Source organism: Oryza brachyantha, chromosome 3 (assembly GCF_000231095.2).
Source record: "Oryza brachyantha chromosome 3, ObraRS2, whole genome shotgun sequence".
NCBI lineage: Eukaryota > Viridiplantae > Streptophyta > Magnoliopsida > Poales > Poaceae > Oryza > Oryza brachyantha.
Window position 1 is genome coordinate 9,365,850 of NC_023165.2, and position 115,001 is coordinate 9,480,850.

Genomic DNA, 115,001 nt, shown 5'->3' on the forward strand with positions numbered 1-115,001 from the left:
ATCTTATTTCGGGACGGAGGACGGAGGTAAGTATTAGAATGAAAGGTACTTAGCTTAGAAGCTATGTATTATTTTATATTCATCCTAACATACAGGCATGATGCCACTAATTTTCAATGGATTCATATTCATACGAAGAAATTTTAATGTTCCGACGCTGAGGTGAGAGGATGACTGCTAGGTTCGTCTGCCAAGAAATGGCTTCTGCGAATCTATCTGCAAACTGCACGTGACCACAGGTCGTCTGCCAAGAAATTAGGGCATGCACTATGCTCCACTCTGGAGTGTGGTTTCAACCATACACGTTGGACCCGAGCATAGGGAGAGAAGAGAGGAGGAGAAAACAAGTATCTTCAGCAAGCTCCGTGTGTCTTCTACAAGCTCCGGATGCCTCACTCTGCAAAAGGCAAATTCATGTGGTCCTCATAAGAGAAACGTACCAGCGACATACCTCCTGGAAACCATGCTGGTCACTGCTCCCGAGATCCACCCCGGCGCCCCGTCGCCGGCAGCCTAGAAGCCTCGTCGGCCGATCCGGAGCAGCCATGGCTTGTGTCGGTCTGCGTCGTCAGACATCCGCCCGCGTCCACCGAAGCCCGCGTTGAAGTCGTGGCCGCCCAAGTTGATCCACGCCACCGGAGCCTGCCTGCGACCGCCCGGAACCCGCACCCGCCTCCGCCCGACGGCCGCTGCCCTCGTCGCCTGGATCCGTGCCGCCGCTCGACCACCGCTGGCCCAGCCACCGTCGTCGACGTCCGACCACCGCCGACGCCCAACCGCCGGACCCACACCGGATCTAGAGAGGGGGAGCCGCCGGATCTGGAGAGGGGGAGGGGAAAGTGATATTAATTTTGTGTAGTTAAGGAGTGGGATACAAAAATTTGGATCTAAATGTAAATAGATAAAGTATAAGAGTTGATTTAAAAAATTGAGGCTACTCCGTAAGGATCCATGCATTGTGAAACATCTATTTTTTGGATGAGTGGTCCAATCGCTTTCATGTCTTTAGCTAGCCCGATCCTAAACTAACACAATTACACATTGACTTTTTTGGTGGCTACTGCTATACCTTCTAATCTTTTCGTTTTTGTTTATATTTATTATCCAAAATTTAATTTTTTTATTTTTCAACATTGAATTTTAAATTGCTAAGAATATTCATAAATTATTTATCATTTACAAATATGTTTTTTTTTCATTAAAAAACCAACCAATTACCCCCAATACAATATGGATATTAGCAGGCAGCAGAGAGGCATGTGCAGCAGTACAGTTTATCTGGATAGTATGCAGCAGTTCATTTTAAAATCGAACCATTTTTTTTTAAGAAAAGGAAAAGTCAGCGGGGAGAGCTCCGTCGCTTAAATCACTGAATGGATGCTCAAAAGCCCGTTACAAGTTAAGGTTACATGGAGGAATATGAGATAATATATTTTCACAAGGAAATTACATTCATACGTCCCACCTTGATTTATTCACGGATAAATGAATATATTTCATTAGCATTTATATAAATATAGAAATAGCTAAGACGTGTTATAACATGAAACGGAGATAACTGTATTTCATATTGCAAGACTCTGATATCGTCTAAATTTATCATTAAATCAATATATATGTTTTATATATGTGTCTAAATTTATTAATATATATATATATAAATATATATTTAGATAATAAAAATCTTATAATATAAAACACAAAGGGAGTAGTTATCTATCTAATTCTTTCTGCCCAAACTTCAGGGAAGAGGATGATTGTACACTAGGTTTCGAAGGGCTTCACTAGTATCGATGATGAGAACGATGATGGATTCTGCAACACTGGAGCATGTTTTTAATCCTTCGAAGGGTATATCCCAAAACCCAAGGGCTTATGATGGGATTTCGGGGTTGATGTGAATTGCAATCCAGAAGCTCATGGCGAAGGGACACTATAAGCACAGGTCAATGGCGTCCTCAAACCCCAAGATGGCAAATGTAGCAAAAGTGTTGTTCTTGACGGTAGATTTCTGACTGCAACGTCTCTGCTCCTTCTGCATCAGAACACAAAAATTCAGATGATTGTTTGGGTGTTCCATTAAAAAATTAAACTCTATGAAGTCTCTTTTTCTTTTTTGAAACGAACTGAAGTCTTTACTAGCTAAAGCTACATTCTCTCGTCTCAGGCCTTGGATTCTCCTTGGCAATTTTTCTTGCGTTGTGTTTGTAAGGCCTTCGTGTCGGATGATGGTCCCCTTTCTGCTGTTTCTCCTTTTTCGTTTTCAAGTCTCTAGATCCATTTTGGATTTTTGTACAGTGTTTCCCTCTTTCGATATAATACACCCGGGGGTTTAAAAAAAAGTAGAGAGACCTATATGGCTGTCTTCTCCGTTTGAAAGGCTTTCGCCTAGGATATTGGATTTGAGTTTTAAAAGATAGAGGCAGTGAGATTTCCGATTTCCTCTCTCTGAAAATGGCACTGCAAGAAGCTGGTAAAATGGTCCGATGCTGGGAAGGATTTGCACAGACTTCTTCTGCCTTGCATAGTTGCATGCTTTTTGCTCGCAGAGGTGTTTTTATTTTATTTTTAAGGATATATACTGTTAACTTTTACTCGCCATTCCTAGCTTTAGGGCAAGGGCCCAGGGGTTGGAGAAGCTAATTGCATTAACCACTTTACTAAAAAAAAGGGCCACATTTTTTACTTAATTAGTCGTTTTTTTCTCTATGTGTTTGCTATCTTTTTTTATCTTAATTAATTCCTTTATATGGTGTATATTAGAAAACAAACCGTACAATAATTAAAATTTACAGAAGAAATTACGGTGTAAATGTAGACAATTTATATTATAAAAAATTGATTCTTTTTTACAAAATATGATGCCATAAATATAGCTAGTTCGAACGATATAATTCTGAAACTTTGTCTAGGTTGGTAGTCCATTGACGAAAACCATCACCAGACACAAAGTTTTTATTCTTGGCCTGTGTAACTGGCATTTTCAGAAAACAAACTGACCTTAGATGGGCCTCCAAAAGGGTCCAGAATCTGCAAATGAAAGAGTCCGTAATAACAACCAGCAATTCTGGGCTCGTCTAAAAAAAAAGACACACACAGAGAGAAGCCGTAATAACCCGACCGTGTGTATCATTGGAAGAAGTAGAACCAAACCCTACACAGATTTTGAGTCAATGCACATGGGCAATTAAGCCTCTTTGGCCCCAAGCCACATCGAGATTTGGGACTTAAAACTTCCAGGAATTACCTGCTCAGTATTCTAATCCTGATCAGTGTCTGCCACGATCGTGATCACCCCCGCCGGCCGGCCCGGTCGACACGATCCCAATGGCGTATTTTTAACCACCCCAATACATGCGTGCACCGCAGGATTCCTTCTTGGGCTGACGCCTGCAACGCGATCGACGGCTGGGGTGTGTGCACCGCACCGTTCGTCGTGCGCTCACGAAGCCACGAATGCTACTAGTAACATGTAGTGGAGTACTGGAGTGGAGTAATATATACGGCCACTTGCGATCGAGTCGCGGCAGCTCGATCGCCGGCCGGGCCACGCGAGATGATGGAGAAGTACGGTGGCAAGGTGAGCTCGGATCGGCGGGCCAGCAGCCGGCGGCAGTACGAGCAGCGTTGCTCGACGAGCCACAACGTCCCTCTCGTCGTCGTCGTGGTCCTCGTCGTCGGCGCGCTGTTCCTCATCCTCGGCCCGACGGGATCCTCCCTCACCATGCCGCGCATCCGCGTCGTGTTCAACGAGCCCGTCCACATCGCGGAGGCGGCGGCGTCGTCGTCGTCTCCGCCGCTGGCGCCGACGTCGGCGAAGGCCGGGGAGAACTCGAGCGACGAGGACAGTGGCCTCCCGCCGCCGCGGCAGCTTACCGACCCGCCCTACTCGCTGGGGCGCACCATCCTGGGCTACGACGCGCGGCGGGCCGCGTGGCTCGCGGCGCACCCGGAGTTCCCGGCGCGCGCGGGGCGGCCGCGCGTGCTGGTCGTGACCGGGTCAGCGCCGGCGCGTTGCCCCGACCCGGACGGCGACCACCTGCTGCTGCGCGCGTTCAAGAACAAGGTGGACTACTGCCGCGTCCACGGCCTCGACGTGTTCTACAACACGGCGTTCCTGGACGCGGAGATGTCGGGGTTCTGGGCGAAGCTGCCGCTGCTGCGCGCGCTGATGGTGGCGCACCCGGAGGCGGAGCTGCTCTGGTGGGTGGACTCCGACGCGGTGTTCACCGACATGCTGTTCGAGCTGCCGTGGGAGCGGTACGCGTCGCACAACCTCGTGCTCCATGGCTGGGCGGCCAAGGTGTTCGACGAGAAGAGCTGGGTCGGCGTCAACACCGGCAGCTTCCTCATCCGCAACTGCCAGTGGTCGCTCGACCTGCTCGACGCGTGGGCGCCCATGGGGCCGCGCGGGCCCGTGCGGGACAGGTACGGCCATCTCTTCGCCGAGGAGCTCTCCGGCCGGCCGCCGTTCGAGGCCGACGACCAGTCGGCGCTCATCTACCTGCTGGTGACGCAGCGGGAGAGGTGGGGGGACAAGGTGTTCCTCGAGAGCTCCTACGACCTCAACGGCTTCTGGGAGGGCATCGTGGACAGGTACGAGGAGCTGCGGCGGACGGGGCGCGACGACGGCCGGTGGCCGTTAATCACGCACTTCGTCGGGTGCAAGCCGTGCCGGCGGTACGCCGACAGCTACCCGGCGGAGCGGTGCCGGCTCGGCATGGAGCGCGCGTTCAACTTCGCCGACGACCAGATACTGAAGCTGTACGGGTTCGCGCACGAGTCGCTCAATACCACGGCCGTGCAACGCGTCAGGAACGAGACTGGCGAGCCGCTAGACGCCGGCGACGAGGAGCTCGGCCGGCTGCTGCACCCCACGTTCAGAGCCGCAAGGCCCACGTAGACGCCGACTAGCTGCCTCCCTCTCATCAGGAGATTTCCTCGTCTCTCCCGGTTGAAGGTTGACCATGTTTTCCTGGAGTTTGTCCTCCATCTTTCTGTTTTTTGGGGCTGATGCTCGTGGTCAACGAGCTCAATTCCAGATACTAATCAAGTTCTTGATCCAAATATTGATGTACAATCATCGCTTTGTACGTGCCAACATTTCGGCTCTCTGAAAGCTAACACTGATATAGGGATAATCGCTTTAACTGTAGATGCGAGATTGCAACAGCAGTATCGTTACGAGCAAAACAAATCGCAGATTTGCAAGACAGTTGGAGGCAGCTGATATCCAGGGGTTGTTTGGTTTCAAGTTTTTTTATTGTTTATTTGAGCTAATAGAATCGAAGATGGTGGATAATCGGATAAAAGAAAAACCCTTTCCTAATATCGGAAAAATAGCTTGAAACAAGATTTTACATGAATCTAGGAAGAATATCATTCAATGTAACACCTGAAATTGTAGTAAATAATGAATACGGTAAACATTTTATCGCTTCTTTATTGATGATGTGCGGGGGTCTATACACAACGAATAACATGGTAGTGCATTTTCCACTACCAGCTTTACACATGCATATCTCTAACAAGGTCCTCGACGTTCCTTTTGTCCAACCGGATAATCGATTTCTCTTCACGAGGATCAAATGGTCAGAGGCGTTAGTTAAGATCAACTTGCACCAGCAAAACAATGCATTGAATAGTCTTAAGCTGTTGAGCATCCTGAAAACTACTTTAGTATTCCTCTAACAAAATTTTTCCGCAGTAACACCCGTAGAATCATACTGTTGCTGCGAGGCAAATTCTGCTTGCACAAAAAGAAGCATGTCAACTGGGCATAAAGCACCATTATCTATAGTGATGAAAAGGTTTCTTCCATCCAATCAGATAGCTTCCGAATCTTTTTTGTCATTTCAGTGCTCTTTGAGAAATAAGACTGGGCATTTGCAAGCATCACAGTTGCATCATGTTGGACAGCTTCCAGAGTTCTGTAGTAATTGTTCTCTAGTCTTATCCTGATCACCTCAACGGAGAACTGGACAGGAAACCTAAGCAGGTTGTGTAGAGCAAAAGAAATCCTAAGATGAATGTTGCTATTAAATAGATCATAAATATATAAATAACAATATAATGCAACCAAAACTATGAAAATTAACAAGTATATAGGTTCTGCCCATATACTAGTCATTACAATATGACTTTATGAGCATATATGGATAGAGAACTAAACGAAAGGATATGTTGAAAAATAATGTGATTAACAATCATAATCAGATTTGCAATAATAAAAAAAGGTACTCCCTATGCCCACAACATACATGTTTTGGACATCATCATGGTCTAAAAAAATACAATTTTGACCACTACTAAACATAATTTTCAAGACATCTGCAAATATGGTTTTCAAGGACTTCTATTATAACATGCTGTTTTGTAGGACTTCCAAAAGAAGGTAGTGAAGGTTTGATGAAATAAATACTGGTGGTTTCTAGCAAGGACGATCAAAATCAATATTCACTTTGATGAACAGAAGATATATATACTCACACATCACTGACATCAGCAATGAATGCAACAACCAATAGAAGAACTACCTGTTAATGAAATCTGATTTTTCTGCAACATTGTTCAACTTTAGAACGCCATAGCGATCCTGTAAAACCTCAATAGTTTAATGTTTTATGTTAAAATAGAGAAAGGTAACAAAAGAGTATAAAAATAATAATGAATTAACTTCCACCTGATTTCTGTGAGACAATTCAAGTAAGTTGTCCAACTCTGATAGCAATTTGTCCTTTATACCGAGATCAATGTGTGGATGTTTCCATGGGACCCATAGGTTACCAGTATCATGGAGTTCCCAGGGGCTATGTGGGTGATCAGAACCATCATTCTTATACTGAATGACATATTTCTCCCATGGACTCTCAGGAAAATCAGGCGATTTTGGCTTTAATGCAGATACCCGCCCCTCCCACCAACTTCCTCCTTGCTCTCCCTCATTCCTCCACCAAACTTTGCACTTATCTCTGTTAGTCCAGTTCCGATCAATAGAAGATTCATACCGTGTTCTTTCCACAAGAAAATCTGGGAAATTAACTAGCTCTGGCAAGGTGATCATAAATGTTCTGCCTAATCCTCTTGAAGTATCATCAATGAATTCAATAGTTAATTTACAGCAGCTTTCACCAGACCCTCTGAATGTAGTGTAATCTAGACCTTGAATCTTGCAAAGTTCTACATCTTTAAGGCCTTTGATCCGATTCCACGGGCAATCATCTGACGACCGTGATCCTTTAAGATATTCTTCGTGGCCCTACAAAAATAGAAAGCACCAAAATAAGAATCATAAGTAAAAAAAATGCACATCTACATGCATACACAGGTACATCAACCTTAGCCATCATTGACATTGCTTTAAGATTTATGAAAGAATAAGGTGTGCAGTTAATTTGAGTTTTAGAAGTTTGTGCAAATCTTAAGCACACTTGACAGTTGACACTGAGAACAGTGCATTGACATACATCCAGATAAACTTTAAAACCTTAAGCATCACTATCTTTTGAATATGGTGATTTGCCTCTAAACATATTACCATAGGATAATGGTCAAAGTTGAATTTTGGAGACTGTTGGTTTCCAAAATGCTTTCATCACTAGATGGAGTATTTCTCTGGGGTGAATTGTACATAATTGTACTCCGCTAATTTTAATACTTGATGATCATTTTCTCCACACCATCAAATCAACCATTCTACTATTATGGGTGGGTAGAAGCATTTAAGAAAAGTTGACAAATCTTTTATGGCTAAAATTGTTTCGTTACAAATACTACATTGATACATTCAAAATTTCAAATAGGTGTCCCTCTAGAATGAGCGCAATTGAATGTTAAAAACTTTGGTCTGAAATACTTGCAAAAATATTAATATCTGTCAATGTGAAAGTATAGTTAGCAAAATTTGTCACTGCAAGTGCTTTCATATCAATGTATTCTCATAACTTTTGTGGGCATATGATTAGAAAAAGATGAATTGAAAGATACTGTACCAGTGATCACATTAATGTCCTAGATGAAAAATAAAAAGATGGGAGGCAGCACTTATCATACTTTTACGGAAAGTATAACAAAATACAAAAAATTACATTACCTGCCTCAAGTACATAACCTCATCACCAAGTTGAGGAATATAACGGTAGCTATCTTCATGCTCTAGCAACATCAGCCATGAATATTTCATGGACACTTGTTTCCTTTTCTCCAATAGATGTGCACCAGGAAAGTTAGAACTCTCTCTTTTGTTCCTAGCAGACCTTAAACCAACAGTTTTTGAGTTTGATTTCCACATGACCTCACGCACATCTGTAATATTTCGCCTCCCACTAGTTGATGCTTCATGAGAAGAATTTTTCACTTGAGTGGCATCATCCCTTGTTATACCATCATCAGTGTATGCATATGGCCTCCTCGCACTTCTTCGCAAAGTAGCACTACCAGATTTAACAGGACTGTAATCTGGAGGTTGATAACCATCATCATCATTGGATAGTGAAGTGCTCTCCTCATTTCTATACGCATCTGAATCCAAATTTTTCTTCTGCTTATTTGTCTTTGATCTTTTGTAAACTGCACTATATGTTTTTGCAGGATCTAAGTGCCACTTTTTTGAATCATGCAAACTAGCACTTTTATCTGTGCATTCTGGCAAACTGTTCGACACAGTAAAGACTTCATCACTCATATGTTGATAAAGGGCAGAACCCTCATCATGCAGCATATGAACTTTATCATGTTCAGAGTTCATGTCATTCCCTACTGCAGTAGTGATTCTTGATTTGTCCAATGAACCTGCTCCATCTGCAAAGCCTCTTGATCTGAACTTCAGTTTCAAGGATATACTCTGAGAGGTGTTGTGGGCTTGTCGGCCATGTTCCCACTCATATCCTTCATCTACATGAGCATTATCGTTACTAGCAATCTTTTCTTTGTCCAGCAAATTATCTCCACAACAATCATCAGTTGTGTGGTTTTCCACATTTATTGCATGTTGAATTTCTCGTGAATTCAGCTCAACCGTTTGCTGGATGTCATCACCGTTAAGCATCTTCTTACTATCTGGATGGTCAACATTCTGTGAAGCAGCATCATTTGAAGTAGGCCAAATGTCTGCAACTGAAGAGTCGCCGAACTTGAATCTCTTAGAAGACCGCACCTTTACCTCACCCCACTTGATTGTGTTGTTATTATGAAGAGCAGACACATCATGTGGATCAGAGATCTCAGTTTGCACTCCATCTGTCAATTCAGCCTTTAATGCAGAGGAAGATCCTGGCTCAGAATTTGGTTTGGTCTCAACTGTTTCACGATTGGTTGGAGCAAGTGCCACCCCTTCTTTATCCTGAGTAGAGCACTCTGTTTTTCTGTTTTCTGAAGTAAATTGAACTTTTAAATCACGGCGTGGTATCCTGAGGACCAGCTTCCTATTACTTCCAGAGTTTCCATGAGTTTCAGTGAAATGAGAAGGTTGTGTAACATCTTCAGAGTCATATTTGGAGTTACTCTCTCTACCAAGTCTTAGCTGCCCATTCCATGCTAAATGTTCAGCTTCTGCACATTCAGTGTTCCGCTCACTGTCCGAGAAACTGCTCTCCGAGTCATCTTCATCCTCTTCTGTTGAAGCTCCTATCTTTGAGAGGAAACTGAGTGCATTGCGAGCAGCACGTCTTTGAGGTCGCAATCCTTTTGATTTAGGGGATTTTTTCCTTTTGCTTGAACGACCATTCCTAGACTTCCTGCTTTTATGTGGCCTTGAAACTGTAGGCACATCACGCTCATCAAAATTTCTTTTCTTAACTCGACGACCAGATGAAGTAACCACGCCTCCCTGTCAAAGATATAATAAAAAGATAAATAAGTCAAAAAATGTAAGGTGGCATAAAAGAAGATGGAATGAACATGATCGTCTCTTCTTACATCTGATTTTTTCTTTTTTCTTCTCGATCTGCGAAGAGCAGTATCAGTAAGGTTATCCCCATCAATCTCTGCACTTGAGTATGAAGCATCAGACGAATCACCACTCAGAGCCTCCTGTTCCCCTTCACTAGAATGCTCGTCCAGGCCATTGTACTCAGAATCAGTATCATCCGAAATAATCTCATTTTCTGGTTCAAGCTCAATGAAGTCCGTTATCTCTGGAAGTGGTTCCCACCTATCTGGATCAATAGTTGGGATGATTTGATATTCACCAGTGGTTGCATTGTAAGTGGGACCGACAGCAAAATTTACGGAGGGCGGTCGCCACTCAATACCCAGGGTACCTAACCGTCGTTTCTGGTACATGCTTTGAAAGGGCTCTGGATAGGGTATCATACCTGCAATCAGCAAATCAAAAGTATAAGCATACAAGTGACTAAACTTACTAGGCTAGAAGGATGGCACATAAGGTACATACCAGAGTCACACAGAAGGTCTTGCATGTTTCTCCTATAAGGTGCAAGTTGTGTTTCCTGGATTCATGAAGCAAAAAACATAAAGAAAACCAATATAGGTCATGATGCAGTTTGTGAACCAAGAAAAAGCAGCTTGACACATGGTTCAGTACTTCTGAACAACTGTCTGTTGTTTGTGTTTAACCATGTTCCAATATTTCCTTAGCATCACCAAAGTTTACTAGATTGAACTCTTTCTGGGATTACTATTGCATAAAAAAATTGATGCATTACAGCTACTAAAACAGCATTAATTAATTAATTAATTAATTAATTACATGACGATAATGTTGTGGGCTATTGTTTACACGGAGAGAAATTATGCAGAATTGCATATACTTTCACAACTAAACAGATTGTAATAGGAAATAAAAGTGCTTCAATGTGGTCTATGTTCACAGTAAATCAAGGCCAAACTTTATCTGAACAGCTGCATGGTCCTAACTTCTACTCCCTCTGTTTCAGGTTATAAGATGTTTTGTGTTAGCGTGATGTATAGGCCCATGGGCCCAGGGGAGTTCGGCTGCAACCCTAACAGGGTGCGGCTGCTGCCTCCCCCCTGGTTTTGGTCAGTTGGTTATGTTTGGCAAGGATCTCCTAGATTATATCTTTCCTATTGTTAGGGATTATCCTTGCCTATAAGTGCTTGAGCCTTGGGCTCCTCCATAATCAATCAATCTATTTCCCAGCCATGCTGTCTTTCATTTTGGTTTTTCCTAAATTCATCTATGAACCAATGTATATGTTTTATATATATGTCCAGATTCATTAGTATCCATATGAATCCAGGGAAAGCCAAACATCTTATAAGCTGAATGGAGGTAATGCATAATTATTTTTCAGCTTCTTAAGAAAACAAGATCCCTTGCTTATCTTCTGAGTTTGCTACACTTCAGAAGTTATAACGGTTGTAGTAAGTGATGCACTTTAAAAGCTAGTCAGTAGTCAGGTAGACATTAATCAATTGCAAACATTCAAAAACATCCTGCTTGTTATTACTTCACTAAAAGGTAAAATGCAAAAAAAGCATAATGCTAGGGACTTTCTTCAAAGAACGACACCATATTGTTGATGGCAAGTGGCAACTACATTCACCTATTAGATATTCAGGCCAAAGTAAATGAAAATGGCAATTTTAAAAGAAACCCCAAAAGCATATCACATGATAGCTAATGCAAAAGCAAGGCGGACACTGAATTGAGAGAATAAGTGAAAGAAATGTAACAGCTAACCACACAAATTGAAAGGATCATTATGTATAGCAAAGAAACTAAACAAGCCAGTTAGTTAATGCAAAAGCAAGGCAGACACTGTGAACAGACCTGATCAATAACATTTCCGTTTGTGTCTTGGATAAGAGGCCGGTAGTCTCCAAGGAAGAACTGTTATCATTAAATACAAAAATTATGATACTTTCCCAAAATGGGGTAAAATCTAGACCAAAAACATCTGTGAGTAATCCTTAGGGCCAACTTTATATCAGATAAGGAAGTTGCAGTCTCATACACGATCGAACAAAATTAAAATATTCAATCTCCTAGCCAAATCCAATGGTTCATCTCATCACAAGGATGGTGTCAGTTTACATGATTGCACTCAAACATTGGTTTACACCTGGTATTCCCTACAATAACTCGAAGGCTGTGTAACAATTTTCGTACCTGATCATATTTCGCATCTTTCTGGGACTCTCCCTGCCCTGTACCAATAATGAATATTTGTCCAATTTCATCGGAGAGAATAAGTGATGTCCCATCCCTGAATTACCATCCAGTATAATATTGAGAGATGAAAAAAATAAATTTAGATTAATCAGCAATATAAAAGTAATTGATCAACGTTCAATTTTCCATTTTAAACAATGACGTTCCTAAGTTAATATTTCACACTCTGAGGATAAATAAGTCAACAGCTCTAGTAGTCTAGTGGAGTATTAATATTGAAAGAGTGACAGTCGCATGAATCTTTTGGGGGAAAAAACATCAGAGAGCCAAAACATCTAGAAGGGAAAAATAACCAAGATTATGTTTATTCTCCTTGCCTGAAATGAGTATAAATTACATAGTCCAAAGAACATAGGCACAATGTCAAACCAACAGCACAAAGTAGATGTTTCAAACTCACCAGGCAGTTAATTTTAAGTCAAGTCACACAAACCATCTTTTTAGTTATAATCTAGATTATGAAACATGACCTTTCAAGATCTCAAACAGTAAAACTGAAAGACTAAATGGAATGGTAAGAGCTTTAGATCAAATTCTAGTTATAATTAGAAAGAGAAAGGGAATGAACAACTCCAATTGCTAGCATAACACCTTCGCCAAGTTGGTTACATTCAGGTTTACCAGTCTAGAAGTAGGTTTAGTTCCACATGGATAGCCTCTTTTCATACTTTCATTAGTGTTGCACATAAACCTTGGAGAACCAATCGTACCAACCAGGTTAATCTCGCAGAAGAACAGAAGAACATCTCGCAGTGTTGGTATAGTTCTATGGATGGAAAACCATTTTAGGCAAAGGACAGAAGATGAACATGTTGCAGTGTCAGTATAGTGCTATGGATGGATGCACATTGGGCTGCAAGTGAGCACTTCACTGGAAGATAATTGATTTTTAACCAGTTCATCAAAAAAGATGTATATGATGGTTAAAGGATCATGGCGTTCAGCAGGGATATTGGGGGAACTCAATGAGATTGAACTAAATTAACAAATATATTTCTATGCAAACTCAAGATTCCTAGATAGCGAGATGTATAGATGGCTGTGCTACGTAGTAAATAATTCTTTCAATGGGCATAAATAGATTTGAGAAAAATAGAAGGATGGGAAATTCCATGGTGAAACTTACGGTGAGAACTTCCCATCGACTAGCTTGAAATGCCCGGTTTCATATATTTGTACAGGTTTTCCTTCCCATATCTGAATACAGAAAAACAGATATTCAAAATGGAAGATTGTGAGAAGAATTACAAAAATCTGGCAATGAACTTACATCCCATATGATTGTCTTTCCATCATACCCAGCACTCATCGCTATACGGGGGTTGAATGGATGAACATCAAGAACAAATGTCTGTTGATAAAGAAGGTGATCAAATTTCGTAGGAGAATGATGAAAAATTGAAGTTCAGAAAAAAAACAGGCACATAATGCAGATCATGCCACTGCAACAGAACAGACAACTGCAACAAAACAGAGCAGACATCACTGATTCATTGGGCAATTTAATACCTAGAAATATTAGAGAACATGGAATTCATGCAAATTTTAGGTGGTCCCCACCAGATGACTTGTTTCTAGATATAAGAGAGCTCATTGCCAAAAAAATAATAGAAGGGCAAGTGACAACACAGGTTCAACAAGCTATAATTATTACATCATGGCAAGAGAAATGATTATATATGTGATAATACAACAAACAGATGAAACTGAACCATAGCTGCTGGGAAAAAGTACTGCCAATAATGGAACAATGAAACTTTATTCAAGAACTATAAGAGGAAGGATTAAGTATTGAATCACAAAAAAAAAAACAAGAATTGGCAGATTGCATCTCATATTGTCCATTCTTTAGGAAAAAAAAAACTTTTATCTCCTAAGCTACTATATCCATCCTTCCTGTTCCATTTATGTTTCCCGTGCTTTTTAGCACATGCTCTTGTCAGGATGCTAGCACACTTACAACAAAATATGAATAGTTACCCCATTGTACTTCACGAACAACTTCGTTGTGACTAGCATGCTAAATAAAGAGTAACAGGTGATGAAAATAACATGAATGAAAATCTACAGCATATGTTAATCCGCAATAATAAGTCATTTATTAAAAACATAATGCATGGCATGTGCTTACTGATTCTTTATGGCCAATCAATGAATGTACCAAGCTCCCATCAGAAGCATTCCAAACACAGATTCTGCAATCTGTAGTATAATATGTTTAAAGGAAATGAATACAAATGATAACAAAAATAGAAAAATAAATTATGCTAAAAGAAAATAACAGTTTCTCCTAAGACTGTAAGACTTCTTTAGGTGGATACCCTGCCAAACATGGAGAATGAGGTACACCCACAGAGGCTTCTATATGCTAGGTACTCTAAACCGATCAATTCATCGTATCAGTCCCTGAAGCAACTTTGAGCTAGCAGCTAAAAGTTTCATGCTATTAAGCGTCACTATTTTTTAGCAATAGCTACTGCAATCAAAAAATCATACCCTGTCAAAGTTATAGTTGCACATACTGCAAAAATTCCATCAGTTGGCAATAATGTCAAGATACAAGGTCCCTAACACATTTGTCTTGCACTAGACAGGATGCAGGGGAAATTAAACTCCATAAGTCATCAATGATCGTGGAACAACTAAAATTATTAAGTTCAATCAATCCATGAATGCTAAAGGACAAGGCAAAATTCGAACTAGTTAGACTCTTAGAGGGGACCTTGCTGGCATGCCAACATCTCAGATCTTCATTACTTAATAACTAGATTACCATATTACCATGCAAACACATGGTTTAGGAATGAAAATCAACATGAAAAAGTTCAGGTTGATTTAATGCTCAAATCAAAATGGATCTCCTGATTGCACCTATTTATCAGTTTTCATTGATATGGTAATGGTTTAATATTAACTGATGGCTTGTCTGGAAATAAGACCTTGCTATGTAATTAAGCAACTACAATTAATTTGGAGATATTCAATGACTTCCTAAAGCTATGATGTCACTTGAATAACCCAAATATCATGGCATGCAAATATGTATTAAACCAAAAAAAAAAATCAAAAGGTCATACATGTATGATTGCAGTTGAAAAAGATATAAAGGAGTAAACCAAAAGATACCCATGATAGCAGCAAGCACAAAGCGGTTGTCCAAGCTCCAAACAATCATATTGACACCACGAGGAGTAGGCTGGTATCTTTGACGTGGACCACCACGAGGTGGTTGAGGAGCCATTGGAGGTGGAGGAACTTTAAGATGGTAAGCTCGTGTCCAACGGCCAACCTTTCCCTGGATCAACACCAAGAACATGTCGTGCAAAAAATTATTTTTGAATGGAAGCATAATAGAAAATAATACTAAAGATGTCTGCATTTCCAGTTTTCCACAGTACAGATACTCAGCCAATAACTGTGCCTTAACCAGTATGTATGGTACTCCCTCTATTCTGTATGGTACTCTAGATTCATTAGTATCAATATGAATCTAGGCAATGTTTAAGTCTTATATTGTGAGACGGAGGTATATTGTGAGATGGAGGTAATACTATATTACAGTTGGTTGCTAAGGCAGGTAGATACACCAGTGCGTACTAAACAAAGGTTACCACTAGCAATCCAACATGTGAAACAATAAAAATACACAGTGATTGCATAAGAAAATAAATTGGTCAATATTCAGGAAGCGGTTCATGCTACTGTAGCAATGGATAAATGGGTAGTTCGACAAATCATCACATATTCAGGAGCAAAATCAAGAGCTCCAGATCCCATGAGCTTACATGTGATCTCCGAGAACGTGGAACCCATATGATTGCACTGCCATCACGGGAGCAGGTAACAATATTATGTGTGAACCTACCAAAACCAGAAAAACTCAGTCAGAAGCAAAGCTGTTCAAACCAAAGGAAACCATTGGCACGATAGATAAGATAACTGAAGGAGCTAAAGAAACAAATATAAGGAATACCCAGACCATAAATAAGAGTAAACTACTAACCAAGAGTTTCTTAGCTTAAGATTATTTTCTTCCTTAATGGTGTGAGTGGTGTCAACTGAAAAGGACCTAGAAGCCACTGCGCATCCACTAAACTGCACATAGTTTACATCATTTTCATGGCCGGATAGTAGATCCATCTCATGATTCGGCTGGTCATGTTCCTCAGAAGAACTCTTGCAAGCATTCCATACCTGCAATCAACATTTCTAATGAAAAAGGGCAATTCACCTATTGATTGTCAAATCAGTATTTCACTAGTGAAAGAACAAAATCAATAATATACCCTTGCAAAGGTGTCTGAGCTACCAGTAACAAATACAGTTCCATTGGCATTGAATGCACAACACAAGATTTGGTGATTTGTTGGTTGAACTTGAACAGCACTAGAAGATGCATCACCACCCTTCCCTGGCATAAACACCAAATGATTGAATTAACTAGATAGAGGCATTGCCCATGCAATGGACACGCTTCAATAAACTAACCAGGGGCAGCATCTGGAGGTCTTGGTATATATATACGTGGAGATTGTTGAGAATGTCTGGCATCCCAAATCCTGCATGTCCCATCATCTGAAGATCTGCACACCAATATTGTGTGACAAAATTGAGAGAATAACAAGCAAAGAACATATAGCAATATGAAGGGTGCATACAGCAAACAAGATAAAGTTATCACAAGAATTTAGAAGAAATAAACATACTAAATGAATATGACTTGTAGTCATGGTATGAAAATCACATTTATGAGATCTGCAGTGTGCAAACAGAAGTTTACATTTATATATTAAAAAAAGGCATGATACACCATCAGCATGCCATTTCCTTTATTATTAACTTTAGTTGCACAAGTGTCCACTGGAGCAATGACATAATTGACATAGGAATTAGTAACTTTAGTTGATCTGTGCAAATAAGGACTGAACAAATTAAGGTTCACCCAAATACTGTCGAATACATCAACCTCATATACCACCTCCGATATCTATACTATTCTAAAAGAAGGTAATGGTGGTGACAGTGAATCTGCCATCCACCAACTATATTATATATTGCCTTACCAACTACTACGTTATGTCGTTATGAACATAAAATATTTCAAAATAATCCTATATATTGGTTCTATTTTTCATCTCTAGAATACAAGTTCCAAACAATAGTAACATGCTTATATCTATATCTATACTATTCTAAAAGAAGGTAATGGTGGTGGCAGTGAATCTGCAATCCACCAACTATATTATATATTGTCAACTATTTTATGTATATAAAATATTTCAAAATAGTCATGTATATTGGTTCTTTTTTTCTTCTCCAAAATACAAGTTCCAAACAATATTAACATGCGTATAATTCATATTTCTCCGTAGCAAAGCACGGATATTTAGCTAGTAGTAAACAACTTACATGTGGTTTCCTTTTAGTGTATACTATGTAAGTAGTTTGGAATCCCAGGCAAGCTTCAGGTTTGGCTTAAGTAGATTGAACACAGAATTGTTATCATAGACTGATGACAAGTTTATGCTTTTTGGCTTTTGTGGGCAGTTAGTTGCCTTCCAATTTTTTGGTAGCATCACAAACCAAAATAATGGAAAAGACTATAAACTGTAGTATTAAGATTTAAGAAAGATATGAGAACTCACGACAACAGCTGGAAAGCAGCACCAGCTCTTGGACTAAATGCAATGGCAGTTACAACCCCTGTATGCCCTTTCAGCACTGAGATTGGCAGGCCATCAGGTATACGCCACTGTATTAGTAAGTAGTAACCAATCATTAACAGGAAAAGAAAGAAAGAGGTTATCACAGATACCGAGTTACCACAAAAGGCAGCAAACTTACAACTCTAATAATGAAATCATTGGACGAAGATGCTACCACAGCATTATTGCAACTCACAGCGAGGTCAGTAATATCACCCTTAATTCAAAAAATAGAGGAGCAGTAAGTTATCCGATGAAAGGTTGTAAATGTTTTTACGTTGAAGCAAAACTTACTTCATGACCACGGCAGCTAGCCAGACAAAATGCTGTTTCCATTGCCCAAATTTTAACAAGCCGATCATCAGAACCAGTAATAACATAACGTCCTGTTCGATCAAAAGTAGCTGCCAAAAATAAAGGTGTGAGTTTGAAGAAACAACATGGCAGATAAAAGAGAGAAAAGGTATAGCCGATAAGATACGATGGTCTCAAACAAATCACAAAATAGTCAAGGCATAGCTACATTTGTTGAAGATATAGTAGGGATAAGGCCTTTAGTAATGTTGCATACGTTTAGTAAATTGTAAAGTTAATATCAGCTAGTATTTTGCTGAATGGACCATGGAAGTATGGCACATATGGTCACTCTAGATACTCAAAACAGCCATGGAAAGATGTACCCGCAGAAAAAATACTCAGTGGTTTATTTAAGCATGATTGTATTAAGAAAAGAGAAAGATCAACGAACCACAATACACAGCATTTTGATGTCCCCTTAATCTCTTTATAATCTGCATCTTTTCAACAAGGGTCGATGGCTTCGCAATGGCATAGCATGACGCACGTACAGATGGAGCTCGACGATGTTTAGTAAAACCACCAATCTCTCTCAAACTTAAACCTCGAACTTGATCAGCTTGTATGTGTGGCCAACGGAGATAACGCGACAGCTTGGGACTTTCCTTATCTTGCCTGCTCGCATCAGCTGAAGGATCCAAGATTCTCATCAGCAGTTATGCACATAGCAATTATAACAGGGAAAATGTACAGAACATAAATCAAACTACCAAAACTGGGGACACAGTGTTTCATAGAAATAAAACTATAAGCAGTTCGAGAAAGGGGAAGAACGAACATTAGGGCCTAGAATAACATAGTGTACATACATGCAAGAAGGGAGAAAGAGTTGGATCCAAGAAGTGTTGGGACATCAGCAGCATTAGGAGAAACCCCTCCAACCAAGCCATGTGGGTGGCAGGAACTAACAATCAGTTGCTTTAAAAGCTTTACCAAGTGCTCTTTACCAATGTGAGGGTATCTACAAAATGAGCAGCATACAAAAGTATGTGAGAATGCTCAATGCCATGTGATCATTGAGAAAAAGAAAAGCAGACAGAACATAAATGGTCTACCATGGCAAGGATAGTTTTATGTGTTTGTTCATTCGTTATGCTTAAATTATATCCTGAAACCATAACAAACTGACAGCAGTTTAAGAAACATAAAGTCTCATCGTCTCAAGACTTAACCCATAGCTACAGAAACCATTGGCGTCTGTTCACCTTCTATGTTATATGATGCCACCTTTGCAAAATGCATATTTGAAAACATTGAAAACATAAAGTTTCAGATAAATTATGCAAACACTGAAAACATAACTAGCATACTTTATGTTTACTCCCATTATGAAATGTTATATGTTGTCACCATTACAAAACATCTTCCGTTTCAGAAACAGTATGCTTCATCAGTTCTAGGGTCTAGGTCTCTAGACTAGCATACAAGGAAAGAGTGATGAAGTATGGACCACAGGAGAAAACAAATGGATACAGTACATACTACATACCAGATATTTTTCAACTCTTTTCTAACTGAGAAGCGTCTCCAGTTCACTACAGGCGTAATAGTTTTTCATGTGCTCATAGTAGAATGAACTAGAGGGTTTCTTGCTTTAATAAAAATCCTTGGTACAATAATTAATATAACAACACAAAACTAATCTGACAATTTTCACTTTGATTTCCAGACCTCAATATCCAGCTTCTCATGATCTTTTACAACCAGCACTTGGAATGAACAGATAAGTAGTGTAACAGTACCTCTCGACTAACTTTAGGTATCCCAAAGGGAGCGATATGCCATCATCATTGTCTTCACCACTATGAGAACCACCACGTGAATACCAAGCATGATATCTTCTAGGTAGCAGCTGATGCTCGAGGAGTTCGTTGCAAAGTTCTCCAAAGGTCCGCTTAAACGGACCATGTGATAAAAAATGCATAATGAGAAAGTAAACTTCCCTCATATCAACATCAACATCCACATCAGGAACATCCGTTGGCGTCACTGGATTGACAGAATTAACCTTCTCAAGTTCCTGACTTGGAAAATCCAGGGGCACCATACTAATGGAGGCCGCATTACCAGAAGGTTGGTGTTTTCTAAGAGCCATGTATACAGCAACACCTGAAGTGGGAAATAATAAAACATAACCATAAAAGCTTATAGTGCTGAGCAATTATGAAATTCGTATCTCAGAAAGGAGCTTAGAAACAAACGGGTACTCAAAATGTAAGAATACATTTAAGGACATGCGACAAACTAGACTTTTCAATACTACACCAATAAGGCAATAACATGCTTTAGACCAAAACAGCTGAATCAACATTTCTAGTGAAGTGATATGATTGAACTTAGTTAGCAGGAGGCTCAGATGCAGCCATTTGACAGATCCAATGAGGGATTTAGGTAGGAGGGATCATGTCATCATGCTATAATCCAATTATATTATTTAGTGGGGTGACCCTGTCTCTCCTCTTATTTTCCGATTAGCCTCATGTTGGTGATGGATCAAACTCATCCTATTCCACGAAGTGTGGAGTTAGATCTGATGGCCCAATCATCCTCTAGCTCCTCAAGCCAAACACGCTACTAGTTATCTCATCACTAAAACCCTAAGGTCCAGAGCACCAGAAAACCAAGCGGGCACAATATTCAAACCAGGTAATCATGAACATGCACCAAATCCCCAACGACTACTAGCCCACCAAGGCAATATCCAAAAATTATGACGACGAAAACCCCAGATACACGCACTAAGTCCTCAACCCTAGCAGTAGTACCCGCAAAATTCGTGGCAGTTCTCTACAAATCGGAGTTTTAGAACGTTTCCGACGCCTGCCACAACCGGAATCACTACATCCCCTGCACGCAAATGAGCAGCCGCGGGCCTTGGGGGCAAAAATAAGCTGCCATTGCAACAAATCGAATCAAATTCGCGACTAACTGGGCGTACCGGGGCACCTCTCGAACGAAGGGGGGGAAGCCTCCCCCGGCGAGAAACAGACCAGCGGGAGCAATCCAGGCAAGCTACGTTAGAGCATCCGTACCAGCGCAGGGGAGGAATCAGTCCGGACGCATCGCGCGGCGCCCTCCTCGAAGCCAGCCAAGCGGAGACGAGGGCAGGTCTCCGCCGCCTCCAAGGGAGCCAGCCGCAGCGCCGGTGGGAACGGTGCCCGCTCGCTTCCCTCGGTCGCTGGCGAAGGGAGGAGGGCTCGGCGGCGCGGGGCTCGGGGGTGTTCGGCCAAGGCCCAAGGGAGGGGAAGAGAGGGGGGCGAGGGAGATGGAAGAACGGAAGGGGGTGCGGAAGGGGATCCTCTGTGCTACTGCTACAGCGTGTACGTCGGGTGCGGCCCTCTCCACCGTCCGATCAAGCACCACCGCAACATCGTAGGCCAATACATTGGTTGCTTTTATTGTTTTAAAAATGTGAGCAAAATGTATACGAATCATTGACAATATATCTTTAGTATTGCATTTTATCTCAAAAAAATATATCTCTAGTATGCACGAAAAAGGAGAAAGCAATGAAGATCCATAGGATATATTAGTAAAAAGTCACTAAACAATTAATTATCATGCATATCGTAATAGAGTAATTCTATAAGTCTGCGTCGTAGGTGGTGTGACGGTAACAGAGTCAGTGACCCTATTTAGCCTAGACAATTAAATGTGTTTGCTAATAATCAATAATCTTTTACATGTGTTGTGATAAAACTATAGTAAAAACATCGGTGATAGAGTTTGGACATACACCTAATTCGTTTGGGAGGCAGATCCACCTCTAGTGCGAAAATAATGGCCAAATTGATTTTGACTTTATATGCAAACGAAATAAAAGTTTATAATGGTGGGTGTTGAATACTTAGGGCACTCTATCTGTTCTAAAATATAAGCAGTTTTAGAATTCAGATTTTGTACCATAATATAAGTATCGCTGCATTTATTCTATGATTTCAGTCGTTCCGATAATTTAAGAGCCAATTGCTTATATTTCGATGAAGTGACTAGAAGAAAATCTTTTGACATATCATGGTCTATACTAAACCATATAGAAATGCTTACATTTTGAAACGAATGTAGCAGAAGATAACAACTATGTTTGGACGGATCATAGTGTTTGATCAGTATGTCAACTATCAACTTAGGTTGCGTTTGGTAGTGCATGTTAGGATGAAAACTCTCTCATTTATCGTGAGCAAGCTTTTCGAACAGTTGAACAGTATTTTTTTAAAAAAAATCTATACGAAAGTTGTTTTACAAGAATTATATTAAATCATTTTAATTAAAGTCTGCAATGTCTACTACTCAACTAAACATTCACTAATAAGCCTCCTCATTTTGTGTGACATCTTCTTCTTTTTTTATCATGTTCAAACACACCGTTAGAAAGGAGTGTGATGGCTTGTTTTCATATGACACAAAGTTGATCCATATGGTATACTATGTCTAAGAATTTACAAATATATTAAATAATATTTGATTGTTTTACAAGAGTCTTTGTTACGTTTATAACCATGCAAGTTTTAAAAACATGTTATATCTCGTTGGCTAGTAGAAAAAGGGTCCCACTTAACGTAAAGAAGAAATGGGATACATCAGTTTTATTATGTGGGATTTTCTTCGTTGTTTAGCACATGACATCTCGTTTGACAAGTGCCTCAAGAGTCCATATGTGTGTCAGTGTAGACACGAGCAATACCTAGCGTTATCATGTAGATTTATCTATATCATTATGATTTACATAGGCGTTACAAAAAATGCATGCCCTAGAAAAGACCAAAGGTAATTGTTAAGCATTGAAATATTATAAATGCAAATGATGAGTTGCCAAACATGCGAACCGGATCAAATGCATATTTACTAACTACTCGTATTGTTTTATATTACAAGTTACTTTGTGTTTATCCAAAGTCAAATATTTTCATATTTAATTAAAATTATATAAAATATAACATATTTCTAATATAAAATAAATATACTATAAAAATATTTAATGGTGGATTCAATGAAACTAATATGGTGTTGTAGATGTTAGTATATTTTTATATATGTTAGGTCAAACTTAAAGGGTTTTTACTTAAGACAAAGCAAAGTTACTTATATATGAAACGGAAAGAGGAGCTAAATACACATGCTTTGCTATTGATAACAAAATATGTGTGTCGAGTTGTAAGGTTTTTTAGCAATTTTGTGTCTACATGTGTCTTCCTTGGCATGATAAACTTGTATTCTAGTGATAAAATAATATAGAATGAATAAGTAGAAAAGTATGATGTCACGTTAAAACATAATTATTAAACATGTACAATAATAAAGTTCATCGCCACCGCCATTATTGCCTTCTTTCAAAAGAGCGTACCCTCCATGTCTTTTCACATCGACACAGTTCCAAGTAAAATTTTCAACAAAGTGTTTCATTCGTTCCAAAATGTATTCACTTATAGGATTTGAGTCTTATATAAAATATAAATATTTTATACTATTCAAATTATTACTTGTCTCATTGATCATTTCGTAGTCATTATTTTTTTCACATTTTACCTCCGGCTATCCTCGCACCCCATCAATTCCTTACTTATTAAAAGACATCATAATCTTTTTTCTAAATCTTAATCCATACTAAAAAAACCTAGAATTGTTTACATTTTGGAACGGAGGTAGTACAATTTTCAGACAAAAACATTTTGAAAACATTATTTGTGACAAGGGAGAAATTATTAGTATAACGGCCAGTCTATGATCGATAGTCATGAATGAAACCTACTAGCAGGAAGGCATGAACTGAAGGCTTCAGCTCCTTTGATTCAAAGGAAATTCATAGGATTTTTAGAGGATTTTATTCCTATAGAAATTTTTCCTATACAGTCCTTTGAATCAAAGGAATAAATCATATGAAATCCTTGAAATTCCTATGGAATGCCTTTTCCCATACAAGTTTGGGAGATAATTTAACAAGAGGTATAACCTCATGGAAAAAATCCTATGAGTCTTTATCTCTTCTCAAATTCTTGTGTTTTTCCTGTGGTCCAATCAAACGGTCATTCCTATATTTTTCCTATGTTTCCTATTTCTCTGTTTTACACTTATATTTCTATCAAAATACTATTTCCTATTCCTCCGTTTTTTCATTCCTATGATTCGAATGGGCCCTGAATTAGTCTATGAATTAAGCTTGGAGCAAGATAGGAAACCAATGATAAACAATCTGCCTTTTGATTAAAAAAAGTGGATACCAGTAGTAGGCAGTACCAGTGAACCAAAAACAAGCTGATTTTCAGCGGTTCCTGTTTTTTTTTAATCTACATCATTTGTTAAGCTGTGATCCACTAGTTTACATAACCCTTGGCATCAAAATACAAGATGCTGATGCACGACACAAGGTCAAACCAGTACAACAAAGTATTGTCTGTAAAAGGGAAACATATATCAAATTTCTTAACCACATTATCCTTAAAAAAGCTAACCCCCTTTGCTTGACCCATAGCAGGTGGTCAGTACAAGATGTGCTACAGCACCTTCAGTTCTCTTGTATTCTCCGTGGGACTCGTATTTATGCAACTTAGACCAGGTTAGTCACAGGCAGTACTTGAAATAATGGTTTAACATCAGATATGTCATCGGTTCTATTCACAATTTGGATGTCTAGAATAATGACACTCACTCTTTCTGAATTTACATATGGTAGTTACTTTACAGAAAAGGAGAAATGGAACAATCTGTACAGCTTGCGAAGTTGTTTGTGAGGTTCGCTCTTGTGAGATCTTCCTTGTTTTTGTTACAAGCTGCATACTCAAACGAATTGCCATGTACAACAAACGAGCCCCCATATTTCACCCAGGTCTTGACGCAGACTGCTTCTATAGAGCATGTTCTGTCTCCAATAAACGAGGAATAAGACGTGAGGTCGATACACTAGCTTGCTCGAGTCCCACTATCACTTCGAAAAGCTAGATCGTATATTTCACTGTATTTGTCAACGAAGTGGACCTCAAGACCTTCTTTCACATTAGGAGCAAGCTCATCGAAATCTCTTCTGTTTGCTGATGGGAATATGATCGTCTTTATCCCACTTCTCCTGGCAGCAATAGTTTTCTCCTTCACCTGTTTAAGATCCAAAATACAAAGAATTGGTGTGTTACTTGGCCTGCATATCATCATATAGGCTTAATCATACACGAAGACTATAAGCCAAGAAAAAAAATAGAAAATAAATCTACACCTATGCTTGATTATTTGTGAAAAATTCAAGCAATGTGTATGCTATCATGCTATAACCCTCAGTTTTTAACTTGTAAACATAGGCGTTATTTCATTCCTGTGGCAAATTCCAATAGTTTCAGAAGCATAATTCAAAACTACAAAGGTCACATCCAAAAGGCTAACATTGGAGAGTAGACAAACTGTGGAATCAACTATTTCTTTGACCTCTCCACTAAAAAAAAACTATTTCTTTTATCAACAACACTGATACACTATTACCCCTCATCCCAAAAGTTATGCAAGAGGCACCACAAATAACATGCAAATTTTAAGTCAAAAAGGAAGATGTCTGAAGCATACCCCGCCAATTGGGAGAATTCGTCCAGTTAATGTTACTTCCCCAGTCATTGCCAGGTCTTTCTTTACCGGCTTTCCAATGGCTAAGGACAGCATCGATGTAACCATAGTGCACCCAGCACTGGGGCCATCCTTAGGTGTGGCCCCTGCAGGAACATGTAGGTGAAGCTTTGACTTCATAAAAAAGGGGTTATTTGGTTCTTTCTCATGTAATATGGATGTACAAACTGTATGCGCAATTTGAGCACTCTCTTTCATGACATCTCCAAGTTGGCCTGTCACCACAAGCGCAACCTTTCCTTTGCCGTCCTCAACTTTTACTGTCTCAATATATAAAGTAGAACCACCCATAGCATTCCAAGCTAAACCCATGACCACCCCAACAGGAGTTTGGTCAAATAGACGCTCTGGTTGGAATACAGGCTTCCCAATAAATTTATCCAGGTTTGATGCATCAACAACAACTTTCTCCGTGGCGCTATCTACAAGTGCTTCCATTACTTTCTCCATGCCTTCATTGATCTTCAGAAATGGCAAACAACAGTTTAATTAGAACTAAGCCCTAAGAATAAAGAAACATAAGTCTTTACAATTATGTTAGCTAGGATAAATCCATTTGAAACTTCAAATTTCCTTAGTAAAAAAAATTATCCAGGGTTTGCTGGTTTACCTCTGTTTTGCCTGACATATTTGTTAATGTAGCTTTCTCATCTGCAGACACTTCTTTAGAAGCTCCATTTGGATGCTCATTATGGTCAACCTCTGATTTGGTTGTCAAGGACACCACGTTAATATTCTCACAAGACAAATCAGTTTGAGTGACATGCACTGAAACATCTTCTGCAAGAGCATCCCTCAGGCTCTTGTTTTCCACTTCTGTTGCAATGTCAACACCAGTATGTTGTTCACTTGCTTCCACCAATGTGATCTCCTGAGTTGGCTCATTTGATACCCCTCGACGAACAAGTTGCAGAGCTATCTGCAGAGAGGCAAAGGTTGAACAACAAAAGCTGATCACGAGTGCTATAATTGATCCCATATGAACAATTATGATCATTGGTAGAATAAATCCTGCGAGATGATGTCATGCATAAATTAATAAAGATGAGTCTTCCACAAGCCCCTTTAGTCACTTTTTTGGGCCTTCTAATATTAAAAATGTAATAAATTCCTTGCCACACTACCAATCACCACGGATGGATAAATCATGCTTATACATATCTTTGTGACATCAATGCCATCTGATCTTTGATATCTTCCACAAGATGGGCACATGCTCAAGCTCGGTGACAGAAACAATGCTCAGTGAGTTTGGAGGGATAGCACAGCAAGCAGGCGGTGCTGGGCAGGATTTGCACAGAGCACAGAGTTTAAGTTGGCATGGACAGGGAAGGCAGTAGCAAGAGAACAACGGATGCAAGAAAGGTCTTGTTGCACAGGTTTTTAAGTAGTAAAGATAATAGATAACAGTGGGAGATGATACCTAAAGAAATAAGAATAGATAACAGCGGGAGAGTCAAGACGACATTATTTGTGGATAATCAACAGCACAAGAGATTTCATTCCACTGGCATGTTGATAGCATGGTTCATTTGGAAACACCGCACTGACTACGTCTTTGAAAGAAAAAACCCCAGCACCCATCGCCTTTTTCAGGGGATTCGAGAAGGAACAGCTCTATGGCATTCTGCAGAAGCCACTGAGTTGGAATCTGTTTGTCCTTGAGTGTTGCTCAGCCTTTTTTAGGTCACTTACGTGTTTTCTTCCTGGTTGTACTTAGGTACTTTGTGTGTTTGATATGTGTCTTGGGGTGCTTAAAGGCCATGCTGGCCTTTTTTACATTGTATCATTTCTTCTTCCAAATATAATGGCAGGCAGCTCTCCTGCCGGTTCGAGAAAAATAAGAATAGAATATACCTGCTTAACAGCCACATATGTATCATGGTATCGCCTACTGGTGAGTTGCAAGTATGTCGAGATACTAGAGATAGACAAATAGCTCCAATTCTTCTCCACATTAAGCATTAGCTACAAATGTCAATACTGCTTGATAGAAGTGCCACTGACCTTCCGGTAAATTTTCTCGATCTGTTTTTGAAGGTTACGCACACCAGCTTCTCGGCAATAGTTTTCAATTAGAGCAAGAAGAGCACTATCCATAAACTCGACCTGAGAATGTACGTAGAACTGTTAAGTAATTACTTGCACATATAAAAATTACTCTGCAAATTGGAAACACAAAGCTTTCTAGGTGCATTAGGACATTCAAATGAGTTTTGTAACTGTATTTTATACGAACAAGAAACTTAGGTATTAGTTGTTTCCGTCCCGCGTGCGCAGGGTGGGGTGGGGTGGGGGGGGGGGTCAGAAAGCTTCGATAATACAGTGGTTTTATTAGTATGCTGCAAAGTTCCAACCATGATTTCAGTGTTACGTAGTTGTCTACAAATTCTATCATCAGTAAAAAGATAGATTTGTAATATTTCTTGACCTTACTCTAATAAGACATCATTAGTGAAAAAAGGTCTAACAAACATCATTAGGTGGAAAGCCTAAATAAGTAATATTTCCTGATGACATTCTCAAATCATTAAAGCCAGAAATAAAATTGACTGAAGATAGTCTCAACTCAGATGAAATTACCCGACCCAATAAATACTAATTGGATGTTGCACTCCATCTAAAAGGAAGTCCACAAACTCAAAGTCCTAACATAGAATTTTCACCATCTTTTGGACTTCGATTTATTGATTTCAAGAAATTTGTTAGGTTGTGATTTGTTCTGTAAAGCATATCATGTGCATTGCCTCAAGTGCTTCCATTCAGATTTACCAAATGGGAAATGATTGCTGTAGTGCCAATAGAAAAGCACTAGAAAGAAAGTATAACTCCATGAGTTCATCAGAAATGCAGAAGTACCTGTTCAGGCATGATGCCACAAGCCTCCCTTGTGTTCTTTTCTAGGTAACCCCGTGCAATATGCATCTTCTCATCAGTTATATAACCAGCAATAGAAATGATCTCCATCCTGTCCAGTAGAGGGTCTGGTATCATCTCTATGACATTCGCCGTGCAAACAAACAGAACCTAATAGCACAAGACAGGTGTCAGCTTATAAAAGTTAACTTTGTCCACTTGAAAAGAAGACTGTCATGAACAAATGATCCATTAATAAAACATAAACGCAGTATAAAAAGAAATACCAGAAAAAATGTCATGCATACACCTATCAATATTTTCTGGTTTTATTGTGTCTGCCAACTAATATAGCTTTTCAAAACAAAAACAGGCTTTATTGAACATTCATTTAATCATAGAGATGAAGAAGAATTATGCAAAATTTCCCATGAAGGCCAAATAGGAATGTTGCTGGGTGGAAACCAAACAAAAATACTAAAAATGAAACATGCCTATTTGTATCCAATAGCACATACTAGTACAACTACATCAACTAGAAATGGGTTGCAATCATGATCTGGTGATTAAAGAATCCTGATTATGCCCTGGCATGATTCTCTGCCATTTTACGCTAAGTCCAGACATGCTGTTTTCAAGAATGAAATATTGAAATCAATTTGAATCAGCTGTGACCTCAGCGTGCTGAGCATCTTAAAGCACAGCTAAGATCAAACTACTTATTGTAACATGTAAGAACTTAATGGAGCAGTGACCTAACCTTGGATAGATCAATAGGAACATCAAGATAATGGTCAAGAAAGTTAGCATTCTGTTCAGGATCAAGAAGTTCCAACAGTGCACTGGCTGGATCACCAGAATACCCTCTCCCTAGCTGAGGCAGGAAAAAAAAACACCTGCTAAGATGCCATGCAAATAACTAAAATCTTTGAACTTGAATGTTTTTGAAACTAAAAGAAAATTACTTTTATTTTTTTCCTTTTTGAGGGGCAGGATTATTATTTTTAAACCTAATATACCACAGTACCACACAACAGCAAGTAAAGTGAGTCAATGATACTAACGTACATGAATACCTTGTCGATCTCATCTATCAAAACTAGAGGATTTGAGGTTCCGATTGATTTCAGACACTGAACCATCTTCCCTGGCATTGCCCCAACATAGGTCCGCCGATGACCCTAAGGTTGTTTGAAAATGCTAGTCAAGTTGTAAACTTGTAATCATATTTGATGCAATTGTTGTCCAGAAACAGCATAGCATGAATATAGAAGGTTGCACCTTGATTTCTGCTGTATCAGACAAACCTCCAACAGAAAATCTGTAGAATTTCCGGTTCAATGCACGGGCAATTGATCGTCCAATACTAGTTTTACCAACCCCAGGTGGTCCAGAAAGACATATAATCTTACCTATGGTAAATAGTAGGGAAATGGATTAACCACAGGTAACATGCAATGCAACGACAGGTAAAGAAAGACCACAAGAACCATCCTGACTACAAATTTCAGGATGAATTGTGAAGTAATATATATGCCCCCAGCCTCGCCATGCTCTAAAGGATATATGCCATGGAATTTTATCAATATTGTTTAAAAAACAGCATACTTTGTATTTAAGGGCCATATTGGATCAATGCTAATGACTTGCTAAAGGTCCCCAACCCACATATAGATAATACCTAGAAAATTAAATATAAAATAAAAATAGGATAGAATTGTGGAACCTTGTGAGCTTCCTCTTAATTTTCCAACTGCTATAAATTCCAATATTCTTTCTTTTACATCAGCTAGACCATAGTGATCTTCATCGAGAATACGTTGAGCATGATGAACATCAAAGTTTTCATCACTTCCACAAACAAAAGAAATGCATAAGGGCAAAGTAACATATCCAATTGGTTCTAGAAGAACAAAAATATAAATAACACAAACCTGTAATCCCCCCAGGGCAATACTGTTAGCCAGTCTAAATAATTGGTAGTAACACTGAATTCGCTAGAACTAGCTTCCAGTAACTGAAGTTTAGTGAGCTCTTCTTCAATGACTTGTAAAACTCCAGATGGGCATTTCTCTTTTCTTGATTCAATCCTTTTCCTAAATTTTTCTGCAAGAGAAAACAGTAAGTCAACTATGCATTAGAACAACCAAAAGCTGCAGATATGTAGTTAGCACGTACTCATTCAATTGAATTTTAATAAATCTAACATATCTCAAGTTTTGACCAATAGTTAGTTGGGTTCTGTGGCATAAAGGCAATAATCTTCAAAAATGCCTTCAGCTGATCATGATTTGTAGTTAGGGAAAATATATCGTGTAAGAGGTAATGCTAAAAAATTTAGTTGAAGGGGCTGAATTAAATGGTGAATTATGAAAATCAACCAAGGGAGTAAATTCCTTTAAAACAAACAGTGCAATGCAGAAACAAACCTGACAGCGCCGTTTTATCATCAGTCTCCAAGCCGAGCTCCTGCATACCACAGTACATATGAGTAACTGGGAAGGATGAGCAATACCTAATTAACATAAAAGTAAGTTACAAAATCATCACCTTTTGAAATAGACTCAAAAGTGAACAGGATTATATTTACCAAAATCAATTGAGAAAGTGAAATTCGCAACAACTGACAGGAAAAAACAATTGAGGAAGTGAACTTCGCAACAACTGACAGGCAAGGTATCATATAATGTGATTTTCTGATAGGCAGGGGATATACCACCATAAGCCAAGATACTATGCGGAACTCAATACTTTGTCATCTAGAATTCTTGATATCAGAAGTATATGAACAATCAGTAGAAGGTGACGGCCTTACCTTCTTGATTGCTTTAAGTTGCTCGTTTAATAGGTAGCGACGCTGCTCTCCAGTTATTTTTTCTTCAATTGCTTTTGCTATGGATCGCTGTGATGCACAGTATTGTAATATATCAAAAATGCAGTTGAATGAAGACAACATAAATTAGGAGATCAGCATTACCAAGTACCTGCAACTTAGTAATCTCCAATTCCCTCTTAACTAACTCAAGGCTCAACATTAAACGCTTAGACACCTGCTCTACAAAAGCATGAGTGAGTAATTTGGAATACAATGTGGTGGTGGTGGTGGGGGGTAACGAAAAATAAAGCACAACAGGAATGCTCATTGATAAATACCATATATAACTAAGTTAGGGCATATTTGGAAATGGGGGTATTTAAGGGGGAGTTTCCAGGATTCAACTCCTCTTTTATTTTTTATTTTTTTAAAACTCCTCCAAAGAGCCTCTGAGAGAAGTCTTACATCTAGTTCCTCAAGAACTTCCTGGCATAGCAACTTGTTGGCGACTGAAATGGCAGCACCAAAATCTGCTAGTCTTGGGTAGTTGAAATCACCCATATGCTGAAACAAACAGCACAAAGATTTAAATACATGTGAAAATAAAATAAAACATAGATTCCCAAAAAATATAGATTTGGAGAACTAAACAACTAAACAAGGATCATGGCATAGAGTCATGTTGGTATAATTCATAAGACAGATCACAGAAGTGGGGTAATGAGTGTGGAAAAAAAACATGTGTTGTTTCATTGATGGTTAAGACAGCTATAGTAGCTGCTGATCAAATTCTATTTGTGCATTCATAAGCAAATGATGGAAATAAATTCGTTTAATTAAATGATGTCAACAAATAAGTATTCAGAATCGCCGGTGAATGTGACCAAAAAAATTATAACACAATGATATATTGTGATCGAAACACACCGTTTTAAGTTCAGTGAATAGATGGTGCAAAACAATCATTACAGTAGAAATATTTAAATAGATCTCGAACAGAATTGACATGCAAATAAATAAGAAGGATTCAAATATGCACTAAAGGAGTTGAAAAAGTAAATCAACCTGGGTATATATTTGAGCATGGTCCTTCCAGAGGGGATTTATCTTAAGAACATCCTTTAAAGTTGATAGAACTTCAAAAGATGTTGCTTTTATGACAATATCATCTTTATCATAAGGCTTTTCCTGCAGAAGCTCCGCTAGTATTAAGAGATCATAATTAAAGGCTTCTCAACAATACAAAGCAATTTTACTCGATATTCAGCTCATACCAGAAGGTGGTATACAAATCAAGCACAAAGTTGCAAAATGTATTCATTTTATGTAAAGCCATATAACTAAATGTGTGCTTCAGTTCAGGTATGAAAAATTATAATTATCCAAAGAACGGTGAAAGAGCATAATGAGCAGTATCACAAAATAAGGTAGTGGCTTAAAACCAAAAGTTAGAAATAAATGCTTCCACCTTTTACTATATTGTAATACTTTTATTGTTTCTGGAAGCAGCTAACATTTCCAACTGCAACAGAAATTAGAACTAAAGACCATTTGCTCTTGCACTTCCAGAAAAAAAAAATGTAACACATGTTCAACCTTTTATGGTATACTATTGTAATTTAAACACACTAAAATAAAACCCTGTTTTGGGCAGAAAGGAGATTGTCAAGGGCCTGGTGGCATTGGAATGCTGACAACAAAAGTCAGAGAGAAAATATAATAGCGATGGCATATGCACCTTTAGATGTTCAACTTTAACTGTAAGTGGGTCCTCCTCAACCTGCATTCTTTGATGAATAATTTTTTTAAAAAAATTCAAAGTGCAAGAGAAACTGAATTGCAGGCAGTCCAAGGTGTCTAACCATTTCTGTTATCAGTAAACGAGAGTGACCAAGTAGAAACACCTGATCCCCCTGAATGCTCGCTATCTACATGGAACAATGAAGATCAACACAATGCAAGTTGCTAAGCCACACACAAGCTCAGGTGAATAGCTCAATACCTTAGCAAGAGTGCCAACTTGATGAAGATGCTCCAACAATTCTTTTCCTTTCAGACCATGAATGCTTTTCTTTGAATCTGAAGCTGTGACAATGTTACTGTCAGTATGTTCCTCATTCTTGACAAGAAAGGCCCCAGCATATGGGAATGATCTTTTCTGGTTTTCAACTAAAGCTTGCAACAACTTCGGATCCTAGTGAGAAATAAAAAAAAATGATATATTGTTAGTAGAAAGGAAAAAAAAAACGGAACACTAAAGAAAATGAAATTGGGAAAGTGGTATGTTCATTATTTCATGGTAAATAGTTCTGTAAGATACCACCTTTACAGAGATTGGCATGTAAAATCCTGGAAATAGTGGTTGATGTGGAAGAGGCAAAACTACTACCTGCAGTTGAGAAGTACTAGTAGATGATTGACTGAATCACAAAAGCAAAGCGAATGAGAAGTAGATGATTAACCAAATCACATCATACAAAATGGAACTCACATGAATAGTATGTTCATCAGTATGAGTAGATTTTCCATTTTTTATGTTAAATAATAACAAGCTTGAAAGACAGTATGGCTGGGAAAATAGATTGATTGATTATGGAGGAGCCGGGGGCTCGAGTACATATAGGCAAGGATATCCCTAACAACAGGAAAGATATAATCTAGGAGATCCTTGCCAAACATAACCAACTAACCAAAACCAGGGGGAGGCAGCAGCCGCACCCTATTAGGGTTGCAGCCGAGCTCCTCTAGGCCCATGGGCCTAAACACATCACGCTAACAAAGCTAAACTAAATGCACTCATCTGAAACCAAAAGTGACAACTTGGCAGAGCATACATTCTGTAGTGTGAATGTTCAAAGCAAGCAGGAATTATCCATTGAATAGGAGGAAAATATCCCTCTAGATCTAGTAACATGTTGCCACAAAAAAACACTGGTAAATCTTCAACTTCCCGAGTCTTTTAGAGATTCAACTGCCAGCTTTCTGTTCTCACATGCAAATTAAGCAAGTTTTTAGACAATGGATAAACTGTCAGTTGTGTCAAAGACACACAAAGCCATCATCAATGTTGCATTATTACAATAGTTCCACACCAAGCAGAGCAAACATAAAATAAAATGGAACTACCAACAAGTTCTCATTTGTTGACCTTTGTTAGATGGAAGGATGGCGCCATAATTAGCAGTTTGGGTTGTGTTTCATTTAGACTGTATTTCTAATGCCTATCAAAACTTTCATTTCCAGTAATGGAAATGGGAGACGGTCTCCTATCTTTTTCAAAAAAATAATTAAGTTCTGAACAAGCTAAAGAAGCATCAAATTTCAATTTCACGAATTCTGTTGCTAGACCTCCACCCATGTGAGCTGGAGGCCATGAAAATTGAGTAGTTCATAATAACAGCCCCTAAATGAGGTGATCTATCCCAGACAGAGAGAAAAAAAAAAGACCACCTGACAGTAGAAAACTTGTTTTTTGCTGGGAAAAAAATATCAGAAGTTTCAATAAAGAAATATATATCAGAAGTGCTGGGGGACAGAGTTCTGAACAGTGGAGCAAGTTGCTTATCATCTTTTGTTAAAGATTAGGTTGTTTAGCATTTAACGGCCCGAGGAACTATTACTTTATTTACAGACTTCCTCCAATAAATAGTAGGAGTATGCACTCTATAAACTGCTTTAAATAGTTCCCAAGGGAGAATATTTAGTAGAACACTATGAAACATCAATGACTATTTATTCAACAAATAAATCAAACTGCCTGTTGTCTTACCATGGGTTTTGGGAAATTAACTAGCTGAAGAAAATTATCTATGCTAAGTGCTGATCACATCAAAGCTGAAAAAATCACTACTTTTCACCACATGTTTAACCCACAATGAAACGTTGGCACCCAATACCAAAACATATATGTTCTGATGTTCCTGATCCCCAGAACATGTGGCGTGCACATATATGTTCTGATGTTCCTGAATTACCAGCAAGATACTTCTAGACTTAGGTTAAATTTAAACCTCAAAAGTCCTGAGCAAATAATTCCAACAGACACCGTAGCAACGCAATGCTGATCAAATCTTTAAGAGAGAGCGAACCGTGTGGCAGTCCTCCGGTCGAACGATGGCCGGAGCGACAGCGGAGGACGACCGGTTGCCCTCGCTCTCCTCCCCAGCCGCGGACGACGCGTCCGAGTCGCTGTCGGCGGCGCTGCCGGAGGAGTCGGAGTCGGAGGCGAACCACGTCCTCCTCCCCGGCATGGGGCTCCCAATGCCGCCCCCTCTCGGCACCCCTAGAGCCCTGAGGAGCGGTGACCTTACCTCGGCACCCGCCGCCGCAACCCGCACCGCGGGCGCCGTCTCGGCGGCCAGCCGCGCCGGGACGAACCCGGTGGTGGCGGCCGCGGCGCGCAGCATTGCGACGGTGGCGCCGATGGCTTCTTCGTCGACGAGAAAGGCGGGACCTTTTTGCCGGCGGATGATCTGTATATGCGCGCGCGTGATTTCTTGAGGTTTGTTTTGCTCGAGGGGGAGAGGGATGAGAATACAGAGTAAAAAAAAAACTTCTAAAACCCCTCAATATCTGTGACAATTTGCTAGCAAATTACTGTGCTTCGAATTATGCATTTGAGTTATATATATACTCCACAAGTATGATTCTGGATGCATTCTCTTGTGAAATTGGATTTCTTGGAAGATGGCTGAAAGTTGAAATGGTCCAGCAAAGAAAACCCCAGTGCAAAGTTTAACGAAGCAAACTTTTTTTTGTCATTTGGACAAAGCAAGGGATAGCTTCGTTCCAGACAGGGGAAAACACAGCAAAGCAAGGGATCGATGCAAAGGTGAAGCATGAGGCGAAGGCATTCCTACTCAGCAAGACATCTTTAGGTTCTTGTGGCACGTACTTTTCTCGAGAACACGAACAGATTCAGAATCTGTTTCAGACATATCAACTGACTGAGGCCATTGTGAGTTCTCTTATCTCGACTCTGAAGTCTGAAGACTGAGGCCATTGTGGGTTTGGTAAGATGAGGTTTGGTTTGGCCCATATCGGCGTTGCGTCCAACAAGATTGACCGAGACACGGAGCCCCTCACTTTGAAAGGACTCAAACGGGAACGTGTCGCGCGCCGCGCGGCCATGGCCACATCGAAGCCTTTCCATTTTTCTGGAGATAAGCACACCTCGGCTTTCTGTTTCGAATGGGCTAGAAGGTGAAGCCGGCCTATGTGGCTTCACAAGCTATATTGTTTTTTTTAAACTTGTTCTTTGAATTCGTTTTAAATAGTTTATTTATAAAGTTTGTGCTTAAAAGTTATAATATACATTTTTATATATCAACTTTACATCTATAATATTCTAGGTATAATATTTATATATATAATATTTCGCGTATAAATTTATATGTGTAAGTTTTATACAGTATAGGTTCTCACTATTCCTACATCTAATCACATGTATATATGCATATTAATACATTCATATTTGTTATGAGCTTATACACCGAGTCCATGCTTTATTTTTTATATACAATTAGGTTTAGATTTTATAGTAGAATTAGTTCGTTCAATTTACCTTTTATTTTCCTGTAAAAACTATCTTGTGATTAATTCATGTTTTTGAAATCTTTACATTAGCTTTTTTAATTTCCATATATAAAGTATGTTTATATACATAAGTTTACGTATACAAATTTTGAACGTTCGCATGTTAGACCTCCTCACCTTCTGCTGTTTCTCCTTGGGTTTCTCTTATTGACAGTGAGATGTTCTACTGTGTAGTTAAAGGTACTCCCTCTTTTTCATATTGAAAAACGTTTTGTCTAGATCTATCTATAGATTTATCTACTATTGATCAATGTATATTATTTATATATATACATAAGTTTACTAGTATTTATATGAATCTATAAAATGTTAGACTAAAATGAAGACAGTAGTGCCTATCAATATATCATACCAGGAATCCAATTTACATCATTTGTGACGTCACGATAGTCTCTATTCGGTTTTTTATTTAACGCCATTAACTTTTGGATTTACATTTGATCATTCATCAAATTCAAAAAATTTATGTAAATATGAAAATAATAAGTCATGCTTAAAGTCCCTTCAATAACAAATCAAATCATAACAAAATAATTAATAATTATAAATTTTTTGAATAAGATAAATGATCAAATGTGGATTCAAAAGTCAACAACGTTAATAAAAAACGGAGGGAGTATGTGGTAAATAAGTAGGTTGTGTTCTTTTGTTAGACAAAGATGAAAAATAAAATATTATCTTATTTTTTGATTGGTATTTTAGGTATAAACAATGTAATTAATTACTATAAAGATAAAAATCTACTTATAAAGATAAAAATCTACTTTTGAAATATGAGATAATCAACTTATATATATAAACTTCTCGTAAGAAATACCCTATATCAGTTTGGAACACGTGCATATAAAACCCATGAAATAATCGCTCCTAAAAGAATGCGGCCGTAGTAGTGGACTAGTGGGGTAAAGGTGAATTAAGTTCATGTCATCTCGGAAAAGAAGATGTAAAGGTGAAGGTCATCTAATCACCTCTACTTTCTTGGAACCAATTGACTATAGGAAACTGAAAGGCGGATGCCACGCCATACGCACGGTCAGTGGTAAAATTAGTTTCCAAAGCCAGCTAATTCAATTCGTCAGCAAGATAACCGTTTTAATATATGCAAGAGAAGAGGATGCGGCCAAAGCACACGTCAACTAGACAAAGTTCAGTGGATCATAACAAAGTTACATTCACTTTCTATTAGAAGAACATATTTGCTCCGACATGGTCGCACGTATTGAGGCTCCCTAAAGGTTCAGACAGCTCAACCTTTCGTTCCCAACAGCATCAGCGTCAAGGCTACCCAGGAGCACAAGGCACGAGAGTCACATGAGCCAACATGATTACACATGAGCAAGCACTTATTACCGTCAGCTAATTGATCTCAGGATACACATTTTTTTGGGCCAATCAGGGTCTCCAACTGTACATGCATGTACATGTATACACACATGTACTGCTTTTGTCTTAGCACATAAGCAACTTGCCAAGCCCCATGCCACGGCGAAATGTGCCTACTAATCGAAAATGACATATATTCTTTCTTGCATCGTCCTTCATCAGGCAAAAACTATTTGGGCATTGGCCATGCAGTTTTGTTAATGTTATCTCCTGGCTTTGACGCCATGCTATGATTGACACCGAAGCAGCTAGGTACATCTGAATCTCACTACCGAATATTCAGGTCGGAGAAAACGCAGTGCCCCCAGCTGTCCTAACATTTGCTGGATCAGCCGCTAATTTTATTCGTCATGCTCCTTAATTTGATCTTAATTTGCCCCTATATGTTGCTTCCCAGAAGTCTCGTCGATCGATCAGCAGGAGTAGTATTCTGAATTTCTTTTTTCTGTCTCTTTCTGCAAACTCTGCAACTTGAGTTCTGATGACAGCATGCGTGCTGACGCACTGAAGCTGCGCTGCCGGCTCGCTTCTGGTCAGACAGCAAACGAAGAAAGAGAGGTGTATGGCTCCCTTCATACGGCTTTGTTGCCATTGCTAGAGATAATTAACTTTTATGTTCCTGTGGCGTTGTCAGTTTGTGGATCCAACAAATATCTCAAATTAATTAGCTGCTACTGTTTTGTTCCTTTGTGGAAATTTCATATGATCTTCTTTAGCGTCTAGGAAATTTCGTCACTTTCAGAGCTACGCGGTTAAATCAATGAGCCCTTAATTTCACTAACTACCGAAGCTAAACAATATGTTCACCACAAGATGGAATGATACTATTTTTTTCAACATACTAGTCGGTGCACACGCAATAGCACCAGCAGGCAGGCGCCACCGCATGCACCAGGCACTGGCCCTAGCACGGCCGCGTTCGGCGAGGGAAAGAGGGAATAGTGAGGTGGCGCGAAAAAAAATAGTAATAAATTAGTGTATGACTAATTAATTATTAATTATTAAAAAATATAAAATAAATTAATATGATTTTCAAAACAACTTTTCTATAATTTTTTTTGCAAAAAATACGCTATTTAGCAATTTAAAAAGCATACACTTGAAAAACGAGAGAATTTAGGATGAGAAGATGGGGTGGTGGACTACGGAGTAATAGGGTTATGTTTTTTAAATTATTTAATTTTTTAAACTATTTCATAGTATAAATAATAAAATTAACTTAAAAAAATTAGAAATGTGAGCCGATCAACTTATTATATATATACATCACACTCTTTGAGGACAATCCTCATGGAATAAACTGACACGGTTATATACAAATCATTTTTCAGTAGAGATATCTTTGAGTAATAATTGTTTTTTCTCTCTTCTAACCCTATATATATTCTTTCACCCATGATGAGCGTGACACATGTCCGCTAGAAATTGGTGTTTTTTCAATGAGGAATTCATGTTTTCTTAGTGTATTGAGTGAAGAGAAGACTTAGTATTTTTATGAGAAAATCATTTCTAAGTTTTGTCCTCTTTTTCTTTATTGATTAAGTTGTCATGTCATCATTTTATTTATATGACAAACCATTTAATGAGGATAAAACCACTATTAATATGTTATTGGGACTGCCCTCAGAGTAGGTACAATAGCAGGCTATAAGCCGGTTGTAAGCATATTTTAATGAGATAAGAGAAAAGCAGTGAGGTACACATTTGTAGTTAGCTACAACACGGACTCCAAAACACAGTGTGTATGACAGATGGAACATGATAGTATATGTTTTGTAGTTAACTATGGTATGAATTGACTATAGATAATTTAAAGCCTGTAGTTAGTTATACTATTGAACTTTTCTCTGACAACTCGAAAATGGGTGCTAATTAAAGCCAATGTAGTGTTTTGTATTGCTTCGATGCAAAAGAACGCACCCTTGTTAATGCATTATGCATATATATAAGTACTAGTTGATGCCCCCACAATCTGTACTACCACTACTATACACTCTTCCGCTTCCTCGCCTGTCTTGGATCTGCTCGTCCTCGTAGATCTTGGTCAACTGGGAATTAAGGTTGTAGATTACATAGCATCGATCATGGCTTCTTATCGGAATTGGCTTGATCCCTTCAGCTATAGCTAGCTAAGTTTCTTGGTCGATTATATATGTATCTCGGTTGCTGCTTCGATCATTTTCCGTGTAGTTCGATTTCTAGGTGCGCGAGTTCTTGATTTCTTGATTGTTCGTCGGCTTCAGCATCTATGTCGATCACGGGGGTTAGCCTCCACTTCTGGTACTTCCACTCGCTCTCCGTCGTGTTCCTCTACTTCTTCTACGTGATTTCCTGATTCGCCTCACCCGCTTCCTCCAAAGTTAAATCAAACAAAGCTTCCATTATTCGTTTCGTCCCAATTCATCTTGAAGCTTTGTTTGATCCAAAAAGCATTCTTCACCCTTGCACGTTCTTGTTTCTCTCATAATACTGTTATTTGCTCCTGCGCCCGATCGCTCAATTAACGTGGAGCAGGAAATATTTGTGTATAGCGTTTACGTGTTCCACGGTGTTTGTTTCTTCTTGTGTTCTGTAATATAATCAAGATGTCAGTTGCACCGGTGCCGGAAGGGGCGCGCCGCGCGGCGGCGGCGATCGAGGAGGAGCGGCAGCGCAACCGGAAGAAGTCGAACCGGCTGTCGGCGCGGAGGTCCCGCATGAAGAAGCAGCAGTACGTGGACGGGCTGTCCGTGGAGGTGGAGCAGCTGCGGCGGGAGAACGACGCCACGCGCGCCGGCGTCGGCGCCGTGCTGCAGCGGTGCGGCCTGGTCGAGCAGGAGAACCGGGTGCTGCTGGCGCACGCGCGCGAGCTGTGCAGCACGCTCCAGCTCCGCACCTCGCAGCTCCGGCTGCTCGGAGAGGTCGCCAGCGTGACCCTCGACGTGCCCGACGTCGCCGACCACCTCATGCAGCTCTACGGAGGCGGCGCCGGCGCCGGCGGTCTGGTGATGCCGCTCTCGCCCCCGCCGCCGCCGCTGCCGCCGCAGATCCAGATGCTGCTCCAGTCCGACGTCATGCATACGGTCAGTATGCTACAGGGCTATGAAAGCATATGATCAGCTTGTCAATTATGTTGTGTGATTGTGTGTTACTATGATCGATGCTACGCTTGTGTTCGGTCGGTTTGTATGTATGTTATGATGTATTGGACGCTAGCTACTACAGCTGTTAATTCTCATGTTGTCTTTTTGTAAGTACACATGTATTAAAACACAAGCTTGTCATGCCTGTATACGCATGCCCAGATAAATAAAAGCGTGTGAGGTTATATAAACCTGGATTAAGTTAGGCACAGTGTGCTATCAATTTGATATATTTTTCATCTTTGCTTGGAATCTACTTACACCCTCCGTCCTAAGAACAACTAACTTCTGGGATTGAATCTAGATAACTGGGTATCCAGGTTCATCCACGTAGGGTGCGTTTGGTTGGTGGTCAAGGTGGGATGGGATATGACCATCCATATTTTTAGGGATATGATAATACAGTTTTATTTTTGGTTAGATGGATGAGATGATCTAATTTTTTGTTTGATTGGATGGACGAGGATGGATGAGATGGACATATTGAATTACTAATAAATAATAATATAAATTAATCATCGTAGATCTTATCATAATTAGTATAAATTATTAATAAAATATATCTATCATAATTAATGACAAAACAAGCTAATTACCACTAAAAAATCACTAATGATCACGGCTAGTGAGGGTGGATGAGCTCATCTGGCCAATTTGGCCGGATACATCCATCCAGTATCTTCGTAGAATATTCTCTTTCTGGGCCACCATATCCAGTTTCGCCCACGAACCAAACGCATCAAAAATCTGAATGGTCATCTCCCATCCAGACATATACCACCAACCAAACACACCCGTAAATTAACTTTTTAAGTGACAGAGGAGGTATATATATATAAACATAGATATTCATGTGTTCGATTGTTCTCTTGTGTCATTATCTTCTCCAATGAAAAGAGGCGCGGTGTTCGTGGATTAGGGCTCAGTTAGAGGCAGAAAGAGGGATTCGATGATGGTTAAGAGGCAGTTTTCTAGGTTTAATTAGTGGGATGATCGGAGTGGCACTTGTGAGGAACAAGGTGACAACACGCTTGATGGCAAGAAGGGGAAGAAGGGCGACGTTAGATTGAGTAGAGCCACCCAGAAGTGAAGATCTTAACTGCGTGAAGTTTGCCTCGCATCCACTCATGTAACTAGCATGTGTTTGATTGCTTGCACACCTCCCAGAGCCTGGCTCAATGCATGCAAAATCACCTGCCCAGCCAGGCCCACCGGCAACGTATGAGTCGAGCATCACTTCTTGTCCGGGCTAGGCGCGGGGATGCGTGGGTGCGGACGCGTGGGTGCAAGACATGAGAGGGGGTCACACACGTCTCACCTCCCTCGTCCCCATTTGCTCCTTCACAGCTCCCTCATGCATGGTCGTCGTCGTCGCCGCCCTCAAGCACAGTCGTTGTCGTGGCCGGCCTCGCGCACAGTCATCGTCACCTTCCTCGCGCTTTGTTGGCAGCTCCCGAGAGCCACCTCCATCCGTACCTGTCACTGGCAATTGGGCCACCTCCATTGCCATCAGATCTGGGGGTACCGCCACCGTTACCACCATCCATCGCCATGCTGCTGCCACCAAACCCCCAAACAAGCTCGTCGCAGCTACCTCCGGACCTTCCTCGTCGGCAGTTGAGCTCCCCCACACCAAATCCACCGACGCTAGCACCGGATCTGGTGGCTCCGAGTTCACCTTCGCCATCTCCGGGCTCACTTCTTAGGCGACGCGGCCGTTGAAGCTCTCCACCTTTTCTCTCTTTTTTTTCTTTTCCATAAATTTAGTGTTTTTAAAAATATTATGTTGTATGTATATAGCAGATGATGATGCTACATTGATTTTTCTAGTTAATTTTACCATTTGAACTTGTCTGTGTAAATGATAAAAAATATATCGATTTGATTAAATCATATGTCCATTAATGTCATTTTTATATATGTACTTTTGTCTATAGTAGAAATTTTTCTTCATAAATTGGTCATCTTAACCACTAGTATATAATAGTTACCCATGCAAATGGTATATATAATCAACCAAACAAACTCTCTACTCGACCGTATCTCCGATACAAGTAAGTAAACACAATCTTGTGTTAGCTAGGCTATACTGATACAAACAACCAAATATCTGTATATATATCATCGTAGCCAGACCACGCTTAGTCTGGATAAGAGAGATGTGCCAGACTAACTAGGACGATGCGAGTAACCAAACACACCCTTACCGGACAATACAACCAATTGTTGGATTAACAGAGGGAAGGAGTATGTTGACATCAAAAAGCGTCGCTACACCTTTAGCACATTATATGAAAACTGTAACAGCACTTGAATAAGCATTGTTCCAGCCTTCCAGGGGTAGATGTCGCCAAACAATCACAAGGGGGACCCCCCTTCTGGGTGAACAAGCGCCGATTTATCCTAGACTGAGCAAGCCAACTAGTATGCCCTCTAATGCCGTGACAATATTTATATGCAACGAGTAATCGGGGTTGAGAGGTGAATATACACGGAATAAAAGGGCAAGAAGGAGAGAGACGTCGAAGATAGAATGCAAGGCTAAAAGATTGATTTTAACATTTGAATGATGATTTCAATCATGTAGTTTATAGGATTTAGGTGGTCTTACGGGCTTCTATACATTCAATTAGGATTAGGAAAACATTACTACTCAGTTTCTAATCAAGAAAATAATAGAAGAGTCAATTTGTTAGAGTGTGATGACTGTTAGTCTTCTCTAAATTTGACTATTTTCTTTAAATCCAAACTAATACCAAATTTGGGTCACTACTCCGAAACAGTTTTTAAAGGCGGTGAAAAAATATATTTGTAGGTGGACAGCCCAGATGAATGCAATAGATCGTCTGCGAAGATCGATCATCTTTGCAGGCGGTGCACAAACCATCTATGAAAATACTATTTGCAAGCGGTGCACCACATAAGTCGCCTACAAAGAGCATTTTTGCAGGCAACATGTCAGGCGAGCTGTGTGCAAAGAGCTTTTTTACATGCGTCTCCTGTATCATTCCAGGCGGCTTATGTCGCATGCCACCTGAGATAACATACTCGGAAATACAATTTTGTTGAATTAATTATTTTTTGTTTTTGTGTATATAGCAGTATATATATGGCCATGTAAATATGTTGTTCATGTGAGCTATTATGTACTATCAACTTAATTGAAATAATAACAAGAGATTCAAAATAAAGATTTGTTTTGTTTTCAAAGGTAGTTATTACATGCTAATTAATGCCACATGCGTGATGAAAACCTTAACAACTAGAAGTTTGTTTGGGACGTATAAGTACTTGATGAAAAAATGTCTCGAAATCTTTCAAATGGATTCAGCCTTATCTCTCATTCCTTTTCAATCGGCCGTAATTGTCAAAATAATACCATGATGTCAAGACCCACCCGTGCCGCGCCACCAGTTTTGGGTTGTTGCTCTACAAGTTTTTTAGGGACGTGTCTTAGGTTAGAGGACATGTCCTCTCACCTTTACTTAGCCGTCGTAGAACAACTTAGGTTTTGTTTGGTTCAAAGTTTAGTTTACTACTTTGCCATATAATCCCGTGATCGGCTAGATCGTCAGTTTGCTCGTTTTAGAACCCTAACTTTTGATACTTTTGTCAATTTAATCCTACATCTTTATTCCGGTATATGTAATTTGAGTTGCTTGTTTATCTTATTTTTGCTAATTCTCGATTGCTTGCAAGAAAAAACCCTCGTGGTTGGGTTGATCGTGCATCAGTCGAGTTTACGACCCTCTAAAGTTGGTGTAATAATTGCTATGACGTAATATCCTTGCATAATTATAGTCGAATAATCAATGTCGCTACCCTCAATCAACTTATCATCCCATTGAAAGATCAATACCTACTTAGTGCACGTCAGTTGGATTCTCGCACCGTTAACAAAACAAATAAAAAGTTTGTTCATTATTCATAGCTTAGCTAGACATACTTTTGATAATTCTCTCTCTTGTAACTGGCTGGGTTAATCAACCCCTAGATACGTTTTAAACTAACTATATTGGATGATGTAATTATGGTAAGAAACCGTATTAATAAAGCTCGCAAGTCACCTGACACCAGGAGCACTTGTCACATTCAATTCGTGGAAGGTCGAACGGATCCGCTCCAGAAAAGAAACAAGAAGAAAGTGACGAGTCCAGGTCGGTCGCTACTACCACCCGACGCAACCGATGCCGACGGCGTTCAAACCGTAGCGCCGTCGTGGTGCCTTGCATCATCAGAACGTCTCAGAATTGCTAAATTTTGATCTCTTCAAATTAAAATTTGACTATTTATTTTAGTTTTGACAACTCGAATTCTGAGAGTATCTCCAAAAGACTCTTAATCGTCACTTTCTAAATCCTGATAAGAGGAGGACGACCAGAGAGCCACGCCCATGTAAAACCCACGGATGACAGTTTTGCTAGTAGAAGAATGAGTTGTCAGGTTTGGCCATTAAAGACTTAAGCCTAGTCATTCAAATGGCATGACAAGTCATTTAGCCACTCTCATTAAGAATATTTTTTTAATATATAATTATTAAATTTAAGTATGATGAGTGAGATAGTCAAATTTTTTTTTAATGATGCTTCTACTTTGGTCCACGCGCGGTACGGCGACAATATTCTCTCTCCCTCCCCTCCTGAGCGAGGCCGCCGGCCGCGCGTGCGTCACCGCGGGCGCCCGCCACACCCGTGGCCACCTCACCGATCGATCGGCCGCGCGCGCACGGCGCCCGCGCGGTCACGGTCCGGCCGTTCAACGTACGTACGCGCGCGGTACGTGTGTACGTACGTACGTTGTCGGCACGACGGCATCAGCGTGGCCGTGGCACGACAGAGACCGCGCGCGACGGCGACGAGCGTGTGTTGGGTACGTCGAAATCAGCGGCGCGAAGTACGCACGGCAGGCTGAGTTGGGAAACCGTCCGCTGCAGCCACGGCCGTAGCCAGAGTACGTACGTACGTCGTCGTCGTCTTCTCCGGCGGCCTATCTGCTACTACCAGTAGTGCCGTGCCGGCCGCTCGCTCCACTCGTCTAGATCGCCTCGTTGATGTAACCCACCCGGTAATACGACGCCAGTAGCTTTTTTCTATTTTTCTGTTTACAATTAAAATTAAAATTTTCATTCTTAAAATGTACAGTCGATTTTAATATTTTTTCATCATACTTTATTTTTTAGTTTTATTTTAAAATCACTAAAAATTCACATATAAAAATTTTATTTATAAATTATTTTTATTTGTAGATATGTCGTTTGGTCTTTTCACTGAACAAGCCAAACAATAACCGAAATCCAAAGCTAGCTAGCAAGATTTATGTTATCGCGGAGGTTTTCGAAACCATCTTTCGACAAAACACAATTATCATGTTTTTTTTCGTTATTTGAATGATTTTTCACAATGATAATATCGGTTTTCACAATGGTCGTACTGCTGGCTTTGCAATAGCAACTCATCTGACTCGGATCGCCGGTTTGAACAATCTTACTTACTGTTACGGTTGCCAATGTGGCAGCTAGGTACATTTGCTACATCTTCAATATAGGTGGTGTTTAGATTGAGAAAATTTTTGAGAGAAGTGTCACATCAAATGTTTGACCGGATATCGAAAGGGTTTTTCGGACACGAATGAAAAAACGAATTTCACGGCTAGCCTAGAAACCGCGAGACGAATCTTTTGAGCCTAATTAATCCGTCATTAGCATATGTTGGTTACTGTAGCACTTATGGCTAATCATGAGCTAATTAGGCTCAAAAGATTCGTCTCAAGATTTCTTTCGTAACTGTGTAATTAGTTTTTTGATCCATCTATGTTTAATACTTTATTTAGGTGTCCAAAAATTTGATGTGATGTTTTTGAAATTTTTTTTTTGAAAACTAATCAAGGCCATAGTAATCTGGAGGCACATAGCACAGAGGTAGTATTAGGTTCTTGCTGAACTACAAATCTAATAATAGCATTTATACATTAATTGCGTGTTAGATCATTCTAAAACGGATGGCTTCTAGAAAGGAAATCTGGCAAGGCTGATTTGTCACCACGTCATTGGCCACCAAGAGATAAGATGATGGTAGCCATAAAAACGGCATTAGCCCAAACGGCCAAACCCCAACCAAAACCTTCTTCTTCCTCCTCCTCCTCGCCGCAACACTCTCCGGGTGCTGCCAGAGCCATGGCAACCATCCTCAACGTGGCCGCCATGGCCACCTTCCAGGCTCCGATGCCCCCACCGCGGCCCCTGGCCATGGTGCCGGCTCGCCAGAACGTCGTGTCGTTCGCCCGCCACCCGGCGGCGGCGTGGGGCGCCCGGAGGCCGCGCGTGGGCGTGGCGGCGGCTTCGCCGTCCACGCCGCCGGAGCTGGCGCAGAAGGTGTCGGAGAGCATCAAGCAGGCGGAGGAGACGTGCGCGGACGACCCGGAGGGCGGCGAGTGCGCGGCGGCATGGGACGAGGTGGAGGAGCTCAGCGCCGCCGCCAGCCACGCGCGCGACCGCAAGAAGGACAGCGACCCGCTCGAGGAGTACTGCAAGGACAACCCGGAGACCGACGAGTGCCGCACCTACGAGGACTGAATCCATGGGCGCTCTCGCCATTGCTGTCACTGTGTTGCATACATGAGCTTTGCTCTTAGCAAATTAAGCTAGATCGGCATAGCATACTGGTGTGTACACTTTGCCTCTTGGGCGTGTAAGTTTGGCTGTCAGTTGCAATAATGCAAGGTTTGTTTGTTTGTTAATTACAAGAAATATTCAGGAACTGCGGTTGCATGACAAATTGACAAGTGATCCTTAGGAGCACGACCATGAGACGACATGCTTTTGGAATGTAAGTTCATCAGATATTTGCTACGTTGAGATGGTATTCTGGCAATTGATGATCGCTGATCAGCAGTGTCACTATCTCAAGCAGTTCAATCGGTAGCTCCTTACATGGAGAATTCTCAGTATGCTCTCATTGATACTGCAGAGTCATGAGTTCTTTCCAGGTACTTGAGATTTGATAAGGAATTCGATTATGAGGAAACAACATTATTTCATTGCTACTATGATACATCAATGTTCTGGGGAGCAAGGAGAGAAATCAGGATAGAACGGGAAAACAAAATACACTGCAGTTCGGTACGCACGGCACCATTCATTTCACCCAAGTACATCGAACCGTGTTTGGACTTTGAAGGAGATGCTGCTGCCGTTCATGATTTAGAAGAGCTCATGTCCCAGAAACCAATCTCCAGCTCAAGTACCTGGAGGAAAGCCTCTTCAGCACTCTTCAAAGCATCAGCTGGGGCGTTTGCGAGGCAGTGATCAGCAATTCTCTGCAGAGACTGGCAGTACTGCTTGAACTGGGGGCTTCCCCATCTCTGGCAGGTCCCCAAGAGTTCAGGAGGTGTCTTGTTACCTTCTTCTATACAGAAAGCAAAACTATCCTGGTACACGGTTTCAATTATCCAAAAGGTAGTTATGGCAGTGGTGTAGCTAATCTCTGGCTCGCTGAAGCTTTGGAGAAACCTGATTAAGATTAAAACCAAAGTTGTAATTCTTCAGGTTGCTATAGCTGTAAACTTATGCAAACGTTTGATAGGAATGAACCTGCAGTACTCTGTATTGGATTTCAAGGGAGAAACTTCAGCTAGATTAACACTCCATTTTTCAGCTTCCTTCTTGAACCAAGAGAGCTCATCACTAAGGGAAGCCAAGCCACCAAGTATTATTTCCATGTCTGAACCATCTGACTGTCTGCAACACTTGAGCAGTACACTAGCTAGAAAAGCAACAAATTCCTTCACAAACATGTAGTCCTGGCCCTGAATACAGAATGCAAATGTGGTTATTTTATTCGGTTCATCTATTATAATTGATGATAAAACTAGTGACAGACAATGCAAAACCTTTTCTTTGCAGAAAGACAATCCAAAACCGATCATTACATAATAACAATAAGCCCAATTGGTGAAGCAGTTCAAAGAAATCTGGTAAAGGCACTGTAAACAATATGTACTCTTTATCCAGGTTTTAATTTACACCATTATCCAAAAATATACTCTCTCTGCATGTCAATTGCCAACAAAGAAACACTGCTAGGATTAATTTCAGGTTCCATATAGGAACCACCTCTAGCTATTTACGTTTTTCTCACCTAGTTGATATGCACATTATTGGAATATAAAAGGCAACTTCTATCATTGGATGACACGAATTCAAGTTTTTAACATCCATCTCCGCAAGCTCGATCACATAACGTATACAAATGGCGAATGGTTCCATTGAAGTTGAAGTTTTGAGATTTCACTATGTCTTCTGGGGCAAAATACGATTTGTCACAATTCAAATAAGTATAGTGAATTAGTGATTCACACATCAGCAATTAGATTAAGATTAAGATTAAGAGAAAATTGCAAGGATGCCATTATAATTTTGCAAAATTGGAAATATGCCATCTTGACCCACATGTCATTGACTCATGATAAAGCAGATGCTCACCATCCAAAAAAAAAAACTTGTATTTGAAGGTATTACTGGACTGTCTGGACAATTGCTAGGTGAGAACCAACATCGTTCCAAGTACCCAAAACTCAAAATGACACTAGGGTCAATTGTTGAACTGAAGAATGTACTCGTAACCTGTAGTTCTATTGCAAATTCTAATAATGAACCTTTCATCATGCCTCCCTATCAGCATTGGCTAATCAACTAATGTCAACCAGGAAATAAAATCTATTACTTAACTGATGTTTTTTGCTAACCAGGAGGAACAATTGAATGGAGTCATTTCAGACCACTCATTACTATGGTATCAGCAATTCACCATGAGAAAACTTCGGTGTCCATTTAGAATTCCAAGTGCTTATAATATGTTGACTTGTAGCACCACTCAGTAAATAAATCATCCAAACCCCTAAAATACAACTAAACACCAGCTCAAATCAATAGCCTTAAAAAAATTCAAAACCCTCATACCTTATTCTCTTGTCAGTACCACGTATAGCTAACTGATGTCAGTCGATGCACAAGTGAAGAACGACACAAAGCTTCTAATCAAAAGCTAATGAACTATGCACACCAAAGTCAAAACCCATATTGACCCCTCGAGGCGTTGATGACAAGAACTGTCTATTGAGATGTATGGTGTTTATTACTCCCTTCAGTTTTTAATTTTTGACGTCGTTGACTTTTTGACATATGTTTGGCCATTCGTCTTATTAAAAATTTCTCTACTACTTCAAAAGCATAGTCGTCTATCCTGCCCCCCCCCCCTCTCGCTCCTAGCGCGTTCCCACCCTGAGAAAATCGAAAAAAAGGATCCAACTGCTCCACACTCACAAGAAAATCAAATCAATAAACAACTTATATTTTCTATTCGATCTATATATTGGAGCCCATTCTCGATGGGCGCATAAAACGATCAATAGCAAATTATAATGTCCCGTTGCAAAGCATGGGTAAATAACTAGTTTTGTGCAAAATATGTAAAAATATAAGTCATGCTTAAACTACTTGTAATGATAATTGCATATTTTTTAATAAGGCAAATGGTCAAACATTGTCCAAAAGTTAACAACGTCAAACACTAAAAACCGGAGGGAGTATTTGGTAAAGTATCTAATAGTCTAAGCAAAGGGAAAATTGGGGGCTGAGAAGAGGAACTAACTAGCCAGCGTCTGAAGGCGGCCAGGTCGACTGTGCCGTCGCGGATGGAGACGGTGAACGGGTGCCGCGTAGCCCGCTCATACATCCTCTGGTGCCGTGCCATCAACGCCGCCGTCATGCCTGCCTCCACCCTTCTGCTGTCCATCGCCGCCAGCCAGCCCGCCGCGTCACTTTTGCAGCTTGGCAGATTATTGAGCGGTTAAGTTCAACGCCCCGAAGTTTTGCACTTGGACCCTTGAACTTTTATCCCCGTGATGTCGCAGTCCAACTAGACATGCTTGTCAGGTCATTACTTCCTGATTACATCACCTGAAGAAAAGACCAAGTTTCTCTCAACCATAAGTCCATAACAATCAGTTCATGTGAACATCGCAAATAATTTTGATTTTATATTGCAATAATCGGATCATCATACTTCATAGATTGGAATCTAGAAATATACTCTGATTTATGTAGGCTGCATGCTGCCCAGATTTATGCTGTAGGAGGTGAAATGCCAGCTTAATATTTTTTTCATTACAGAAGAAGATGATCAGATAGCATTAGAATAGAAATCAACTACATCCTCCCATCTTTGCCAGTTCCAACAGTGCAACTCAAATAAAAATATTTCAGATAATGGGACTCCCTGTCAAAATTGTAAAACCCACAAATTTTAATTATGCAACATATAAAAATAGAAAGGTATAAATGTTAGAAAGCTAGAGGGAGAAACCCCGTGGTGATCAAATAGTGCTTATAATGGTAGGATTACCGAACATATCATGGTAGGATGACATTTCACCTTTTGAAACTTTCGAGTGAAGCAACATTGAAAAGGGAAATTTCTCACATTAATCTGAGTTAGATGTCAAACAAAATTAACCAGTATTGGCCTTGATTATAAGAGGCGTGTAAATACAGGCATACCGTGAGAGAACGCATACAGAAGCATCTCTACAAACGTGTAGAGGCCAACTGAAATGTGAAAAGTTCTAGCTTTTGCAAATATCCAGCCACTATCAGAGTGATACGATATATAAAAAGACTTACCCTTGAAATTATTCTTTCAGTCTAGGCAAGCAACGATTATGATTGAGAGTGATGTTACACTACAAAAGCAAGATCAGAGCAAAACACGGACGTACCTTCGGGAGGAGCCTGGAGGTAGGGAGGGGAGGGCGCGGCGGAGTTCAGTTCTGGATTGACCACCTCATTAACGGCCTCGAGCTCAGGTCCTCTGGAATCGATCGTAGCGCCACCGAATCGATCGCCACGCCGACGAGCTCAATCACAGGAACGTGCGGCTTCCTTTTCCAGTCACACTGTCACTGAGAGAGGGGGTGCGAGGATGGAGGTGGCTGGCGGGGTCGCAAGACCGCGGGGAGCTCTCAAGATCGGAAGCTATCCGCCACCGTATGTGATCATATGAAGGCGATGCATCACCGGGTCTGGGCAGCGACGGAGTGGGAGGCGGGCGACAAGATGGCGAGGGGCAGGGGAGGGTGTGCAGGAGCCGCCGCCGCCGGAGAGCATCGAGGAAGAAGGAGCGCAAAGAGTGCAAGACGAGGTGGGGATGTTTGTTTGCAGAAAGACCCCTCAATTTTCTTTTTTCAGAGAGAAATCCTATTTTGCATTTTTTTCTTCTTAGTTAGATTATTATAAGAATCTTTCTCGACTTTTCTGCACATGTTTCCCAAAATACTAAACAGTGTATTTTCTTAAAAAAATATACATCAAATTTATCATCTTAACTTTATAAAATAGATCTTTAACTTTATACTCTCTTTGCTTTTTATTGATATCGTTTAACTTTTAGATCTACGTTTGATTATTCGTTTTATTAAAAAATTATATAATTATTAATTGTTTTGAGATAACTTTAAGTATGATTTATAGTTTTGTATATTTAAGGAAAAATGAATAAGACCAATATTAATATAAAAGTTAACAAAATCAATTTAAAAAATCAGAGCGAGTACTAACTAATTCATCATTGAAACCAAAATAAAAATTATCTTGTTGTAAAGAACATAATCTTGTGTGGGGGCAACTAATTCATCATTGAAACCAAAATAAAAATTATCTTTTTGTAAAGAACATAATCTTGTGTGGGGGCATGTACGTAATTAAAAGATGATGGACTTATAACAAATCTCTAATACACGAAATCCAGCCAAATCGAACGGTCAACAACGCGTCCACGTGGCCTACCAATCGCTCGGAAAATGCAAGGGCGGCATGCAGATGCAGGCGTCTCCTCAGTCCTCATCTACCACGCACCATGCAGGCGTCCCCTTGTCTGCCGCGCACCATACACATGTATTTGGCAATTTTTTTTTTAAAAAAAACGCAATCACAGGCCAAAAAATCATTCGGAAAATGAAATGGCGCCTCATTAATCTACCAGTTAAACAACACCCATGTGTCCCTACCAATCCCTCCAGAAGCGATCGGTCGTCTCCTCGTCTACCAGTAAATTAAAAAAAAAAACTCTCCCTTCAAAATAAAACTCTCAATGTCTGCCAATGTTTTAAAAAAAATCAACGTCATATTAGGCTGATATATATATAATAAATATATCTCCTAGGATTATTTCTAAACCGTTACTAACCAAATTATCCATATTTCATCCAATGACCATAATAAACCTTTAATTGATGTTGTTGACTTTTGATTTATGTTTGACTATTCGTTTTTTAAATAATTTATTAATTATTAATTATTTGTTTATGATTTGATTTAATACTAAAGTAATTTAAAGTATGATTTATAATTTTGTATATTTGTTAAAAAATTAAACATAAATTAAAAAATAATTATGTCATGAAAGAGCAGAGAGAGTATTTAGGTGTGCACGGCATTTGCCGTGCGTTCTTTCTAGTTAGTAATAAAATCAATCAAGGTTCTTTTTGCAAAATTGCCATAGTCCACAAGTCCAGCGAGCGCTTGCTTGCGGAGTCGGGGGCTCGGGGCGGCCATTAGGCGATTCTTTCCCTCCTCCGGTGGTGCATGCGGTTCGCGAGAGAGGGATCGATCTCTGCAGCGTGTGAGCCCGGGGGACGAGAGAGGCAAAGATGCTGGACATACGGAAGCGGCGCATCCAGCTGCTTCTCTTCATCGTCGGCGTCGTCGCCCTCAGCATGACTGGTTAGTCTTCTTTCTTGATCTATGGATAGAACCGCTGCGTGGAGTAGGTTCCTCGTCGATTAGGGATGTCCTGATATGCGTTTCCATGTAATTCTGTTACATTTCATTTTGTAATTCGACTATTGTTGCGTGTAAGTATTTGTTGGATTCGGGTTGGTTCTTGTCAATCAGGATCGATGTGGCTGAATTTTTTAGTGGAGATGACTTTACTGTTGGGCGATTGGTAAATTGGTAATGATTAGTAAGTGTAAGGTGATTAGTCTAGGAGATAAAATTTCAGATGTCTCTGCGCAATAGGCATTTGCTTTGATTGACTATGTTCATTTTGAGGCATCAGATGTAAAATAACAACTCATAATTCTTGTGCCCTAGGGAATTGTAGCTCACTTGGTCCAGCTAGGTTTGAACCGTCTTCAACCACAATTTTTTTTAGTAGGGTTGGCCGAAAGCGACCAACCAATTTCATTAAGACTGGAAAGAAAGTACAAAGAACAAAAATTACAAACTCAACATTAGGCTGTTGAGGCCGGCGAAATGCCGAGACAAGATCCCTGCCCCTATAACAACAATTCCCCATTACCACCATAATCCACCTCTTGACCTTTGAAGATGCCATCCTGCGCCCAGATGATAATCTCATCCCACACTTCATTGAACAGCTGTAGCGGTGAACGCTGGCAGTTGTAAAGAATCCTGGCGTTTCTCTCCTTCCAGACTAGCCAACAGATCATCATAAGCAAGGAATCGAAGGCTTTCCGAAATTTTTGTGCAAAGATCACCCTGGACCACAATTTTGGGGGTATTATTGTTGTTTTCTTTACGCTGTAACTTTTTCCATGAAATAGGAACTTCATTCTCATTCCAATTAAAGGAGGGTTACATTCTTGGACTAATTTGGTTAATTACTCTGTTCTGCCATGGAAACATGTTATGTTGTTTTGGGCATGTCCAAACTCAAGCCGTTTGAAACTTTAAACACAGATCTTTTAAAGTATGTAGATTGGATATACGGAAATTGCATCTGAAGATTAATTGCAAGTAATACTTGCATATTGAGTATCATAATACTGGTTTTAGAAATACACTGCAATGGTCGAATTTGTATTTTGAGTCCATAATGGCATGTTGTTGTGATCAGGGGGACTGTTGAATTATTAATGTGTCATGGATGTTGCCACTTGAGATTTAGTTTGATTAGCAGACTGGGTTGGAACATTGAACAGGCCATACAAACAGATGGTCTCTGTCTTGAACATAGCAGTTATGTCACCATTGTGATGAACTAAGGTGTCAATATATGCAATTATATACCTCCTATGTCTATTCCTCTCCACCACTTGAGATGCAAAAAAAAAATGGTTGAACTGATTAGAACAAAAGTGAATGGTTGACAATATCAAGACGTTTCTAATACTTGGGAGGTATAGAGAGGTATATATACCTCATATTATTAGTAAGCAGGTATACCTCGCGACTAACACTTAATAACAAACGTCTAAATGATTGGATGAAAATACAAAAGCAGATATAAAGATGTATTTCTAATCCTGCTTTGTAGGATTAGTTTTGGCAACTTTTTTATAAAGAGGTATTAGTCAAGAGGTATAGGAGGTATATACCTCTCCAAGGATGAAAGAAAACCTCATCATTAAGATTACCTATAAGCTAAATCAATGATGATTTCTAGGTGTGTTGGCTAACTAACTTAATACTGAAGTTAATACTAATCCAGTTCTTTTGTCCATATTGTTAATACTGAACCCTTGAGTTACATATTGATTTTTAAACTTAAGTCTTGTTGAGTAGCTAACTTGTCATTCCTGTCAGCCAAATTCATGATCTTGTGGCAATTAGGCACTCTAGGATAAGAAAACGATGAGTTAGTAGCTGTATGCTGGTAGTTAGTCATTGATGTCTTATTTTTGACCTCTGAACCTTCTTGTAGATACTGATGTCATAATTACAAAGCATAATCGTAATTCCAATTTTGCATTTTACAGCTGAGAAGTTTAGGGAACTTGTTGGAAAGGAGGCTGCATCAAAGAGTGGACAGTTTACGTTCATGAACTGTTTTGATATGGGCTCAGGCAGCCTTGCGTGCGCAGCTAAGGAGGGCGTTAAATTGTATGTCTACAACCTCCGAACTGCACATATGGAAAGGGTGCGGCAGCGGGCCATCGAGAAGGCATTGGCTGATGCCGTGACAGAAGGCCTGTCTCCCGCTGATGCGGCAAAGCAAGCTCAGAAGGTTGGTGCAAAAGCTGCAAAAGTGGCAGCTCGTCAAGCCAAGAGGATATTGGGTCCGATAATTTCTTCTGGTTGGGATTTCTTTGAAGCCATGTACTTCGGTGGAAGCATGACTGAAGGTTTTCTCCGAGGTATCGGCACCTTATTTGGGACCTATGCAGGTGGTTTCCATGGTGAGGAGAGGCTGGGGAAGCTGGGTTATCTTGCAGGAAGCCATCTAGGCAGTTGGGTTGGTGGAAGAATTGGACTGATGATTTACGATGTCATAAATGGCCTGAATTACATGCTTCAGTTTGTCAAGCCGGAGTATGAAGCATCAGCGTATGGTTCAGTAGAGAGTCCAGAGTATGCATATAATTATAGAAGTGGAGAAAATGAGGAACCAACATACTATGAGACATCAGAAGAGAAGCAGGAGGAATCGAATGGTTTCAGTTTGTTCTGAGACCGCAAACTTTGATACTAGTCGTCTTACGGTGGAATCACAGAAATGCATAGTTTGTTTCATGTACTGAACCACGACACGTTTAGCTTCTTTTTGTATTTTTAGGTGAGGATTGATTCTTCTATGTAATTCTTGTTTCGGCCACTGTATATAGAAACATGTCTATGCAATCCTTGTGGTCCTTCCGGATGGTACAAATGTAACAGTGATGTTGAACATACACAGAATAACATAGGGATGTATCTTATACTCAAACGTTTTTTCAGGGAACATGTCTCCAACGTTTTATTTCCTGCTTATGTCTTCCACTGTTCCACTTCCTGTTTCCAGTTTGACAAAGTTGAGCAAATGCCAACAATTTCACTTACTGAAGATTTTGATTTGTGCAGCAGAGTTGTGAGTTCCCGGCCTCTAGCTGGTCCTTTTTAAAACAACATATCAAGTTTTAGACCCGTCTAAATTTCAGAGAATCTGACTAGGAATAAATCAACCACGGTAGGGAAGGAGAAAATTTATCTGAAATCTGGACAGACTTCCAAGCTTTGCTAACGGCAGGGCAGTTGGGTTCAGTTTGCGTCCAAGGAACACCCGCACTGGGATTGGAGGATCGGTAGTGGAACGCGAATAAAGCAGATGAGCAAAAAAAAAAAAAAACGGAGATCTTCTAACCAATCATTCGGTAATTGCTCAGGCTGTAGTGGAATGTCGCCACACAAAAAAATAGTTTGGAATGTCTCTCATGCTAGCTAGCTGCCAAATACATCGGGATCCTATCGTAGGTCTCTCATCCTCATCGAAGAGATAGATAGACCATGCCTGATGACTCCATCCTGACTCCTGAGCGTGTGCTGAAAGACTTTCAGACAACACAACGATGCACTCAGATTTCACATCGCTCTCAGTAAAGTGTCGAAATTTGGAGGACCAACATTAGAACTGCTGCCTCGCGTGTGTGATTCTGGCGAGCATATAGCACAAAAAAAGCACAAAACTTTAACTGGACAGCCCAATTTTCAAGCATAAAAAACTTATTTTTAAAAAAGAAAATTGTGAAAGAGCAGAAATATCTTGTGCCGGTTCCATCAAAGCCCACGACGAGTACCCACCATCCCACTATTGTAATGCTATCTATAGAAGGAGGAGAGACCTAAAAATCATGTCTTCCCTTTCCATCTTCCAGAGGGCGTGCCTCCGCTTCGCTCTGCTCCCAGTCCCGCCTCTGCGTGCTCCTCTTCGCCCTCCTCGCCGGCCTCTCGGCCTGCCTCGCCGGAGCGCCATGTCGTCCGTGGCACCAAGGCTGTCCCACATCGCCGCCGCCGCCGCCGGTGGTGCGGCCGGGGAGTCCAATGAACCGCCGCCGGCAGCAGCGTCCGGCTTGGCCCAAGAGGACGATGGTCCGTGCTGCCTGCACTGATTGAAAGATCTTTGCTTGCTTTGGTAGTTCGTGGAACTGTGGGAAGGCTCTGGGTTAAGAGGATTTTGAGTTTTTTTTGGTGGAGGCGAGATTGGAGCTTTTAGTCTTAGTTAGGAGATCACTCGGTGAAAAGATCGTCGATTTCTTCGGTTATGATTTGGATTGCTTCGAATTTGTTTATGTTTTCTCGCGGTAGGAGTTTAACTAGATAGATTGATCTGTGCTGTACTGGTCAAGGTCATATTGAGTAGCTTCTATTGATCTGTGCTGTACTGGTGAAGGTTATATTGATTAGCTTCTCACGTTTCAAACAGACAAATAAATTTATTGGCATGTTTTCTTTTTGGAGGTTTGACAAACTTATCAGAGCTGTTAGTTATGCATATAGCTTAGTTTGTCCTCTTGATTTGTTCACTGATGGATGGTCTTAGTCGACGTAGTTAATTGTGTCTTTTGGTATGCCCGGTGAAGATTTGTTTTAGTTTCCTGTTTGAGCTTAGATTTTGCCCTGGGTTTTGGTTCAGTGAGAAAAAGGTAATGTGGACCAAGTACAGTCAATAATTGATCCACTGATATACCATGCAGACCTTTCATCAGGGATGATGGGCTACCGCCTTCCTCCAAAAGAAATACAAGACATTGTCGATGCACCACCGCTACCTGTGCTATCATTCTCGCCAAGCAAGGACAAGATTTTATTCCTAAAGCGCCGGGCATTGCCACCTTTATCGGATCTTGCAAAGCCTGAAGAGAAACTTGCTGGTGTTAGGATTGATGGCCATTCTAATACTAGAAGCAGAATGTGAGTACACTAAATAATTTGGCAATTTTCAATGTCTTACTAACCGTTTTTGTTTTGGACAAGTTTAGTGTTATGTCCTAGACATGTTATGATTGGAAATCTGATATATAAACTTGTAGGTCTTTTTACACGGGAATAGGTATCCATAGGCTGATGGAAGATGGGACTTTGGGACCAGAGAAGGAGGTCCATGGATATCCTGACGGCGCGAGGATTAATTTTGTCACCTGGTAAATTTTCTGGGTTCTCCATAGAAAAACTTCAAGGATTTTTTTCCTGGTGCTTAATTGCCTCGCCTCCAATTTTAACTGTTTCACAAATGTTCTTTTTGTATTATGGATTACTTGGTCTTAACTTTATGCACTGAACTATTTGACTGACCTAGGTCACAAGATGGGCGCCATTTATCATTCAGTGTTCGAGTTGAAGAGGTAATTGGTAGGATTCCATTGAAACATGGATTTGATCATTTCAAATGATTAGTTATAATGATCTCTAATGTGGTTTCAATTAGGAGGACAACACAAGTGGCAAATTACGTTTGTGGGTTGCAGATGTAGAATCTGGAGAAGCAAGACCACTTTTTAAATCTCCTGAGATACACTTAAATGCTATTTTTGACAGGTGAAATAGAATATCTATGTATGCTATGTTCTCTGGTCCTACTTCTAAACAACTTCCGTTCTGCTGTTGTTGCAGCTTTGTATGGATTGACAATTCTACTTTGCTTGTCTGCACTATTCCTCTATCACGTGGAGCTCTACCACAAAAGCCCTCAGTTCCATCTGGTCCAAAAATTCAGTCTAATGAGACTTCAAATGTGGTCCAAGTGAGAACTTTCCAGGATCTTCTGAAAGATGAATATGATGCTGATCTGTTTGATTATTATGCAACTTCACAGCTTGTACTGGCCTCTTTGGATGGAACAGTAAAGCCAATTGGCCCTCCTGCTGTATATACATCTATTGATCCGTCACCAGATGACAAATATTTAATGATTTCTTCTATCCATCGTCCATATTCTTATATTGTACCGTGTGGAAGGTTTCCAAAGAAAGTTGAATTATGGACGGCAGATGGAAATTTCATTAGGGAACTTTGTGATTTGCCCCTTGCTGAGGACATTCCAATAGCAACAAGCAGCGTGCGCAAGGGAAAGCGATCAATCTACTGGAGGCCAGATAAACCCTCAATGCTGTACTGGTACGTAGAACTGAACTTCAGTCATCACATTTTTAAAGTGCAGTTTTATTTATTGACAGAATATTTTCGGTTCAAGTTAGCTACTAATTATGTACATATCAAATCCACATCTGATAAAGAAACAGAAACCACACCATGCAATTCACATCTGAAAAATAGCATTCATCACACAATTTGATTACCACATGAAAAAAAAAGTAGCTTTCATGTCTCCGGCATCTTAAATTGTTTATTATGTGGTTGTTTCAAACTTAAACCTTTCTTCATGTGTTTGTGCAACTGATAGTAGCATTGACTTGAATTAAGTAATAATGAGGAGTAGATGCCTATCAAAATAGGAGCAGCTACTAGTTGTTTGAATTGTTCCTGGGAGCCTGCCCTTTCATCAAGAGGATAGCAGGCTGAGAACTTAAGATTACAAGATAAGAATGTAAACTTTTATTGCAGTTGTACATTTTTTATTTTCCCTTTTGCTGTGACTATATTTATTTAGTATGACTTTGATTTTGAGTTTTAAACCATTCAATCATACCTTAAAATGCACTCTGCAACTTTTACTCTATTGATTCTAATGATAAATATTGTTTGATGCAAATAGACATGGATTAATCGTACTACACCTTGCTTGCAAAAAACCTGTGAGAAAATAAAAAAGAATGCATATCAGAATAAGAACAGTTCCTGAGCAAAATAAAAAATAATGTGTATCAGAATAAGAACAACTACCAAAGAAAACCAATTACTTCTTGAAGGAGGGATCATACCTGGCACTTATGCAAAGATCCTTGCAGGTGCTAGAAGGGTATAAACCTTGTATTTGAGGCTGCATAGAGTGCATCAGCACAATAGCAATTTTTTAACTACTAGAGATTAGTATCACATCCTAATTGTTTCTCTGCTACTAACGTATTATTACACAGCGCCAGCTGTTGACTTCGATATAAGATTACAGTCTGTGCTAGTTCATTTTCTAATTGGAAAGAAATGAATTGCTAGGTGAAATATCATCTGATTAAGTGGTTCATGCAAGTATTCTATTTACTTTTTTTTTGTCAGGGTGGAGACACAGGATGGAGGAGATGCAAAAGTAGAAGTTTCACCTCGTGACATAGTTTACATGGAAAATGCTGAGCCTATAAATGGGGAACAACCAGAGATTCTGCATAAACTTGACCTCCGATATGCGTATGTCCTTTGAAAGATGAGTTAGCCTACATTAGTATCATCAGTAAATTATGTTCACTGCATTTGCATCATGGTTAAGCCTTTTGCATCTGGCGTAGTTGCAATACTACTGGTACGAGAACTCCCACGAACAAGGATATTAATACAAAGCTTCCTACCAATAAATAAACCATACAATAGTCTTAGTCTTTTGCATCAAAATTATCTAGATTTGATGCAAGGATATGATTAGATGATAGTTTCTTTTAGAATGTTGGTTACGCTAATCCTTCGTTACAATCTATTTTTGCCTTCTTAATTAACTCTCCCAGTTTATTAATCTCTTGTTTTATTCTGTTGATGCAGAGGGACCTCTTGGTGTGATGAATCTCTCGCATTAGTGTACGAGTCTTGGTACAAAACTAGGAAAACAAGAACATGGGTTGTCTCTCCTGACAAAAAAGATGTCAGTTCACGCATCTTATTTGATAGATCTTCTGAAGATGTATATTCTGATCCTGGCTCTCCAATGCTACGGAGAACTGCCATGGGCACATACGTTATTGCAAAAATTAAGAAGCAAGACGAAAGTACTTACATCTTGCTAAACGGGATGGGTGCCACGCCAGAAGGAAATGTTCCATTCCTTGATTTGTTTGATATGTATGTCTACATTCGCCAATTGTTATATATGTCTTACAGGAATAAACTGAAGTAGATCGATCCTAGTTGATGCCTTTGTTTTGCAGAAATACTGGAAGTAAAGAGCGAATATGGCAAAGTGACAAGGAAAAGTACTATGAAACTGTTGTTGCACTTATGTCGGACAAAACTGATGGGGAGCTGCCACTTGATCAGTTAAAGATACTTACATCAAAAGAATCAAAAACAGAAAATACACAATATTACCTGCAAATTTGGCCAGAAAAGAAGCAAGTTCAGATCACAAATTTTCCCCATCCATATCCTCAGCTTGCTTCATTGTATAAGGAAATGATAAGATACCAACGGAAGGATGGGGTTCAACTAACAGCCACATTGTACCTGCCCCCAGGCTATGATCCTTCAAAGGATGGACCTTTGCCATGTTTAGTTTGGTCCTACCCTGGTGAATTTAAGAGCAAGGATGCTGCTGGACAAGTGCGTGGCTCACCCAATGAGTTTCCAGGGATTGGTGCTACATCCCCACTGCTTTGGTTGGCTAGAGGGTATTATTTCTCTTGCTATTCAAGAATATGCATACTACCTACAGCTGTTTCTCAAATACAGATCTTCTACTCACCTTCAAATTGTTAACACATTTATCATGAATAGAGTTGTTTCTAGTACATGTTCTCACTTATCACTTGGGTTGCCAGGTTTGCTATTTTATCAGGTCCAACCATCCCGATCATTGGAGAAGGCGATGAAGAGGCCAATGACAGGTGTATTTGATACTTATACTCCAATCCTTTCTTTGTGGCTTGAAAATTCATCTGTGCTGCATTTGTACCTTGATGTTTATCCTTTCAGTATTCCAAACTATCTTTTAGGTACGTGGAGCAACTTGTGGCCAGTGCAGAAGCTGCAGTTGAGGAAGTTGTAAGGAGAGGGGTGAGTTTTTCTACCTTTGTTCATAGATCCCTTTATACATAATGATATCTTTGATTTTTTTTTCTCCCCCATATTCTTCTTCGTGAACATATAAGAGTCACACAAGGTCCACCTGTTACTGATTTCTACATAGTTTCTGCAAAGCTCATACACGAAACGTTTCTGTTTGTAAATATGCATAATTTGTTCGCCCATCCTGGGCAATGCATTTGAAGATTGAGCTTGATATTTTCACTGTTCCTTAGGTGGCTCACCCTGATAAAATTGCTGTTGGTGGTCATTCTTATGGTGCATTCATGACCGCAAACCTTTTAGCTCATGCTCCTCACCTTTTCTGCTGTGGGATTGCTCGTTCTGGAGCTTACAACAGGACACTGACACCATTTGGGTTTCAGGTACAAGGAATGCTGCATAGTTATCTGCATGTTTGGTGCATAGTTTCAGTCCTTATTAACACTTGTTTTCTGTAGAATGAGGACAGAACACTATGGGAGGCGACTAACACCTATGTCGAGATGAGCCCTTTCATGTCAGCCAACAAGATAAAAAAACCAATTTTACTTATTCATGGAGAGCAGGACAACAACTCTGGAACACTTACAATGCAGGTAAAGACCCATGCAACTGATGTACTTGCAAGACATATCACTTAGATCTGCAGAAGAGTCGGGTCACCTTTAATACTTTTTGCCCTCTCAGAAGTTTGGTCTTATTACAGTCTGTTCCAAAAATTTATTTATGCATCTATATAGTTTATCTTAGCAACTGTATTAGTATCCCTTTTGAAAGCATTACAAGCATCCAAAACCTTTACGATTGTAGGTAGAATTAGAAATGCAAATACTAAATATATGCTGTATCAGGGCATTAATTTTCCATATATGAAATTTAAGTCAACTGCTTTTCAGCACCTTAGTTGTTACAAGGTTATTGCAGTATGATTATCTGGTCTATCCTCTGGAATGATTTCTTCACAGTCTCTATCCAGGATACCGTCTTCTGAGGAAATATTACTGTATTGTTATGACATGATCTTTTTTTTTGGGTTAGTATCATTTAATTATAACAGTGATATTTATCTTACAGTCAGACCGATTCTTTAATGCCTTGAAAGGCCATGGCGCGCTGTCTCGTTTGGTGATACTCCCTTTTGAAAGCCATGGGTACTCTGCCAGGGAGAGCATCATGCATGTTCTTTGGGAGACTGATAGATGGCTGCAGAATTACTGCTTAAATGGTACTAGCAAAACTGATTCAGATTCAGTAGTTGACACCGGTAACAAGACATTGTCAACTAGTGGTGGTGGAGCACCACGTGAAGACCCTGAGGAGAAGGGTTTCTCATCAATGCAACGATCGCTTCTGTGGTAACTTCTCTTTTATTTTTGCTTTTCTCATGAGGAGAGAATCCATTTATTTGTTGCTTATTGTAGCTTTTTTTGCCACCCCTGGTTCTGTGAAATTTTTTTACAGTTTCTCTTTCAGAGCCCATTCTTATTTTTCAAACTGCAAATAAAACTAAGGCTCATCCTGTAAGCTGTAAGTTATTCCTATATCATAATTCACACGAAGCATAGGTGGAACAATGCTGTCCTAAGCATCAGAAATGCCATCTGATCTAGCAGCCAAAAATTTTGGTGGTGGTGAATAGTATTATTTAATAACAGGATGTTTATTAATGATGTGACCTCAGTTTTTTTAACTATACAGGTCAATTTTCTAACCATCGCTATATTTAATTCTATACTTTGTTCTGCTTTATACTCCCTCCGATTTTTTTTTATGCCATTGACTTTTTTGACCCTTCGTCTTGTTCAAAAAAATTATATAATTATTGACTATTTTATTATGATTTAATTTATTACTAAAGTAACTTTAAGTATGATTTATAAATTTGTATACTTGGACAAAATTTTTGAATAAGACGAAAGGTCAAATGTAAATAAAAAAGTCAACGACGTCAAACAAAATAAAACAAAATAAATCGGAGGGAGTATATATATTTTTTATTTTATGCCGCATAAGTCTTCAAAATGACTGACATATTCTCTTGATTCCACACAGATGAAGTTGTTTTAGCCGGCTGTTTATGAGATCATCGCTGGACCCTTCTACAAGCCTGAATGCAATTTTGTGCTTGAACCGGGACTGGTTCTCACTGGCAGGGAGTCATTATATAATGGAGTATTCGATTGGATTTTTGCTGATGGTGGACATTCCACTGACCTATTGGCCCTATGCAGTGATGGGGAGGCCTAATTGATGATGGATATTTCACCCTAATTGATTTTACTCAATTGTTTTGTGCTGTTATAGAAGCCAGTTAAATCTATAAATATTAACACATAATAATGCCTCTGTAGTCTGTACAGGTATAAACTAGCGCCTACTAGGACTACGGCCGTTGGATCACTTGTCTTGAACTTGCTAGTCTGCATTATGCCTGTATCAGGATGCAGTGTGGTATTGTTTGACAGCAACGTATAACTAATAATGGATTACATCGTATTAACAATCAATCATTTTCTGACGGTCTATAGAATTGCAGTGGAGGCCGTGCAACTTATTACTCCCTCCAGTTTCTGATTTCTTCTTGTTTTAGATAAGAGTACTTGTTTTAGACTATAGTATGATCAAAATTTTAAAACTTTAATTATTAATATTTTTTTATAAAAGGATAACATGTATAGATGAGTTTTGCAGAACACTTTAATAAAAATAAACATTTATTTGTTTTATATATATTTAAGTAGAAAATTATAGTTAAACATAGATTATGAAAATAACAAGAATTATTAAACCGGAGAGATTAAAAGCAACTTCACCTCTTTCGCTCACTGGGGCAGGGAGCCAGGGACATAAGATCTCGTGAAGAGTAATTTTATAATACTTGAGAAGATAACTAGAGATATTATTTTTTTTATATAAATTTTGATACCTTAGATACTAAGAGAGATTAAATTTTACATTAAAATTTGTTACCCTTAGGTACAGGACGGTAAAATTGCTCGATCTTAAAACCTTCTTTGCTAATACTCCGAAGACAGGTGAAAGAAACCCTGAAAATTTACATCGAACCGCTCGCCGTGGCAATCCCAAACCCTGCAAAATTTTAGCTTCTAACTGGAGTCCCAAATAAATCGAACACGTTTCACGAATCACGAACATCTAGCACAACCATCTGCCTTTTTTTGAAGGAAGAACAATGTTGTCCACTTCAACACCAGTCAGTGCAGTCGGTGTGCGCGCAGAGGCATGAAACAAGCCTCCTTGAGTATGGACGCATGAAGGTTGCCAAGTTTTCCATGCATTCCAGATTCTTCGTCCATCCTTGACGCAATGCTCCCGCTATATATTATTGCGCATCTCCAGAGCTCGTGCAACATCAGATCAGCTCAGCTCAGCTCGGCACGGCTCATTCCAAACCCCAGTACCCCACTGAGCAGCTTACATGGAGTCTCAGAGCCAAGAAGTCGCTGCCCTTGTCCAGAAGATCGCCGGCCTCCACGCCGCCATCTCCAAGCTGCCGTCGCTGAGCCCGTCCACCGAGGTGGACGCGCTGTTCACCGACCTCGTCACGGCGTGCGTCCCTGCGAGCCCCGTCGACGTGGCCAAGCTCGGCCCGGAGGCGCAGAGGATGCGGGAGGAGCTCATCCGCCTCTGCTCCGCCGCCGAGGGGCAGCTCGAGGCGCACTACTCCGACGTGCTCGCCGCCTTCGACAACCCGCTCGACCACGTCGGCCGCTTCCCGTACTACGGCAACTACGTCAAACTGAGCAAGCTGGAGTACGAGCTCCTGGTCCGCTACGTCCCCGGCATTGCTCCCATCCGCGTCGCCTTCGTCGGGTCGGGCCCTCTGCCGTTCAGCTCCCTCGTGCTCGCCGCGCACCACCTTCCGAACACGCTGTTCGACAACTACGACCTGTGCGGCGCGGCCAACGAGCGGGCGAAGAGGCTGTTCCGCGCCGACAAGGACCTGGGCGCGCGCATGGCGTTCCGCACGGCCGACGTGGCCAGCCTGACGGAGGAGCTCGGCGCGTACGACGTCGTCTTCCTGGCGGCGCTCGTCGGCATGGCGGCCGAGGAGAAGGCCGGGGTGATCGCGCACCTGGGCGCGCACATGGCGGACGGCGCGGCGCTCGTCGTGCGCAGCGCGCACGGGGCGCGCGGCTTCCTGTACCCGATCGTCGACCCCGAGGACGTCAGGCGTGGCGGGTTCGACGTGCTTGCGGTGTGCCACCCGGAAGACGAGGTGATCAACTCCGTCATCGTCGCCCGCAAGGTGGACGCGCGCGCCGCCGCTGCGCGCAAAGACGGGCTCGCGGACTCGCACGGCGTGGTGCCGGTGGTCGGCCCACCGTCAAAGTGCTGCAAGATGGAGGCGAGCGGGCTGGAGAAGGCAGAAGAGTTTGCCACCAACAAGGAGCTGTCCGTCTAACGATCGAAACAGACACTGTGACAATAAACCTCTGATTATATTGTGCTGCATGTGCATTTATTTGTATGAGATATATGTAACTATGTTAGAAGTCATATATTTGTACTTACATCGTGTTTTGTAGGACATGAAATGATTAGTTGTGCGCCCAACTGCCGTACCCGTGTCTAGGGATGGTAATGTGTCCAACTTTTTTATCTATAAAACTTAGAGATTTTATTTAAAATAAGTTGTAGCTAATATTTTATAGAATTTTGAGCTAAAGATTTTTAAGAATTAAATAAAGTTATGAAAGAATCAAAGAGCCTTATTTATTACCACTCCTACCCGTACCCCATGATGTTTAGATCACATAAATGAGTTCTTACAAAGCTGCACGAGATGAACCGAATAAAGGATTGTGTAAGACAACGTAACTTGACTATGAAACATTTTTTTAGTCTTGTGATGGCAAATGCCGACGAACGAGCGTGCAGAGCGGAAGCCCAAGCTAGCCCTCTTTCATATTCAGCCCAAAAGAGTGAACCACCAATCAACCTAACGACGGAAGAAGAAAAAAATGGATTGGGGCATAGGCTAAGGCCATGTTTAAATGGCAAAATTTTTTTGTGAATGGGTCACATTGAACGTTTGACCGGATGTCGGAAGGAGTTTTTGGACACGAATGAAATAACGAATTTCACAACTTGGCTAGAAACAGCGAGACAAATTTTTTGAGCCTAATTAAGCCGTCATTAGCACATGTTGGTTACTGTAGCACTTATGACTAATCATGGACTAATTAGGCTCAAAAGATATGTCTCGAGATTTCTCACTTAAATATGAGCAATTAGTTTTTCGTTTCATCTATGTTTAGTGCTCTATTTAAATGTTCAAAAATTCGATGTGATGTTTTTGGAAAAAAAATTGAGAACTAAACAAGGCCTAACTGTGGCCCAACCATCCATGGTAGCGGGAAGTGATAACCATCTTGTCTAATATCTCCGGTCAAACTAGGGGGTATCATCCATTATGTCATTCTAACACCTTAAGTACATAAACATTGCATAGAGGCGAGCATCCTACGTACCGCATTGAACGTGGCAGTTGGGACAGTTGGGGTCACCTTGGCTCCAAGCTTCTCTGGGTGGGTCCGATGTGTAGAGGAAGGAAACATGCTTAGGAACAAGCATTGGCATTAAGCATCTCGAGGTGGTTAGCACGAGATGACATACTTGGCCAGGTTAGCTTGGCATCACTTCTTGGGTAGAACAGGTTGGGACTAGCAACTTGGGATAGGGAACGATGCGTGTCCACTTTTTGGGGCATCCTGCTCAATTCGGTTGTCTTTGGGGTTAGTTTTGAAGGTGGTCATAGATTTTGGCCCATGAGTAACACATTTGTTTCTTGGCTACTAACATGGGACACTGTTTTTCGCTTCACCAACGATGGCCCTTCTTTTTTTTATTCTTGTCCTCTTCAGTGACGGCAATGGCCTAGGGTGGTGGTGGCATAAGTATCGACGTAAGGGCCTCTGTGAGGAGGCGGCAGATCTGGAAGAGGTGGATCCATCAGCGATGACGACCCTATGGGTGACGGAGGCTTGGAAGTATGGGCGGAAGAGGTTTCCCTCGGCAAAGGAGACTTGAGTTTTCTGTAAGATTTGATGAAAATCAGCGGAAGCGATGGCCTACGGGCGGGCAGAATGGATTTCAAGAGGCGGAAGAGGATCCTAATGATGATAACAGTCCTATGGGTGGCGAAGGCTTGGGAATCCAGCGAAGCTAAAGTGGATCCCATCGGCTCAAATCTGATCAGCTAGTTTTGATTGGACGATGATGGATGAAGGTACAAGATTGTGGGCTAACTGGCGGCACGTGGTGTCAGCCCACTTGATATGGATAAAGATGGCACCAGGGACGGAACCAAGAATTTACTACACCTAGGGCTTAAACATGAAATATAAATCTTTTGATTAAATTTTAACTAAAAATTAGAAATTTTTTAATAATGTTTTTAGCCTGGGGCTCCAGCCCAAGCTGCCCCATGCCTGGTACCGCCCCTAGATGGCACCAACGGAGATTCACAGCGATAACGCACTAGGGGCGGCGGAGGCTAGACGGCTTACTCTGCTCCAATATGGCCGTTTTAGGAGAGGATGTCGTGAAACATGGGGATGCCAAGGTCGTAGTTTTTCCTCTTTTATATGATTGTGTGTTTTCCTTCTTCTTGAGTTATGATTTTAAGTACTTTTGTGTTGTTTTAGCTGTGTATATCCTTCGGGAATATAGAGGCTGGATTAACGAAGACTCATTATCTTGAAGAAAAATCACATGCTCACAAGCCTTTATTTTGTTTTAGACAGCGACAGGGACCTGCTCTTGCTTGCAACACCGTCCTCTCTCGCTGTCCATTACCATTAGAGTTGCACCGAAACACGGGATACATCGGCACGGATGCCAATGATCATCCACACAACAACAAGAAGAACGTCAGACGAGGACAACAGCAGGAAGAAGAAGAATGTTCCGGCCGGTCGATGACCGACCGACGTCACATACAGCGAGACACATGTGGAGGTCGTCGAACGGCACTAGGAACCATGCATATATACCCTCACCGAATAGCTTGCGACACCATTATAGATGGCTTATATCATGGCTAGATTAGACGGACAGCTCCTTGGCGGCAAACTCTTCCGCCTTCTGAAGCGCGCCGCCGGCCGCCTCCATCTTGCAGCACTTGCACGGCGGGCTCACCACGGGCGCCGCGCCGCGTGCGTCGGCGAGTTCGCTCTGGAGCCCGCCGACGCGACGCGGGTCAGCCTTACGAGCGACGATGACTGAGTTGATCACCTCGTCGTCGGGATGGTACACGGCCAGCACGTCGAACCCACCGCGCCTGATGTCCTCGATGTCGACGATGGGGTACAGGAAGCCGCGCGCCCCGTGCGCGCTGCGCACGACGAGCGCCGCGCCGTCCGCCATGTGCGCGCCCAGGTGCGCGATCACCCCGGCCTTCTCCTCGGCCGCCATGCCGACGAGCGCCGCCAGGAAGACGACGTCGTACGCGCCGAGCTCCTCCGTCAGGCTGGCCACGTCGGCCGTGCGGAACGCCATGCGCGCGCCCAGGTCCTTGTCGGCGCGGAACAGCCTCTTCGCCCGCTCGTTGGCCGCGCCGCACAGGTCGTAGTTGTCGAACAGCGTGTTCGGAAGGTGGTGCGCGGCGAGCACGAGGGAGCTGAACGGCAGAGGGCCCGACCCGACGAAGGCGACGCGGATGGGAGCAATGCCGGGGACGTAGCGGACCAGGAGCTCGTACTCCAGCTTGCTCAGTTTGACGTAGTTGCCGTAGTACGGGAAGCGGCCGACGTGGTCGAGCGGGTTGTCGAAGGCGGCGAGCACGTCGGAGTAGTGCGCCTCGAGCTGCCCCTCGGCGGCGGAGCAGAGGCGGATGAGCTCCTCCCGCATCCTCTGCGCCTCCGGGCCGAGCTTGGCCACGTCGACGGGGCTCGCCGGGACGCACGCCGTGACGAGGTCGGTGAACAGCGCGTCCACGTCGGCGGACGGGCTCAGCGACGGCAGCTTGGAGATGGCGGCGTGGAGGCCGGCGATCTTCTGGACCAGGGCAGCGACCTCTTGGTTCTGAGCCTCCATGTGAAGCTTGTTGCGGTCGGGACACGAGCTGAGCTGATGCTGCACGAGCTCTGCTCCTCTGGAGCAGTGGAAAATGACAACCAAATGGAGTGCTCGAGCTGCTTGGTGAGCTATGAAATGGGTGTAATGGAGATTTTTATAGCAAGTTCAGGTGTGTTGGGTAGCATAGCTTGGATGCCCCCATCAAATCAAAGATAAAAAGAAAAAAAAAGAGGTTGATTTGGATGTATTCTGCGTCCTATGGAAGACCTGGAGCCCTGCACAGAGGAGGCTGGAAGTGGAAGCGGCGCGTGCAAGAGGCGCGCTTCACGCGTCCGTGGCCATTGACATGGCCGGTTTCATGCTTCTCGCGTATGGTCACTCCCGGCCGGTGGACGCCATTTTCTTTGCCTTTCCTGGAGATCGCACGTATAGTGATAAAATAAATGACAAATTGCGCGCGTCCGTGTTTGTGAATTTGTGATCGATTTCGTTCCGGCTGTCACTTTCCGGCAGAAGTGTTTATGTGTAAAATTTAATCTCTTATGCAACTTGGCAACGATCCATAGGTGGAGTGGACATTGTGAACAATATATTGTCCATTTGAACCCCAACTATTGGCATGGCATTCGATTTTGACATTTGACATAAACAAAAGTTCGGAGGCGGGCATACGTAGTTACGTGCCATGTTCAGAGTCTTAGATCTTAGAAATTTCCAATCCTGTCTCAATAAGCCGATAACCCAGCGGCGATATGGTCGATTTTCTTTTATTTTTTAGACCTTTTAATAAATAATCTTATTACTAATCTTAGAGAAAAATATTTTCACCGTATAAACTTTTCGGTCACTCCACCAACATTGGTGGCAAAGATAACGCTGTCACGTCAAATACTTTGCGTGATGACGTTATCTTGTCACGTTATTAACATTGGCATGGCCAAAAGGTTTAAAAAGTAAAAATATTTTTCTCTGAGTTATAGTAATAAAATTATTTATTAAATTTTTTTAAAAAAAAAATCAATGTGGTCCTCCCAACTAGGGCCTTCAGTTCCGTTTTAGTGTATATGCACATCCTTAATTGCCGAGAGCCCTGACACGATTACCAGGCCGCGAATGCTCATGCCTGATACATGGCCGACGCTCTGAATGGCCGACGAGGCCCAATGTGGCCTACCACCACTTTTGACGCCCCGGGCGGGCCGGGCCTCTAGTTTCGATCTGACGCAGATCACTAAGAGTCCTTTGTACGGAGTCCTGCTCCTACCTGATTTCTCGTACTCCGGCCATCCGGACCCCTGAACCAGAGAAACTGAGTGAGAAATTTTCACATTTTTTTGACTTATTTAAGGAATAAATGAAATGATATATTTATAAATAAAAATAATTTAAGAATATAATTTTTATATAAGTATTCTTCGTAATCTAAAAACAAAAGTTAAGAAATAAACTACAATGAAAAAAATTCAACAATCAACTTCAAATTAAATGTTGAAATATGTTATGAAATTAGAGAATAAGTATATTGGAAGTAGCACACTTATCTTTTCACTTTTTTATTCTTATAAGCCAAAATTTAAATTTTAAACTTAAATTTGGAGTTGATTTTAAAGTTTTCATTATAGTTTATTTTTTAGCATTTTCTTTTAGATGGTTAAGAAGATGTATATAAAAGTTTTATTCATGAATTATTTTGAATTTACAAATATTTCATTTGATTTTTCCAAAAAAGCAAAAGATAAACCTATAGATGAGTGGAGGATAATTGTATTATGATTTGATAAAGTAGAAAATATCATAGTCTTCTATTTTTATTAGTATATATGAGAATGACGAAAAATAAAGTTATTTTAAAACGAACGAAGCTAGGCCGTAAATCTGCAAGCAAAAGTCGCATCATGTGGTATGACTTCCGGTGCTTTCCTCCAAAGCACCTGCCCGCCAAAGTCGTCGTCTGCTCGGCGGCTCGCCCCCCGCCGCGGCGCGCTGCTGCCAGCCGGCACACGAACTCGCACGATCTCACACCGATCAAGCATCGGTGGATGGGGACAAACGGAAAGATTCCGCCACAGCGACCACCCAGCGCTGGTCGCCAAACCACCACCGAAACCCCACCGAAAACGCCCATTTTTAATCGCGCCAGCCAGGGAGACCGCTCACCCTCACCCCTACATACACTTGACCGAGTTACATCGCGGAATCAGATCGGTGAGATCGATCACTCGCTCGATCCTCGTCCTCCTTCCCCTAGCCAAAATCACGCCGCACGCGCGCGGCCAGCCATGTGCGGTGACTGCTGCGGCCGCCGGGGAGCCGCCGAGGCGGGGGCGGGCGTCGGGAGGAGGCCGCGGCGGGGGTGCGCGGGGACTGCGCTCGCGTTCGTGGCTCTGGCGGCCGCTGCGGTGGTCGCGGTGATGGAGGGCACGGCCGGCGGGGTGTCCTACGTGGGGGACGGGTGGCTCCACGAGTGCGCCAAGTGGGACGCCGAGGGCCGGCGGCTGCTCGTGTCTAACTTCTTCGGCGCCGGCGTGTCCGAGCTGCGCCTGCGCGCCGAGACGGCGGGGGCGAAGGGGAAGGAGAAGGAGGAGGAGCGGGTTGTCCTGGCGGATCCCGACGCCGCCGGGAGGGTCGCGCTGGGGCTCACCATCGACGCGCCGAGGCAGCGCCTGCTCCTCGTCTACGCCGACCGGATGCCGCGGTTCGGGTACTCCGCCGTGGCCGCCTACGACCTCGGCTCGTGGCGCCGCCTCTTCCTCACCCGCCTCGACGGACCAGGTGCGCCGCCTCTTCCTCTCTATTCTTACCTTTATGGATCAATGGATGGGTGGATTCGTCGTGTGCAATACTCCCTCCGTTTTCTAATAAATTTAGACATCTATATAAATTATATAAATTTAAATAATAATAATAAATCTTATAATATAAAGCGGAGGTAATAGAATTTACTGGCCAGTGGGGCCTCAGTCTCTGACGGCGCTCGACGAGAAGGCACAGTATGATACGGGGACAGATTTGCTGTGGCTGCATGGTTTGGGCATGTGCATTTAAGTCTTGGGGGACGTCCATGAATGAGGCTCGCTGGTACGAAGAATATACGGTGGTTGCACTTCTATTTTGGTTTCGATACATGAGAAATCTGAAGAGTAGCAGCAACGCATTTGAAGGCCTAAAACTAGATTCCCACTTCCCAGATAGATCCAAAAATGTCAGAAGTTTATGTTGCCTTTCTTGCCTGGCTAGGCCGTCTCCTTCATTGTTGGCCAGCAAACACCTCCAAAACATTCCTCTTTTCACCGTCTGACCACCTAATTGAACACTGAGCAAGAGCAACAACATAAGGCCATTCCGGAACAAGTTCTACCGACAAAATTGAACAACTCCGGCCTCTCACTCCTACCGGTAGGATTACAGGCTTTAAAGATTAAAAGTCTTACTCTCTCGCGACGATACAGAGAAAGAACTTCAAATCAAACCACAAAGGCTCAAACAAACCCATGCGGAAGCTGCGAGTTACACTCAAGTTTTCAGAAGTGACTTCCTTCCTGGCCTAACACCGACGGCACGCAAGGCTGTCTTTTCCCCTTCTCTAGGGTTTGTTTTCTCAGCTGCTCGCCTTTCCGAGCCCAATTCCTATCACGAATCACGATCGCAGGGGACACGTTGTTTTTTTGTGCAAAGTCGATAAGGAGGGATAGGCGTGCGTTTTGAACAGTAGTCGTATTTTTTTTCTCAATTTTGTGTAAACCTTTGGTATCTATATTAAAAGAGATTAAACCAAAATTTTGGTACTGTCAAAATTGTAAAGCTAGCAATTCAAAATTTGAAACTTCTTCCAAATTCAATTTTAAAAATTTCAGCTTAAATATGAGCAATTTAAGTAAACTTTCCACCACTAATTGAAACTTTCAGCTCTATTTTTGAAACTTTCTGTCAAATTCTTAAACCATCAATTAAAAAACAGTACTCAAAATTTAAAATTTTCAACCCTAAATTCGAACCTTTCAACTGACATTTTGAAATTTTCAACTGTAACTTAAAACCTTCAATTCAATTCAATTCAATTTATTTATTATTTTATAATTAAAAAATATTAAACACTAACGATATAATTAGTGCTAATGGTGATTATATATTAACGCTAACCGTGCTGGTCATTCCCGCGTGTGACTTCAGAAGTCCACGCGTGGGTGCGTCGTAACCATGGTTATCTCGAAAGTGGAAACATTGACATAAGGCTGCGTTGTTTTGATTAACTTATCCCTCAGATTTTGCCATTACGTTGCTAAATTGCTAAACAATATATATGTAAAAAAGTTTTATATAGAAATTTATGATATTATTTCTAAGTAGATTTTCAATTCTTTATAGTAGTTAATTTTATTATTTATATTATTAAATAGTTATTAAAAATCAAATAATATTTATCTCTCATCAGCCAAAAGAACACACCCTAACTCTAACTCTGGGCAAGAACATCCCCGATCCCGTGGGCCGTGGCTATCTGGTGCTCATATTGGCCTGTTTGGGGAGCTTTTTCCAGCTGCAGCTTTTTCAAAAGCTACTTTTACCAGAAGCTGTCCCCAAACGGTCCACGGTTTCTAAGAATCTGTAGTTATAGATTCTGGAGAATGAACTAAGAATCCAGAAGCTAGAGAAGCTGGGTTTAGGAGCTTTTCCAGATTCTCAGAAACTGACTGCCAAACAGCTGCTTCTCAGAATCTAAAGCTCTCCAAACAGGCCCATTGTATTGCAAGGAACATTTGAATTACTTGTCTGTCCTCCCCTATGGCACTATCGAAGTAATTTGCTTCTACTCCCTCCATTTTAAAATGCAAGTTTTTTTTTTGAAATTTGAATATCTGTATAATTTTTAGTATTGTTTGTCCCATCAATTACTTCATGTTCAAGATTTTTCTCATTTTATCTCACCTGCCCTCTCATCCATATTAATTCCTTACTTATTTAAAAACAGTATGGTCTTTTTTCTCAACATTAATTTTAAATAACTTAGAAATAATTACTCCTTTTGTTTTATACCATAAGACGTTTTGGCTATGTTTAGATTTATATATTTATAGATTTATTAGCATACATATAAATCTGACAATGATTTTAAGATTGAGCAGTAGACATTAACCTGAAAGACTGAAGGCATCATATATCCACTGGCGATACACCTTGGGTGTAGGAAATATGTGGAAAGGTTAATTCTATTCCATGTCAAGGCACAGGTATATATTGAGGCTGGGGTGGCTGTAAGCCAACCGCACAGCCTTGGTACATGCCACTAATCAAGGGCATCCTACTATAATTACACTTGCTATAATTACAATAGGCTAACACTCCCCCGCAGTCTAATCGGGAGCATCGCGAACATTCAGGCTGGATCGAAACTCCTGAAACAGTGAGGTAGGAAGGCCCTTAGTGAAGACGTCGGCGTACTGCGATGTCGTAGGAACATGAAGGACCCGAACATGACCGAGGGCGACCTTCTCTCGAACAAAATGGAGATCAATCTCAACATGCTTCGTCCGCTGATGCTGCACTGGATTGCTGGAGAGATATACAGCACTGATATTGTCACAGTATACCAGGGTGGCACGACGAGGTGGGTGGCGAAGCTCAAGGAGCAACTGACGTAGCCATGTAGCTTCAGCAACACCATTTGCCACAGCACGGTATTCGGCTTCGGCGCTTGATCTAGAGACCGTGTGCTGACGCTTGGAGGACCAAGACACCAAATTGTCCCCAAGAAATACTGCGTAGCCAGATGTCGACCGACGAGTCTCAGGACATCCGGCCCAGTCGGCATCCGTGTACACCACAAGCTCAGCAAGTGACGATCGGTTCATGGTCGACCCAAGTGACAATGTCCCCTGCAGGTAGCGCAAGATCCGCTTGAGAGCAGCGAGATGTGGCTCCCGAGGATCATGCATATAGAGGCATATCTGCTGAACAGCAAAAGCAATGTCTGGACGGGTGAAGGTCAGATACTGCAGGGCGCCAGCTAGACTGCGGTACTCTGTAGAGTCAGCGACAGGAGGTCCATCAGCAGATAATTTGGAGTGTACATCCACAGGCGTGCTGCAAGGCTTGCACGCACTCATCCCGGCGCGCTCCAAAATATCCCGAGTGTACTGTCGCTGAGAGAGAAACAAACCATCTGTAGAACGTGTCACTGAGATGCCCAAAAAATGATGAAGCGGACCCATGTCGGTCATAGCAAACTCACGCTGGAGTGCACCAATGATATGCTTCAGAAAATCATCCGAGGAGGCAGTGAGAACAATATCATCCACATACAGCAACAAATAAGCCGTGTCTGGTCCACGACGATATATGAAGAGCGAAGTGTCTGACTTTGTTTCAACAAATCCAAGTGATACAAGGTGAGAGGCGAACCTGTGATGCCAAGCACGAGGAGCCTGCTTCAAACCATATAAAGACTTGTTGAGCCGACAGACATAATCTGAGCGAGATGAATCCACAAAACCAGATGGCTGCACACAATATACTGTCTCCGTAAGAGTGCCATGTAAAAATGCATTCTTCACATCCAGTTGATGAATGGGCCAATTCTGAGATAATGCCAGTGAAAGAACGACACGAACTGTCGCGGGCTTGACAACAGGGCTGAAAGTCTCATCATAGTCCACCCCGGGCCGCTGTGTGAAGCCTCGAAGGACCCAGCGTGCCTTATAGCGATCTAGTGACCCATCTGCAAGCAATTTGTGTCGATAGATCCACTTGCCAGTCACAACATTGACACCAGGAGGGCGAGGCACAAGACTCCAGGTGTCATTGGCGAGCAGAGCATCATACTCAGCCTGCATAGCAGCGCGCCAATTGGGGTCTGACAGGGCATCACGAACAGAACGCGGGAGAGGCGACATGGGCACAACGTGGAGGTTGAGACGATCCACGGGTTGTGCGATGCCAGCCTTGCCCCGTGTGCGCATCGAATGCGCATTGGTGACCGGAGGTATGGCGGTCGGTCGAGTCGCAGTTGTACGGCCGGTGCCGCTGGCAACAACCTGGGCGCGAGCACCAAGGGCAGCAGAACCGGCAGTACTCTCGGGTGTCGTGGAGGTGCTGCTGGCAGCAGCCTGTGCGGGGTGCACAGGGGCAGCAGCACCAGTCGACGTGGACGGAGGCGCGGAGAAAGCCCCATGGGAAACAGTGCTGGACCCAGGGGACTGAGGTCCTACGCCAGGACTGGGCGGCGCAGGGGCGGCCTCGGGCACGGGGTGTGTCACCGAGGGATCAGCACTACCTGCACGCACAAAACGAGCTCCAGGAACTGAAGCGGTAAGATCATGATCATCGACTAGAAAATCCAAGGCTGAGGAGGCCATGGGTGTGGTAGACATGTCGGAGAAAGGAAAAAAAGATTCATCAAAAACGACATGTCTAGAAATAAGAATGCGATTCGACTGAAGCTCGAGACACCGATAGCCTTTGTGTTCCGAGGAGTAGCCGAGAAAAACGCATAAGGAGGAGCGTGGTGCAAGTTTGTGGGGCGCCGTGGAGGACATGTTGGGATAGCAAGCGCACCCAAAAACTTTGAGGTGATCATAGGAAGGCTCGGTAGAAAATAGGGTAGTGTATGGTGTGGAGGAAGCGAGGGTCGTAGTGGGGAGACGGTTGACAATATATGTGGCAGTGTGAAGGGCCTCAACCCAGTAAGCTGGAGGGAGACTCGCCTGAAACAAAAGGGAACGCAGAGTGTTATTGATGGTGCGAATGGAACGCTCTGCTTTACCATTTTGTTGTGAGGTGTATGGACACGACATGCGGAGTGCAACACCGTTGGAGAGGAAGAACGTGCGGGCCTGGGAATTGTCAAATTCACGGCCATTGTCGCACTGGACGCTCTTGATGGTGGTGCCAAACTGCGTGCGGACATGAGCAAAAAAATTAGAGAGAGTGGAAAATGTCTCGGATTTAAGGCGAAGCGGAAAAGTCCAAAGATAATGTGAACAGTCATCAAGAATAACAAGGTAATATTTGTATCCTGACACACTAACAAGTGGAGAGGTCCATAAATCACAATGTATTAAACCAAAATTATGAGTAGCTCGAGAGCTAGATGAACCGAAGGGTAGACGTACATGACGGCCAAGCTGGCACGCATGACAAATGTGATCGATATCATCTTTATTACAAGAAATGACATTGGACCTAATGAGTTTGGACAAAACATCACGCCCAAGATGACCGAGACGGCGATGCCAAAGGGAGGTAGGTGCAGCGATGAACGCGGAGGCACTGGTGGAAGGTGCATAGAATGGGTAGAGGTCACCAGAACTATTGCACCTGGCGATCACGTTCCTGGTTTGCAAATCCTTCACAGAAAGACCAAATGGATCAAACTCAATGGAACAATTATTGTCGGTGGTAAAACGACGAATGGAAATTAAATTTTTAATAATGTTGGGTGACACAAGAACATTATTAAGAGCAAGGGTACGATGCGGTAAGGAAAAAAAGTGTGATCCAGTGGCTGTGACAGGAAGTAAGGCACCATTTCCCACAACAATAGATGAAGGAGTAGACAAAGAGGGTGGGGAAATGGTGGAGAGTATACCAGCGTCCGAGGTCATATGCGAACCAGCACCTGAATCAGCGTACCACTCAGAGGTTGGCGGGTTCAGCGTCATGGTGTTGAAGGAGTGCGCCAGGGAGTCCTGGTGCCAAGAGCCGCCGTGAGTGGGGTTCCAGGGCGCTGCCTGGTAAGCTGGTGAGGGCGAGGGCGCCTGGAAGAGCGGCGGTGCAGCTCCCCCGTGGTACATGCTGTACGAGGGTGGCGGGCCAGCGTATGTGCCACCATAGGCACCGGGAGGAGCACTGTACCCACCATAGTGCGGGGCTGTGTGGAATGCAGGTTGCGGCGGCGGAGGACGTCCTGACGGATCGTACGGCCACATGCGCACGCTGCCAGCCCAAGGGTGCATGAACGATGGGCGGGCAGCGGCCTCGGCCGCGAGGCGATCGGCGGCCTCCTTGTCCTTGGCGGCCTGGGCAGCTGTGGCGTCGTCGTCGTCCGCCATGGCAGACGGGACCAGCGACCGCGCCCGGTGACGATGTCAACGACGGGGCGGGTGATCGGGAGCGAACCGGCGGCCACACCCGGCAAGGAGAGCAGCACGAGGTGTGGGCGATTGGCTCGGGAAGCAGGTGCTGGCGATGAGATCGCGACGTCCGGCGACGAAATCTGCGGCGGCGCGGCGATCGGATCAGCGACGGCGTGGGGTGCGGAAGAACAGGATCGTTACGTGATTGATACCATGTAGGAAATATGTGGAAAGGTTAATTCTATTCCATGTCAAGGCACAGGTATATATTGAGGCTGGGGTGGCTGTAAGCCAACCGCACAGCCTTGGTACATGCCACTAATCAAGGGCATCCTACTATAATTACACTTGCTATAATTACAATAGGCTAACATTGGGGATTCCACCCGCGGAATGATGTGCGTGTGGCGGATTCTTGGCTTGCTGCTCTTTGTCAAGCTTACCACGACTAGAGGTGGCAATGAGGACCCGATACCTGATTCCCCACGATGAATTCATCTATTAGGGGATGGCGATGGTTGAGATACACTATTCATGAGGATACAAAATGGTCTAAACTTCATCCCCATTGGGGATGGTGGGGACGGGAACGGGAACGGTGCACCACTGCCTGTTCCCCATGGGGACCCATTTATACTGTTGAGGGACCTAATATAGACTTTAGATATGGTTTAGGCCAAAAAAATAAAGCCCACAAGACATGGTATATATGCCTAAGCTAACCCTAATCAATGGTCAACAGACTCAACAGCAGTTCACGTTCTCTCCAGTATCTACCAGTCCACCCCCTATCTGAATCTGACGTTGGCCGCCCCTTCCCCCAACGCGCCCGCCGCGGCGACGCCACCCCCTCTGCGCATTGTCCCCCTAGACGCCTGGCCACCCACCCCTACCCCACCCTCGATATGTCGCTTGCCTGCTGCACCCCCTGCGCTGCAGAGATAGACTTGTAGATTAAACGAGGTGGGAAAAAACACACCGCGGTGATCGGGGATGGGTTCAATATAAGCCTCATGTGCTTCGTGGAAACGACGACGGAAAACTTTTATCATCGCAGGGATGGGGACACAGTGATAACCTTGACGGTGAATTCCCATTGCTATCTCTAACCATAAGAATGGAGGCGTAGTTCGGTGATGCATTCCGACACGAATTCGGTGTTGTCTACGTAGATCCCGTGAGGTCATGAATGTAATGCTACAGTTGCTACTTGAATACTTGATCATACTATGGTACACTAGTACTCCATTTGTCTCAAAATAAGATAAATTTTCGGTTTCCGTGTCTAACGTTTGACAATCTGTTTTATTTGAAAATTTTTCAAGAAATTGAAAAAAGTTAGTCACAAGTAAATTAATATTTATGATTTATCATCTAATAAAAATAAAAATATTAATCGTAAAAAAATTTTAAATAAGAAGAAGAGTTAAATCTAATAGATAAAAATAAAAGATCGGTTCATTTTAGGACGGAGAGTAGTTTCATAGAAACAGTTCTCTCACCCTCCCGCGTTAAATTCCTCGCTTGAGTTGGCAGTGGCACGGACAGCTGGGATAACGGGAAAATGGCCATCGTCTCCACTGCCAAGTCCATCCTCTTCTGCTCCCAGCCGCCCAGCAGCTAGCCCCATCCGCGGTCACGAGGGGCAGGTAAAGTTGTCTGGAGCTCTGGACCCCAAATGTCCCAAATGGCCAAACCCCTCTTAAACCCCACGCACTTTGGAGTTCGAACAACAGCGACAGCAATTACGCCGCGCTGCTCAACCACACCCAAATTAAGCAAGACCGAACCAGTCAGGTCTTGTAGTGGTAGCTTGCCATGTGCGGTGGCTGCTGCCGACGCCGTCGCGGGGCCGGCGCCGGCGCCGGCGGGGGTCGCGGGGCCACCGCGCTCGCCGTCGCGGCGCTGGCTTTCGCCGCGGTGGTCGCGTTCATGGAGGGGACGGCGAGGGGCGTCTCCTACGTGAGCGACGGGTGGTTCCACGACAGCGTCAGGTGGGACGCCCAGGGTGGGCGGTTCCTGGTCACCACCGTGACCGACGGCCGCGTCGTGGAGGTGCTTGGCGGCGGCGGCGCGGGTGCGGGAGAGGGGAAGGAGGAGGCGCGGGTGGTCGTGGCGGACCCTGGGGCGGCCGGGAGGACGACGACGGGGCTCGCCCTGGACGCCGCGAGGCGGCGCCTGCTTGTGGTCTACACCGACCTGGCGCCGTGGTTCGGGTACGCCGCCGTGGCCGCCTACGAGCTCGGCTCCTGGCGCCGCCTCTTCCTCGTCCGCCTCGACGCGCCAGGTGCGTCCCCGCCATATCTGGCCTCCCGTTCGACACGGCCTCTGCTCGCCTCCATATGGATTCCGGATTCGTAGCTCCTATCCTTCCAGTGCGAATATTGTTCGTTCGGAGGGAAGGCACCAATCTATTTTTTTTCCTTTGCCGTTGAGCGAATTAAGGAACGAGTAGTTTCATTTGAAATTCACGGAATTTCGGGTTTTCCCCCAATGTTTATATTGAAAATGACGAAAAACTGGCCAGTAAATTTTTTTCTAAAAAAAACAGGTCAGGAGAAATATCAATGGCTCGCCGTATAATTTTGCAGGTGATTCTACGCTCGCCGACGACGTGGCCGTCGACGAGGAGGGCAACGCCTACGTGACGGACGCCAAAGGCAACAAGATCTGGAAGGTGAGCCCGGACGGCGAGCCGCTGTCCGTCATCAAGAACGCCACCTTCTTCCAGAGGCCAGGGTGGATCAACAACTTCGTCGGCCTGAACGGCATCGTCTACCACCCCAACGGCTACCTCCTCGTCGTCCACACCTCCGGCGGCGACCTCTTCAAGGTCGACCCGAAGACGGAGAGCGTGCACGTCGTCAAGGTGCAGGGCTCGCTGAAGACCGGGGACGGGCTGGCGCTCTTGTCCCCGACGAGGCTGGTCGCCGCCGGCCTGGTGAACCGGCTGGTCGAGAGCGACGACGACTGGGAGACCGCGAAGGTCACGGGCCGGTACGTCGGCCCCGCGCACCGGATTGGCTCGTCGGCGACGGTGAAGGACGGCGACGTGTACATCAACCACATCATCGGGTTCGGGTTCGGCAAGAAGACGCATGTCATCTCCAAGGCGGCGTTCGCGCCTTTGTAGGAGGCCGCATGGATTATGCATTGTTCTCTTCCTACTTCCTTCTGCAATCCATTGCCAAATGCTACTAGTAGTTTAGAACAGACTCTGTTTGCCAATTGCCATTTGGTTGTGTACATCCACTCTGGATGTATGTAGAGGCCGGGTTTTAATCGATTTTCTAAAGAGAAGACTCTGTTTGCCATAGCACAGGCGTTAATTGTGTGATTATCATATTATTACGCGAAGAGGGCACACCACTATACCGGACTGTCAGTAGTAGTATAACCATGAGCTAGCTAGTATGGAATAGTATTTCAATGTCATGAATTTTCACAAAAAATGCAATTTTTTTGTCAAGCATATTTCAGCGATTCTGACCAGTGACCTCTATAGCAGTATTACAAGGTACTTCGGCTAATCGGCTCTCAAAGTATCGCCTTTTAGAAATAACTTAATTGTAAATAAAAAAATAATTTATGTTTAATTATATATAAAAAATAAATGATGTAAAATAAACTACCATAAAACATCAAATTAACTGTGAGGTAAAGCTTAGAATTTAAACTTTAGCTTATAAAAAGAGAAACGATGGGAGCTTTTGATTTCCCAGGGTTTTATCTAATTTTTAGGTGATGTTCTTGAGACCGTAGTACGTCTTGTGTCGGCAGGTGTGATCTGTGTCGTTTCACACACACATTATTCGTATTTTTTTAGTTTTTTTGTGCATATATTCTTAAAATGGTTAAACTGTATATTTTAAAAAAGATTTCTATATACACATTTATTATCTCACAGTTCTAAAATAGTTTCTCAACTTAATGTTATTATTTAAACTATTAAATAACTAATAAAAATAAATAATCTTCAGTCCATAAAATAACACAACCGGACCCATTCTGTATCCTAATCAACAGTGACGAGCTTGGACGATTCCATCGGAAGTTCAGAATCATAATGCTCCGGAGTTGAACGGGTATCCAAAAGTATTGCCGGATACACCTGCAAACTGTTTCATTTGTGGTCCTAATTAATGGGTGATAGTACCTAACATAACAATTTATATTCAGAAACTGCTAAGGCACCGTTCGTGTCCAAATTATCTAATCAACACACACGTAAAATGAAAAAAGCCATTAACACATGATTAATTGAGTATTAGCTTTTATAAACTTAAAAAATAAATTAATATGATTTTTTAAACAACTTTTATATAAAACTTTTTTCTAAAAAATACATCATTTAATAGCTTGAAAAGCGTGCGCATGTAAAAAAGGAAAAGTGTTCTGAGTTGATCGGTTTCAAACGCTCTCTAAGGGTATTTAAAATGCAATGACTAAGATAATATCTATAAAGTTAAATAATTTGTTTTATAAAAGATAATACGTCAAACGAGTAACCGAAGAGACGGAATAAAATCATATCTTATATAAAAAATTGTTTATAAGTAACACGTAAGATATAATTAAAAATAAATAATATTAAATTTATATATGAATTAGTAGTGTTTATATGGTAATAACATCACCAATTTCCTTCGTTAGGATTGTTCTAATCACTGGCTGCGTCATGCTCCCTTTTATTACTAACACAAAGCAAAGAAACAGCGGTCAAGACTAGTCAAAGAGGCTCAGAAGAACCGAAGCAGGTGCGGTTTCCGTTGCACTTGCTCCACAACACAACACCCGAAAGCCCGTTTCCGTTGCACTGACGCCAGCCAGCTCGAATCCGCCTGCCTCGCCGCCGCGCCATTTATTACCTCACCTACACGGCTCGCCAGGGCGTCGCCGGCTCGCCGCCGCACGCCGCCACTGCCTGCCGCACCAGCCGCTGGCTTGCTTCCTCCTCTGCGGCAGCCGTAGGCCGCCGGACGCGGGGATGGATAGGCAGAGGAGCAGCAGCTCGTCGTCCACCTCGTGCTACTGCCTCCTGAGCCCCAAGGGCCTCATCCTCCTCTCCTTCGCCTCCTCCTCCCTCCTCTTCTCTTTCCTCTTCTCCCTCTTCGCCCTCCGATTCGGCCGCCCGCTCCACCTCCCCTTCGTCGCCTCCTCCTCCCTCGGCGGGAACGCCGCCGCCTCCGCCATTGCGCGGGCGCCGGTTCTTGCTGCAGGTGGTGGGGGCTCCACGAGCGGCGCGGCGGTGGAGGTCGAAGAGGTCGCGGTTCTCGCGGGCGGGAGCGGGAACGGGAGCTTCGGGGAAGCAGAAGCAGCCCGCCGCTCAGATGCTGGAGGTTTTCCGTCCGGGCGAGGCGTGGGTTCGGCAATGGAGGCGAAACTGGGAAGCGAAAAGGGCCAAGCTCCCGCGAATGGTGAGGGTTCGGATAAGGCCATGGCATTGGAAGGAGCCGATGCTGGAGGTGGGGATGTTAATAAGCCGGCGAAAGATGCGGTTTTGGAGAAACCCAATTCCGCAGCAGTCGAGAAAACAGCCAGAGGAGCTGCTGGTTCGGCAATGGCGACGCCATTTCTTGTTAGCAATGCGTCTGCTTCCCAAGGAGCAGCCACTCCAGGAGAGGAACCGAAGAAACTCAAGTCTGTGCAACATGTCAATTCAACCATGGAAGCTTCAGGCCCAGCAGTGGGAGGAAGTGGAAATTCCTCTGAAGAAGAAGCCTATACTTCTCAACAAGTGCAACAATTGGAGGCTCATTCGACAGTACTGAACAGCTCTGGAGCAGCTCCATCCAGTCCAAGTAGGCAAAACACTGATCCGGTTCAGGAAACGGTGGGGAGCAAGGTGGATGTGGTGAGAAGCAATGCAACATTATTGTGCAATGTATATGATGGGAGGTGGGTGTTCGATGAGAGCTATCCACTCTACACGAGTGATCTGTGCCCCTTCATAGACGAAGGATTCAGCTGCGAAGCAAATGGAAGAATGGATCGAAGCTACATGAAGTGGAGGTGGCAGCCAACACATTGCAGTATCCCGAGGTGCTGCACAATGTCTATGACTATATATGATGCATGTGTGCAGTTTCTCAGTTGCTGAGGTTATTGAGAAGAACATTTGCTTGCTTTGGCAGGTTCGATGCTAGGAAAATGCTTGAGATGTTGCAAGGAAAGCGACTAGTGTTTATCGGAGACTCCATTAACAGAAACCAGTGGGAATCCATGATGTGCTTGCTGAGAGGGGCAGTCTCAGATCCTGCAAGGATTCATGAAGCTCGGGGCCGCAGGATTACTAAAGAGAGAGGAGATTACAACTTTAAGTTTTTGGTTCGTATGATCTAATATTGACTATTGAATATGTTCAGTGTTTTGAGTGTAGTAGATAAGATTTATCTTGAGGTTGCTGCAGGATTACAACTGTAGTGTGGAGTACCATGTGACACATTTCTTGGTGCATGAAGGCAAGGCAAGAATTGGCCAGAAGCGCACAAGAACGCTACGCATTGATACCATCGATCGCACCTCATCAAAATGGAGGGGCGCTGATTTTCTTGTGTTCAACACTGCTCATTGGTGGTCGCATCACAAAACAAAAGCTGGGTGAGTGTTGACAAATGTGAATGAAACATTCCTGCTTGCTGTAGTGCAACCAAATTAATCTGTTCATGCAGATTTTGACATTCCTGTTTCTTAAAACTAGGGACTTGCAGAGTAACACTAGTTCTGTCATACTATTATATACTACTAGGTCTAGCAGCTTAATGATAGCCTCTTACAGATGCATTTCATTTTCAGAGTGAACTACTATCAAGAAGGTGATCATGTGTATCCCCATCTCGACGCCTCGACAGCTTTCCTTAAAGCACTAGCCACATGGGGATCATGGGTTGACCATTACATCAATCCAAGGAAAACCCGAGTGTTCTTCCGAAGCTCATCCCCGTCGCATTTCAGGTTTGCTTCCTCAGCTGTTCAATCTTAGCACTCGAAACTTGATGCAGCAGCTTAGCAACTTATCCCTGTCTGCAGCGGCGGAGAGTGGAATTCAGGGGGACACTGCAGAGAGAGCACGCTGCCTCTCAATGACACTCGTGTAAGGCCGGTGCCTGAGATGAACATGATGTTGGAACATGTAACACGGCAAATGAAGACGCATGTGACAATTCTGAACATTACCAATCTATCCGGGCTCAGGATAGATGGGCATCCATCCGTGTATGGGAGGAAGGGAGTAGTAGGTTTGGCAGCATCGAGCATCCAGGATTGCAGCCACTGGTGCCTTCCTGGAGTGCCAGATGCATGGAATGAACTGTTGTTCTACCATCTAGTATCCTCACAAGAAAATGGTGTAACAGGCTAGTCACTACGTGTCACGAGACTATGACTATATATATCCAAATTCAACACTGCAATCTGTAATTATGTAATAGGGGCTTTTGAAAAGAGCGAGCACTCATTTTCCTACTCCAATCGTCCAATGCATCTCTTCAACAGAAGATACATTCGTTTCGCATCACTAGCTTTTACGAATTACGAGCAAGAACATGCGATATAATGACGAGAGTCCTGATTGGAACCGAGACCAGAAAAACTACAGTATACAATAATAGCTCGCAAATGCAAAGTAGAGATTCATGTCTAATATTGGAGAACCAATTTCAGAGTAAAGGCAAAAATTATACATAGCATAAATTCCAAACTTTGTACAAATAAAGTTGCCAACGGCTTATTTTTCTTTTATTCGCATACCCGATACCTCAGTTTATTTACCAAGAACAAGGAATATAGAATATGCTTATTATGCCAACGAATAGACCTTGTATAATGGACTAGAACTAAAATGTATTTCAATGACGATATAGTTTACAGGTGCCGGTATCATCTGGAGCTACTCTTCGACTATCTAGCAACTTTGTGCGCTCGATGGTGAGAGACAGATGCTTCATCCTTTTTTGACCCTTCCGGTCTCCTTGCCCAAGCTGGGGCCTGGTCAGGTCCATAGCGATAATCATAAAAGAGTTCCTCGCTAGCCTCAATGCGGTCCTTTGCATAGATACCAACCCGATGATCACCAGCCACCAACATAACCTGGACGGGCATACGGAATCAGAACGAGGAAGGCAACCGAGCATGATGAAGGGGGTGATGAAGGGAAATTGACGTACGACATATTTTTAAATGAAAAATAATTTGTGAATAAAACTTTTATGCACATATTCTTAGCAATCTAAAACCAAAGGCTGAAGAATAAACTATGGTGAAAAAAATCCTAAAATCAACTCCAAATTTAAGGCTGAAGATTCAAAGTTTGACTAGCATATGTAGAAGTGAAAAGATGAGGGTGGAAGAATTTGTTCAGTAAAATCAATCATTACCTTTGCAAAGCAGTTAGGACTGGACGAGTGATTTGCAAACTTCAGTTTGTCCCCCTTGCGATAAGCATCCAATACATACTGCAAGAACATATCAAATTAAGGTTACCTGTTCCAACAATCCAACAGCCCAAAAATGAAGAGTGTGCGTTCACACCTGTTCATTTAAATCAAATAGGAACGACGAGTTTGCTCGATCATAAATTTTGCCACGCTTGTCTGCTTCTCTATGAGAAATCAATTCGCCGGTGTATTCACCTAGGTAATCATTTCTATTTACCGGGTTCTACATATTGCAAGAAAGAAAGGGAATTAGCCAAAAGGCAAAATGCATCATATCCAAAGGCGCTTTTCAGTGATCTAACCTTAATGAATGCACCCCAACCAGCAACATCAGACTTTCCAAGCAAAATCTGGTCCAGGATCAAACAAACAACCCAGTTAAGATAGGTACAGTGCAATGATGTGGAAAGACAAGCCAAGTAGCCAACAATACAGGACTAGAGCTCTCACCCGTTGTTGTTGTTTCAGGAGGAGTTTCATGTTTCCACACTGATAGCCATCACCTCTTGCCGGTGGCTCTCCTAGTGAACCATCTCCACAGCTGAAGAGAACGAACGACATGCATGTAACATGTAATACATAAATATATAAAATAAACCTAAATTAGCATATGATAGCCAACTGCAATTTCGTAAGTCTATCTTAAAAGATTTAACCGAATTGCATGGGCATTGCTTTGCATGCAAGATGGGTAGTGTCCTTAAGTGTGTAAGCATGCTGATTACCTCACCCAGCAGTTTCTGCAAACATCTGGATCACATTCGCGGTTGGCTGCAAAACATGGGCATTGTCTGCTTCTGCATTGACTTTTTGCGCAATGGCAGCCTCTAAATCTGTTTTTGCAGCTCTTTGAACACCTATTGATGATAATAAGTTAAACAAGTAAGTGTGAAGTTTTTTGCTTTAAGCTAACATAATGAAAAATGCACAAGTGAATTGATGCAATATTTCATTTAATTTGCACAGTACAGGTTCATAGTTCATACACCCATCGATGAGAAAAGTAATGGAAAATCATATCTCTACTCAACAGAATTTAAAAATTTCTTCGAACATACCCGCAATACTTCTCGCAGCAAGTTCCATTTTCCAGACAGGGGCAATCTTTGCCACACATTTGCTGACACCCACATGGGTTATACTGCGTATACCATTTCTTTCCATCACCAATTCTTTTTCTAACAGTTGGATGCCCTGCAGACTTCCAAGTGTATTTGAGCTTTCGAGCTCGGCCCTTACGACGACAAATTCTTGTCCTTGCCACCAAATCTTGCTCCTACAAAAGGATTGGCAAATAATTATGTCACTGGAGAAAAATAAATTGAAAATGGAAAAAAATTCAAATTACTAGAGTAAAAAATAGCGGTTGTATATGAGCCAAAATATACTTGTGTTTTGGCTTTTGGCAGAAAAGCTGGTTTTTGGATTGTAAACGGTAGTAACAAGCAACAGGATTGATTCCAAATAGAATTCAGTGGCATGCACTCTCATAGTAGCTGCAGCACAACCTGTTCTCTGTTAACGTTACAAAATATTGGATTATCAGTTTTTGACATTTTTGTTCAACGTTATAAATATGTGCTTAGAAGCCAAAAAAGGCAACCTCATAGGATCTGCGGAATTTGTCTACACATCACAATAAAACATATTTTTTTCCCTAACCACCTAATAGATGAAAACATGAGGAAATCTACAAGTTATAAAAATGGCCAGTTTTAGGAACAATGTCCAAGCTTCTTTCAAAAATAGTTGAATGCCCATGTTTTGCTACGGATAAAAGAAGTTTTTTTTTATAATATTGCCAAAAGTAAGTAAAATATATTTCCATGAAATGTGCTATATTTTTTTTCTATAGGGAATATTCACCTTAATTTAAAATAAGTGGTTGTTCATTTAGATTAAGTTCAAGGGGTAATTTGCTAAATTTATGATGGGACTGGTGGGGTGGCAGATTCACTATCACCACCGATACTTCTTTTAAAGAGTATAGATATAGAAAAGAACCTTATGAAGATTCTTCACTTCGTGTGCCGAAAGAAATTTAATCCAATATAATGACTACATAACTTAATATCAGGAGGACAAGCAACAACCAAAGTATAACTACTTACAGAAGTTTGTAATTCCTGCTATATGAGAAACTATATATATATATGTATGTATATACATAATGCATACGTGCTGAAAACGTTAAGAAGAATTATACATACCCTATCTAAAAATGTAAACTAACAAGGGCAGTCAAAACATACCATGTAAACTTGCTCAGCTTCTGCAAAGTCACCTAAAACGGATTTACCAGATAGAGGTCTCTTTGCCATTGCTGAACCATTGTTGTACATGTAGCTAGCCACTTCCATGCAGGTCTTCAGGCCAGACAATAGGTTTCTAGCTATGAGACAACTGTGGCATACCGTATACCATTATGAACTCAACTTAAATTATGGTTTTCAATAAATAATACTCCCTCCATTCCATATTATAAGACCTTTCGACCTTGTCTAGATTTATATGGGTGCTGATGAATCTAGACACATATAAAACATACATTGATCCATAGATAAATCTAGACAAAACTAGAAAGTCTTATAAATATAGAATGGAGAGAGTATTTTCAAATATCAGGGGAACTAGCACTTCCAACAAAAAAAAAGGGAGGGAGTCACTCCATGAGTAAAAGAATTACCTGTTTTTCCCAAATATCTCAATTCCCTTCAAGTACAAATCTCTCTCTAAAGCACTCCAAAGAGAAATAGAGTGATCCTTGCTGGAAGTGAACAAATTATTATTATCTCGTAAAGCATCTTCAGTAGTATTAGTTGTGCTTCCAGCACACATATCTTTGGTAGAAATTTTCTTATTAGGGTCATCCAGATTAAGTTGATCAATTACAGATTCTCTGGAATCTGGACATGTATCACCAATTTCTGGAACATGTTGCTCGTTCAGTACACTGGTTGCAAAAGAAAACTGTGAACTACAAATCTTCTGCCTTTTATCAGGTGAATGATCGTTAGACCTGGAGGCATGCTTTGAAATCTTACGCCTGCCAAAATTTTTTAGGACCATGTCAGGGGATACATTTTCAGTTTCAGAAGTATCTCCAGGAGGTGGTGTTGCACTTTTGACAGCATATTCAGCATTAGCTATTTTTGACCTGCTGGTTTCAACAACTGAGGTGGATTTATTGTTATCTTCCTCTCTGTTTGAATCTTCTGATTCAGACAATATCGTAGCACCAAGTTTAAGTGAGGAAGATCTTGAATCCATATTAAATGTTGTACAAGCATTGTGATCATCATTGCACATATCTTGATGGCCTTCTCTCCTCTGAGAAAAAAAAATCAAAATTAGCCTCAACAACAACAGAGCAACTGCTGCAATTTTTGGGTAGTTCATAAGCTTGCTTCAACCGACAAATAAACTAAATAAGTTGCATCAATCAAAAGCACTAAAAGGGTCAATTAAATGTTGATAAGCACACTGACTAAAATATACGTAAGATCGCATGGCCAAATTGGAGTGGAATTTAGTAGAAAAATGAGACCATACATTGGATGAATTTTGTGGGATGAAGTCTTTTTTTGTTCTTTTTTCTGGATTAAAAGGATGAAGATGTATCATTGTTTAAAAAGTTCAGGCAACAAATCAGATCAAGGGATGGATCTTCCATAGTTGTCTAGCATGTCGTATGGCACATTTGCACAGGACAGTAACAGCAGCAGAAGCCAGGGTGTTATCTGTGATGCCACTTGCATGATCCATACTTCATAACAGTGTATCTTCTGTATGGAGGGACGGATTTACGATCCTGAAGTCCAACAAGCCAGACAATAGAACTAACAGTATGTTTTCAATACAAATTCCATTAGATTCTCCACTAGAAAATAATATACTCCATAAATTATTTATTTTATTGCAGACGTATATGTCAGTCTGGTCAAGGCTCACACCTGGCTAACCAAAGCCTGTGCTAAGAAATTTCTTTGAACAATACTGCTGAGAATGGCAAGGTATATTAACTACACATCTTGGCAAAGTTATTGGTACGATCTCGATATTCCACACCAATAAAAGTTCTCTTAGGGGAAAATGGGAAAATTATGCACATTCAAGGTTTACAAACAAATTTACTAACTGATATAACTCCAAACTTGAGGGACACATACTCGAAGGTAACACTGATTGCCACACGGTCTCTTGTTTTCATCAATGTCATGACCATATGGTTGCTTCTCGCTCTGGTAAGCAAAAGATTTAGTTAGCGGTAAAAATTTATATATCACTCCGACAAAGTTTTTCTTTTTTTCACCAAATAGCAGGATAACTGCCTCCATTTTGTAGGATGAGCAAAGTAGAAAGATCAAATCTTTACAACAGTCCAACAGCGAATAACTTATGACTTACGGGGAATACTAAGTTCTGGGAGCACCCATGGAGACGGCAGTCAAAAACCTGAATAAAAAGATATAAGATATTAACAAGTAATTCAAACATCGAGAATGCAGTTGAACAGAGGGGGAAAACGCAGCATTTAAAAGGGAACTATAAGGAACAGAATGCCAGAAGTATAATATACCAAACATCTCCGGCAGAAGAGATTATCAAAAGAATCTAAAGCCACATCCATGGTCTTGTCAAGAAAAAGTTGCATTTCTGTCTTGTAAGAAGATTGAGACTGCTTCTCATATTTCTCAAAAAGAACTTCTGATCTTTCCTAGTATTTTCATAGAAACAACAGAGTCATAATCACATTTTAGGGTAATATAAAAAGACATCTGTAGATAAGGGGTGTATAATTTAGCAGTGACAGGCTCAAATGTTCCTCAAAGAGAAGCGTACAACCTCAATTTCTGAAGGAGTTGCATCAACAAACTGGCAGAGGACATTTGAAACCTCTCGACTTAACCCATGATCTTGAGTAGCTTTCCTGTACAGTTAAGCACGGTCAGCTAGGCCAACGTTTGCATATAAAAAAAATTCTTATTCTGAAGATAACGGATAGTATTGGGATGATCACAGCATATTCGATAGAAAATAGAAAAAAATGTTGAATGTCCATATTTTTACCATATTAGCTGATCTTCTCCTTCCGTGAAAACATGTTTCTCCTCCTCTGGCTCTGGAATGTCATCATCACTTTCACTGCAGATCAGCGCCTCATTGACAATTGGGTCATAGTAAATTCTCCTCCTACCAACTGATTGATCATCGGCCATTCTTTGGTTTCTGCGCTGTGTTGTTTAAACCAGAGTAAAACATCGAAGACAACAGGAATCCAGTATATTTTTTTGTTACACCAACGCAGCATGTATATGAAACAAAATAAGTACTTTGGAATTAATCAGCAAATAAACTTAAGATAAGTAGCATGACTCATCATTCAAGTAGCTAAATCTTTTCAAAAAAAACAAATCATCCTGACAAACTAGTGCTCTTTCTCATCTGCAAACGAACAAACACATGAACACCACTACCTGAGTGCTATGTCTGAGCCAACACTTGTTTCCAAATGCTTCTACTGGTCCAAAAGTCGTGAAGTTTGAAATATCTGGCCGAAGATGATATCTGGTTTCTATAGCTTGTATGGGTAAATAATTTAATTTAATTTCATGCATCATAACTGAATCTGACTAGTACATTTTGCACAACATCGTATCTACTGGCGCATTACATAGCATAACTCCTCCTAACTCTTGTAAAACTTAAACTGCAAAGCAATCAACTGACAAGTAATCTGATCGGAGGAATGAGCATGTAGAAGTACTATACTTGTCCAGGAAGATCCACGTGGTGTAGGGCGGAATCTTCTCAACGACGGGCAGCATCACAAGCTGGACGACGGTCCTATGCGAGGCGCCGCTGCCAGAGCTCGAGAGCACGAGCGTCCCGGCAGCCAGGTTTTCCTCCTGTAAGTGCACCAGCTCCCTCTCTCCCGATCCGCTCGCCGAGTCCCACCCGACGAGCCTGCGCCGCCCCTCCGCTGCGCGCTGCGACAGTGCGTTGCCGCCCTCGGCGCCCCTTGATGCCGCCTCCGCCGCCGCGGCGACATCGAACAGAGCGCACGTGTGCCCCTGCAGCGCCTTCCTGTTCGCCTCTACCCTCTCCTGCACAAAAAGCAAGAACCCAACCAACCCACCGTCAGATCATTGAGCAATCCAAGGCCATCACCGACGCTTCCCGTGCGAGGTTTAGTGTTAGAGATGCGTGATCGGCGGGAGCTTGCCTTGATCGCGGCGAGGCGGGTGGATTGGACCTGGCGCTTCAGCTGCGTCAGCTTCCCGTGGAGCGCGACGAGGCCGGCCGCGTCCTTCCCCGGCCCTTGATCCAGCCGCTGCACAGCACCAGACAGAGAGAGAAGATAAAACAGCGAACCCGATCAGATTGGGGAAGGAAATCGGAGTGGGGAATCGGGCGCGGGGAGTCGAGGCTGAGGCGAGGGCGCCCACCTTGGGGCGGTGGGAGGAGGAATCGGAGGCCTTGGACGACGAGGACGCCATGGCGGCGGGGGCGCGAGCCGCGCCAGCGTCCGCCCGACACGCCTCCTCGCCCGCTCTGCTTTCCCCCCCCCCCCCCCCCCCCCCCCCACGCGGAGGCTTTTCTGATTCCTCTCCCTCCTTCGGGCACACCTTCGCTGCCAGGCGAGATGGATGGATGGATGGAAAGGGTTCCTCTCTCCAGTCTCCACCAATATACCTGCTGACTTGCTAACGCCTTGTTTGGCGGGCCAGGATCCCGTTGGAAACCCAGCCAATTCCCGGGAGAAAAATCCACGAGGAAAACTTTCACGGCTAAGTTACTTGCAAATTCGGAAGCCCACGAGCTGGAAAAATTCTCCCACCCCAATCCGTGTGGCTTTCACGGGAAAACAAACCAAGTTCTGGGAGATCGAAAATTTTCCCGTCAAATTGTTTCGTCTCGCGAGGTGCACCGTCTCCCCTCACAAGCTGAACCTCATTGTCTGATTTGTCTCTTCATTGTCCACAACCACCTCGGCGCCTGAGTGTCATTGTGCGAACGGTGGAGGAGCTCCGTCCGAAACAGATCTACTTCATATTGTCCATCGAGGTGTGGAGGAGCGAGTTACGTCATGAGGATGTGACTTCCCTCACCGCCAGGGTATTTGTCATGCTCATTGCCATTGCTAGTGCTAGCACCGTCATGTTGGGTGCAGTCAGCCGAGGAGGAGGAGAACCACGAGAGCTCTATCTCTTACAAGCCAAGTCTGTCGAGGTGTTCAGTATTTGCCTCGATCTGATGTTCTTGGTTGATTAACTGTAGATTTGGTCCATCGATTCTTCTCTCGTTTTTTTCATGGTTGTTTTGTTGGATCTTGAGCTAGAGCATTTTGATTTTTAGACCTCCTCCTTCGACTTGGTTCCCAATGTGTATGCCAAGATAATGCTCATTGACGTGTAGGCAAAGTACGAAAGCTTTCTAAAGATCGGAGCATATTCAATAGTACGGAATGCTATGATAGCTGGATATGGCCTTCATGACCAAGGTGCTAAGGCTTTAAGCTCTATAAGAACATGGTAGATGGAAATCTTTTTCCACCAAGCACTATCTTCTTGTTGGAAATCAATATATGTAGCCATGGAGGGTTCATTGAGGAAGGGTGAAAAATCCAATCAATAACCAATGATTTCACAATTGCATAGTCACTAGAATAGTGGGTTAACTGGGTTGAGGAACGAGGTTGAGGGGCGCGGGACGACATTAGGCAAAAGTATGGTACGACTTGACTATACCTCTCTGAGATGCCAGTTCACATGGATGGATCGCGGTCCCAATAAGGATAAGTCGATGACCCCCAATTCGATGATGTGGGTTGAGGGTTGTGACCCCAATTGATCCGGGTCAATGGCCGTGATCTCCTCTTGCCAAGTTTGACGACCCTAAGTATGTACATCAACAATGTACTACTACATAATGAATAAATAAATACATAAATATAATTCTTACATTTTATCAAAGTACTTTATTTAATAAGCAGAAGTTAATGAGTCATGAATTCATGCTCCACACAATTATAGTAAAATTTAAATATTGTAATTAAAAACATAGATTGAATTAAAATTTAAAAATAGATGCAAAATCATCTTTTTGGTATTGGTCTTCTTTTTTGATGAGGAGCATCTTCTAACTTGTGTTTTTCATTTAGCAATACCATCCAATCCATATCATCATCAAGAAACTCATTTTCTAGATTACTCTGACGCATTTCTTCCATCTTTAAGCTTGTGTTGTCAAGCATACTACTATCAAGATCAATGTCCCACTTAGAGTGAGGTCCAGCCATATAACTTTCAGTAAACCTTGAGATAAGACTTATGTTGGAGCGTAACTTATGAGTTGGTTTTTCATTGAGTATGCTTCTCTTGATAGAATAATAAAGCTATGTGCTCCCATTCCTTTCAGCCGAAAAGCTACTAATAATAGGTTGAGACAACACTTTCTTAGCAATCTCGAAAAAAAAACAATGCTGGTGTTTCTAAACCATAATTTGACCACCATGCAACAGGATCCATTACAACTACATCAAATTTATCCTCATTCAAGGAGAACATACCTTTCTTCATGTGAGCAGCACTAAACTTTTCATACGGTTATTGTTGCTTAACCGGATCTTCAACAACTCTTAGGAATGCTTCCATGAACTGGTGTTACCAAATACTAGTGGTCATAAAATTTTGGAAGGAGCACGAAATCCAACAATGCATAGGTATATTCATTTTTCCCCATCTATTACGAATGGTATCACTTACATTGGCAAAATCTTCCCTGTGTGGACTACCTTAGTCATCACATCTTTTATCTCACCCAACATGTTATCCATCCTCTCATATACCTTTCCCATCTTGGGTCCTCCATCACAAAACTTAACCATCAGAAACAAAGTCTTCGGAACTACTGGAGAATGAGTTTTTGCGATGATTGCATTGCTAGTGCTTTGATCCTCATGGGTTCTTCCCTTTAGTTCATCAAGAAAGGTGACTTCCCCAAGGAGAGGATTTTCTTTTCTGTAACTTCTGTTGGTTCTTGGTCACATTCTTCATCATTTCCATCTTCATTGACAACAATAAGTCCACTTTCATCACCACTGTTGTTGTGATATGCTTCAAATTCATTGTTGGCATCAACCAGCTTACGTTTCCCTGATTTGAACATTACGATATCTGCATGTATCTATGACTATAACCAAAGTTCAATACTACATTATCTATAATTCTATATGCATATTGCGATAGTAGATTCAAATAAAAATAGTAAGTTAAACGAAAATCGGACATCTCAATCTTGTACCACAAGTTCTGGAGCTTGCCGTCGGCTGTGGCATCTGGAACAGAAGAGAAGATAATTCGTGCGCCTATGTTCTTTAGTTCTTCCTTTTGCACTTTTTTTGTCCTTCTTCTTCAGAGGATTTGTCCTCACGGTTCATAAGACATCCACTTTAAATAAATACACAAAGGCTTAACAATGTAAGTGTGCCTTTACAAATGACATTAAGATATTGTTTGTTTGTTTAGACTTGGTACCTTTTTTAGCTTAAAAGTTGGCTTTAGGGGCATGTTTTGTTTGAAGCCAAAATTTACCCTACCAAAGTATTGACACTTCGAATATTAATTTGACCATTGTTTGGTTTATGACCATTATTTTCTTATAGCTCACATATCAACAAAAACTTAGCCAGGATTTAACATTACCAATATTTTGGCATGGTAGCAAACCAAACGAGCTACAAAAGGAGCCTAATACCATCAGAAAGTCCCTATCCAAGCTTTCAGCCTTTTAGGCCCAACATGCCGAGGCCCAGCTCGCCCAACGCACCAAATTGAGAATATTCCATTCCACGCACCTACGACCTATGGCCAATAGCGGCGTGCCACGTTAGCCAATCCACGTCACCTCCCACTATCTCGTCACCGACAAGTGGGGACCGGTCCCACAGGCCAGGGAGAGACCAGCCCCTTCCATTAATCCACCCCACGCGTCCCCGTTCCTCCTCCTCCCGTCCTCCCCCCTCTTCGATTCCCCATTCCGGAGGCTTACCCTGCGGCGAGCGGCGAGCGGCGAGCGGCGGCGGCGGCGGCGAGGGGAGAGGGTTCCGTTCCGCGGTGTTGGCGGAGATGGCGGCTGCGGCGAAGTACAACAGGGGAAACCCGGCCGTCAAGCGGATCCTTCAGGAGGTTAAGGAGATGCAGTCCAACCCATCCCCCGATTTCATGGCCCTGCCCCTCGAGGTGACCAGTCCCTGCCCCGTCTCCTGCATTTGCGTTGTATTCCTTGCCCGATCTGGTCTTGTTTGGGTCTGAATCGAACGCGGGTAGGTAAGATCTGGTTTTAATGGCGTTTTCTAGGGTGCGGAAATTTGCAGAGTTGATTTGGTTCGTTGTCCTTGGGGTGTATCTGCATTTCGTCGCGATCTATTCGTGCAGTTTGTGCAATAATGATATGTAGCTATATCTATGTTGTGGTTAGATATCCTTGTAGCTTTAGATATGCAGGATTGCTTTGTATCCTGTATCCTGTCATTTTGATCAACAGCGTGTGAGAAGTGGGAATCCAATTTTTGTTAGGGTGTTTCGATGTTATATCAGAGGATAACTTATTTACTTGAGGCTTATGGTTATTTTATGATATAAACTTATGTATTTGAGCAGGAGGACATCTTCGAGTGGCAATTTGCGATCCAGGGGCCACGAGACAGTGAGTTTGAGGGTGGAATCTACCATGGAAGGATCCAGCTGCCCTCGGACTACCCGTTCAAGCCACCATCATTCATGCTGCTCACGGTCTGTAATTGCCATGTTATAATTTTGCTGTGTTAAGACTGCCATGCTATTTGTGGGCCTTATTAGATATTATTTTGGGTATTTATGTATGATGCAGCCAAGTGGAAGATTTGAGATTCAAAAGAAGATTTGTTTGAGCATCTCCAATTACCACCCTGAGCACTGGCAGCCATCATGGAGTGGTGAGTACCAATTAGCTTTTTGTTTCTAATTGAATCGTTCAAGAAAGCCCTTACTTTGAAGGGGTACTAAAATACATTGAGTAGCACCATATTTCATGGTCCATGGTGATGCAGTATTTTGGGCTATACGAGCATGATGCCAAAGTAATGCCTTCCTTTTGAATTGATCATTGCAATTTTCATGGGCAATTACTTGCCCTATGACCAGGCCAAAGGAACATGCACTTGTTCCTGCAGTTATACGGAACTATTTGCCAAATAGCTTCCTTTTAATGCTGTTAAGATGCAATAGGCATGTGCATGGTGTTTATCATATTCTTTTGTCAGTAACTATATTATAAGATAAATATGCTAAAATGCGCACCAAATTATTTCATTTTAAAATGCAAGGATTGGCATGTGATATTTTCTATCCAATCATATTCTGAGCACCATTTTTTTCATAGCATACAAATGTTCACCGTGTGTGCTATACGAGCATGGTGCCAAACAAAACTGCTCTTTGGCTCTTTCAGGAACTGTCATGTGGCGAGTGTTTATATAGCACATGACTGGGCCGAAGGTTGAACATGTGCTTTCTTTGCATACATTTTTGTTGTGAAGGAAAAGTATGACTTTCTGTGTTTTTAAGGCATAGCCACAATGTGGAACAGCCCTGTCTCTCTCTTGATTGTATTGCCATCTGCCATGGTTGGTAGTAGGTTAGATAGTCAATATAGATATGTACTGATTTATTATTCTTTGGGGAGGTTATTCGCATTATGGCTGCAAATAATATGTGGTTATCCATTGAGTGATAACCAATTTACTGTTAGAAACAATGAGTATTTTGCAGTCGCCCTCCAGCAAATATCAATTATTTTTTCTTGATTGTTCATGTTCCAGTGCGCACAGCTCTTGTAGCCTTGATTGCATTCATGCCAACACCAGGTGGGGGGGCATTGGGTTCATTGGACTACAAAAAGGAAGATAGACGGGCACTAGCTACCAAATCACGTGAAGCACCACCAAAGTTTGGCTCTCCAGAACGCCAGAAAGTAATTGATGAGGTAAACTAACTCTAGCTCAAGAACGAAACAAATAAACATTCTGTTTAATTGACACAGAAGTGGTGCAATGACAGATCCATGAGCAAATGCTCAGTAGGGCTCCCCCTGTTCCTCAGCTTCTGACAAATGAAACCAACACGGAGACTAACCAATTGCCTGCATCCGATACTTCTGACGAGCATGCACACAAGGCAGTTGAAGGCGTGAACACATCTGGGTCCAGCTCAGGCTCTATTGATAATGACCTTCCAAGGCCTGATTCTGAGTCTGAAATTGCACAAAACATTGTTGAAGCTCCGGCAGAAGGGGTTACCAACCATTCAAGAACCAACACGAGCAGAGAAAGCATTCCAGGAATTGCTCCAACGCAATTGAATCCTGTTGTTGAAATCCAGAAGCCAAAGCATGACAGATTATTGACCTTAGCCGCATTTGGGCTTACTCTTGCTATTATGGCCCTTGTTATCAAGAAATTCTTGAAAATCAATGGTCTGGCTGGTTACATTGAGGGCAAGTTTTAGGTAGGTTTGTGCATAGATTGGATAAGAGCTACCCAAATTCGTTGTCTGAGCGGCTGCTATGCTTACTATAAGTTATAAGAATTGTAAATGGTTTTAGTTATAGATGAAGGTGAACTGGGACGGTGGTACTACCAGTACCGTATTGTATATGCAGTACACTTGATGAAAATCGCTATAGTATCTTACATTACGTTTGTTATGCAATGCAGTGACCCGTTTTTTCTTGCGGGCCTGAAAAATTCCTCTTGCATTAAGCATATATTTTCCTGACATGAGAACCCTATATCTAGCTTTACCTGTTTCCCTAGTGTATAATGTATTAATGTACCGCCAGCAATTCAAAGCAAAGGTTCAAAATACTACAACGCATCAGATAGGTCGGAATATTCATTCAAGAAGATAAATATCCTCCTAAACGCATCAAATAGGTCGGAATATTCATTCAAGAAGAGAAATATCCTCCTAGTAGGTCGGAATATTCATTCAAGAAGATAAATATCCTCCTAGTAGTGCATCTGTATTATACAACATTTCAAGTCTCGGGATGTGGAATCATAAAACTATTTTGCCAAGCTAATAAAAAACAGTTGGATGCAATCACAGTTCTAGAAGATAATCCCCCCCCTCCCCCAAAATGCTCCGAGGTTGAGCACTCCATGGCTAACTAGAAGCAGGAAGCGGTTGAAGGGCTTTAAGGGGATTCATGATAACTCCATCAATAAGACCGTACTCCTTTGCCTCTTTTGCGCTCATGAAGTAATCACGGTCAGTATCTACGTTGATCTTATCTAGGGGCTGCCCAGTGTGGTATGCTAGGTATCCATTCAGGTTAGCCTTGTGGTGCAACATCTCATTGGCCTACAAGAAATAATGAAAAATCAGTGAGTCAAAAAAAGCTTCTGGTCCTACATAAAAGTAACAATTGAAATTTCTTAGCTTAGCCAACGAAATTGCTATCTGCTTGTGAATCTAAATATCTTTCATGTAGATTGAATCTAAAAGAAGAAATGATAATCTTGAAAGAAATATCTCTGCTACTCAGTGACATGACATCTTGTCATCTTGATCTTGAATAAGAAGCATAATTTAAATTTGGGAATTTACCTGGATCTCAAGATCAGTCTCTTGTCCTTGAGCTCCTCCAAGGGGTTGATGGATCATTATTCTTGAGTTAGGTAAGCTGTATCGCTTTCCTGTGTTACAATTATCAGAACAATACCCAAGCATGAAGATCAGCCTACCTGTAGAATAAATGTAGTAATGCAGTAACAATCAGTCAATCAGTACAATTACCTTTTGTCCCACCGCTAAGCAGAAAAGCTCCCATACTGCCGAAAAGGGAACAGAAAACAGGAAATGAGTGCATAAGAATCAATGGTACTTAATGCAAGATGGATGCTGAAGGCATGACCATGTAACATAATATGAAGTAAAAAAGAACATTCCACAAGCACAACAAAAAAAAATGGTTACATATTTGCAGCTGAATAATAATGATGTTTTACCAGCAAACCGAATAATAAATGATAAGCACTCTTGGTTTTGCATTGTGGCTAAACCTTTGATGTGGGTAAGTAGATGAAGTGAAGAACCTCTATGTTATCAACACAAAGTTTGAAAAACTACATCTTGGTTAAGTGGATATGAGGGAAAAACTAGGCATAAACTTCTTTTCTATTTAGAACTAATGAAGCCAACATATCACATGTGGCGATAGAAACATTATCTCAGCCAACCCAAAATCCTAGATTGGGCTGATTATACTGAATAGAACATGCCAAATACCGTCAACAATTCCATATGCTTCGCACATTATGGAAGGAGAAAGAATTCTGTGGGATAAACAAACTAGAAACCAGCACATTTTACAAGTTTACAAAAATATAGAAAACTGAAACTCTTCTTTGCATAATTGAACAGAATGAAAAGGATTATATGGTGCATAAATTGCAAAGCATCGTAAATCTGAATCAATTACCAATTATTTGCAGCAGAAGTATTTGGATAGAGAGATCAGTTTTCACTGTTCAATACCTTGCAGCAAGTCCAATGCAAACTGTGGAAACATCAGGTCTGATATGTTTCATCGTGTCAAATATGGCCATCCCTAAACACAAATAAAATGCATTTTGTTATGAAACAACTGTTGCACGGGAATATGCTACTATGACAAAAAAATGTGGAAACGAGTTATTACCAGCTGTCACTGACCCTCCTGGAGAATTCACATACATAATGATATCCTACAGGAATGTTGACAAGAAGTCAAGAATCGAGTGCTGAATGGAAGTTTACAATCATGAATATATGATGCCATCAAAGCAGAAGTCCTTGCTAGGTGAAATGGCAATGGTAGCCTTGACATAGAATTTGAGTTCACAACTACATAACTGAATCACAGACCTAACTAGGCAGCTGAAACTGAAGCAACATCAAATTTATAACAGAGAATACCAAAGGACTAAAACAAGGGCTGATATATATCCCGAGGTGAGTAACAATGGTAGTTTAGTGTTAGTAACAAGGGCTGATATAAAGGGCCATTTTATCTGGGGATTAGCAAATCCAGTAAAGATGCCAAATATTTCATGCAGATACAGTAAGCATCACTCCCTTCGCTGAATCAGCATTTTTTGAATAAGGAGGAATTCATAACAGGTGTAGGAAAAATGAATCGTTATTTTTTAGATAATGAAATGGGAACTGGATACTTTCAACAGATTCTTATGCCTCATTTTCACCTTATTAGGATCGATGGCATCAAGATATAGCAGCTGGGCAACGATGATGTTAGCCATATCATCCTCCACAGGGCCACCACAACGGATAATCCTCTGTTCCAAAACGCAGAGTTAGACAACACAAATCACACAGCCCACAAAACTCTCCACAAAGGAGACCAAAAACTTTTACACAATCCAGTGCTCTCGTACGTGCTGGAAGAGCTGGCTGACGACGCTCTGGAACCGCTCCATCACCATGGGCGAAGGCCCCCGTTCCTGCCCCGACGCATACTCCACGGGGAAGTAGGGCGACCTCGGCACCACCAAGTCATCCCTACAAAAAGCATCATCAGCACCCTTCGAACCCCCAGCCAAACCTCCCCCAACCCAGCCACCAACCAGGCTACGCAAAGCTACAAATGGTTCGTCCCAAAATCAACCCCACCTTATCGACCAAATCCCGCGCCTCTGAGCAGCTCCGTGCGGCCCCACGCCGACCCCACCGACGGCGGCGGCCGCCACGGCCCGAGCGCACCTCCGGCTCCTGCGAGAGCGAGACAGAGACGGTTAGGGTAGAGCAACCGTGGAGCCACGAGTGACGAGAGGCAGAGTGAGGAAGAGGGGAGTGAACCTGAGGAGCGGCAGAGATCTCGGGGCCTGGTTCGGGTTCGAGCTCGGCCGGAGCAGAGGGGCTGTGAGAGAGGAGGAGGGGGTAGTGGTGGTCGCCATGGACGGCAATAGAGGGGAGCTCTCGTGGGGTTTTTGGGCAAAGGGGGCTTTGGTTGCGCCTCTTATCCGTGAGAGTGGTAAGAAGGAGAGAATAGTGTCGGTCTTCTCCGAGCGAGGAGGAAAACGAGACGACGAATGGGCTTGGAGTTGGACGTTGGCCCATGGACGATGGGCTTACACTCAGGCCCCATAAAATTGTTCGTAAAAAAAAAAGGAAAATACTACGGTGTGGTCTACCGACAACGGGACACGACTACAGCAGCAGCGACAACTGCGGTGGCTGCGGCGGTGGGAATGGCGGCGGCTGTGGAGACGACGATGGTGGAGGCCGAGAGCAGCCACAGGCGACGGCGGCGACAACTACCCTGTACTAAAGGGCAGAGGCAACAAACGTAGGTGCGTGAGATAGATCAACGTGATGATTAATACTAAGCTGGTTGATTGATTGATCGCAAATTCGCAATAGCGTGCACGGTAGGCCATGAATCTTGTCAAGATCGCTATCTGTGACCTTTCGGTTCTTGTTAGAAAAAGACGATGGATCAATAATCCTACAGCTAGCTGCCTACCGTGACGGCAGCCACGGTGGCGATGGCTAGGAGCAGCCAACACGATCGACGGTGGAGGCAACGACGACAAGGAGAATTTATCAATTTTTTAAGTGATACTAATAAGTATCAGATATTACCACACTGATATCACCTAGTACTTGTGTGGTATCAAATCTGATACTGATCTCATCAGAATCATCACATTCTAGTATCAGATCTAATTCTGATACCGATCTCATCAAAATCATCCAGTTCCAGTATCAAATCTGATACCTCGTCAGAATCATCACATTTTAAAACAGGACACCGCACTGTAGCAATTCCTTAAGGAAAACCGATTTTCCTTAGAGAAGGGTATTTTTCACCCGACCTCTTATCCAATTGAAATATACAACCCTAATATGAAATTCACACTGAATTGAACTAAAGAGCTTAGATGCTACTCAGGTTAGCTACAACCACTAGGCTCCGTGTTCTTCTTTCAGATCTTACATTTGAGCTTAGCAATTTCACGCAAATACTGCAAACAATATAACCCTTGCAGTGAAAAAATAGTACCAGAGGGGTCGACGAATAACTGTTTCACACAGATTACTCGAGTATGAAAACAATCCTGCACTTGAAGCCTGAAACAACACTCTCATATTTTGGTACGGCGCGGTACAGTCATTCTTACCCTACAGTCTAGAGACATTTACTAGTGATGAGACAGCCATACATTGATACACAAGTTACTACAGCTAAACAGAGCTACATATATAACTGGATAAGCCAGATCGGCCAAGTCTTCCAAAAGATAATCTAAGTTTTGATGCTCGGGTACTACATCCTAGCACACTCCTAAACATGGTTAGCCGTAACCTCGAAGGCTTATCATGGGTCCCTACTGGGCGCGATACGCAGCCTTCAGGAAGTTGTCGAAGGGGCTTGCGGGTGGGAGCTTCACTGTGGAGCACGGCTCCGATGTCGTGCGGATACTGCTCTCGAAACCGCATGAATTTACCTGGATGAATGTCGGTTGTGATTGTGGGGCCAGATGGTACACACAGATATAGTACAGAGTAGGCAACGTTCCAGAATGACACTTATGGGAGAAGACAGAACAATACTTGTACCTTAGGAATGATGAAATGCTGCGCTGATGGAAGGCTAGGCGCAGGATTGTCTGGAGTAGAGTCATGGCCATTGACAAGCCAGCTTGAGAGCTTCTTCCTGGTGCCTGATCCCAAGGCTTCGCATTGACTAGTCATTGTGCCGTATGGTAGGGGGGAGGTTGAAACAGATGCACCCGCGACTTGGCCAGCTACATGTAGGGCCTGATTACAAAAACAGATTCACAATCAAGAAAATGCTGCATAGATTCAAATGATCCATAAAATATTTGTAATCAAATCCACCACATGATAAAATACTATCATGGCAGCAGAGCATAAAGGGGTATAAACACAGCACAAAGCACATTATGGATCCTTGTTGCCTTAACAATTAACAAGACGAGGGCAAACAGATCTAGCTGACCAGCAACCAGCAAACAAAGCGCAAAGGCAGCTGATAAGTACTCACCGATTCAAGCAACTGGCCAACACCTAAGACATGAGGAACAGACTGTTGTAGAGTAACCTTTGATATCGAGCTACCGGTATTTGTAATTGGCGACTCATGCAACCCACCATCTACTGAAGATGTTCGTGAACATTCCTACAATACAAAGGACAACTGAGAAGATACCAAAGAAAAATTGTAATGATATATTTCATAATGGTAAGGTACAGTTACGAGGAACATTGGACCATCAAAGAATTTTGTAAGAGCTTCCACCAAATGAATTATTAAAGACAGTAAGACACCAGCTAATGTAGGTACTAGGTAGGACAACCTACCTCATCAAAAGAAAGGGATTCATCAGAAAATGCCTGAACATGGAAATTGGCCCAGTCAAGTGCTGAATTTGACCCAAACAAGGGCACTTCTTCAGGTGTAAACATTTCTGTGAGTTCCTTGACCAGTACATCCATGTCCATCTGGCAATAGCAATTCCAAGAATATTTAGATAACTATACATTGCCGTCAACAGTATGTCACCTCAGTAAAGCCACAACGTGCAGTGCCAACAGCAAATAGAAGGTAAAATCAAACCTTACCTCAGTTAAATTACACAGTTCACGAGCAATTACATCAAGCACTCGCTGATCGCTAATCCCCACTTTTGCCCTGCAGTCAGAAAGTACAGATCTAGCGATTTCTTGATCGCTATCAGAACCATAGTTCCCTAGATCAGATTGCAGCCTTACATAGAGTTGCAAGTCTTCACCAATTTTTAAGAAAGGGTCCATCTGCAAAATATTCCATGAGTTCTTTGCTCTAAGGAGTCATGGACATAAACTAATTTTTATTTGCTAAATAGTAATAATAAGAAAAAAATGGTATACAACAATTGGGCAATGTGCACAAAACTAGACAGTAATTAAGAACTATTGTCAAAGTGAAGCTCATTCATGAATATGCACAATTCTCTGACAAAATATCATCTTAGTAGCATCTGCATTGAATTACATACTTACATTGCATGATGTAAAGCACCTCAGCAACTCAACCAATTCGGCAATGTGACAGACTTTCCCAGCAAAAGCTAGCATGCTTGTCGCCAAGCTAAAAATAGACCGCTGGCAAGAAGGGGAAAGGACTCCTGGGAAAAACATACATAAAGGCAAGTGAATTTTTTGATTCAGAAGAGATCAATCACAAGTTTCACTGTGCGGATACCAACCACTTGGGGTTAAGGAAACACTACGAAGGGACAGCGGCAACTGAAAAAACTGGATGTTATTACTGTTCCTTGAATCCTGCATCAGAAAGAAAATTATTTCCATGACAAAAAAATAGCTTAGACAATCATGTGAGCTTACACTGCATGCAGGAATAACAATAGTACTTAGATTTCCAAATTAACCCGTACCTTAAGGCGAGAAGAAAGAACTGTGAGGCTGTATGAATGACCAATCGCCTCATAATTAAAAGGAGTGTTGTCTGTCTGATTTGCCTGTACCCAAAACGCTGAGAGCAATTGATTTGTTTGATCTTCAGTTAGCATGACAATATTAGCCTCCTGGGAAATGCATAGAGGATTATTCAAAGATCAGGATCCCCCCACCCCAACCAATCTGACACAAAAGCATCGGAAAGCATAACAGGAAAGCAAGAAATGAACTAAGTACAAATGTCATGCCACTGTAAGTTGGTCAAACAATCAAACTCACTGAAAGAGAAAATACCTCTGCAGAACTAGTTAGCGTTGCATATCGATCTGTGAAAGAGAAAACCAACTTTGAAAAATAAGCCGAATTTTTACGTGCCCAAATATGTTTGCTTTCCTCTTCACGTATGTTTTTTTCCTTATCATCATCATGCACCATGTTTCCTGTCTCTTTTTCTCTCCTTAGCTTCTCAAGTAGAGCAGTAGCTGAAGCAAATACTGATGTAGTCCGAGACTGCCATTTTTTTGTTTCGTATAGGAAGTCTGATTCATTCCTTGGACGGCTTGGTCCTCGAACAATAACAGCAGAAAACATGTGGTGTGCCCCCACACGAGTGTCAACATCTGGATGCACCATGGACTTCAGTATCTGCTGGAGGAGTGCTTCTGGAAACAGCTGCTCAGCAGAGTTATAAAAGAATCAGTAAAGAATAGCAGAAGTGGTCCACATAGCACTGCTCAGAGAACAGTTAATTATTTTTAGGGGCAATCAATATGCCATTGGTTTGAATAGTTGTTGCAAAACTGTCACTAGAAAATTGCAAACCAGAACTGTCATTCGAGTGGTATCCTTGCAATATAAAAAAAGTGACAAATTTGCAAAAGTTCATTTTCTTTTATCTGTATACGAGGCACACTTCCTGAACTTGATTGCAAATTCGCAATCTATTTTATTTGATATTTAGCTCAAATAATGAGTACATACTAGATAGCATAGATTCAGACTGACCATAGGTGCGTTCGAAGACATGGATGTCAAGGAGATTATGTGTGAAAGGATCAGCAAACTTCCAATAGATGCTCTGGCAACCACAGGCATAGAAGGCAAATTCTCCAGTGTAATTGCCATCATGTCATAGAGTGGACGCACATCATTAATCTGGAATAATAACGCAAATATTAACAAAAACAATGGTGAAACTATAAGAATATATGATAATATAGTTATGAGACGGCAATCATGGTCCTAGTGCAAAGTTTTTGGCTGGCAAGCTCATGGAATTAAATATTGCTGAGAAAGAAGCACCAAAGTAATCTAGAGGAGGTTGGTAAAATGTTAGCATGTGGCAAGGAAAGTGCATGACATACTCCTCTAACAACTTCTAGAAGACAGTCCTGCAAGAAATTCTGAAGAGATTCATTAAAGTTCAGTTCTTCAATGCTGGCTGACTCCATGGCCTCTAGTGTTTTCCTCAGGTGTCTGCATAAGTCACCTGCTACTACAAGCTCAGGAGCAATTCCTCGTGATCGTAGCTGCCGCGCTAATAAAGTAGCTGACTGGATCATATCAGATTTAATCTGAGGATCATATAAAACATTCTTGTGGTCTAGGTGCCGGATGACGGAAGTCAAAATCAATTGTTCGTTGCCTGAGAAGGAAAAGATGGTTTATCAGACAAGGACAAACCCCCAGGAAAATACAGCAAATAAAATAAAGTGTGCTAAATACTGAAATTGAAAGCAAAGCTCTGTAACAAAATGCACTTGCTTAAATATATTTCAATGGAATTCAGTTTATAAAAAATAAAAAAGAGGAAAATTAATAACGCATTTGGTAGTACCAGAAGAGTTTAGGAAACTTCACGTTTATTGTCAGATATAATGCTGTCCACAATTTTTTATTATTTTTATTAAGCAAGCGGTTCTCGTATTTCAAACCTCATTCTGTATAAAAGTTTACCTGAACTCTTTTCTAGATAAGACATATCAGACAAAACAAGCAAAGCTAATCCCTGTCGAGGAGCCCATTGCTTCTTTTTATCAAAGTAAGAAAGCATTGGATCTAGGATGCGTCGCATTGTTGTACTCTCTTTGGCCAGCTCTGCAAGCTTCTGAACACAAATGTGTGCCCATACTTCTGGAGATTCACGCTCTTCCCTGCATTAATGTTTATATCACATGGGTGAGCAAAAGGGGACAAATAAGATGCTTCAAAATATAGCCTACCTTTGTTCCATATCATAAGGTGTTTTAGTTTTCTCATAAGTCAAACTTCTCAAACTTTGACCAAGTTTATAAAAAAAAATGCATCAATATCTACAACATCAAATTAGTTCCATTAAAATGTTAACTATTTTTTCTATAAACTTGGTTAATATTAGAGAAGTTTGAGTTAGGAGAATACTAAAATACCTTACAATATGGAACGGAGGGAGTATATGGGTGGCAGAAAGTATGATTCAGAGAAGTGTGTCCAAAATATAGGTCAGGCAACTATCACAAGGAATGAACATATGAATCAAGTTATATCATTTTTTGATTGGTGGATCAATCAGCAAGATAACTCTGTTATTCTTCTGAGGGGATGTTTGTGGATGGGGAATGCCTTCAATATCCTTCTACATTGACCAAAAGATGATTTCTGGCATGCTCTTCTTATGAATCTTCACATGCAACACTAATTACTTTAGATGATCCACATTAAATGATAGTTGAAATACATATATTCATACACAATTTTCCAATTATAGCATGCATGTATCCTTCAAAAGAGGGAAAAAAGACATGATTTATTGGATTGACAACAAATAAGACTCAAACAATTACACTTTTCTGCATGGAGATTAGTACCCTATCTTTTCACTTCTGCTTCTGTTTATAAGCCAAATTTTGAATTTTCAACCTTAAATTTGGAGTTAATTTCGGGGGTTTTTTCATTGTAGTTTATTTTTCAGCCTTTGCTTTTAGATATATAAAATTTTTATTCACAAATTATTTTTTGTTTGCAAATATGCAGTTTGGTTTTTTTTTCAGAGAAAAAGCCAACCAATGAGGGCCTAAGAGATGAGGGTGCAGCAACAATTGTTATCTACAAAACCAAACAATTTAGGGAATTGTATAGCAAGCATATAAATATACTTCACCTGGTCAGGGCTGAAGAATCCCTAGCTGATCGCAGTCTAATAGTTGTACTGCTGCAATTTACATCATTACCACCACCTAAGCCAGCTCTTCCCTCACGTCTTACTATTTCATCAACCCAATTATGTTGCGGTGCATGGCTCTCTTCATCGCCAGCAGGAGATTCCTCAGCTCTATAATTCTCCAAGACTGACTGCACAATCTGCTACACCCAATAAAAGTAGAGTTATTCACCGTAATAATAAAAATAAAAACAGTTCAACAAGAAGCCCTAAGAACAAGAGAGATTGCACAAACTGAACCGTTTGGCTGTTAATGTATCATGGCTAACAGATTAAGTAGAGGTCAGAACAACAAATACTTCGATGTTCGACGTGTGTGTTTGCACAGATGACAGGAACAAAAACTACTCTAGTTTGTGGGGGAAATGGCATCTCAAAGTTGTTGCAAATGGATAACCTCAACTCAAGTAAACAGGTTCATGGGTTAATATTGTATCTTAACCCGCAAATAGGTTCAATTTCCCATTGACTCTGCACAAGAAATGATCGATAGGTGGTTCCAATACAAGGAACCAATTGTTGTTACCTCATCAAAATCTGCAAATATGTATGAATGCTCCTTCATGAACCAGATCTGCACAATATTATGATAGTAGTTAACAGAACTAAACTTTAAAACTAAGTTATGCAAGAGACATTCAGGAAGGTAAGGATCCCAATAAACAATATATTACCATTGCTGATAAACACTGAAGGCTTGCTGCCCGCAGAAGACTGTGCTCCACTCCCTGTTGCCGTGAGAGTGCGCATACTTTGCGAACCAAGCTTTCAATATTCCGTGCATATGTGTTGTCCACCTGTTCGTTACCCAAAAATGAATCTGATGCATTCCTCAAAGAAAACAAATGATCAAAGGGAAGTAGTATAATGCCCCACCTGGCTATAAATAAACTTTGCCAAAGTTTGGCATCCAAGAATATGAATGTTCTCTTGCTTGCTTTCCAGAAGCTCAGTAAGGACATTCACCAGGCTAATGGCAAAATATGCCCTATATCATCACATGCACATAGCAACAAGAATAAGAACACTTCCTGTCAAATAAGTAACAGTTCGATATAGGAAACCTAAGGGTCAGCCAATAATTTACAGACTCACATCTGCTCCTTGCAAATGAAGAGTAGCTTGCTGTACGCCTCAGTGATAATTTTGACAAAGTTTACGTGAGCAGCACGCAGTTCCTTGTGACTCCTCTGCTCCAGAAACTTGGCAATCTGCAAGAAGCAACAGCAAATGAAAACATGCAACGACTAATCACATACTCAGGAATATTTTATCAGTATAGAAAAAGGTAGCAATATGAGATTAACATGCCTTAGGAATGCGCAGGGGATTCTTCGCTGCATATTCACATAACTTCATGATTTTCCTCTCATTTGGAGGTCCATCCTGCAAGTAAACTCTGCAGAATCAGCAGCACTACACTTGACTACTGAAGCATTATTGCAATTTACAATTGACAATGAGTTAAATTGTCCATGAATTATGTTGCCACTGGAGAATATAGCCATTTGATAGGCAAAATTCCCTATAGCATGTTAACAAAGGCTGCTAACTACTTATAGATCAAAAACAGCAGAATGCATTAAAATTGCAGCATCAACGTCTGAAAGTAACTGGCTAAACTAAACTCGCAGGGACATAAAGCAAAAAGCAACACATACAGGCGTCTTGGGGAATATCTCAGCCAGCAGTTTCTTGTAACGCTTAACAGGGCGCCTTGAGCTTGGCCGCAGAGCTGGGCAGCAGACGCACATACTCTCACACGAAGGAAAGAGCTTGGCCGACATGAAACCCATTTTCTGTGGACCCTTAAGGTTGGAGAAACCAACTGTTTATCACCCTTCAACCTGCATAAAGGCATCAAAATGTTAAAAATCTTCAGTTCTACTGCTACATCACCAATAGCGCCACTGACTACTGTGTTAGCATGTGGTAGCTTGACTACAATATGTGGAATTTATGGGGCAACCAAATGAAAAATCGGCAAGGATCTGTGAAGAAGAAAAGTATAGGAGTAGTAGAAGGAGCCAGGAATGATAGAAATCTTGGCTATGGTGTGCAAGCCCATGCCATAGAACTGCCTTTCGTAAACGGTAAACTGCAACCACTACTCCATCCATAAACCAGCTCACTGGTATCTGCATCTCACAGCCCAGTCGAAAACGGTACTATCTAAAGGATAGTTCATGATAGGAAGGCAAGTTGCCCATTTGTGAGCGCTAAATGCTTTGCTAGAATGCATTTCACACGCAAGGTTATGGATTCTAATATGGAAGTTCATAGGCTGCCAAAGATTGGTTGTTTTTTGAGTTCTGCACCCCCCATGCTTGGCTAGGTGAGCCTCATGTTTTACTCAATGTGAACAACCCTGTGAATAGGTCGCTACATTGCTCTTAAAATAACAGCAAACGCCGCAGGTTACCATTAGAATAATATCAAGGAATGCGAAGCACACCATCCTGATTCTTACGAAAAGCACCTAAATTATATTGGCTCAGCGATCAAAAGTTACCACTCATTGCAACAACAAGAGTCTGAAATGGCACCCAAAGAGAACAGGTAAAAATCAACAGTCTATTATGGAGCTATAAATCAACAAACCAAACTACTAATAAACACTAGATCGAAGCAGCAGCCACAAAGACAGCACCGCGCGTATGGTCAAGACATAGCATCCGTAAGCCCAAAACCAAAACTAAAAATTGCAAGGCAACTACTAATAATTCCAAATCTGCACAAACCCAGAAAAAAAAACACCACGCAACGAGGCGCATTGCGGCGCGAGAACTGCAAAAGTAGTAGCCGGCATTGCCGCTCCAAACCTCGCAGCTACAAATCGACATCTCGACGACAAAATCCACCCCCAAAAACAACTGAAGAAACCCCTCATATGCTCATCCCACCACCCCACCGACGGAACCAAAACACCACTGTAAACGACGACAGCCGAAGAAAACCGATAGCGAGAAAAACCAGCAGGAGCGCGAGGCAGGAGTCCAGTTTACCCTACCAAACGACCGCCGCCGCCCGCCGCGGCCGCCGTTCAGAGCCCCCGAACTCAGCCCGGAGAAGCGCCAAGGCCAAAGCCCAGACCGAAGGGGAGGGGGAGGGGGGGGGAGAGAGATTTGGGTGGGGAGGGAGGGAGGGAGGGAGGGAGTGAGGAACAGGGTCAAGGACAGAAGAGGCCACGTGCCTCGGTGGCAGAGCCAACTGGAGCAGCCTTTATTTGCCCTGCCCCCGCGCGCTTTCCACACACACGTCGGTCTACCGCTTTACGATTTTAATACAGATCAGGGGCTTATTTACAAAGATGGCGAGTGCGGAGGGGCCGCGCATGGAGGTCGGTAGCAGCGGCACCGCGGCAGCCGGCAGAGGCTGCCCATGCTGGTCAGGGTTGCACAGCAGGATGTGAATGCAATCGGCTACGATCCGATGAAGTTGCAAAAACAACGGTAAGCCAGAACTGCACGAAGTTAGTTT

At 42.0% G+C, this 115,001-nt stretch overlaps 17 protein-coding genes across 22 annotated transcripts; 9 read left to right on the forward strand and 8 right to left on the reverse strand.

The window, feature by feature from the left end:
* Positions 1-3,556: 3,556 nt before the first annotated feature.
* Positions 3,557-4,903, forward strand: LOC102701434 (probable glycosyltransferase 5). The gene has a single exon (XM_040522593.1). The coding sequence runs from the start codon at positions 3,557-3,559 to the stop codon at positions 4,901-4,903; it is 1,347 nt and encodes a 448-aa protein (XP_040378527.1).
* A 498-nt stretch (positions 4,904-5,401) lies between these two features.
* Positions 5,402-21,469, reverse strand: LOC102722098 (PH-interacting protein-like). 2 transcript variants are annotated; one of them, XM_015835398.2, is made up of 23 exons: positions 21,249-21,469; positions 19,959-20,325; positions 19,026-19,177; positions 18,608-18,844; positions 18,154-18,263; positions 17,999-18,076; positions 17,800-17,906; positions 16,643-16,737; positions 16,441-16,565; positions 16,158-16,348; positions 15,940-16,015; positions 15,281-15,449; positions 14,286-14,356; positions 13,425-13,505; positions 13,281-13,351; positions 12,092-12,188; positions 11,753-11,812; positions 10,394-10,448; positions 9,916-10,313; positions 8,093-9,826; positions 6,683-7,258; positions 6,537-6,595; positions 5,402-5,990 (listed from the first exon to the last, which is right to left on the reverse strand). In XM_015835398.2, exons 2-23 carry the CDS (start codon positions 20,309-20,311, stop codon positions 5,795-5,797), a joined length of 5,091 nt encoding a protein of 1,696 aa, XP_015690884.1. In that variant the 5' UTR covers positions 20,312-20,325; positions 21,249-21,469; the 3' UTR covers positions 5,402-5,794. The 2 variants fall into 2 exon arrangements, with proteins under 2 accessions (XP_015690884.1, XP_006649960.1); XM_006649897.3 differs by lacking the exon at positions 21,249-21,469 and adding an exon at positions 21,155-21,212.
* Positions 21,470-24,525: 3,056 nt separating this feature from the next.
* On the reverse strand, positions 24,526-35,984 carry LOC102701714 (lon protease homolog, mitochondrial-like). Its single transcript, XM_015834383.2, has 20 exons — positions 35,578-35,984; positions 33,813-33,878; positions 33,492-33,683; positions 33,352-33,417; positions 33,228-33,269; positions 32,555-32,677; positions 31,955-32,053; positions 31,659-31,724; positions 31,490-31,576; positions 31,104-31,143; positions 30,609-30,780; positions 30,401-30,525; positions 29,956-30,086; positions 29,751-29,855; positions 29,435-29,548; positions 28,678-28,845; positions 27,826-27,927; positions 26,429-26,737; positions 25,762-26,280; positions 24,526-25,302 (listed from the first exon to the last, which is right to left on the reverse strand). Exons 1-20 carry the CDS (start codon positions 35,893-35,895, stop codon positions 25,114-25,116), a joined length of 3,033 nt encoding a protein of 1,010 aa, XP_015689869.2. The 5' UTR covers positions 35,896-35,984; the 3' UTR covers positions 24,526-25,113.
* A 4,611-nt stretch (positions 35,985-40,595) lies between these two features.
* Positions 40,596-41,771, forward strand: LOC102722378 (ocs element-binding factor 1-like). Its single transcript, XM_006649898.1, has one exon. The coding sequence runs from the start codon at positions 41,053-41,055 to the stop codon at positions 41,560-41,562; it is 510 nt and encodes a 169-aa protein (XP_006649961.1). The 5' UTR covers positions 40,596-41,052; the 3' UTR covers positions 41,563-41,771.
* Positions 41,772-47,688: 5,917 nt separating this feature from the next.
* Positions 47,689-48,362, forward strand: LOC102701993 (calvin cycle protein CP12-1, chloroplastic-like). Its single transcript, XM_040521730.1, has one exon. The coding sequence runs from the start codon at positions 47,762-47,764 to the stop codon at positions 48,158-48,160; it is 399 nt and encodes a 132-aa protein (XP_040377664.1). The 5' UTR covers positions 47,689-47,761; the 3' UTR covers positions 48,161-48,362.
* Positions 48,363-48,455: 93 nt separating this feature from the next.
* On the reverse strand, positions 48,456-52,785 carry LOC102722658 (bifunctional TENA2 protein). 2 transcript variants are annotated; one of them, XM_006649899.3, is made up of 4 exons: positions 52,363-52,785; positions 51,237-51,544; positions 49,178-49,392; positions 48,456-49,096 (listed from the first exon to the last, which is right to left on the reverse strand). In XM_006649899.3, the coding sequence occupies exons 2-4, from the start codon at positions 51,378-51,380 to the stop codon at positions 48,781-48,783; spliced, it is 675 nt and encodes a 224-aa protein (XP_006649962.2). In that variant the 5' UTR covers positions 51,381-51,544; positions 52,363-52,785; the 3' UTR covers positions 48,456-48,780. The 2 variants fall into 2 exon arrangements, with proteins under 2 accessions (XP_006649962.2, XP_040377663.1); XM_040521729.1 differs by lacking the exon at positions 52,363-52,785 and adding an exon at positions 51,678-51,692.
* A 1,358-nt stretch (positions 52,786-54,143) lies between these two features.
* Positions 54,144-57,346, forward strand: LOC102722941. The gene is made up of 2 exons (XM_006649900.2): positions 54,144-54,364; positions 56,365-57,346. Exons 1-2 carry the CDS (start codon positions 54,292-54,294, stop codon positions 57,054-57,056), a joined length of 765 nt encoding a protein of 254 aa, XP_006649963.1. The 5' UTR covers positions 54,144-54,291; the 3' UTR covers positions 57,057-57,346.
* Positions 57,347-58,167: 821 nt separating this feature from the next.
* LOC102699386 (probable glutamyl endopeptidase, chloroplastic) lies at positions 58,168-65,803 on the forward strand. Of its 2 annotated transcripts, XM_006649901.3 has the most exons (15): positions 58,170-58,450; positions 59,056-59,272; positions 59,392-59,502; positions 59,658-59,703; positions 59,787-59,896; positions 59,972-60,475; positions 61,532-61,660; positions 62,006-62,302; positions 62,389-62,847; positions 62,998-63,063; positions 63,172-63,232; positions 63,478-63,627; positions 63,703-63,840; positions 64,319-64,599; positions 65,297-65,803. In XM_006649901.3, coding segments are annotated over exons 1-15 (2,808 nt in total). In that variant the 5' UTR covers positions 58,170-58,212; the 3' UTR covers positions 65,298-65,803. The 2 variants fall into 2 exon arrangements, with proteins under 2 accessions (XP_040377855.1, XP_006649964.2); XM_040521921.1 differs by lacking the exon at positions 65,297-65,803 and having other exon boundaries at positions 58,168-58,450; positions 64,319-64,603.
* Positions 65,804-66,683: 880 nt separating this feature from the next.
* LOC102699669 (nicotianamine synthase 1) lies at positions 66,684-67,901 on the forward strand. The gene has a single exon (XM_006649902.2). It carries the CDS (start codon positions 66,684-66,686, stop codon positions 67,668-67,670), a length of 987 nt encoding a protein of 328 aa, XP_006649965.2. The 3' UTR covers positions 67,671-67,901.
* Positions 67,902-69,967: 2,066 nt separating this feature from the next.
* On the reverse strand, positions 69,968-71,404 carry LOC102702270 (nicotianamine synthase 2). The gene has a single exon (XM_040521908.1). The coding sequence runs from the start codon at positions 71,303-71,305 to the stop codon at positions 70,316-70,318; it is 990 nt and encodes a 329-aa protein (XP_040377842.1). The 5' UTR covers positions 71,306-71,404; the 3' UTR covers positions 69,968-70,315.
* A 1,831-nt stretch (positions 71,405-73,235) lies between these two features.
* On the forward strand, positions 73,236-83,571 carry LOC102699943. The gene is made up of 2 exons (XM_006649903.3): positions 73,236-74,059; positions 82,950-83,571. Exons 1-2 carry the CDS (start codon positions 73,327-73,329, stop codon positions 83,489-83,491), a joined length of 1,275 nt encoding a protein of 424 aa, XP_006649966.3. The 5' UTR covers positions 73,236-73,326; the 3' UTR covers positions 83,492-83,571.
* On the reverse strand, positions 79,186-80,725 carry LOC121053858 (uncharacterized protein MT2637-like). Its single transcript, XM_040522039.1, has 2 exons — positions 79,872-80,725; positions 79,186-79,629 (listed from the first exon to the last, which is right to left on the reverse strand). Exons 1-2 carry the CDS (start codon positions 80,332-80,334, stop codon positions 79,592-79,594), a joined length of 501 nt encoding a protein of 166 aa, XP_040377973.1. The 5' UTR covers positions 80,335-80,725; the 3' UTR covers positions 79,186-79,591.
* A 1,758-nt stretch (positions 83,572-85,329) lies between the features above and the next one.
* On the forward strand, positions 85,330-87,828 carry LOC102700223 (protein trichome birefringence-like 6). Its single transcript, XM_040522439.1, has 5 exons — positions 85,330-86,400; positions 86,493-86,685; positions 86,768-86,958; positions 87,154-87,312; positions 87,388-87,828. The coding sequence occupies exons 1-5, from the start codon at positions 85,346-85,348 to the stop codon at positions 87,716-87,718; spliced, it is 1,929 nt and encodes a 642-aa protein (XP_040378373.1). The 5' UTR covers positions 85,330-85,345; the 3' UTR covers positions 87,719-87,828.
* Positions 87,829-88,025: 197 nt separating this feature from the next.
* On the reverse strand, positions 88,026-95,347 carry LOC102702548 (histone-lysine N-methyltransferase EZ1). Of its 2 annotated transcripts, XM_006651249.3 has the most exons (17): positions 95,243-95,347; positions 95,020-95,127; positions 94,566-94,900; positions 93,864-94,022; positions 93,639-93,723; positions 93,373-93,510; positions 93,201-93,248; positions 92,963-93,034; positions 91,480-92,123; positions 91,046-91,196; positions 89,852-90,069; positions 89,519-89,650; positions 89,244-89,334; positions 89,096-89,143; positions 88,888-89,016; positions 88,734-88,811; positions 88,026-88,446 (listed from the first exon to the last, which is right to left on the reverse strand). In XM_006651249.3, the coding sequence occupies exons 1-17, from the start codon at positions 95,291-95,293 to the stop codon at positions 88,258-88,260; spliced, it is 2,676 nt and encodes an 891-aa protein (XP_006651312.1). In that variant the 5' UTR covers positions 95,294-95,347; the 3' UTR covers positions 88,026-88,257. The 2 variants fall into 2 exon arrangements, with proteins under 2 accessions (XP_006651312.1, XP_015690895.1); XM_015835409.2 differs by lacking the exons at positions 95,020-95,127; positions 95,243-95,347 and having other exon boundaries at positions 93,864-94,027; positions 94,566-94,632.
* A 3,455-nt stretch (positions 95,348-98,802) lies between these two features.
* LOC102700508 (ubiquitin-conjugating enzyme E2 32) lies at positions 98,803-101,540 on the forward strand. 2 transcript variants are annotated; one of them, XM_006649905.3, is made up of 5 exons: positions 98,803-99,037; positions 99,458-99,589; positions 99,687-99,771; positions 100,657-100,820; positions 100,895-101,540. In XM_006649905.3, exons 1-5 carry the CDS (start codon positions 98,924-98,926, stop codon positions 101,339-101,341), a joined length of 942 nt encoding a protein of 313 aa, XP_006649968.1. In that variant the 5' UTR covers positions 98,803-98,923; the 3' UTR covers positions 101,342-101,540. The 2 variants fall into 2 exon arrangements, with proteins under 2 accessions (XP_006649968.1, XP_015691275.1); XM_015835789.2 differs by having other exon boundaries at positions 100,702-100,820.
* A 207-nt stretch (positions 101,541-101,747) lies between these two features.
* On the reverse strand, positions 101,748-104,885 carry LOC102700785 (ATP-dependent Clp protease proteolytic subunit 5, chloroplastic). The gene is made up of 9 exons (XM_040522710.1): positions 104,696-104,885; positions 104,510-104,608; positions 104,275-104,398; positions 104,083-104,175; positions 103,539-103,584; positions 103,376-103,448; positions 102,635-102,669; positions 102,446-102,534; positions 101,748-102,199 (listed from the first exon to the last, which is right to left on the reverse strand). The coding sequence occupies exons 1-9, from the start codon at positions 104,791-104,793 to the stop codon at positions 102,002-102,004; spliced, it is 855 nt and encodes a 284-aa protein (XP_040378644.1). The 5' UTR covers positions 104,794-104,885; the 3' UTR covers positions 101,748-102,001.
* An 817-nt stretch (positions 104,886-105,702) lies between these two features.
* LOC102701065 (protein SEMI-ROLLED LEAF 2) lies at positions 105,703-114,616 on the reverse strand. Its single transcript, XM_006649907.3, has 20 exons — positions 114,532-114,616; positions 113,183-113,368; positions 112,833-112,907; positions 112,617-112,732; positions 112,398-112,509; positions 112,196-112,318; positions 112,048-112,095; positions 111,462-111,661; positions 110,279-110,475; positions 109,687-109,967; positions 109,328-109,477; positions 108,617-108,994; positions 108,301-108,450; positions 108,112-108,187; positions 107,906-108,030; positions 107,486-107,677; positions 107,225-107,365; positions 106,908-107,042; positions 106,460-106,660; positions 105,703-106,347 (listed from the first exon to the last, which is right to left on the reverse strand). The coding sequence occupies exons 2-20, from the start codon at positions 113,315-113,317 to the stop codon at positions 106,228-106,230; spliced, it is 2,955 nt and encodes a 984-aa protein (XP_006649970.1). The 5' UTR covers positions 113,318-113,368; positions 114,532-114,616; the 3' UTR covers positions 105,703-106,227.
* Positions 114,617-115,001: the final 385 nt, after the last annotated feature.

Excerpts from the sequence above, each read along its gene's own strand:
- LOC102701434 (XM_040522593.1), top strand. The coding sequence starts at position 3,557 with ATGATGGAGAAGTACGGTGGCAAGGTGAGCTCGGATCGGCGGGCCAGC.
- LOC102722098 (XM_015835398.2), bottom strand. The coding sequence starts at position 20,311 with ATGGCTCTTAGAAAACACCAACCTTCTGGTAATGCGGCCTCCATTAGT. Across the intron at positions 19,178-19,958 it reads TACCTAAAGTTAGTCGAGAG|ATACCCTCACATTGGTAAAG; the intron begins GTACTGTTACAC and ends CTCATTTTGTAG. Across the intron at positions 10,314-10,393 it reads AGACCTTCTGTGTGACTCTG|GTATGATACCCTATCCAGAG; the intron begins GTATGTACCTTA and ends TGCTGATTGCAG.
- LOC102701714 (XM_015834383.2), bottom strand. The coding sequence starts at position 35,895 with ATGCTGCGCGCCGCGGCCGCCACCACCGGGTTCGTCCCGGCGCGGCTG. Across the intron at positions 33,879-35,577 it reads GACCGGAGGACTGCCACACG|GTAGTAGTTTTGCCTCTTCC; the intron begins GTTCGCTCTCTC and ends TCTCAACTGCAG. Across the intron at positions 31,144-31,489 it reads AACTTAAAGCAATCAAGAAG|GAGCTCGGCTTGGAGACTGA; the intron begins GTAAGGCCGTCA and ends TGTGGTATGCAG.
- LOC102722378 (XM_006649898.1), top strand. The coding sequence starts at position 41,053 with ATGTCAGTTGCACCGGTGCCGGAAGGGGCGCGCCGCGCGGCGGCGGCG.
- LOC102701993 (XM_040521730.1), top strand. The coding sequence starts at position 47,762 with ATGGCAACCATCCTCAACGTGGCCGCCATGGCCACCTTCCAGGCTCCG.
- LOC102722658 (XM_006649899.3), bottom strand. The coding sequence starts at position 51,380 with ATGGACAGCAGAAGGGTGGAGGCAGGCATGACGGCGGCGTTGATGGCA. Across the intron at positions 49,393-51,236 it reads CCGCCTTCAGACGCTGGCTA|GGCCAGGACTACATGTTTGT; the intron begins GTTAGTTCCTCT and ends TTCTGTATTCAG. Across the intron at positions 49,097-49,177 it reads TCCAATACAGAGTACTGCAG|GTTTCTCCAAAGCTTCAGCG; the intron begins GTTCATTCCTAT and ends AATCTTAATCAG.
- LOC102722941 (XM_006649900.2), top strand. The coding sequence starts at position 54,292 with ATGCTGGACATACGGAAGCGGCGCATCCAGCTGCTTCTCTTCATCGTC. Across the intron at positions 54,365-56,364 it reads CGTCGCCCTCAGCATGACTG|CTGAGAAGTTTAGGGAACTT; the intron begins GTTAGTCTTCTT and ends TGCATTTTACAG.
- LOC102699386 (XM_040521921.1), top strand. The coding sequence starts at position 58,213 with ATGTCTTCCCTTTCCATCTTCCAGAGGGCGTGCCTCCGCTTCGCTCTG. Across the intron at positions 59,503-59,657 it reads AGGATTAATTTTGTCACCTG|GTCACAAGATGGGCGCCATT; the intron begins GTAAATTTTCTG and ends TGACTGACCTAG. Across the intron at positions 63,233-63,477 it reads AGGAAGTTGTAAGGAGAGGG|GTGGCTCACCCTGATAAAAT; the intron begins GTGAGTTTTTCT and ends ACTGTTCCTTAG.
- LOC102699669 (XM_006649902.2), top strand. The coding sequence starts at position 66,684 with ATGGAGTCTCAGAGCCAAGAAGTCGCTGCCCTTGTCCAGAAGATCGCC.
- LOC102702270 (XM_040521908.1), bottom strand. The coding sequence starts at position 71,305 with ATGGAGGCTCAGAACCAAGAGGTCGCTGCCCTGGTCCAGAAGATCGCC.
- LOC102699943 (XM_006649903.3), top strand. The coding sequence starts at position 73,327 with ATGGGGACAAACGGAAAGATTCCGCCACAGCGACCACCCAGCGCTGGT. Across the intron at positions 74,060-82,949 it reads CACCCGCCTCGACGGACCAG|GTGATTCTACGCTCGCCGAC; the intron begins GTGCGCCGCCTC and ends ATAATTTTGCAG.
- LOC121053858 (XM_040522039.1), bottom strand. The coding sequence starts at position 80,334 with ATGGCGGACGACGACGACGCCACAGCTGCCCAGGCCGCCAAGGACAAG. Across the intron at positions 79,630-79,871 it reads GCATATGACCTCGGACGCTG|GATTTGCAAACCAGGAACGT; the intron begins GTATACTCTCCA and ends CTTTCTGTGAAG.
- LOC102700223 (XM_040522439.1), top strand. The coding sequence starts at position 85,346 with ATGGATAGGCAGAGGAGCAGCAGCTCGTCGTCCACCTCGTGCTACTGC. Across the intron at positions 86,401-86,492 it reads ACACATTGCAGTATCCCGAG|GTTCGATGCTAGGAAAATGC; the intron begins GTGCTGCACAAT and ends TTGCTTTGGCAG. Across the intron at positions 86,686-86,767 it reads ATTACAACTTTAAGTTTTTG|GATTACAACTGTAGTGTGGA; the intron begins GTTCGTATGATC and ends AGGTTGCTGCAG.
- LOC102702548 (XM_006651249.3), bottom strand. The coding sequence starts at position 95,293 with ATGGCGTCCTCGTCGTCCAAGGCCTCCGATTCCTCCTCCCACCGCCCC. Across the intron at positions 93,249-93,372 it reads TCTTCTGCCGGAGATGTTTG|GTTTTTGACTGCCGTCTCCA; the intron begins GTATATTATACT and ends CTTTTTATTCAG. Across the intron at positions 88,812-88,887 it reads TATTTGATTTAAATGAACAG|TATGTATTGGATGCTTATCG; the intron begins GTGTGAACGCAC and ends ATGTTCTTGCAG.
- LOC102700508 (XM_006649905.3), top strand. The coding sequence starts at position 98,924 with ATGGCGGCTGCGGCGAAGTACAACAGGGGAAACCCGGCCGTCAAGCGG. Across the intron at positions 99,590-99,686 it reads CATCATTCATGCTGCTCACG|CCAAGTGGAAGATTTGAGAT; the intron begins GTCTGTAATTGC and ends TGTATGATGCAG. Across the intron at positions 100,821-100,894 it reads GCCAGAAAGTAATTGATGAG|ATCCATGAGCAAATGCTCAG; the intron begins GTAAACTAACTC and ends GTGCAATGACAG.
- LOC102700785 (XM_040522710.1), bottom strand. The coding sequence starts at position 104,793 with ATGGCGACCACCACTACCCCCTCCTCCTCTCTCACAGCCCCTCTGCTC. Across the intron at positions 104,399-104,509 it reads CGCGGGATTTGGTCGATAAG|GGATGACTTGGTGGTGCCGA; the intron begins GTGGGGTTGATT and ends TGCTTTTTGTAG. Across the intron at positions 102,200-102,445 it reads AGACTGATCTTGAGATCCAG|GCCAATGAGATGTTGCACCA; the intron begins GTAAATTCCCAA and ends TATTTCTTGTAG.
- LOC102701065 (XM_006649907.3), bottom strand. The coding sequence starts at position 113,317 with ATGGGTTTCATGTCGGCCAAGCTCTTTCCTTCGTGTGAGAGTATGTGC. Across the intron at positions 108,188-108,300 it reads TTCTTTCTTCTCGCCTTAAG|GATTCAAGGAACAGTAATAA; the intron begins GTACGGGTTAAT and ends TTTCTGATGCAG. Across the intron at positions 107,043-107,224 it reads AATCCCTTTCTTTTGATGAG|GAATGTTCACGAACATCTTC; the intron begins GTAGGTTGTCCT and ends TTTGTATTGTAG.